At 37.0% G+C, this 144,179-nt stretch overlaps 1 protein-coding gene across 9 annotated transcripts; it reads left to right on the plus strand.

Moving 5' to 3' along the window:
• Positions 1–6,697: 6,697 nt before the first annotated feature.
• LNPK (lunapark, ER junction formation factor) lies at positions 6,698–103,683 on the plus strand. 9 transcript variants are annotated; one of them, XR_011490939.1, is made up of 14 exons: positions 7,042–7,131; positions 12,347–12,435; positions 14,002–14,043; positions 14,779–14,966; positions 31,617–31,675; positions 35,526–35,566; positions 47,070–47,153; positions 47,232–47,283; positions 76,307–76,519; positions 84,297–84,402; positions 85,837–85,907; positions 86,672–86,842; positions 94,336–95,803; positions 99,660–103,683. XR_011490939.1 is itself a non-coding variant. In XM_070475992.1 (14 exons), the coding sequence occupies exons 3-14, from the start codon at positions 12,409–12,411 to the stop codon at positions 94,566–94,568; spliced, it is 1,287 nt and encodes a 428-aa protein (XP_070332093.1). In that variant the 5' UTR covers positions 7,042–7,131; positions 10,119–10,146; positions 12,347–12,408; the 3' UTR covers positions 94,569–100,581. The 9 variants fall into 9 exon arrangements, 7 of the variants coding, with proteins under 7 accessions (XP_020757439.2, XP_020757442.2, XP_070332093.1 ...); XR_011490938.1 differs by having other exon boundaries at positions 94,336–97,049; positions 99,660–100,581; XM_070475992.1 differs by adding an exon at positions 10,119–10,146 and having other exon boundaries at positions 94,336–100,581.
• Positions 103,684–144,179: the final 40,496 nt, after the last annotated feature.

Below are 144,179 nucleotides of genomic sequence, written 5' to 3' on the forward strand. Positions count from 1 at the left end.
AGAGCTGCTGTGCCTACAAAGGTAGCACAGGGAGGTGGTCTGTGCCCTGAATACACTACACAGTAAGTTCGCCCTTATCTTGGAGAGAAATATTGGGTCTGATATCAGTATTGCCATAGCATTCAGATTTTCTGGAACATATGTGTATGTTAAGAAAACTAGTGCTGTTGAATATATAGTCTAACACGAAGTTTCTTGTGCATTATCAGCTCAGTTCAGTCGCTCAGTCGTGTCCAACTCTTTCTGACCCCATGAACTGCAGCATGCCAGGCCTCCCTGTCCATCACCAACTCCTGGAGTCCACCCAAACCCATGTCCATCAAGTCGGTGTTGCTATCCAGCCATCTCATCCTCTGTCGTCCCCTTCTCCTCCTGCCCCTAATCCCTGTTCATTATAGCTTAAAAATATTCATAAGCTTTGAAGTTGTTCACAATTCAGCTGAATATAGTTGTATGGAATTTTATTGATATATACAAATGTTACAGATGGAATAATATGGTTTGAGCAAGAAGTTTGGTTTAGGGTTTACTGTTTGGGAAATTTAGCTCTTAACCTTTCTAAGAAATGAATTGTATAGTTAGGATTTCCGGTTGTCTATTTTCAGAGGTTTGCCAAGCAAATCAATCCTACATTTTTTTCTCATGTATTTGCTCATGCCTCACAGTAGCTAGTCTTTTCTTCTATTTTTATCTTCAGTTTTTTCTCCTTCCTCATTTCTTAGAACTTTCTCTTTAATTTCTCATATCTTTCATTCTTCCTTCAAGCTTTTTTTTCTTTTTTTTCAAATCCCTGGGATTTCCCAATTCTCTGTTTTTATAAGACATGTTTTTTTTTTATATACCCAGTCTCTCATTGGTGATCACTTGTAAATCATCATGACTTAATATTTTTCCTGTTAGCTACCACCTACACATGTTTTACTAAGCTCAAGGCAGAAAATTTGTCTTCTATATTTTATGCTTTGTAAAATCCCATGTACTCTTATGACTCTTATTAAAAATAAATCTCAGTGTGAATTAGTGAAAGCTATATCTTCCTTGTTTTATGTGTAAGCTTTACATGCATACAAGAGAAGACTCAAGTTTCACCAGATCCCTGATTTGCCATGCATACCCTCATTTTTCAGGAAGCATTAGAATGCCATCTTTTTTGGACTTACTGGACAGCAAGCCAATAATTTGTTTTACCTTAGCTTATATATATTTTCCAGAACAAGCAAAGTTTTTTTTCTTTTCATTTCAAGAAGGAAATGTTTCTTCCTTTTACAATAATTAGTTTGGACTCACATGGAATTATCTACATGCCAGGATACTTTGTATTCTAATTTTAAATTATGCTTTTCAGACACAATTGGTCTCTGGAATTATGCATTACTTATGATAATAGGAATCTTTAGCGTTAGACTTGATGTCAATATTTACTTTCAGTTATTTCACAGGTATCTAGACTTTATGTCCCCTCTCTTTTATTGAAACACGGGAACCACATTTAGTGCTCATTTGCTTCTGGAGTGTGGGCTGGACTCACCTAAACGTCATATGAGCAAACAGGCTGAGGAGCTGTGGAACTCCTTTTGTGGCACCCTAAGCGCTTGGCTTTTGGTGCTGTGCTTTCCCTGACTTGCCATCCCTCTCCTCCCAAGTACTGTCTATCTATCAAATGTAGCTTCAGAGGCAGGTGTAGATACAGGTGCATTTTTAGTCTGGATTCTAAATGGTGAAGCAGTCTCAGCTGCAGGTCTTGAGTAGTGTGACTTCTGTGGTTATCATCCTACTTCAAGTGAAGGCTTACTTGATAAGCCACCAAGAAGATTTCTGCTCAATAAGAAATGTGCATACTAATTTTCTTTTGCTGTTGTAACACATTACCACAATGTTAGCATCTTAAAATAACACTCATTTATTATCTCACAGTTCTGTAGATCAGAAATCCAGGCACGCTGCAGCTAAGTGCAGTTAACAGCATGCGGTTAGCCTGGTGCAGGGCCCAGGCATGGCAGCATCTGCCACCTGTGTCCACCAAGGATGTACCGAACAGCCTCAGGTCAGAAAGCTGGCTCTAGAGGCTAGTTTTAGAGTGGAGCCTGCTCACCTCCTGGTCGACACATGGGCCCTCCAACCCAAACACATCCTTCAAGGTGCAGTCCCTGGAGCCTGGATTCTCTTGAGCTCAGAGTTACCTCTTTTACATCTGTAGAAATCCTTCACAGCAGTACTTAGACTATAATTTTATTGATTAATCAGGGGATGGGAATCTTGGAGGGCCATCTTTAGAATTCTACCTACTATAAAGGTATGAAACTTTATGTGATGAAAAATTTTTTTGGAAAACACATGGGCCACACCTGAACAAATATGGAGTCATACCATAAGCCAGAAAGGGAGGCTCATGTTGAAGGATATTATTCTCCCTGAAATTAATACCTACAATGAAAGAAATGTGAATAAAAACCTACAGCCACATGGATGAATCTTAAAGACATAACTTTGGGTAAAAGAAATCAAGACATGAAAAAAAAATTTACTCTATGATTCAATTTACATTGAGTTAAAAACCAGGCATGAAATATACTGTTTGAGTGAGTAATTAAGCAATACAACTATAAAAAAAAGCAAGGAAGTCAATATTTTAATAATCATGATAGTGTTTATTAACCCTAGGTACTTGGGGGTTATAAAGGAAGGGGCACTTTGGGACCTTTTGGAGTGTTGGTAACATTCTACTTTTTGACCCAGTGTGGGTTACATGAGTGTTTGGGTTATAGTCTTTAAGTAGTATACATCTGTTTGCTATATTTCCTATTAAAAAATAATTCTCTTTTCCCCTCTTACTTTCTGATTATTCCTCTACATCTACAGTGCTTCATAAAGAAAAAGAGATGTTACAGTGAGACTACACAGAGAACAAACAATTCAGTCTTTAAAAAACAAAATGCTTACAAATTAAGTTCTTGAGAATTTGTTGAGAGTGAAACATAGCATTCGAACCTATTTCCCTCTCAACCCTGGCCAGATTGGCTAAAAGAAACCTCTGAATTGGTAGGAGTATATGGAGCATAACACCCATAACACCTCCCCCAGGGAGGGAAGGACAAGGTCTGATGGGAGTGGCAGAAAGAGAGAGCACTGGAGTACGCTGAGCACCGTGTCAGTGGACAGGGCAGGAGGCCTGGGCTAGGAGCCAGGAAAGCTGGTACAGCAGCCTGTCAGGGCTGCCTGGTGCCTACATTTGCATCATTCAACAAAGGACACCAGCTTTCCTCTGAACAGCCTGATGGAACACATAGGACACTTCTGTCAAAGATGGAGGGTGAAATCTTGGACTACCTGGTGCTGCATCATCTTCCTTTCTCCTGTCCTTGCATCCCTAAAGGGATGTGCTTTTAATAAGCACTTAGGATAACTCTCTGGAGAAGGCAATGGCAACCCATTCCAGTACTCTTGCCTGGAAAATCCCATGGGCAGAGGAGCCTGGTGGGCTGCAGTCCATGGGGTCGTGAAGTGTCGGACATGGCTGAGCGACTTCACTTTCACTTTTCACTTTCACACATTGGAGAAGGAAATGGCAGCCCACTCCAGTATTCTTGCCTGGAGAATCCCAGGGACGGCGGAGCCTGGTGGGCTGCCGTCTAAGGGGTCGCACAGAGTCGGACACGACTGAAGTGACTTAGCAGCAGCAGCAGCAGCAGCAGCAGGATAACTCTTATGCAGGTGGCCTCTGGCACTGCAGTGCCACCGCCCAGAGAAACTCCCTGAGAAGAAAACTCACTGGTGGCACTTGTTAAAATTCCAAAATTTGATGCCTCATACTAGAGAACTTTTTTTTTTTTTTTTAAATGAAGGCCCCAGGTAATTTGAAAAGAAGTTTGGCAAACAGCTTTAGAGACTTATACTTTTTATTTTGTTTTTCCACAACACTTATAATAGTTGCATTTTGAAAAAATAAGTACTTTGTGAAAAAGAACACATTACAAACCCGAACACTTTTTCTCTAGCTCAGACTTCTCAGTGCTGCAGACCCATAGATCTGTTTATGTGACATCTCGCCCTGAAGTCATGCAAACATCTGAGACTCAACCTGTTGAAATCAACTGAAGCCACCATCTCCCCCCAAATCTGACTCTCCACACCTCAGTGAACACTGCTTCCATCCACTGTGCCTGCCAGATACCCTGTCATGACTCCTTCCTCTCCCTCAATCCCCATTCGTTCCACTCTACTTTACCTAAATCCATTCCCTAGACCTATTTCACTTCCTAAATTGTTCCATTTTCCCCACTTGTCTCCATCTCCTAGTGCCCATCCCAATCCACTTGAACTACTTACTACCAACATTAGCCATGATTCAAAGATCCTAACTGGTCCAAGATGGACCCTGTTCATATCTCCACACTGCAGCTGGAATAATCTTTTCCAAACACAGATCTGATCACTTTAAATCTCTAGCCCATTTTGTTTTCAGTATGGCCAAGCAAGTCCTGCTTAGTCTGCTCTCCCTGCAAACTATGCTCTAGTCACAATGACTCCTTTCAGACCCCTGGGCTTGCACTGTTCATTCCCAACAAAAGGCTGTACACAGACTGTTTCCTCTGTTTCCTTTTCTCCTTTCTTCAGTTTCTCATCCTTCAGATCTGTATTCCAGGTGACCTCCTCAAGCATGCCTTACCTAACTTTCCTGACCAGATAAACGACTGACTCCAAGCTCTCAGAGCACCTATTTCTTGCAACTTTCATTTATCTATCTAAATAAATGTGGCTCATATGTTGAATTGCTGCTGCTGCTGCTAAGTCGCTTCAGTCGTGTCCGACTCTGTGTGACCCATTAGACGGCAGCCCACCAGGCTCCGCTGTCCCTGGGATTCTCCAGGCAAGAACACTGGAGTGGGATGCCACTGCCTTCTCTGGTCAGTGGCTTTAGGGCAGCTATTTTACTTATCTCTGTATTCTCAGCACTTAACACATGGTCTTGTCTTCAATAAATATTTGGAATGACTGTTGGAGCTTTAGTTCAGCCATATAGTGCATATGCTGATCTTTCTGTTTCTAATATCTTCTCTCACTTTGCCTACAAACTCTTACCACTTGATAAAGAGGAGGCAGTGATATATAGAAGGATAGCATTACTTTTAACAATATATGTATAATTTTTATTCAGTTCCTTTTTCTTTTCAGTTTCATTTGAAAACTGATAATTACCTTAAAAGGTTATTGGGAAGGTTAAAAAAGTTAATGGTCTAATTAATACTCCTCTGTCTCCCCTTGTCAGGGCAAATTTCTCCTCTTCTATATCAACTACCTAAGGCATTTTGTCTCAGGATTAGGTTTCTGGAATTTCTTGCACCCGGTTAGCTCTTTTGCTTTTCCCCACCTGTTTTTGTCTTTTCAGTAAGTCTTGATGGATCAATTAAAACTAGAAAACAAATCATTAGCAAATAGAAAGTATCTCTTCCTTGTTCTCTTAGGAAAAGAGATTGTCCTGAGGTGAGGAGCTGTATTTGCAAAACTGCACAGGCCTTTCAATTATTTATTTTAAATACATACACATATCCAAATTCTTTTCCCATTTAGGTTGTTATATAATACCGAGCAGAGTCCCCTGTGCTTTACATAGGTCCTTGGTGGTTATATAGTTTAAATATAGCAGTGTGTACAAGTCAGCCCCACACTGCCTAACCATCTCTCCCCACTACCCTTCCCCCGTGGTAACCAAAAGTTCATTCTCTAAGTTGCTTTTTTTTTAATCTTTAAAATAAGAAAGGATGAAAAACAAAATGGTTAAATTTCCATACCAAAATAAATGAAATGTTTCATTTTCTTTTAGATATGTAAAGTGTCTTACTCAGAGTATGAGAAGAAACTTTGGTTTCCTTCTCCTCACGTTTACAAAGCTGTAACTAAACATTTTAGAAGTTAAGCAACTCTACACTGAATTATCTGGTAGCTTCCAATATAATAAATTACTCTTACCAACTAAATATTATGCTTTCTTTTCATAATTTACCTGTTTGGCTGTTAAAGTTCAAACATAGTATAATACAACGATTATACTCTTTAAAATACCATGGGCACTTAAAATGTGTATGTAACCGAATAAAATAGAAAAATCCCATGAAAAATGTTTGCACACAGGGGTAAATCGTGACAAGAACTTTTGCTGAAGTTTCTCTATGCTTCTCCAACATTACCTTGTGTGATTCAAATACTATTTGTTATTGAGACTTGTCATTCTCAGTTGACTAGTAAATTTAATGCACTTTAGCCAACGTTTCAAATCTGAGGCAAATAAAACCTAGGCGGTTTATTCATGGGCCTAGTACCAAGACCTGCCAAGGGAGTGTTCTTAAGCGTTTTAAGATAGAAAACTCAGCTTATGTTGTTAAGCCACCGGTTTGAAAGCAACATCCTCGGGCAGTTGACGTTTAGCACATAATGGTGAGGTAAGCGGCCCAGTCATCAAAGGACCCTTTTTGAAGTCCATGAGTCATAAAAGTCTCCAGCACTCCTGGAGTCCAGGCTGAATTTCTTAGTCGCTTGTCTGGGAACCCGTCTCTCCTAAGCTGTGTAGTATTAACTGGCTCCGCTGCCGGCTGGATGACAGCTGATTCCGCACTCTTCAGGGTGGGCTCGTGTCCAGGTGCACCCATCTCCAACGTCAAACCCACTCCTCTCTCTCGCGGCGGTCTAGGGCCATCAGGACCAATTTCGGGGTTTTCTTTGGCCAGTGAGACTTTGCAGAACAGGTTCCAAAAGAAAAACAGGAGGCAGAGGAGGAGTAAGAAGTAACTATTGGTAAGAGTCAAAACAAATGACACTCCACCTGTAAGACGCGACGACGAGCACCCCATTTGGCTGCGGAGGCCACAGGGATGCACAGAGCTCCTCCCGCCAACCGCCTGCCTCTGCCCCCAACTACCCGCCCTAGTCACGGTCACGTGACGAGGGAGCGGCGCGCGCCGGCCGCGGCGCCGATTGGCCGGCGGCGGGAGCGCGGGGTTTGATGGGAAGGAGTTGGCCGGGCTCATCGCTCTGTCACTGGCTGCTGCTGTCCGCTCCGGAGGCTGACTGCGCGGTGGTGGCCGAAACTGGCCGAGGTGGACGCCAGCGCCGGGCTTTGCCCGTTTCTACTGGAAGGTAGAAGGCTCAAAATGAGGGTCATCGGGAAGGTTAAGGGAGGCGCGCTGAGCTTTTCCCTGGGAAATACGCTGCCGATTACCTCGCTTGCCTCTCCCAGGCGCCTCCGCCTCCCGCCGAGTGGCCTACCAGTTCGGCGGCGGCGGCTAAGTCGGGCTCCTGCCCGGCTGAGCGCTGACCCCGTCTCACCGCCTGATCCCCTTGGTTTCCCGGTGCGGTGGCTGGGATGGCTCTGGAGTGCTGGAGACACCTTTTTGTCCTCGGAGGGGGGTTGGTTCCCCAGCCTTTTTTCGGAGATTCAAGGCGGGGGTGGTGGTGCGGTGACTGGGTTGAGCTGAGCACCGTTCCTTTGGCCCACCTCCCTGTCCGAGCGAAGGGTCAGAAGGTCCTACAGTAAGCCATCGCTTTGCGTGGGTTCTACCCTTGTCATCTTTTGCTGAGTTGTGTGCGGAGGCGCCGCGAGTTGGAGAGATCGGGAGGGACCGAAAACTGTCAGTGTCATAGTGCTCGGCCCAGGCGTGTGGGCGTGGATTGTGTGCTGCTTGGAGAAGCCTCTTTTCTGCCGTTGTCCTTATTTGAGCGACGGTGGGGTGAAGGGAAGGGCGAGATTGAGTGGGTGTCACAGGCCTGGCAGAAGAAGAGCAAATCTAGACCGCATCAATGGTTTTAATTCTTGAATATTGTGTTGGGGGATTAAGAGAAAGTTGGGATTGGTGCACTCAGTTTTGCTGATGGTGCGCTCGCTGTACTGAGTAAAATCTGTGACTCACTGAATTTTCCATGTTCCGTTTTTCCCAGTAGGCTTTTGGTTTGTGGTGCCCATTGTCGACTGTTTTCTCCTTTCTCTGTGGCCTGGGTGTCACTGTTGACAAAATTGTCACCACACAAAATTCAACAGCAGTTTGTGTGGTTGTGAGTAAGCTTGGTTTCAGGGATATGTTCATACTGGCAGGGCATGCTAATTTCTTGTCCTCAACAGCCCCCGTAGTTTAGTTTTAGGAGAATCAAGTTGGTTTTGAACACAGTTTTAAACGAGTGATGCATTTACAATTAGAATTTCAGTTTTTCTGTCATCTACTGGGATGAGCACAATACTGTTAAAAACTTTAGTGTTCATATATTATTAACTTGAAAGAATATAAGGAAGAAATGGCTTACAACAGTTATGATTTGTTATAGAAATCTTTACAATCAAATAGTCATTTTTTGAGTAGTATTTAGTTTAGAATGACTATTGACTTACCGTGAAGACCAGAACTTAATCATTAAATAATAAAAGTGTTTTAGAAGTGTACTTCTTTTCAGTAATTTTATTTTTGAGCAATAAATGTGGTGGTTTGAGATATTTCAGAATTGTCTTTTCAGTTAGGATATTTGGAAGTTAGAGTTCTAGAAGAAACCCTTTTAATCTCAAGTTGAATAGTCCAGTATATTGTAGAGGTTTCTATTGGTGGTGGCCGAATGGTTTCTACTTAAGTTTGGAACTTGATAAAACTAAACTTCCTTTGCTGTTAAAGGCCCTACGGGGTTATTTTAATGGAAGAGTTGTCAGAGTATTTTGCTTTATTTTTTATACTGGAGGAAACGAGAGCAATACAATTTCAGTTTAAAATGCAAGCTAATTTTGTTTTCCAATTTTAAAATTATGAAACAGTTTCTTTATAAGAAGGTAGAAAGAAATGTGTTCCATATGAGAAGTATTGCTGTACTACATGTGTTTTCTGGTAATAGTAGTAATAAGTTCTATAGTTTATTATACACTTCATTATTTGTTGAACACTGTGCCAAATGATGTATGATTTCATTTAACTCATGCAACAATTATGTGAAGTGTATTTTCACGGCTAAACAAATGCGGAACTGAGGCTTAGAGAGTTTAGTTTATCCAAGATCACATAGCTAGTGTGTGGTTGAGTCATATTTTGAATCCAGACCTTTTTTATTCTGTTATTTCAATATGACTTGAATTAAGCTGAAAATTTAAGAATAACATGTCCTGAGATTTTAAATTCTGACACCTAAACCTTAGTGCGAATAGCAATTAGTAGAAAGCATTTGAATAATATGGTGGGCATCGTTATTTATTGAAAAACACATTAGATGCACCCAGCTCTTATGGTCATGTCAGGTCCCATTATATCAAAGTGGAAGGAGACTCTTTGTACATGTTCATAGAAGAGTTCTTGGAATAGGCCAGTTGAGATTGAACCATCTGTCCACTCAAGGGCAAGCAAATTGATTTATACAGAAAAAAATGCTAGTAGTCTGATTCTCATGTATTTTCCATGTGTTGAAAGGAAACAGAGATGGACTGGAGAAAGGCAACAGCCACAGCAGTAAAAACAATTTGTGTTGAGAAATTAGGATGTGTCTGACACTGCTGTAAATACTTGAGAATGTGTTATGTAAATACTTTAGAATGCTTTTTAACATTTGAGAGGGTTCTTATCTATCACTCTCTTGCAGATGAAGATAATGAGTAACTGAGAGGTTAAGTAATTTATTTGCCCAAGGTTTTATAGTAATGTTAATGTTTCATTAATACCAAAACAATTCTCCAAGCAAATAATTGATGTGAAAGTTGGTATTAATTGTAGTATTATGCGTATATTTCATATGACATGTATTTTAAAAGTGATATGCAGTAAACAAGTAGAGGCAGTACTTGCAGACTTCTAGTACCAGTTCTGCCCCTTCCCGGAGGTACGTGATTTTGGCACATCATTTAGCTTCTCTTCTATGTAGACTTAAGCATTCAAATTTAATCAAATAAAGGAATTGGGCTACATGATACACTGTACCAACTCTGGATCTTGTGTTTATAACTTTCCACTGCAGTAACCCCATTTACCAGATGTTTGAGAATGTCTGAGGTGCTTTTATGTACAAATAATTCAGTCTAATCTACAGAAAGATTTTATTTCTGATTTTGAGTTGCTGGAAATAACTTGTTTTTTTTTTTTTTGGCCTTTTTTATTGAACTATAGCTGATTTACAATATCATATAAATTGCAGGTATGTAACTTAGTGATTTACAATTTTTAAAGATTATTCTTGATTTATAGTTATAAAATGTTGGCTATATTCCCTTGCTGTACAATATATCCTTGTAACTTATTTGTTTTATACATAGTAGTTTGTAGTGCTTAATCTTCTACCCCTAACTTGTTGCTTTTTACAAAATCAAAACTAAAATACTGTGTCTGGCTCTTCTATTAGTACTTACTGTCTTTGGGAACTTAGCAAGTTATTTCACTTCTGTAGCCTCAGTTTCCTCATTTGTAAAACAGATTGATAATAGTATCTATTTGACAAAATTTATGAAAAACATTTGTTTTAAGGCTTGCTAGAAGATTGAGTACTAAGTGTTTAAATATTATTGTTGTCATTACTTTCAAATGTTAAAAAATCTAGTTTGTGGTAGCTGTAAACTTGGAGGCACATCACTCTTTCAAACCAGAATGTGTAGGTCAGTTGTGTACAAATCATTGTCCTATACACCATGCATACGTGGAATAACGTATACTTTGAAAGTATACAAGTTAAGTGGTTCATCTGAATCTTCCCTCCTCAGTCACATGTCTTGGTGATTTTTAGCATTTTATGGTTTTGAGATCTATTTAATGTCTTAGCTTAGAAATTTTAACTTTTATTCATTAACGTTCCTGGGTTTCCTACAACCGCATTTTAGAAATTTGAATACTGAGTTACTATTGAAGGATTAATAATAATATTTAGATTGCAACTTAAATGTGACTTTATAGCATTGATTACATTTATAAACTGCAGAAATTTTTAGGATAGATGATAGATATTTCTGTCCATGAAAGTCACTTTGTAAGTTTTATAATTAGATTTTTTGTTACTTCTGTAACCAAGCAAGTCCAAGGTAGGCATGCCTTATGCTAATTCCAACCTAAAAATAGTATTTCAGAGTGTATGTACTTACTTGGTGCTGGCATTATTTGGTGATTACATTTATAGGTTTAAAAAAATGTAAAAATTATGGCCTAACTTTCTTTTGGGTGGAAATGAAGCAGTTTTATGTTGGTTGTATATAACTGTAACCTTGTAAAAATATGTAAGTTTGAAAATATACTTCCACTATTTCAATTTAAAGGAATTAAAAATTATATAATTATTGACTAGTAAACTGATTTAGGTTATAATATTGCTAATACATTTTTTAAATGTATGATAATATTTAATATAGCGTCCCTTGTGGCTTAGTGGTAAAGAATCTACCAGTAATTCAGGAGACTGCCTGCAACGCAGGAGATGGCGGTTTGATCCCTGGGTTGGGAAGATCCTCTGGAGAATGAAATGGCAACCTACTCCAGTATTCTTGCCTGGAGAATCGCATACATTTGAGAGTCATAGAAAACCAACCAAAAGATGGGGCTAGGAGATGCAACTACCTGACATGACACTTTAACTAACTGGAGGGACTCAACAGAGTTTCAGAGAGAAGTGCTTATTTGGGTGTTGACTGGTTGTGGACAGACCAGGAGTCTGAAGATAGAGTACCTTTGGGTAATGTTTCTTCTGAGTTATTGGACAAATCACTTGATTTCTTTCCACTTAATTTTCTTATCTGTGAAATGGTAGTAATGAAGATTATTCTGTGAAAAGTGGTAATATTATTAACTTTAATGTACAGAAAAGAAAATTATGGCTCAGAAACATTAAATGATATGCTCATTGTCACAGGTAGCCTTGTAACCCTTATTTTCTTACTTAGAATCCAGTTGGCTTTCTATTATTGTAAAGCGATGTTATTCTGAACATTGTAGAGCACCCCTAACTCCAAATAACTAGTTTAGTTGGGAGACAGCCAAATGATAGAAATGGCTGTATTTAAGACTGGAGAATAAAAGTATAGCAGAACTTTTCTTGCAAGAACAGCATAGGGGACCTACTTTAAGGAACAGAAAATCGCAAAGTGGTACAAATAACACTTTTAAAATGCCTTGCTACTTAAAAAGTCCTTCCAGCTTTATTTTCACTTTTAAATATATTCTGCCGTGGAAGAAAGATTTTTTAAAAGGTGGACTATCTGCAAGTCTATCTGAACTAAAATCTCACATAAGTGGAATCCAAGGAAATTAATATTTTATAGTGTTTTATTTATTTTATAGTATTGCAACATTTAAATTTTATAGTGAGTATGCTGTATATTTAACTTAAACTTTAAAAATAATTGCTTTATTTCTAGCTGTGAATTCCTTTGGACAACTGATGATATTTATTATTGTGCCCAGTTTCTACAAATGAAAAATGGGTGGATTATTTTCTCGATGGAGGGTAAGTTAGTTTTCTTTACAATAGTTCCTAGTCTAAAGTAAAAGTGTCCCATAAAGTTATTTGTAAAGGTCTCCTTTGTGGTGTAGACTTGAGTAGTAGTTTAATATTATCCCTAACTATTTAATTTTTTTTTCCTTCTTGTGAATTTGTTTTTTATTTGGACTTTAATGGTTATACTTGCTTTATAGGTGTCTCATGTCTCTGTTTAACAGGATTATTTCACTTTGACTTATGAATTATTTTTATTTCTGTCTTTATACATTCATGTGCAAATGGTTATCTTTTTTTGTTTTCGTAGTACCTAAATTTCAATCTTACTTGAAAGATAGTTGAAATTATTCTATGCAGTACCTAATGTTTTTATAGGTTATATCTTTTTTTTAAAGCTTATCACAAATATTTACTGAAGTCATACTAGATGTACTTTTAGGAATTACTAGGTTAAACACAATTAAAAATAGAGTTTTATTTTATTGGCTAAGTTTTAAATTTAGGGTTATAAAATATATTGGTAAATGCTCTTCTTCAATATAGGAGAAGGTAATGTAGTCTAGGACAAACTGCTTTGCCTATTTTTTTTACTCCTTTTTACCATAATAATGGAATCCAGCAGTACTTGATATACAGTTTAGTTTTTGAACTATTTCTGGACCTGCTTTGCTTTGGATTGATGTTTTATTGATAGTCTCCACCTCCCTTACCCCCCCTTTAAAACCTGATAATTGAATTTATCTGTTTTTCCTTTGTCTTTCTTGTTAGGTTGAACCATATGGAATTACCAGTCTTCAACAGTTTTTGACTACATAAACAGCAATTTCATATGGTTTAATCTAATATTAATAATTCCTGTGGGCACTACAATTGAATTGATTATCACTACCCTGTTAGATGGTTGAGTATATAATTAGTAATTATTTTTTCAAGTGTTATGTGAGCCATTTTGGCTAATTTTTATTTTAGGTGATATAAAAAATGTCTCTGAAAAACAAGCTCTGTTGTAATGAAGTATTCTTAGATGCCCTTTAAAAATCTGATCTTCAGAAAAGTACTTTAGGAATTCAGAGTGAAGGTAGCTAATTGGTTTTTGACCCCCAGCGTCCTAAGTGAACTTTTAGCAGTAGTAGATCAGAACAACTTTAGTTTTGAATTTTAAAATAGAATTTATCGTTATAATAATTGATTATAATTATTTAGAATTAATAATTTATAATAATTTAATATAATTCTTTTGAATAATCATATCTAAGAAAAGCAAATTATCTCTCAGTAATTTCTAAGTATGTTTTATTGGAGTTAAGCAAGGTAAACATTGAGCTACAGAGTTGAAAGTACTTTTGGGCCTAAAAATAAGTTAAATAGGAGCATCTTATTTCTTTAGTCTTGTGTAATTTTGTTTATACTTATAATTTTTATTTAAATCTAAATCTTGTTTGTAAATAAACAGGAATACATATTGCTTGATAATATTGAAAAAACTTAGTTTTGGATTAAAATGTTCTTTTATGATTAAAAAAGTCAAAGTGCTTCCAAGTTAGCAATAACAAGCTATTTCTATTTATATAACAGACGAAACCTTCCACTGTAGAGGTTCTGGAAAATATAGATAAGGTACGTTCTTTGGCCCTGGGGTGTTACATAAATATTATTTCAGTATATATTACTTTGGAGACTAGATCTGGTATAGGAATTTAGAGGTGATATTCAGTAAGCCTGAGAACTTTCATGTTAAAGTCCAAAGTCTTATCAGTGACTTAAGAACTCTGTGTCAAGTAATAATGACTGTTAGAATGAAATTAGATCTACGGCATGGTGTAAATCAATGTTATACCATTATAGATAAGTAGATTATAAAATAGTCTGCAACTGTTTATATCAGTTTGCAAACTTCACAGCTTTTTACAGTTTCTATCATAAAAAATACTTATTCCTTGGGAATATTGAGAATGATGAATAGATTGAGGGAATCTAGTATGGATCACTGTTTCAATTTTTATTAATCCTTTTTATAGTCACTTTTTTTTTGGCCTTATACAAGGAGAATTACTACTTGTTTGTTTTAACAAATACTGTTTATTGATGCCAATTTTATACCTCTGAGCTTTGCTAGTTTGATAGGTTATCAAGTATTTTTAAATATCTTGCATAAAAAGATTTGTCAAATCATTTTAGGAATTTTAATATATTTTAAACTTCATTTTTAATTGTCTTTTCATATTATGTTCTGTTTCAGATATCAGGGTATTATATTTCATTGAATTTTAAGGGTGGTTTCTCTATAACTTCTCTATCATGTTAAATTTTTTTAAAACAGTTTATTTTCTTTATGAATTTTTCTCTTCCCAGGAAATCAAAGCATTGGAAGAATTTAGGGAAAAAAATCAGAGATTACAAAAATTATGGGTTGGAAGATTAATTTTGTACTCTTCAGTCCTCTATCTGTTTACATGTTTAATTGTATACTTATGGTATCTTCCGGATGAACTTACAGCAAGACTTGCCATGACACTCCCATTTTTTGCTTTCCCGTTAATGTAAGTAAAATATTCTTTTTGTTGACTTTTCTTCTTTCTGACTAGATAGTTTTAATATAGTCAGTTTCTTTTTATTATGAAATATAGTACTGTTGCAGATTGAATAAATTTCCTTTTTTTTGCAATTTGAAAACTATTTCTTTAAAAAAGTAGGACAGTTGTTCTAAACCTTTGTTTACAGTCCAGTATACTTGAGGAATACGACCCAGTGACATTTGTAATAATGGTTCTATATGGTAAGCTTTTTGTGATTCTCTAATAGATGGTCATGCTCCCTAGGAGTTTTGGGCATGGAGTGAGCATTTCTGATTGTGGGTAATGGTAAGTGAGGGAATGCTTATAAAACAAAAAGAATAATTGCCCCAGTGATTCTGAATGTATTCCATTCTCCCACTATTCCCCTCTTTTTAGTAACTGCTATAAAGCAATTGACCCTTATTATAGAAATATTTTGTAATATAGTACTTTACAGGAGGTGTGTCATGATTGAAAATTTTGACAGAAAGTTGAGTGAAAAATTTGTTAAGTCAGCAAATGTTTATAGGTACCAATTGTGTAGATGTTGGATTATTGTGGTTTATGGTATACAAAAACACTAAACCTTTGTCCATAGATCTTAGACTACATACATTAAGTATAATAAGTATTATGAGAGTGTCAAATGGTCTGGGAACATTTAACAGGGTCCCTAACACAGTCTGGACTGGAGGTGGGGGACAGAGAGGTGGAGGTGCGTCAGTTCTTTGTTTTCTTTACTACTGCTGCCACAAATTTAGTGATTTAAAGTAATACCCATTTATTATATCACAGAAGTAAGTCAGAAGTCCAGGTAGTTTGGACTTTTTGCTTAGGGTCTTGCGGGTTTAAATCAGTTATCAGCTGGCCTGGAGTCTCTGGTGGGGAGAATCTGCTTCTAGGCCCAAACGAGGTGTTGGCTGACTTCTGCTGTCTCTCTCTGATTTCCTGTTTTGCCCTTGATTGGGAGAAACTTCTGCATTAAGGGCTTAGCTGATTATATTAGATCCACCAGAATAATCCAGGTTAATCTTCCTATCTTAAAATCAATTGAGTAATAATTATATCTGCAAAACCCCTTTATAGCAGTACCTAGATAACTGTTTGTATAACCAGAGAATGAAATATTGGGGAGAGAGAGGGAGGATATCTTTAGAATCCTGCCTACCGCAGCCTTTTGGAGGAAGTGATGTTTGAGTTTGAGATCTGAAGGTTGAATATGTGTAGCAAGGGTGGTGTGATATGGGTAGGTAGTGTAGTAGACAGAAGGAACGGCATATGTGAAGACGCCGAGGGAAGATAGAGCATGTAGGTTTAAAGAACTGAAAGAAAGCTGAATACTGGATTATGGAGAAAAATCTGGTTAGGTGAAGGATATTTCCTGTGGGCCTTATAGTCCGTGATAAGGATTTTAGCTTTTAATCTAAGAATAGTGGGCAGCCGCTGAAGACTTTTAAGAAGTATGACGTAATTGTATTGTTATCTTGAAAATACCTCTGAGGCTACAGCATGGAGAGTAAATTAGAGAGGGTAAGAGTGGATCTGGAGCAGCAAGGTAAAAGGTTATTGTGGCTGTCCAGGAGAGAAATAACAGTAATTTGCACTTGAATGGTGGTAGCAACTTGGAGAGGAACAGATGGTCTGAATGAAGTGGATGGGTTGAAGAGATTTAGGAGGTAGAATTGAGGTAATATGAAGAGGTTCTTTGTGATTGGTTGGATATGGGGTGAGGGGGAAGAATTGCATCAAGGATAAAATTGAAGTTCATAGCTTGGGAAATTTGGTTGATGTCATTCATCTGAATACGCAACAACATGAGGGGGAGCAGGTAGTTGACCCACTGAGACCAAAATACTTGTGTTCTATCCAGATAGAGCTGCCAAGTGGGATGGTTGAAATTTGAATAGAAGGTACAAATTTAGGATTTGGCAGTATGTAAATATTAGTCAAAGCCATCATTTGTTCATTCAGTAAATATTGAGTACCTGCAGTGTATTAGGTTTGGAGCTAGCCCTCAGAGATAATATCTTTGTCATCATGGAGCTTGCATTCTTTTGGGGTTGGACAGACAAAAAATGAGAGTCAAGTAAACAAACACAGTTAATTTAGAGAAACAAAAGTACAATGAGGGAAATAAACAGATGATGTCATAGAGAGGAGTGGTTCAAAAGGCCTCTTTTGAGGACCTGGTATTTGAGGTGAGAACTAAAGTATGAGAGAGAACCAGTATGGAAAGAGTTGGAATATATGGAAGATTATTTATAAATATAATGTAGAATAGCACATATACCCACAGAGAGATATAGGAAAGGATTATCCTCAAATTAATTATCCTCAAAATATCCTCAAAATTATCCTCAAAATAATAATGGTAATTTTCTCTAGGCTTTGGAATTTTAAGTTATCATTTGTTTCCATTTGCTTTTTTGGTGTTATTTGAATTTTTAATATCAATGTATTCTTCAAATTAAAAACAAAATTCCAAGAAGATCTTTCTAAAAGAAAATGCAAATGCCATGAAGTATGAGAGTGTTACTTAGGCAAGGGTCAAAAACATAGGTATATCTGGAACATGTGAGGAGAGGATGAGCAGTGGAGAGGAAGAGCAATACAAGGTGAGCTTGCACAATCTAGATCATGGAGGTCACAGAGAGGAGTCTGAATTTCATTTTGGGTGAAATGGTAAATGTGTAAAGGTTTAGGAGAAAATGGCATGATGATATCTAAGTTAAGATCATCTGAGGGAGATGGAGTAAGAGGAGGACAAGAGTAGAAGCCAGGAGATCAGCTCAGAGGCTGTTATAGAAGTTTAATTTAAAAATGAATTGGATTGGACTTCCCAGTGACAGTAGAGATGAACAAATGATTTGGAAATATTTTGGAAGTAAAACTGAGACAACTTGATGGGAAGAAATGGAAGGTAAGGGAAAAGGAGGAATCAGGGTGATAAATTTTTTGCTTTGACATTGGTGGGTAGGATCTTTTCCTTTGGGACTTCTATAGTAAACATTTTTTGTTTAGTCTTTAGGAACTCCTGGAGCTGATACAATTTTAACTTTGTCTGTAGGTTAAAGAGTCAAAAATCAAGTGCATGCATATTACAAAATAACTGTTTCTGCCACTTAAAAGTTTTTTCTTCTTTTTTGAAATCTGCTGGAATGCTTCTTAACCCCACATGTAGTCACAGATTTCATAATGCTGAGCTGCTTTCCCTTGTTTCCTTCCTATTTTTTTTCCTTTAAATGAAGAGAGAAAAATTCAGAAAGCGAGTAAGTGGGAATATTATTTAAGTGTCTTTACATACTTAAACTTCACTTGACATCCATATTCGTGTAAAAATTGATTTTCTGATTATAAAAGATTTTTTATCTAGTTGTAAAAGAACACCTGTCAGGAAACTCTACTGTGTTAATTCCAGTGCCTATCCACAGATTGTCATCAGCTATTTTGACTCAAGAAGACTTTTTTCCCCCCAAATAAATCACACACTGTTTTAAAAAGTAAAAAACACTTAGTTTCTTTAAAAATGTTTGTTATTTCTTCCTTTTGATCTTTCTACTCTTTTGAGTATGAAACTTTGTTATCCTTACTGTGTCCTTCTGCTTGTTCTGCATCAGCTACATCTAGTATTTCTTGGCATGTTACACTTCAGAGCTGGTCTCGGCCTCTCATTCACATCTGTGACCTGGTTCTCTTCTGCAGCTTCTATTTCAGTGTGCTTGTCACTTTTGGAAGCATAGCCCAGTTATCCAACAAAGAATAGAATTGTCCTTCTGATTGATGACAGTCAAAAAAGCGTGAAATAAAATATAGCAACCTGAGAGGGAATGTGGTAAATAGAAAGAAGACTCATCATAGGACATTTTCTTCTGCGTGTAATGTGAGCTGTTGCCCAAGCTTACCCCTGGGCTGTTTTTCATTGGAAACTTCTCTCTCTCTTTTTTTTTTTTTTTTTTGAGGTTTTTCCCCTTTGGAAACTTTTTTTTTTGAGGTCTTAGCCAGGTTTTGCTTAAAGAAATGGAGGCAGAAGAAGCAATAAAATGCATTGCTTCACTCTCATCACTGTCTACATTGTTAAAGTTTAGACATCTACCTTATAACTACAAGAAGTGACTGCTGTCTCTGCGTTCCAAGTTTCCCAAATGCTTTTACTGGCAGAGAAGTTATAGATTTAGGACTGAGCATATATTGCCTAATCATAACTATTCCAAAATATCTTTGATGATAGAATATCAGTACTCAAGATTTAATTATGTCTTCTTTTTAGGATGTAATATGGAGGAACTTGGTGAGATTCCAATCTATTGTTTTTCTGCTTTTCAGATTTTATAATATATTTATATTTTTCTGATCTCTCCAACTGTTACTAAAACTGAAATTATGGTGAACTGATTTCATAGGAATTATTAAGACTGCATGCTCCATAGTGAGGGAAGTTCTGGGTTACAATTAAATTTTTATATTTTTGCATTATGCTGGCTGATAAATGCATTACCTTGGAAGCTGGCTCATTTTTTGAGTGAACAACCGTAAAGTTCATCTCTATCCTTAACTAACTCTTGGAGCAATCTTACAAACTTTTATTTCTGGATACTTTATTCTTACAAGTTATACCTTTCTAGAAATTCCATTCAAAAGACCATTTCAGAGACCAATTAGCATAAAATATTGACTTCCCCATAGGATTTAACCGTGTTTTCTTTCCCTGTATGTGTGTTTTCCTCTTAAAATGAGTTTATGAGGGGGAGAATTTAAGCAAAGTAACTGAGGCAGGTGGTTTTGTTCTGTTTGATATGTTTTCTTACTTTTCTGCTTGAAAGCTGTTTGAGGATTGAGCTTTGATCTTATATTGATACAATTTTTATGCCTCTTTCCCACTTTCTCTTCTCCCAACCAGCTTGTGATATATATTTACTTAATCCCTCTAGATAGCTAATGGACATAATTTGTGGCCTTTTGAGGAAAGTTAAAAGTTGTTTCTTGGACTCTAATAATAAAGTGTCAAGTATAATAAAGTATCTCTCATCAACTATAGTTGTAAAGACGATATCTGAACATCTCTTGATATTTACTCAAGGAGACTACTTAGTTTTTGTAGGTAAGAAAATAGTTTTGCAAGCATCCCTTTTATAATATTGATAGCTATTAAAACATAGATATTCACTTGATATAAATTTGTATTTAAAGAATTATGTACTGAGACATAATTGAGACAAATCCTGTTCTTAGATAGGGAGATTCAGTATTGTAATGAGATTGGTTCTCCCTAAATTAATCTAAAAATGTGTAATCACAATAAAAATACTAATGATACTTAAAAAAATCTTGGTACACTTATTCCATAATTTTTAATGGAAAAATAAGCACATAAGAATGTCTTGAAAAATCTAGAAAAGGAGTAGAGGTCTACCAGGCTTCAGATGCATTATAAAATTTCATTAAATAAAAGTTTGGTCTAAATAGAGACACAGACCAAAGAAAGAGAGACACAAGAATCCAGAAATAAATCTCCAAAGGAATTTTTATTGCATATGGTTTTTATACATGATAAAGATAACATTTGAACTCATTGGGGGAAAATGGTGTTGAGTTATATCTCCCTTTCCATTATAAAATAAAATTAAACAAATAAAGCTTATATATATATGGAATTTAGAAAGATGGTAACAATGACCCTATGTATGAGACAGCAAAAGAGACACAGATAAAAAGAACAGCCTTTGGACTCTGTGGGAGAAGGCGAGGGTGGGATGATTTGAGAGAATAGCATTGAAACATGTATATTACCATGTGTGAAATAAATGACCTGTCCAAGTTCAATGTATGAAACAGGGCACTCAAAGCTGTGCACTGGGACAACCCAGAGGGATGGGATGAGGAGGGAGGGGGGACGGGAGTTTGGGACCGGGGGACACATGTACACCCATGGCTGATTCATGTCAATGTATGGCAAAAACCACCTCAATATTGTAATTAGTCTCCAATTAAATTAATTAATTAAAAAAATAATTCTCAACATTGTTTAATAAAAAATTATTTTCTTAAAAAAATAAAGCTTGTTCATTATACCAAATAAATTATTTTTATTTGTCTGAATGTGAAAATAATTTTTGCAAAAGCCTTTGTTGATTAAATAAGCTGACAAAATAGTCAGTTCAGTTCAGTTCAGTCGCTCAGTCATGTCCGACTCTTTGCGACCCCATGAATCGCAGCACGCCAGACCTCCCTGTCCATCACCAACTCCCGGAGTTTACTCAAACTCATGTCCATCGAGTTGGTGATGCCATCCAGCCATCTCATCCTTCCCTCCTCCTCCTGCCCCCAACCCCTCCCAGCATCAGGGTCTTTTCCAATGAGTCAGCTCTTCGCATCAGGTGGCCAAAGTATTGGAGTTTCAGCTTCAGCATCAGTCCTTCCAATGAACACCCAGGACTGATCTCCTTTAGGATGGACTGGTTGAATCTCCTTGCAGTCCAAGGGACTCAAGTCTTCTCCAACACCACAGTTCAAAAGCATCAATTTTTCGGCACTCAGCTTTCTTCACAGTCCAACTCTCACATTCATACATGACCACTGGAAAAACTATAGCCTTGATTAGTTGTATATACCGAGACCTGTTTTAGCTTTATATATTGCTAAGTCTCATCTTAAAACATTTCAATAAATTGGATGGGTTTTATGTAGTTGTTAGAAAGAAAGCACTTAAATTTGGCAGAAAGGTCCAAATAAGTAAAAACTCCTTTGTATATGATGATTGCTGAAAAGTCATCAGAGATTTATGGAATGTCAGTCCTTCAGTAAAAATGAGGAAGGTTTATGTTGCTTAAGTTTTAGACATTCTGATGCATTTAACTTTTATCATTTTTACCTTTAATACAATAAAAACACTTAATATGAAGGATTTAAAATGTTTACTGAATCTAGGATATAATTCTGTTTTATTGAAACTCCAATGTTTCATGTTAGAGCACCTTTATAAACTTACAGTGCAAGTCACTGATAATATTCAACAGAAAATCATGTTGACTTACTTTTCAAATAACATCAAGTTCATTCAGAAAGGAACAACAGAAATAATTTAATAAATGTGAGTTAAGGGTTTTTAGTATGTCTTAGTATTACTCTCTTGGAACTGATTGTATGTATGTACTTAACTGATTTTCTATACTAATTTTGTATTCAACCATGATAATTGTCTTATTGTTTCTTTTTAAAATTTTACTTTTTGACCCTTTTAATTTTGTATTAGGGTGTAGCTAACAATATTGTGATAGTTTCAGGTGAACAGTTTCTAATAAATATTTTAGTTGATTCTTTGAGAGCTTACAAGTATGCAATCTTATTATTTGTAAATAGCAATAATATTACCACCTCCTTTTAGATTTTTTGGCCCTTTTCAGATCTTTTTTCCCCTCTTTGCTAATTGTTTTGGCTAATACTTGCAGGACAGTGTTAACTTACAGAGAAAATAGTTGTCATCCTTGACTTGTTCTTTGGGAATGTTTCTAATTTCCCCATTGGGCATTATTCTGACTTTTGGTTTGAGACATATATTTTATGTTAAAGAATTTTCTAGCTTTCTGTATTTTGTTTAGCTTTTTTTAAGAAACATTATTGAATTTTGTTAAATGCTGTTTCATCATCTATGGAGATAGCCAGATAATTTTTCAGCTTACACCTCTATTTATATATGATAGATTATATTAAATACTGAATTCAATTGCTAAAATCTAGATTTCTAGGAAAATTTCTACTTTGTTAGTTGCAGTCATTTTATAAAAAATTAGAAAGCTTTTCTTTCTTTTTAAATGGTCTGTAACAGTTTAAATAGTACTGGCATTATCTGTCCTTTATAGGTTTAGTAGTATTCCATTTGAAATCTTTCTGGCTTAGTGTTTTTTAATACTGGCTAGCTCTTAACAACTTTTAAAATTCAATAGTAGTTAATTTTTTAGGCTTTCTGTCTCTCCCAAGGTTAGTTTTTTAATCATTCTGCAGTTTTAAAATATATTTGCAGTGTTGTAATAGTAGTAATCACTGGTTCTAATTGATTTTTAAAATCTTCCTTGTAGCTATGATTGTTGCTTCCTTATTGTTTCTTATTTTATATATTTATAATTCTTTTTTGATTGGGTTGTTTTTATTAGCTACTTTATTCCAAACAGCCAGCTTAAAAAATGACTTCTTTTTATTAATTATTTTTTCACACTTAGATTTACTTTATTCTTGTAACTCAAAATTGGTGCTTTAATATATTTATTTTCATTCTTACTTCTTAACACAATACACGGTGCATATATTTGAGGCCATGGTATTTTCTGACTGTTTTAGTTTTATCCCACAGGACTTAATATGTAGTGATGTGTATTTACTTTGGTTATTTTAAGACATCATTGTGTTTTTTTTTAGTTTTTTTTTTTTTTTAGTTTTTGTAATTTAAGAGTTATTTCTAGATGGCAGGGTGTGTTTGTATGTTTGGTTTTTTGGCTTAGTTATATTTTCTGTTTTTTTTTTCCACAAATAATAAAAGATATTTATCAGTTTTCATAATTAATAGACAAAAAAATAAAAGATAGTCACAGTTGTAAGCCATAATGGGAACATGATTAATCTAACAGTATAAAATAATTACATACAATTTGGAAGATCAAGCAGAGTGATGTAAGTGAAAGTGCATACATGCACATGTTTTCATCCACCCAGCCAGTCTGTGTCTTTTGGTTGATACATTTAATCCATTTACATTTAAGGTAATTATTGATCTGTATGATCCTATTACCATTTTCTTGTTTTGGATTTATTTTCTGTAGGTCTTTTCCTTCTCTTGTGTTTCCTGCCTAGAGAGGTTCCTTTAGCATTTGTTGTAAAGCTGGTTTCGTGGTGCTGAATTCTCATAACTTTTGCTTGTCTGGAAAGCTTTTGATTTCTCCATCAAATCTAAAGGAGACTCTTGCTGGGTAGAGTATTCTTGGTTGTAGGTTCTTCCCTTTCATTGCTTTAAATATGTTGTGCCATTCTCTTCTGGCTTGTTTCTGTTGAGAAATCAGCTGATAGCCTGATGGGAGTTCCCTTGTATGTTAATTGTCATTTCCCCCTGTTGCTTTAATATTTTATCTTTGTCTTTAACTTTTGTCAGTTTGATTACTGTGTGCCTTATGTATTCCTCCTTGGGTTTATCCTGCCTGGACTCTCTGTGCTTCCTGGACTTGGTTGACTATTTCCTTTCATATGTTAGGGAAGTTTTCAGCTATTATCTCTTCAAATATTTTCTCAGGTCCGTCCTTTCTTCTCTTTCTGGGATCCCTATGATGTGAATGTTTGTGTGTTTAATGTTGTCCCCTAGGGCTTCCCTGGTCGCTCAGCTGGTAAAGAATCTGCCTGCAATGCGGGAGAGCTGGGTTTGATCCCTGGGTTGGGAAGGTCCCCTGGAGAAGGCAAAGGCTACCCACTCCAGTATTTTGGCCTAGAGAATTCCATGGACTGTATAGTCCATGGAATCGCAAAGAATCGAACATGGTTGAGCGACTTTCACTTTCAGAGATCTCTTTAGGCTGTCTTCATTTCTTTTCATTCTTTTTTCTATATTCTGTTCTGCGACAGTAATTTCCACCATTCTGTCCTCTAGGTCATTTATCTGTTCTTCTGCTTCAGTTATTCTGCTATTGATTCCTTGCAACCCACTCCAATATTCTTGCCTGGAAAATCCCATGGACAGAGGAACCTGGCAGGCTACAGTCCATGGGGTTGCAAAGAGTCAGACACGACTGAGCGACTTCACTTCTCTTCAATATATTATTCATCTCTGTTTGTTTGCTCTTTAGTTCTTGTAGGTCTTTGGTAAACATTTATTGCATCTTCTCCATTGTTTTCCCAAGCTCCTGGATCATTTTCATTGTCATTATTCTGAATTCTTTTTCTGGAAGGTTGCCTATCTCTACTTCATTTAATTGTTTTTTTCTGGGGTTTTATCTTGTCCTTTCATCTGGGAGATAATTTTCTGCTTTTTCATCATGGTTAACTTTCTATAATATGGTTTTTGTTTTAGCTGCTGTGGAACTCTGCTTCTTCCTTCTGCCCTCTGATGGATGAGGCTAAGAGGCTTGTGTTAGCTTCCTGATGGGAGGGGCTGGACTGACAATGGGAAAAACTGGATCTTGCTCTGGTGGGCAGGACCTTGCTCAGTAAAGCTTTAATCGAATTATCTGCTGATGAGTGGGGTTGCACTCCCTCCCTGGTAGTTGTTTGGCCTGAGGCGACGAGCCCTGGAGGCTAGAGAGTTTACGCCAAGAGGGACCGTCCTGGCCTGCTGCTGCCAGTGTCCCTGTGGTGAGGTCCTGCCAACCCAGGCCTCCACGGGAGACCCTTCAACACAAGCAGGTAGTTTTGGTTCAGTCTCCTGTGGGATTACTGCTCCTTTCCTCTGGGTCTTGGTACATGCAGGATTTTGTTTGTGCCTTTCAAGACTGGAGTCTCTCTTTCTCCCAGTCCAATAGAAGTCCTATAATCAAATCCCATTGGCCTTCAAAGCCAGATTTCTTGGGGATTCCCAGTCCCTTTGTCAGATCCCCAGGCTGTGAAGCCTGACATAGGGTTTAGAACCTTCACAACAGTGGGAAAACTTCTTTGGTATTATTGTTCTCCAGTTTGTGGGTCACCCACCCAGTGGGTATGGGATTTGATTTTATTGATTGTGCCACTCCTGCTGTCTTGCTGTGGCTTCTTTGTCTTTGGATGTGGGGTATCTTTTTTGGGTGAGTTCCAGTGTCCTCCTGTCGATGGTTGTTCAACAGTTAGTTGCAATTTTGGTGCTTTTGCAGGAGGAGATGAGCACACATACTTCTGCCATTTTGAACCGAGACACTATTTCTAGTTTTAATGTATTTCTTTCAGAGAGTGTTGTTTAATAATATTTCTACTTCTTTGATCTTATTGAGAGTTTTTGGTGGCATGCTGTTTGGTTACTTGCTGTGTTTCATGAATACCTGAAAATAGTTTTTTTCCCCAGGTACACAGAGTTTGATATTATCAGTGAAAATGACCTTGCTATGTTATATAGGTCTTCTGTATCCTAGTAACAATGTACTGTTACTTCTCCCTATATTTCCTTTAGTTTTCCTTTATGAGTATTGATGCTTTTCTATTCGATGAGTAGATATTCCTAAACTGAAAGCACATCCTTTAAAAAATACTTTTTACTTTGAAATTATCACAGATTCATAGAAAATTGGAAAAAACAGATATGCAAGCAGGTCCTGTCTCTCCTTCACCTAGCCTTCCCCAGTGGTTACATCTTGCATGACTATAGTTAAATAATACAGCAGGATATCGTTATTGGTTCAATTCATTGAGCCTATTCAGATTTCATTAGTTTTGCATACACTCATTTGTGTGTATGTATTTTATATTTGTTTAGTTTTATCATATGTGTAGCTTCATATAACTACCCCACAATTTAGATCCAAAATTGTGCAGAGTTCCTTTTTGCTTCCCCTTTGTAGTCATACCAGCTCTCTTCCACCTGCCCCATTCCTAACCCCTGCCACCCCAATCTGTTTTCCATCTCTATGATTTTATTTAAAGAATATTATAAAATGCGATCACATACTATGTAACCTTTTGGAATTGGCTTTTTAAACTCAGCATATTCTTGATATCCACCCAAAATGTTATATTCTTGTGATCCATTCAAAATGTTAAGTATAACAATAATGCCTTTTTACTGTTGAGTAGACTTTCATGGCACTAATGTAGCAGTTTGTTAGTCATATACTTGTTGAAGGACAGTTGGATGTTTTCCAGTTTTTGGCTCTTACAAATGAGGCTTCCATGAATATATGTGTATAGGTTTTTGTCTGAATGTAAGTTTTCATTTCTCTGGTGTATATACTGAGTGTAATGTCAGAGGCACATGTAAATACATGTTTACTTTTATAAGAAATTGCTGAGCTTTTTTTCAGAGTGTGTGTGTGTGTGTGTGTGTGTGTGTATTCAGTCGCTCAGTTGTGTCCGACTCTTTGTGACCCCATGGACTGTAGCCTGCTGGGTTCCTCTGTCCATGGAATTCTTCAGGCAAGGATACTGAAGTGAGTTGCCATTCCCTTCTCCAGGGGATCTTCCCAATCCTGAATCTGGGTCTCCTGCATTGCAGGCAGATTCTTTTCCATCTGAGCCAACAGGTTTTTTTTTTTTTTTTTTTCAGAGTGGAGGTACCTTTTTACACTTCCACTATAATGTTTAAGTGATCTAGTTTCTCTGCATCCTTGCCAGCATTTGGTATTATCACTATTTTCTAATTTGATCATTCTGATAGGTGTGTATTGATAGATCACTGTGGTTTTAACTTACATTTCCCTCATGGCTGTGATGTTGAACATCTTTTCATATGTTTATTTTCAATTTGTATTATCCTCTCAGTGAAATGTCTATTCATGTCTGCTGTCTGATTTTCTAATTGAATTATTAGTCTTTTTGCTGTTGAGTTTTGAAAGTTCTTTATGTATTTTAGATAGAAGTTTTTTGTTGGATATATGGTTTGTGAATATTTTTTCCCAGTCTGTAATTTGTCTTTTCATCCTTATAAAGGATTTTCCAGAGCCAAATGTGTTATTTGCAATTTTCCTTTTATGGATTGTGCTTTTGTTATCAAGAACCTGTCTGTAGCAGGCTCACAGACTTAGGCAACGAGCTTATGTTTGACAGGGGGAAGGACGGGGAGGGACACCTAGGGAGTTGGGATGGACATGCACACACTGCTATATTTAAAGTGGATAACCTACAAGGGCCTGCTGTATGGCAGGTAGAGCTCTGCTCAATGTTACGTGGCAGCCTGGATGGGAAGGGTGGATTTGAGGGAGAGTGGATATGTGTATGTGTATGGTGGAGTCCCTTCGCAGTTCACCTGAATGTATCACAACACTGTTAATGGCTATATGTCAATGCAAAATAAAAAGTTAAAAGAAAAAAAACCTCCCCTGTAGCTGTAGGTCTTGAAGATTTTCTTCTTTATTTGCTGTACTTTTTTCCTTCTAACATTTTACATTTAAGTTCATAATCCATTTTGAGCCTGTTTTTAAATATAAGATGTGAGGTTACATTGAGATCCTGTCTGTCGCTTTCTTTCTTTGCCTGTGGATGCCTATTGCTTCAGCTGTATTTGTTGGAAAGAAACTTCATCCATTTTAATGCTATAAAATGACCTTTTTCTAGTTTAAAGCTTTCTTTGGTTGGGGGAGGTAGTCTTGAATTTAATTTTGTACCATATTATGATCAAACCTTATTTTGTGTGTATTTGCCTACTATATTTTTTGTCCATTGTTTTATTTTCAACATTCAAAAAACTTAGTTTTAGGTGTCAGTTTACATTATAGGGTTGGTTTTTATTTTATGATCTAGTCTGAAAGTCGTTTTCTTTCGCGCTGGTGAACTTAACTCATTTACATTCATTTAAATGAAAGATGTTGGTCTAAGTTTTGAAACATAATTTTCTATTTTGATTTTGGTTTTTATAACTTACAAACAAAATATCTAGGTATGTGGTATGTTTACCTTACTTTCGTCCAGTTATTTGTAAGAGGTTTATGTGAGATATCGGAGAAGGCAATGGCACCCCACTCCAGTACTCTTGCCGGTAAAATCCCATGGACGGAGGAGCCTGGTGGGCTGCAGTCCATGGGGGTCGCGAAGAGTTGGACACGACTGAGCAACTTCACTTTCACTTTTTACTTTTATGCATTGGAGAAGGAAATGGCAACCCACTCCAGTGTTCTTGCCTGGAGAATCCCAGGGATGGGGTCGCGCAGAGTCGGACACGACTGAAGTGACTTAGCAGCAGCAGTAGCAGTATGTGAGAGTATAGAGGCAAATCTTCCTACATTTTAGGCTATCTATAATTTTTCTTATGATCCAGGGTTTAGTATGTTAGTTTATTCAGCTTTTACTTGTCTCTGGCTAATAAGGTTAGGCAACTGTATATAAAATTTTTCATAATACAAAACTCTGCCCTGCTGCCATAGAAACAGAGTATTCTTTGTAAATAGGGCATTTATGAGTGATTTCTCTTTAAGCCCTGATTTTTCTGTTTCATTGTTGGAACCAAACTGGGGAATTTCTGCCTGTAGCATGTGTATCTTGTTCTCACTGTAATAAACAGGAGTTCTAACCTTTACACTTTGAGAAGTTTATCTTCCTGTCTTTTAGTGAGATAAGCAGTTTTCCTTCTCTGCTTTTATTCTTTTGAGCCCCTGCATGATCTCTATTGTTTTGGGGAACTCTTTCACATATTTTGAGAGATGAGTTTTAGCTTACCTTAATTTTATCAGAAAATGAATTTGTGTTTTTGTTTTTGTTCCCCTGCTGTTTGGATGATTTCCAAGAAGAGAAGGGGGAAATGGAGACTATGCCACTATTCTCCAAGTAGGAGTCAGTAGAAATATCCTTAATATCTTGACAAACATGTTATTGTATTGTCATAAATTAAGTTTAATTAGTGGGAGAGCAACATCTTTGTTGAGATAGCTAGAACACCTATTTCTGAAGTACTTTAGTTCTTTTCCTAAATTTTATTTTAAAGAATTATCTATTTAAAAGGATTTCATTTAACTTCTCCTTAAAAAATAGCTAACTCTGTTATAGTCTGTCTTTTTAAGTCTTGAAGACTTGACACTTAAAAATTTGTATTGTTTGACAGCTCCTTTTCTCCACCAGTTGTTCTGATAAAAACCAAAAGAAGAATTTGTTGTTCAGAAAGGGGTATTAGTAAGTTTTATTGTGAAATAAGGGACTGTATTTTCATTCTTATAACTTTTACACTTTGAAAATTACATATACTTTAACAAATATCTACCATTTAAGAATATTAATAGATTTCCTACAGAGTTTTAGTCTTTATCTCTGCAGTTCCTTCTCCTGTGTCCTGTTTTCTCCCTATATGTTTTTTTTTCCACCTCCAAATCATCTGTCAGTTTGCCACTGTTTCAGTGGGTTTCCAGTGGGGAAATGTTGTGGGACTTTTCTACTTTTGGTAGAATATTTGAGGGTTGTCAGTTGTGTGTTTAACCTTTTTTTTTCATCTCCCTTCCCTTGATAAAGAAGGCCAGTGTCTTTTTTTTTTAGTAGTAGGGTAGTTGTCCAAGAACCATGTAGGAATCTGCTGCTGGTTATTTTGGTGTTTTCATGTCATAAAAATAAACTGTCATAATACAAAAAACATGGACAAGTTATCTGTTGCTCTGTAACAAATTGCTCCAGAACTTTAGAGCCTAACAAATGTTTATTCTCTCTTTCAGTTCTTGAGGGGCAGAATGTGGGAGCAGCTTATTAGCTGGATGGTTCTGGCCCAGGGTCTTTTTTCATATATAAATTGCAGTTGAGCTATTGGCTGGGGCTACAATCATCTCAAGGCTTAACTAAGGCTGGAGAATTTACTTCTAAGCTCACACGTGTAGTTGTTGGCAGGCCTCAGCTCCTTCCTGGCTGTTTGCCAGAGACCTCTGTTCTCATGAAATGGGCTTTTCTATAGAGTTCCCTGAAGGTCTTCATGTCATAGCAGCTGGCTTCTCTCAGAGTGAGTAATCCAAGAGAGAGAAAGATAGCAAGCTGAAGAGGAGGCCTGAGATGGAAACTGTGTATTTTTATAACCTAACGTTGAGGTGACATACTATCACTTCTGTCATACGCTATTGGTCACACAGACCAACACTGGTGAGAGAGGGCTACACAAAGTTCAGAGTTGTGAATACCAGGAGACAGAGTTCTCTGGTGATGAGCTTGTAGGCTGATTCCTAAGAACAGCAATGATATATCAGAGTGAAGAGCTAGTTTTCATACATATTATTTGAATTTACATTTAGATGCGATGTATTTCTTTTATAAAATGATGGATAATGTTTGTATACTTATTCTGATATGTTCTATGGAGAAAGGAATTTTGGTTTATTTACATTGAATTTAAGAGATGACCTGGACAAGTCTGTGATTAGGATCATTCTTCGATTTTCTTTTAATTGTCTTAATATCATTTGATGTCTTACTAATGTAAAACCTAAAGAATAACACAAAATTTATGAAAGGAGATGTTTAGCTAAATTTACTTGTCAATTATTTATTTGATTGTACTATTTTGGTTTTTTCTCAAGATAGCTTATCTTGTTTGGTAAAGTTCCCTCTAATATTCAATAACGGGGAAGGAGTATCAACTTTACATTTGTATAATGCTCTGGATTTGTAAAATGTGTTTTTCCTAATGTATAGAAATAGATAAAGTTTTAGGGTTCTTATTTACCTAGTAAGAAGGAATTTTATAATTTGTTCTTAATCTTTTGGAGGATTCATAGATCCCTCTGAGAATGATAAGGGCAATGGTCTCTCCAGAGAAATGCACTTAGGTGCACAAAGGCAATTTTACAATTTGGAGGGACCGTCAGGAGGTTCATGAATTTTGGATTGAGAATTCCTCCTTTGAAAACACAGGTAGATTTCTGGTGGCTTCTGAAAGGAGTGCTTTTTTATTTTCAAAATACAAAGGAAAACATTGTCTCTGACTGTAATTAGAAATGTGTATTTGTTTTCATTTAATGTGGCTTCTAATTCATGTATCCTAATTATGGTTTTTGTTTCTGATTTTTGCTTCTTGTATAGCATCTGGAGCATAAGAACAGTGCTTATTTTCTTCTTTTCCAAGAGAACAGAAAGAAATAGTAAGTTTAATTTTGAAGTTTTTATAAATACATTTAAAAAACCCATCTTATATGGTGTGTTGGTTTGTAACTGAATGATAGGTTATGAAATGGTATACTGAAATGACAGTGTGGTAAATATTGAGAAGTTGTTCACTTTAAAGCATAAGAAAGTTTATGAATGATCAAACTGGTTCTGTTTTTCAGTTGTGTTATTTCTGTCTTGTCCATTTAGAATTTTTTTTACTCAATACTCAAAATAAGTCATTTCTTTAGGTAAGAGAAATCACACTGCTTATCTTTATAGAAAATTTATGTTATTAGGGAGTAAAATATAGTCAAACATCTTTTGATTTATTCTATTAGTTGCATCTATTCCTTTCAGTCTCACAGTGGTGTGGAATGTATTATTACCAAAACACAAAGCATGGTGCTTTTTATGCATTGATGGTATAATTGTACTAAAGAATACACATATATATTGACTACCATGCTAAGTATTCATCATGATAGTCCCAACACACAGAAAAGCAATGTTAAGAAAAATTAGAACATTTAAAATAGGATATCTCATCATAGCAGAATTTCTTTGTAAAACTAAAAAGTGAAAATGGATCTTCAAAGTAAGTTTCTGAGTGGCTTATTTCTGAAGTAAAGATAGCTATTTACCAGTTGTGAGTTAATTAAATTATATAATTGCAGCAAATGAAAAAATGTATTTAGGGAAGATGCTTGCTTGGCTAGTAGCCTTTTTAGCAAGAACAATTGGTTGAAGAGTTAAGAACACTGGAAGCAACATAGTTCATTTAAAAACAAGACAGATGATTTCAAGTGATTGTCAGCTGGCTCTTTTTTTTGTTTTTGGCCACACTGTTTGGCTTGTGGGATCAGTTCCCTGATCAGAGATTTAACCTGGACCATTGCAGTGAAAGTGCTGAGTCCTAACCACTGGACTGCTAGGGAATTCCCTGTCATTGGTTCTTGATGAGTTGACAGATGTTACTGATACAGCTCAATTGTAGTTTATTTGAGGCGTCAGTACTGAACTTGAAGTGACTAAAGACTTAGCCTCTGTAAACAGTCTGTGTAGAGCATGCTGGGAGAGAATATTTTTAAAGAAGTTGAAAAAGCACTAATTTAATACAACCAGAAGTGGACTCTGCTGAGGTTAATTTACAACTGTTGGTGGTAAAAATATGTGTGAAGCAGAAAAAGGCTTAGTGGATTAATTTACAAAGCTCATGAAACTGTAAGGTATTTAAATTCTGTGGTTATTTCACTGTGTTACTCAACAGCAGATATCAATACTTGCAGAGCATATTTGAACCTGTCATGGGTTATTGAACTCATAGTCAATGGGGAACTTCATTTGATTTCACAGACTTAATCATCATCAGTTATGTGATCTTTTATCAGAAATAGAAGTGGGGGGACTTCCCTGGTAGCCCAGTGGTTAGGAATCTGCCTTGTAACACAAGGGGTGCAGGTTCAATCCCTAGTTGGGAAACTAAGATCCCATTTGCCACGGAGCAATTAAGCCCATGCACTGCAACTAGGGAGTCTGTGTGCCTCAAAAAAGGATCCTGCATGATGCGATGGAAGATCCTGTGTGCCACAACTAAGACCTGACACAGTCAAATAAATAAATAAAAGAAATAGAAGCAGTTGGATGGATTAGTAATAGTAGTAAAGTTTTATTATGATATTTTGAGCTCAGCCAGGACCAACATGTTTCTGAGGCAGACTGCCTTCAATCACTGTGAATGAACTGGCTTTGGAAATTAGGTCTTGCAGACTTGATAATGGTTCTTAATGAACTCAGCCTAAGATTGCAAGGTGAAACAATCCTCATATGTGAAACCTACAGTGCTATAAAGTGATTTAGAAAGCAAATAACAATCTAATGACAAAAAGTAATTTTTTAAAAAGTGCTATGAAAAGTTAAGAAGCAAGATCTCCATTCCCACACAGATTTGTAACAGATACGTTATATGAGCTCAAACTGCAGTTCCAGCAGTGTTTTCCACACCTCATGCAAGTACAAAGGAAATTTCCATATTTCAAAATCCATTTAACTGAAAGTGATTAATTTGCAGTGACATAATAAAGACAAATATCAAGAGAAGGATCTAAAGAATTTTATAAATGCCTTTCACACAGTGAATATGCCCAATTAAAATCATGTGGTTATCGATTAATTTAAATATTTAGCAGCACCTGTCTGTGTGGAAAAGTTTTTTTTTTTTGTTGTTGTGAAAAAGCTTTCAAAAATAAAATGTGTGAAAAACTACAGATAAACTAACAGATTGACTTTTGCAATCAGTTTTGGTGGTACGGGATACTAATTTTGAATCTCAATTAAGTGAAATGTTATCCCCCACCTACCTCCTAAAATTTTTCTTTTCATTGGTAGACCTACGTTATGAACAATTCACCACAATTATATTTGAATTTTGCCATTAAAAGTTTTGTGGGAATTCATTTACTCTTTTGCTTTAAACCAATTTAACTTTGCCTTTTGGCCCATAAAGCCATTTGTTGTCTGGCCCTTTATAGAAAAAGTCTGCTGATCTCTGCATTAGAGGCTAAATAGTTTGCTTGGTCTTATCTGAGTAAAGATGATTGTTCTCTTTAAAGATGTCAGCAGTTTTTTTCTCCTTTCAGTAATAAATCAGCTATAACATTAAAGACTACTTAATACATTTTGGAAAAAATATAGTAAAACCATCTTTTCTGAAGTTTATATTTCTTTGAATTTTTATGTAAGTAATATTATTTGAATTGATATTGAGATGTTTGCTACTCCAAAACTTCAATGAAGAGATAATTTTGTAAGTAAATTTAATGAAAAATTAAGAACAATTATTTAAATTCTATTTGGTAAAAATTTTTAAAATTAATCTAGTTTTTAATTGAAGGATAATTGCTTTACAAAATTTTGTTGTTTTCTGTCAAACCTCAACCTGAATCAGCCATAGCTATACATATATCCCCTCCCTTTTGAACCTCCCTCCCATCTCCCTCCCCATCCCACCCCTCTAGGTTGATACAGAACCCCTGTTTGAGTTTCCTGAGCCATACAGCAAATTCCTGTTGGCTATCTATTTTGCATATGGTGGTAAAATATTTAAATCAAGTTTTATGTCTTTTCTTTCTTGCTGAGATAGTATTCCTGTTTATGCTAGTTCAATATTTCTAGAGAAAAACTAGAAACCTAAAATAAATTTGTAAAGCAGATACTGATGTTCATAAATTACATAAATTATATCCTTTGAAATGTTTCTTTATGTTCTACCAGTACAACCTAACTAAGCATGCAAATCTTGGAAAAGTTTAATTTTGAAAAGTAATTAGTAACATCTTTCTTTCCAAGTCCCTCCTCAGGTGTAATACTGTAGGTTTTCAAAGGTTTTCTTTTTAGTGCTCATTTTCTTGAAGATCAAATAGCTTAATAAAATGTTCTTTACTTATAAATAAAGAGAACATTTTTATTACCAATGTATAAAAAGAAAATCAGTTTTAATTTTGTAAATTAACATGGGTGGGATGTTGAAAGGAAGGAGAAATTATAAAAAATGATGTGTCTGAACATATTTAAAAATACATATTTTTTTACATTTGGGAAAAGTGTTTTATCCTGTGTAAAGTCCATTTTTTTCCCAGCTGAGCTTGTAGTATATAATATAGGCAAATACATAAAATATATGTGGGTAAAGATGAGAAAACTTCTGTCCGTACACATCAGTGAGAAATCCTAAAATGAGAATGTTTTCTTGCAGTTGCTTAATGTATATCATTTGACATGATTTTTTTCTTGTATCTTAAGCATCTTAGTATCTGATTTAGTTTTGGTTTAAATCTTGTTTTCTAGATGAAGCATTGGATGATTTAAAATCCCAGAAGAAAAAAATAGTAAGTTAACTTTTATTTAAGTTAATTTGTATAAAGCTAATAAATTAAGGACTGAATAATTAATGTTTATATGCTGTAAGTAATGACTCTCTAAGGAACACATATGCTTTTAAATAGCAATTTAATGGTGAAGCTAAATTATGAATATTTTTGCTAGTAAATAATGATTGACAGGAAAAAGTAGTTAGATGGACTTATGAGATTCTGAGAGTCCATGTCAGCTGGAAACTGAGAAGTTAGTAAATGAATCATTTTGGAGCACTAAATGAGGCAGAGGGGTAAAAAGGTGAGTATCTAGTTTTATTATTAGGGCCAAAAAAAGGACCAAACATCATATGTCAGTTCTCAGATTTTTTTGACATAATAAGACTTAAGAGAGAGGGGAATCAAGAGGATTGTCTGTAAAAGAAATTTAACAGTGAAAAAAGAAAAATAACCCTTAAGAAAAGGTGGGGGTGGGGAAGAGAATATTTCTTATTTGATTTCTTCCTTGTCTATCAGCAGTTCTAAGTACATGGGCATCTATTGTGGGGCCAGTTAAATGCATCCTTCAGATGAGGACCAAGAGAGAAGGACTTCAGATATTTAGAGGTTGATATTTAGTAGTTTTACTAAGTGAATTGAACTTGGTGTTTGACTTGAATTTACATATACTTTTTTCACATAATTATTTTTGAAATATAAAAATGATAGTTGACAGGAGTATCATGTTATATGGAAACTTATTTAGTGATATTTAATCATATGCAAAGTCAATTTAATGTAGTTTAGTCTAACATCCCATCTGAGCTATTTAAAATCCTAAAAGCTGACGCTATTAAAGTGCTGCATTCAACACGCCAGCAAATTTGGAAAACTCAACAGTGGTCACAGTACTGGAAAAGGTCTGTTTTCATTCCATTCCCAAGAAGGACAGTGCCAAAGAATGTTCAAACTACCATACAGTTGTACTTATTTCACATGCTAGCAAGATAATGCTCAAAATCCCTCAGGCTAGACTTCAGCAGTATGTGAACTGAGAACTTGCAGTTGTACAAGCTGGATTTAGAAAAGGCAGAAGAACCAGCAATCAAATTGGCAGCATCCGTTGGATCATAGAGAAAGCAAAGGAATTCTAGAAGAACATCAATTTCTGCGTCATTGACTTTGCTAAAGCCTTTGACTGTGTGGATCACAACAAACTGTGGAAAATTCTTAAAGAGATAGGAGTACCAGACCACCTTACTTGCCTCCTGAGAAACCTGTATGCAGGTCAAGAAGCAACAGTTAGAACTGACTGGTTCAGAATTGGGAAAGGAGTAAGAAAAGACTGTATATTGTCACCTCCTTATTTAACTTATATGCAGAGTACATCATGTGAAATTCTAGGCTGGATAAATCAGAAGTTGGAATCAAGATTGCCAGGAGAAATATCAGCAGCATCAGATATGCAGATGTTACCACTCTTAATGGCAGAAGTTTAAGAAGAACTAAAGACCATCTTGATGAGGATGAAAGAGGTGAGTAAAAAAGGTGGCTTGAAACTCAACGTTGAGAAAAGTTAAGATCATGGCATCTGGTCCCATCACTTCTTGGTAAATAAAAGGGGAGAAAGTAGAAGCAGTAACAAATTTTATTTTCTTGAGTTGCAAAATCACCGCGGATGGTGACTTCAGCCATGAAATTAAAAAATGCATGCTCCTTGGAAGAAAAGCTGTGACAAACCTAGATAGCCTGTTAAGGAGCAGAGACATACCTTTGCTGACAAAGGTCAGTATAGTCAAAGCTATGGTTTTTCTAGCAGTCACCTACTGATGTGAGAGTTGGACCAAAAAGAGGGCTGAGCACTGAAAAATTGATGCTTTCAAACTGTTGCTGAAGAAGACTCTTGAGAGTCCCTTAAACTGCAAGGAGACCAAACCAGTCAATTCTAAAGGAAATCAACCCTGAATATTCATTGAAAGGACTGAGGCTGAAGCCGAAGCTCCAATACTTTGGCCGCCTGATACGAAGAACTGACTCATTGGAGAAGACCCTGATTGAGGGAAAGATTGAAGGCAAAAGGAGAAGAGAAAGGGTGTCAGAGGAGAAGATGGTTGGATGATATCACCGACTCAGTGGACATGAATTTTAGCAAACTCAGGGAGATAGTGGATGACAGAGGAGCCTGGTGTGCTGTAGTCCATGGAGGGGCAAAGAGTCAGATACTACTTAGAGACTGAGCAACAACAATGTAATAAGTAACAATTATGGGTGAAACTAATAAAAGTTATGAAGGTTAAGATTAATGTTAAAAATTGTTCTGTGAACTGATAAGATACTAGTCAAGGGATTTAAGTACCTGAAAAATAAAGCAGCTTTAATTTTGAAAGGATTCCTTATTCTTTTTTTGTTTGATGTCCCTCAGTATTCTGTGAGGTATTTATCAAAATTGCTTTGACATTTTTGATGGTTGTAAATTGAGTTGTATCTTATTGTATCCCATTGTATCTTATTATATTTCTGGCATTTTATATGTTATTGAACAGCCAGAAGTTCAACATGAGGAAATGCCAACAATTCTCAATAATATAGAAGTTGTGATATGATTGGTTTAGTTTGCTGATGTGATGAAGAAGATCTGATAGTGTTGATGAAAGCCAAGCCCTACTTGTACCAAAATGGAGAAATACTGATTAACATAGAAAAGGCAAAGAGGAAGACAAAAAAGGAAAAAAGAAAAGTTCCAAGTGATGAGAAGCTGATTCAATGTCAGTGGAATTACATGACCAGAAAGCAGAATCTTAGAGAACATATATGATTGGGGAAAAATTCTCGGTAGAGGAACAGAACAGACTTAGAAAATTCTATGAGAGAGCAAACTAAGCTATTTACTTCTTAAATAGCCCTTGATGGAATTGCAAAATAGAAAATGTGCATCTAGGTCTGCCAGTTGGGAAATTCAGTTCAAAGTTCAATTGTTTTGTATGTATAAATGGTTTATGAGGCATCAGTGTTAAAGAATAGTTCAGAATGGCATTTCTCTTGCAGTATGATTAGAGAAAAATAAGTTAGCTGCACTCTAAGGGAACACGATTTGCATTGAATTGATTGTTGCAGGGTACAGTACTGTTGCTATTAGGAACTAGTCCCTTGTCTTTAATGCTCAAGCCCTCAACAGCTGCTTTGTTTCAGAAGTACTTTATACTTTGTTTAGAACAATGGGTGTTAAAAGGTGAATTTATAAGGAGTACAGTGTTAGCTAGTGATTGTACTGGTAATAAGAGGAAAAAGAAGGGACATTGCTTTTCAGCGAAAATAAAATGTAACCAAAACTGATATTGTTCATTGATATTTTACCCTACATTTAAAGCTTTAAATATACTGACATGACAAATAACTATTAGTTTAAAATTACCCAACTCTTAACTCTTTCATTAAAAAAATTATATAAATTGTATTTACTACTTGACATTTTATTGAAGGTGGTTTCCTCAGGGATGCATCTCTTTAATCTGGGTAGATCTGTAATGTAATTTGTAATTTGTGAACGTGTAATTTGTAACAGTAAACATGAATTATCAATTGATTAAAGCATTACTTAGAAAGGAAAATGAGTAAGAAAAATCTTTTAAAACAATGTTTTAAATCTAAGGACTTAATATAAGTATTTACTTACTAAAATAAAACTAGAAATTAATTTTTAGTTACCTAAAAAGTCTCCCAAGTCTAGATGTGAACATTTTGCCACTCACATATTTTGTGGTCTTTTTTTTTTTTTAAACTTTTCATTTAAAAAAATATCACTGTTCAACAGATAATCCATCTCTATCCATGAGCATTCCATTAAAACAGTTCAAAGTCAAAATCCATCAAAACATGAGTCAAAATGACCTCTTTAAGTGGCTTCATGAAAATTCTGTGCTTTTTTCTGAGTAGTACAGGTATTTCTGTGTGGTAAGTCCTTCCTGCCATTTCTCAGGCAATTTATATTTTTCCAAGTCCTGAGGAGAATTGTTTGAAAAATTGGGAACATGGGAAGAAGTATTATAATTCTCTGAGAATTAAAACTTAACAATCACTACAAATGTTACTGGTTCAAAAGAATCTACTGCCAATTGAAAGCAGGAGCAAAAAACTGCTGACATGCTTGCTGCTAAGTCGCTTCAGTTGTGTCTGACTCTGCGTGACCCCTTAGACGGCAGCCCACCAGGCTCTGCCGTCCCTGGGATTCTCCAGGCAAGAATACTGGAGTGGGCTGCCATTTCCTTCTCTAATGCATGAAAGTGAAAAGTGAAAGTGAAGTCGCTCAGTTGTGTCCGACTCTTTGCGACCCCATGGACTGCAGCCTACCAGGCTCCTCCGTCCATGGGATTTTCCAGGCAAGAGTAGCTGTAGGTTAATGTGGACATTTCAGGTAACAGGACAGAAGCACACAGAAGAGAAGTGGCACAATCTACTTAGTCTTGCTTTTGTGGCCATGTTCGAAGTATGTTTTGGGCCTTGTCTCTTATAATAGTGAGTTATTCTTGCAAATAAATGTTAGTAAGTTTATTATTTATTATTTTTTAAGGACTTCTTTTGCTTCCACAGTTTTTTCCATGGAATGTCACTCACAGTATGTTGTAGTATACTCTGTACAGAATCCTGTACAAAGTGACATTCCATAAAATAAATTTTGGAAGCAAAAGAAGTCCTTAAATTGACAATTTTAGCATATGATTCTGTGTGGGCTATTAACCACACTAGAAGTTTCAACTGTTACATTTTTATATTACCCAGTAATATTTTCTGGTATTTTCCAGTGTTTGAATATTCACTATAGGCTACAGATCTTTGTAAATACTTTAACAGAAGAAATGCAGAGAGAGAAGTTAGTGTTATTGTGGACTATGCCTATGTGAAATAAAAAAATAATTTAAAATCTGAATTGTTAAAAAAAAATATTGATTTCAACAGCAAAACTAAAATCAGGGTAAGCAGACAATATTTTCTGGTTCAAAATTGGGAAAGAAGTATGTCAAGGCTGTATATTGTCACCCTGCTTTTTCAGCTTATATGCAGGGTACATCATGTGAAATGCCAGGCTGGATGAAGCTCAACCTGGAATCATGATCCAGAAGAAATATCAATTACCTCAAATAGGCAGATGACACCCACCCTAATGGCAGAAAGCGAAGAGGAACTGAAAAGCCTCTTAATGAAGGTGAAAGAGGAGCGTGAAAAAACTGGCTTAAAACTCAACATTCACAAAATGAAGATCGTGGCAACTGATCTCATCACTTCATGGCAAGTAGGTCAGAAAACAACAGAAACAGCGAGAGACTTTATTTTCTTGGGCTCCAAAATCAGTGCGGATGGTGACCGCAGCCATGAAATTAAAAGATGCTTGCTTCTTGAAATATAAGCTATGACAAACCTTGAAGTGTATTAAAAAGCAGAGACATCAGTTTGCTGACAAAGGTGCATATAGGCAAAGCTATGATTTTCCTAGTGGTCGTGTGTGGATGTGAGAGTTGTACCATAAAGAAGGATGAGCACAGAAGAATTGATACTTTTGAACTATGGTGCTGGAGAAGACTCTTTAGGACAGCAAGGAGATCAAATCAGTCAATCCTAAAGGAAATCAGCCTGGAATATTCATTGGTAGGACTGATGCTGAAGCTCTGATACTTTGGCCATCTGATGAGAAGAGCAGACTCATTGGAAAGAACCCTGATGCTGGGAAAGATTGAAGGCAGGAGGAGAAAGGGACGACAGAGGATGAGATAGCTGGATGGTGTCACTGATTCAGTGGCCATTAATTTGAGCAAACTCTGGGAGATGATGAAGGACAGAATCCTGGCATGCTGCAGTCCATGGAGTTGCAAAGAGTCAGTCATGCCTGAGCGACTGAACAACAACAGCAAGACATTATTTTATCAGTTTAAAAATATGTGTTTAAATGGTGAAACATGTACCCTAATGCTGTGAATTGAAGATGCTTTTGGGCACACTCTAATAATTTGACCAAAGTCAATGCAAAACAAGACATTTTTAAAGAAAATGTTATGTATTTATTTTCTGCTGCACTGAATCTTCCTTGCTGTGTGTGCGCTTTCTCTAGTTTCAGTGAGCAGGGGCTGCTCTTCATTGTGGTGTGTGGGCTTCTCGTTGCAGTAGCTTCTCTTGTTATGTAGCGTGGGCTCTTGGGCATGCAGTCTTCAGTAGCTGCAGTTTATTGGCTTCATTGGTTGTGGTGCTTCGGCTTAGTTGCTCTGTAGCGTGTGGGATGTCCCAGACCAGGGATCAAGCTGGTGTCCCCTGCATTGGCAGGTGGGTTCTTTTTTTTTTTTTTTTTCATTTATTTTTATTAGTTGGAGGCTAATTACTTAACAACATTTCAGTGGGTTTTGTCATAAATTGACATTAATCAGCCATGGAGTTACATGTATTCCCCATCCTGATCCCCCCTCCCACCTCCCTCTCCACCTGATTCCTCTGGGTCTTCCCAGTGCACCAGGCCCAAGCACTTGTCTCGTGCATCCAACCTGGGCTGGTGATCTGTTTCACTATAGATAATATACATGCTGTTCTTTCGAAACATCCCACCCTTGCCTTCTCCCACAGAGTCCAAAAGTCTGTTCTGTACATCTGTGTCTCTTTTTTTGTTTTGCATATAGGGTTATCATTACCATCTTTCTAAATTCCATATATATGTGTGGCAGGTGGATTCTTAACGAATGGAGCACCAGGGAAGTCCAAAAGACATTTTTCTCTTTTTAAAAATTTTATTTTTTAATATATTTTTGGCTGTGTTGGGTCTTTGTTGCTGTGTGGGCTTTTTCTAGTTATGGCGAGCCGGGGCTACTCTCTAGTTGTAGTGTGCAGGCTTCTCATTGCAGTGGCTTCTCTTGTTACGGAGCATGGGCTAGAAGGCATGTGGGCTCAGTAGTTGTGGCTTCTGGGCTCTAGAACACAGCCTCCGTAGTTGTAGTGCATGGTCTTAGTTGCTCTGAGGCCTGTGGGATCTTCCCGACTCAGGGATAGAATCTGTGTCTCCTGCATTGGCAGGTGGATTCTTTACCACTGAGCCACCAGGGAAACCCCAAAAGATGTTTTTCTACATGTGGAATATTCATTATGAGACAAGGAACAAGAATATTGGATAGGGCAGTTAATGCTTTCTGCGTTTTAAAAGTTTATTTCAAGAATTATAATTTAAATATTGTAGAATTTTCTCTCAAAATTAAAATTAAAATAAATTGACATTTATTTTGTGTTAGTGTTCCCTTCTTTTAGTGTTCTCTGATGAAATTCTGTATCAGGTAGAAATAATTTTTATATGTTCTCAAAGTATATAAGCTTGCCAAAATAATGTTGATTCATAATAAGCAATCACGTGTTTATTTTTCTCTTTTGTATATTATTTATTTAAATTTTTGGCTGTGCTGGATCTTTGTTGCTGCCCAGGCTTTTTTCTAGTTGCAGCAAGCAGAGGCTGCTCTCTGCTTGCAGTACACAGGCTTCTCATTGCTGTGGCTTCTCTTGTCGAGGAGCACAGGCTCGGCCTTTGGCGTTTGTGGTGCGCGGGCTCCGTAGCTGCAGCTCCTGGCTCTACGGCCCAGGCTCCGTTCTTACGGTGCACCCGTGGCATGTGGAAGCTTCCCGAACCAGGGATCAAACCCGTATCTCCTGCGTTGGTAGGTGGATTCTTTACCACAGGGTATCAGGGATGGGGAAACAGTGACAGACTATTTTTTGGGGCTCCAAAATCACTGCAGATGGTGACTGCAGCCATAAAGTTAAAAGACACTTGCTCCTTGGAAGAAAAGCTATGACCAACCTAGACAGCATATTAAAAAGCAGAAACATTACTTTGCCAACAAAGGTCCATCTGGTCAAAGCTATGGTTTTTCCAGTGGTCATGTATGAATGTGAGAGTTGGACTGTGAAGAAAGCTGAGCACCAAAGACTTGATGCTTTTGAACTGTGGTGTTGGAGAAGACTTTTGAGAGTCACTTGGACAGCAGGGAGATCCAACCAGTCCATCCTAAAGGAGATCAGTCCTGAATATTCATTGGAAGACTGATGTTGAAGCTGAAACTCCAACACTTTGGTCACCTAATGTTAAGAGCTGACTCATTGGAAAAGACCCTGATGCTGGGAAAGATTGAAGGCAGGAGGAGAAGGGAACAACAGAGGATGAGATGGTTGGATGGCATCACCGACTCAATGGACATGAGTTTGAATAAACTCCGGGAGTTGGTGATGGACAGGGAGGCCTAGCATGCTGCAGTCCGTGGGGTCACAAAGAGTCGGACACGACTGAGCGACTGAACTGAACTGAACCAGGGGCTCCCTCTCTATATTAAATAAAAAACTCTGGAACTTTCAATATAATCATATCACAGAAAAGCAATCCATTCTTTGTTACATCATTCATTATTATTTAAAGTATGTAAAATATTTTGAAGAATACAGAGTAATTTATAATTTCAGATATTCTGAGAAATCAATTTCTCATTCCTGAGTCCTGGTATTAATGTGTTGGGTAGTTGAAGATGTGTTTGAAAACTTGTTTCAGTTCCACTCTGAAAAATTGAAGGTAATCTCTGAAGATCATGTGTTTTGTGTTAGGTACTATTGTAGACTCTCCTATATTATTTAAATTGAACAACAGTGTTATGAGAAAGTAGTAGTATTTTTTCAGCTCTACAAAAGGAGACACTGGGGCTAACAGATTTGTTTAAAGTCTTTCTACAGCTAATTAAGAATGGAGATGTACTTTGAACCTAGATCTTTTCTGATGCTGTGGTTTCAAGTTTGTATTCTTCCCACTGATCAGATGTCTCTCTATATGAAAGAGATTATTCGCTTAAAATGTGATAGGAATAAATGTGTGAATTAAGCTATTACCTGAAAAAAGATTTTTTGATGCAAAGAGCTGACTCATTTGAAAAGACCCTGATGATGCTGGGAAAGATCTAGGGCAGGAGAAGAAGGGGCGACACAGGATAAGATGATTGAATGGCATCACCAACTCAATGGACATGGGTTTGGGTGGACTCTGGGAGTTGATGATGGACAGGGAGGCCTGGCGTGCTGCGGTTCATGGGGTCGCAAAGAGTCAGACACGACTGAGCGACTGAACTGAACTGAAGTGCAAAAGAGAATGGATTTGTATTTTTTGCTTTTTAAAATGATTTTAAGATACTTTACATGTGCATAGACATAAACATGAATGCATTTGCTGAATGATGTACTAGGAGTGACAGTCGCTTGTTAAAGTGGCATTTTAGTTTTTAGTCTTGTGTATTGTTTTAAAGATCACAGTTATATCTAATCTTCTTTTTAAACCCAGCTATAGTCTTACTCTTGAAGAAGGCAGTGGCACCCCTATCCAGTACTCTTGCCTGGAAAATCCCATCAACGGAGGAGCCTGGAAGGCTGCGGTCCATGAGGTCACTAAAAGTCGGACACGACTGAGCGACTTCACTTTCACTTTCACACATTGGAGAAGGAAATGGCAACCCACTCCAGTGTTCTTGCCTGGAGAATCCCAGGGACGGGGGAGCCTGGTGGGCTGTTGTCTATGGGATCACACAGAGTCGGACACGACTGAAGCGACTTAGCAGCAGCAGCATAGTCTTACTCTAGAATTGTGCTGTCCAAATCAGCCACTAGACCCATGTAGCTTTTAAAATTTATGTTATTTGAAGTAGGATAAAGAGTATTGCTAGGTGGTCCTAGTGGTAATGAACCCACCTGCCAGTGCAGAAGATGCTGGAGATGCGGGTTCTATCCCTGGTGAGGAAGAAGATCCCCTGGAAGAGGAAATGGCAACCCATTCCAGTACTCTTGCCTGGAGAATCCCATGGACAGAGGAGCCTGGCAGGCTGCAGTACATGGGGTCCCAAAGAGTTGGACATGACTGAGTGATTGAGTACAAAGTAGAATAAAAGCTACAGTTGGGTTCCTTAGTTGTACAAGCAATATTTCTATTGTATTATATACATATAAACTACTTTCATTATTGCATATAATTCTGTTGTTATAACACTGGTCTGGACTATCAAAAATTAATTTGTAGAGGTCAGGGATTCAGTTCTCTGCTATTTCATGTAGATTATGTTCATTTGGGGATAGATCATATCTTGCCTTCTGTCCCCATTCCAGTTTTTCCCCAACCCTAAAGAAATAATGTTACAAACATTTTCTTTACATCTGAAATTTAGACGTGCTTGTTTTTTTTTTTAATTAATTATTTTCATTTTTTTTAAATTGGAGGCTAATTACTTTACAATATTGTAGTGGTTCTTGTCATACATTGACATGAATCAGCCATGGATATACATTAGATGTGCTTGTTTTAAGACTTTATGATGATTTTGAAATAATTAGAAAAATGTTTTAGTTTCACTAAACCAAGATTAATAAATCGTTCATCTAAGCACTTTAACTTCTTAAGTATTATATTGAGTTTTTAATGAGAAATCTAACTACTATTGTGGCAGCATATTTTCATTATAGTTTAACTTGGTAAATGTGCTCTGCTTTGCATTTTAAAATAAATGGCCTTTGTAATAAACATGACATTTAATGAATCTAAGTGGCTGTCAGTGGTCACTGAAAAGGAAGTTCCTCTTCCAAGTTTTGCAAAAGCATTTTCATTCTGTATATTAGCTATCTGTCATAATTATGACTCTCTTGCATTAAAGTAAAACTTTTTCTGATATTGGGCTTTAACTGCTAAGATGATGCTTTACTAGTGATTGCTTTTGAAATTAAACCCACATATTAAGCCATAAAGCGACTTGAGTGCATTGTAAATAAAATGCTATAATAATGAAGTGCTTTAATTATAGTCACTAGTGTGAGCATAGAACTCAGTAAGATTTTTACTTAAATTCTTACTGTGTTCTGTTTTTTCCCTCTAAAGTTGTTTGAATCTAAGTAAACAAGGGAGAGCTTCACCTTTTAAAGTCATTTGAGCAAATTCCATGAGAGAGCATGGCTGTTCTCCCAGTTACTGAGTTTTCACTGCATTTTGCAGCAAGCTAATTGCTTCTGCTAATAAATAATCTAAAATCGATGCTGACAGCAGTTAATTGGCACAGAGATTTTATTTTGTAAAGCTCTTGGCTAACGACCTTCTTTAAATTAATAGCATTAAGTGCTATGAGGAAATAAATCTGAGGAATTGCCTGTCATTTGCTTGTCATGTCTAATAACTTCCAATAATGATGGCTGATAGATTTTTGCACATTCCATTATTGAAGTTGGTGCATGTAATTATTCTCCTCATTATACGTAAACAATTAGCAATATTTGGTATTTCCTTGTGGTAAAGCTGTTAAATACAAGTAACATATTAGAGGTTAGAAGCCATTTTAAATTCTGAATTTTACTATTTGAATGTAGGAAGTCTTTCATGCTATCTGGATGTATTATGTGCTATTTATTTTAAACCTTGTACTTGAATACTATTTGAATAGGACTTATAAAAATATGTAGTGTATGAGTGTTTTAAAATGTGACAATTTGTGGAAATTTTTGTTTGCAGCTTGAAGAAGTCATGGAAAAAGAAACTTATAAAACAGCTAAGTTAATTCTTGAAAGGTTTGATCCAGATTCAAAGAAAGCAAAGGTAAGGCTGTGATATCATGTTTCATCATAGATTGCCCACTGTAGTAGGACCCTGTAGTAACATCACTGTATTTGATAGGAGTTTGAGCCACCGTCTGCTGGAGCAGCTGTAACTCCCAGACCTGGACAAGGTAAATAAACTTTGTAGAAACTGCTGCTGCTGTTGGAAAGATCCCTGTTTACCCAAGTGAGTTCAAAAGTGTGACAGAGGCGTGAAAAACTTAATGTAAAATGCTTTCATATTAATTTGTATTGGTTATTTGGGATATGACTTAAAGTAGATGGCAGTAAGTTTATTTCATTTTCATTAAAGATGTTATCTGTTGAGATTAAATATATAATTGGTTACAGTCTTTTGAAATTTAAGTGATTTCATCAATATTTTGTAATTCCCCCCCACTTTAAATAAGAGCCTCCTGGAATATCTGCTATTATGAAAATTCCTACATCTTTATGATTTGTTTTTGAGGAAATTAAATGAAGATTTCTGTCAAATTTGAGTTTCTTCTAAAATAACACTTTTAGTTAGGAAGAGGAAAATAATTTAGAAATGAGAAGAATATTGAATTACTGGTATATAATAGCATTAACTCTTGCTTTTTGAGGTTATATTGCCAGATTACTAGTGAAACCATTACTATTATATCATTAAATATTTTGTAATTTAAAAGTTATTAATTTAAGTGATTATATAGAGAATTCCCATGACTAGTGTGTGAAGAGATATTTTTCAGTGTGCTTTGGCTTCCCTTTTTGTTCTTGTCTCTAGAATATAATAATACATAGGCATACCTCAGACATATTGCAGGTTTGGTTCCAGACCATCCCCAAAAGTAAATATTGTAATAAAGCGAGTCACATGAATTTTTTGGTTTCCTGGTATATATTAAAGTTATCTTTACACCATACTGTAGTCTATTAAGTGTGCAACAGCATTATGTCAAGAAAAAAATGTATATCCCTTAATTAAAAGATACTTTGTTGCTAAAAAATGCTAATCATCATCTGATAATGCAGAGTTGCCATAAACCTTCAATTTGTATAGTTTATTTTGTAAAAAAAGAAAAAAAGAACTCTATACATAAAACACAATAAAGTGAAGCACCATAAAATGAGGTATGCCTGTAGTTTGTAAGGCTTTTGTTGCAATACAGAATATACTGTATTTAATTTTTACTCTTATAAATCATCAGAATTGGAGCCTGGTTTATAAAGTTAGGGTGATATTTAGAACTTTGAGAAGTCAGTACTTTTATTAGTTTCCCCGGTGACCAGGGGTGTTAATAAGCTGTGATAGTTTTAGGTATTCTGATTGGTGGAGATATGTGGCTAGAATCTCATCTCTGCCATCTTTTATAAGTAGAATTCTGGTTAATAGAAATATTAGCGTGCTCTTTCAATGAATATAGAAGTTTATCAAAAGTTATGTTAAAGTTTAAAGATGATTAAAATAAATTAATTTTAGGGAATTCCCTGGTGGTCCAGTGGTTAGGACTCTGTACTTCCACTGCAGGGGGTTGGGGTTCAATCCCTGGCTGGGGAACTAAGATCCAGCAAATTGCATGGCATGGCCGAAGAAAAGAAAATTATTTGCAGTGTAACACCTACTTTCATAATCAGTTTAAATTTTTCTACAATTTATACTTCTTACTAGTAATTATAAGAAATATTGTGGCCTGCAGGCCAGGTTTCTACACTTTTTATATAACTGGTACTAACTTTACAAAAGTACTTTTTAAATAACCTTCGTGAATATATTTTTAAAATGTGATATTTTGCAGAAAGCTGATGCTGTTACTTTAAAAAAATCTATTTTCTCTCATTATAAAAGAACAGATGTATGACTTTCTTAAGCATTTATTAATAATTAGGCAGCATTAATTCATTTAGGAATCTGAACTTATCTTTCCTTAGAAACTTTTGAAACTCCAACTTTTTTTCTTCTGATGTCATATTGTAACTATAGAAAAACCATCTCTGGTCTCTCTGATTTGGATTCCTGAAGCACTACTTTTGGATATTCTTTTAGGGAGAATTAACATTTAGCTATAATACAAATGAATTATTCACTTAAAAAAATGTACTAAATTACTCTTATGTGTAGACACCAGGGGGAATAAAGAGATGAATATAGTATGGCTTTTGACCTTAAGAAGCTTATAATCTATTTTTTGAAATATTTTTTCTGGAGTACACTATTTTAGTATTCCTAACTTTTCCAGATCTGTAGATATTAATTACTATTTGGAATTTTTTCCTCTATTTAAAAAAAATTCTAAACTATATCTCAACTTTATTCTCCTTATTGAGAATTATAGTCTTCTTGTTAATTTGACCTTGTTACTATTATTTTGATAGGTGACTTAGTCATATATTTTATTTATGTTTAAGTTCTGTGTTTCTGTGTGTTTAAAATTGTCTTTATTTCTTTGTTTTAAACCATTGTTAGTCCCTTCCTCCCTTCCTCCCCAATACTCCCTCCCTCCCCATTACTCTTTTCTCTCCCTCCTCCTTTTTTTCGCTTTTGTTTCTTTCACCTATTTCTGAGCTTATATAATAGGAAAGGGGAAAAACTACTAAAGGGTGTTTGTATGTACATTATATGGCCCTTGAACAAATCTGCTCTCCAAACTGAATCTAATTGGGATGTCCTTATTTTACTAGCTTTCTTTAATGTTTAGTAAACCAGAACTTAGATTCATGTATAATAGATAGCTTTCTCACATTTTTTATTATTTAGATGTAAATGATATATATTATGGACTTCCCAGGAGGCGCTAGTGGTAAAGAACCTGCATGCCCTTGCAGAAGATGTAAGAGATGTGGGTTCAATCCTTGGGTCGGGAGGATCCCCTGGAGGAGTGCGTGGCAACTGACTACAGTATTCTTGCCTGGAGAATCCCATGGATAGAGAAGCCTGGTGGGCTATAGTCCATAGGGTCGAAAAGAGTTGAACATAATTGAAGTGATGGGAGGGATTGGGGGCAGGAGGAGAAGGGGACAACAGAGGATGAGATGGCTGGATGGCATCACTGACTTGATGGGCACGAGTTTGAGTAAACTCCGGGAGTTTGTGATGGACAGGGAGGCCTGGTGTGCTGTGATTCATGGGGTCGCAAAGAGTCGGACAGGACTGAGCGACTGAACTGAACTGAACACAATGTATATTATACTAAGATTTATTATGAAATTTGTGAATAGTTTTTATTGATTTGTTTAGATTTTAGCACTAAAAGGAATATAGTATTTACTGACATAATACTAACCTGACTGCCAGCCTCCTACCCCCCTTTTTATCTCTTGTATTTATTTTTTAAAAAATTATTGAAGTATAGTTGACATACAGTATTGGTTTCAGGTGTACAAATAGTGATTCATCATTTATATGCATTAAAAAGTGCTCTCCTTGGAAAGTGTAGCAACCATCTGTCGCCATACAAAGTTATTATAATACTATTGACTACATTCCTCATGCTGTACATTATATTATATTCTCAAAACTTATTTATTATGTGACTGGAAGTTTGTACCTTTTAATCTCTTTCACCTATTTTGACCATTTGCCAACTCCCCATTTCTCTGGCAGCTACTAGTTTGTTCTCTGTATCTGGGTCTGTTTCTGTTTTGTTTGTTCGTTTTGGTTTTTATGTATGACGTATAAGTAAAATCATCTGGTTTTTACCTTTCTTTGCCTGACTTACTTCACTTACCAGAATAACCCATAGGTCCATTCATGTTGCGTATGGCAAGATTTCATTCTGTTTTATGGCTGAGTAGTAGTCCATTGTATACATAAATGTATACCATATTTTCTTTATCTATGGGTGAACACTTAGTTTGCTTCCATATCTTGCTATTTGACATAATGTTGCAGTGAACATAGGTGTGCATATATCTTTTTAAATTAGTATTTTGTTTCCTTCAAATAGAAACCCAGGAGTGGAATTGCTGGATCTTCTGGTAGTTCTTTTTATTATTTGAGCAACCTTCATATTGTTTTCTGTAGTGGCTGCACCAGTTTATCCCACCAACATGTGAGGGTTCCTTTTTCCTTTGCCAACACTTTTTATTTGTTGTCTTCTTGGTAATAGCTGTTTTGACACGTGTGAGGTGATACCTCATCATGATTTTGATTTGCATTTCCCTGATAATTAGTGATATTAAGCAACTTTTCATGTTTCTGTTGGTCATGTGTGTGTCATCTTTGGAAGAATGTCTCTTCTGTTCCTCTGCCCATTTTTTTAATCAGATTCCTTGGTTTTTTGATATTGAGTTGTGTATATTATTTTTATATTTTGTATATTAGCCCTTTGTTGGGTATATCACTTGCAAATATCTTTTCCCAATAAAAAGATTGGCTTTTTCTTTTGTTGTTGTTTTTCTTTACTATACAAAAGCTTTTAGTTTGATTAGTCCTGTTTGTTTATTCTTGCTTTTGTTTCTCTCGCTTGAGGAGATAGATACAAAAAGATACTGTTGTCAGGATTTATTGCCCATGTTTTCTTACAGGGGTTTTATATTTTTAGTCTTTAATCCATTTTTGAGTTTATTTCTGTATATGGTATAAGAAAGTGGTCTAGTTTGATTCCTTTGCGTTTAACTGTCCAATTTTCCCAACACTATTTATTGAAGAGACTTTCACCACTTGATATTTTTGCCTCCTTTGTCATAGATTAATTGATTGTAATCATGGCTTATTCCTGAGCTTTGTTCCTTTCTGTTGATCTGTGTGACTGCTTTTGTGAGCACTGCACTATTTTGATTAGTATGTGTGCATACATGCTCAGTCACTTTGTTGTGTCTGGCTCTTTGTGACTCCACGGACTTCAGCCTGTCAGTCTCCTCTGTCCATAGGATTTTCCAGGCAAGAATACTAGAGTGGATTGTCATTTCCTCCTCCAAAAGATCTTCCCAACCCAGAGACTGAACCCATGTCTCCTGCATTGGCATGCATGCTAAGTTGCTTCAGTTGTGTCTGACTGTTTGCTACCTCATGGACTGTAGCCCACCAGGCTCCTCTGTCCATGGGATTCTGCAGGCAGGAATATTGGAGTTGGTTGCCATGCCGTCCTCCAGGGGATCTTCCTGACCCAGGGATCAAACCCACGTCTCTTATGTCTCCTGCATTGTCAGGTGGGTTCTTTACCACTAGTGCCATCTGGGAAGCCCTTTGATTATTATAGCTCTGTAGTATAATTTGAACTCTGGGAGTATGCTAACTCTATCTTTTTTCTTCTTTACTTATTTGCAGTCTTTTGTGGTTCCATATCAATTTTAGGATTATTTGTTCTAGTTTTGTGTAAACTGCCATTGATATTTTGATAGAGATTGCACTGATGTAGTATGGACATTTTGAGTGTTAATTCTTCCAACCCATGAGCATGGTATATCTTTCCATTTATTTGTTTCATTATCAATTTTTTTCATTAGTATCTTACAGTTTTCAGAGTACAGGTCTTTCACCATCTTACTTAAATTTATTTCTAGTTATTTTATTCTTTTTGATGCAATTATAAATGGGATTGTTTTCTTAATTTTTTTCCTTTCTGATAGTACATTATTAGTGTATAGAAATGAAACAGACTTCCATATATTAAATTTGTATCCTTCAACTTTATTGAATTCATAAGTTGGTTTGAAAGCTTTTTTGTGATGTGTTTTAGGGTTTTGTATATTCAATATCATGTTCTCTGCAAATAGTGACAGTTTTATTTCTTCTCTTCCAATTTGGATTCTTTTCTTGTCTGATGGCTGTGGCTGGGACTTCCAATACATGTTGAATAAATGTGGTGAGAGTGGGCATTTTTGTCTCTTTCCTGATCTTAGAGGAAAAGGTTTCAGCTTTCTCTGCTGAGTCTTAGCTGTGGGTTTGTCATCAGTTCAGTTCAGTCACTGAGTAGTGTCCAACTCTTTGTGGCCCCAAGGATTGCAGCATGCCAGGCCTCCCTGTCCATCACCAATTCCTGGAGTTTACTCAAACTCATATCCATTGAGTCAATAATGCCATCCAACCATCTCATCTCATCTCATCTTCGCATCAGGTGACCAAAGTATTGGAGTTTCAGCTTCAACATTAGTCCTTCCAGTGAATATCAGGACTGATTTCCTTTAGGATTGACTGGTTGGATCTCCTTGCAGTCCAATGGACTCTCAAGAGTCTTCTCCAATATCACAGTTCAAAAGCATCAATTCTTCAGCACTCAGCTTTCTTTACAGTCCTCTCACATCCACACACGACTACTGGAAAAATCAGAACTTTGACTAGGCGGACCTTTGTTGGCAAAGTAATGTTTCTGCTTTTTAATATGCTGTCTAGATTGGTCATAACTTTTCTTCCAAGGAGCAAGCATCTTTTAATTTCATGGTTGCAGTCACTGTCTGCAGTGATTTTGAAGCCCTGAGAAGTCGTCATTGTTTCCACTATTTCCCCATCTGTTTGCCATGAACTGATGGGACCAGACCATGATCTTAGTTTTCTGAATGTTGAGTTTTAAGCCAACTTTTTCACTCACCGCTTTCATGTTCATCAAGAGACTCTTTAGTTCTTCTTCACTTTCTGCCATAAGGGTGATATCATCTGCATATCTGAGGTTATTGATATTTCTCCCAGCAGTCTTGATTCCAGCTTGTGCTTCATCAAGCCCAGCATTTCTCATGATATACTCTGCATGTAAGTTAAATAAGCAAGGTGTCATATATGGACTTTATTATATTGAGGTTTATTTCCACCATACCCATTTTGTTGAGAGTTTTTTTATCATAAATGGATGTTGGATTTTTGTCAAATGCTTTTTTGACATCTATTGAGATAATCGTGATTTTTATCTTTGTATCTTTTGTCTTGTTAACATGGTATATAGCGTTAATTGATTTTTGGATATTGAACCATCCTTGCATCCTTGGGATAAACCCCACTTGATTGTGGTGTATGATCCTTTTAATGTATTGTTCAATTTGGTTTGCTAGTATTTTATTGAAGATTTTTGGGTCTTTGTTTATCCAGGGGTATTAGCTTATAATCTTTTTACAGTGTCTTTATCTGATTTTGGTATAAGGGTAAAGAGGACACTGTTGGAATGCATTTGGGTGTGATCCTTCTTTTTTTGGGATAGTTTGCGAAAGACAGGTATTTACTCTTCTTTAAATGTTTGATAGAATTCTCTTGTGAAGCCATTTGGTCCTGGACTTTTGTTGGGGTTTTTGTTTGATTACCAATTCAGTTTCATTATTGATAACTATAGTCTGTTCATATTTGCTATTTCTTTATGGTTCAGTCTTGGGAGATTGTATGTTTCTGGGAGTTCATCCATTTCTCCTGCTTTGTGCATTTTGTGGTGGTGGTGGGGGGTTAGTTGCTAAGTTGTGTCTGACTCTAGCAACCCCATGAACTGTAGTTTGCCATGCTCCTCTGTTCATGGGATTTTCTAAGCACGAATACTGGAGTGGGTTGCCATTTCCTTCTCCAGGCATATTCCCAACCTAGGGATCGAACCCGGGTCTTCTACATTCTAGGTGGTCTCCTGCATTGCAGGTGGAATCTTTACCAACTGAACCACCAGGGTAGCCTTTGTGTATTTTATTGGCTTATAATTATTCATAGAAATCTTTTATGATTCTTTCTGTGGTATTTCTTTTGTGTTGATTGTAACTTCTTTTATTTCTGATTTTATTTATTTGGGTCCTGTTTTTTTTTTCTTGATGAGTCTGGATAAAGTTTTATCAATTTTGTTTATCTTTTCAAAGAATCAGTTTTTAGTTTCACTGATCTTTATTATTTTTTAGTTTCTGTTTCATTTATTTCTGCTCTGATCTTTATTAGTTTCTTCCTTCTGCTAACTTTGGGGTTTTGTTTATTCTTTTTTTCCCCAGTTTCTTTAGGTGTAATGTTAAATGGTTTACTTGAGATTTTTCTTATTTCTTGAGTAGGCTTGTATCACTGTAAACTTAGCTGTTAGAACTGCTTTTGCTGTGCCCCATAGATTTGATATGTTGTATTTCTCCTTTTGTTTATCTCAAGGTATTTTTAAATTTCCCCTTTGATTTCTTCATTGACCAGTTTGTTGTTTAGTAGCATATTGCTTAGCCTCTGTGTGTTTATATTTTTCTATTTTTTTATTGTAATTGTTTTCTAGTCTTACACTGTTGTGATCAGAAAAGATGCTTGATATAATTTCAGTCTTCTTAATTTATTGGGACTTGTTTTGTGGCCAAGCATGTGATCTATCTTGGAGAATGTTTGATATGCAACTGAAAAGAATGTATTCTGCTGCTTTTGGATGGAATGTTTAGTGTATTTATATATAAAGTCTTTCTGGTATAATGTGTCATGTAAGGCCAATGTTTTAAGTTGATTTTTGCCTGGCTAATCTATCTATTGATGTAAATGGGGCATTAATGGTCCCTACTATTATTGTGTTATTGTCTCTTTCTCCCTTTATGTCTGTTAATATTTGCTTTATATTTTTAGATGCATTTGCATTGGTACATAGATATTTACAAGTGATACGACTTGTAAGATTCATCCATTTATCCTTGTGTAATGCCCTTTGTTTCTTGTTACAATTTTTGCTTTAAAGTCTGTACTTTAAAGTTTTCTCATGTAAGTATTGCTGCCCCAACTTTCTTTTTGTTTCCATTTGTATGGAATATCTTTCGCTATTCCACTGCTTTCCATCTGTAAGTATCTTTAAATCTGAAGTGTCTTGTAGACAGTGTATGTATGGGTCTTGATATTGTAATCCATTCAGACACCCATTGTCTTTTGATTATGGTATTTTTGTCCATTTATATATAAAGTAATTATTGCCATCTTGTTATTTGTTTCTGGTGTTTTTGTAGTTCTTCTCTGTTTCTTCTTCTCTTGCGATTTTATGGATATCTTTAGCATTATGTTTGGATTCTGTTTTTATTCTGTGTGTATGTTTTGTACTTTTGTTTCTGTATATGTATTATATATTGCTGTCTGCTTTAAGTGATGATCTTCTTTAAGTTCAAATGCTTTCTCAAAGCACTACATTTTTACCTCCCATATCATATTTTATGTTTTTGATGTCATATTTCACATTTTTAATTTTGTGTATTCCTTAACTACTTATTGTAGATAAGATGATTTTACTACTTTTGCCTTTCATCCTTTCTACTAGTTTTATAAGTGACTGATCCACTTCCTCCATTATATATTTACCATTACAAGTGAGACTTTTCCTTCATAATTTTCTTATTTCTAGTTTTTTTTTCCCCTTTCCCCCTAGAGAAGTGGCTTTAATTTTTCTTGTCAGTTCAGTCACTCAGTCATGTCTGACTCCATGGACTGCATGGACTCCATGGACCCCATGGACTGCAGCTCGCCAGGCTTCCCCATTCATCACAAACTCCCAGAGCTTGCTCAAACTTCATGTCCATTGTGTCGGTCATGCCATCCAACTATCTCATCCTCTGTCATCCCATTCTCCTGCTTTCGATCTTTCCCAGCTCAGGGTCTTTTCAAATGAGTCAGCTCTTCGCATCAGGTGGCCAAAGTATTGGAGTTTCAGCTTCAGCATCAGTCCTTCCAATGAATATTCAGGACTGATTTCCTTTAGGATTGACTGGTTGGATCTCCTTGCAGTCTAATGGACTCTCAAGAGTCTTCTCCAACACAACAGTTCAAAAGCATCAGTTCTTTGGCACTCAGCTTTCTTTATAGTCCAACTCTCACATCCATACATGACCACTGGAAAAACCATACCTTTGACTAGATGGACCTTTGTTGGTGAAGTAATATTTCTGCTTTTTAATATGCTGTCTAGGTTGGTCATAGCTTTTCTTCCAAGGAGCAAGCGTCTTTTAATTTCATGGCTGCAGTCACCATTTGCAGTGATTTTGGAGCCCAAGAAAATAAAGTCTTTCATTGTTTCTATTGTTTGCCCATCTGCTTGCCATAAAGTGATGGGACCAGATGCTGTGATCTTAGTTTTCTGAATGTTGAGTTTTAAGCCAACCTTTCACTCTCCTCTTTCACGTTCATCAAGAGGCTCTTTAGTTTTTTGCTTTCTGCCATAAGGGTGGTGTCATCTGTGTATCTGAGGTTATTGTTATTTCTCCCGGCAATCTTGATTTCAGCTTGTGCTTCCTCCAGCCCAGCATTTCTCATGATGAACTCTGCATAGAAGTTAAATAAGCAGGGTGACAATATACAGCCTTGACGTACTCCTTCCCCAAATTGGAACCCGTCTATTGTTCCATGTCTGGTTCTAACTGGTGCTTCTTGATCTGCATGCAGGTTGCTCAGGAGACAGGTAAAGGTCTGGTATTCCCATCTCTTTAAGAATTTTCCAGTTTGCCATGATTCACACATTCAAAGGTTTTGGCATAGTCAGTAAAGCAGAAGTAGATGTTTTTCTGGAACTCTCTTGCTTTTTCAGTGATCCAACGGATGTTGGGAATTTGATCTCTGGTTTCTCTGCCTTTTCTGAATCCAGCTTGAACACCTGGAAATTCATGGTTCACGTACTGTTGAAGCCTGGCTTGGAGAATTTTGAGCATTACTTTGCTAGTGTGCGAGAAGAGTGCAATTGTGTGGTAATTTGAGTGTTGTTTGGCATTGCCTTTCTTTGGGATTGAAACTGACCAAATTCCTTTCATTTCTTTGGGAATGAAAACTGACCTTTTCCAGTCCTGTGGCCACTGATGAGTTTTCCAAATTTGCTGGGATACTGAGTGCAACACTTTCACAGCATCATCTTTTATGATTTGAAATAGCGCAGCTGGAATTCCATCACCTCCACTAGCTTTGTTGGTATTGATGATTCCTAAGGCCCACTTGACTTTGCCTTCCAGGATATTTGGCTATAGGTGGGTGGTCACACTATTCTGATTACCTGGGTCATGAGGATTTTTTTGGTATAGTTATTCTGTGTAATCTGCCATCTCTTCTTAATATCTTCTTCTTCTGTTAGGTACATACCATTTCTGCCCTTTATTGTGCCCATCTTTGCATGAAATGTTCCCTTGGTATCTCTAATTTTCTTGAAGAGATCTCTAGTCTTTCCCATTCCATTCTATTCTCTAGTCTATCCCTTTCTTTTCCTTCTTTTCTTTGCATTGATCACTGAGGAAGGCTTTCTTACCTTGCCTTGCTATTCCTTGGAACTCTGCCTTCAAATGTGTATATCTTTCCTTTTCTCTTTTGCCTTTAGCTTGTCGTCTTTTCTCAGATACTTGTAAGGCCTCCTCAGACAACCTTTTGCATTTCTTTTTCTTGGGGATGGTCTTGATCTCTGCCTCTTGGACAGTGTTACGAACCTCTGTCCATAGTTCTTCAGGGACTCTGTGTATCAGATATAATCCCTTGAATCTATTTCTCACTTCTAGTGTATAGTTGTAAGGGATTTGATTTAGGTCATACTTGAGTGGTCTAGTGGTTTTCTCTACTTTCTTCAATTTAAGTCTGACTTTTGCAATAAGTTCTCGATCTGATCCACAATCAGCTCCTAGTCTCATTTTTGCTGACCAAATAGAGCTTCTCCATCTTTGGCTGCAAAGAATGTAGTCAGTCTGATTTTTGTATTGACCATCTGGTGATGTTCATGTGTAGAGTCTTCTCTTTTGTTGTTGGAAGAGGGTGTTTGCTATGACCAGTGCGTTCTCTTGGCAAAACTCTGTTAGCCTTTGCCTTGCTTCATTTTGTACTGCAAAGCCAAATCTTCCCATTACTCCAGGTATCTCTTGTCTTCCTACTTTTGCATTCTAGTCCCCTATAATGAAAAGACATCTTTTTTGGGTGTTTATCCTAGAAGGTTTTGTAGGTCTTCATAGACCTGTTCAGCTTCAGCTTCAGCTTCTTCAGCATTACTGGTTGGAGCATAGACTTGGATTACTGTGATATTGAATAGTTTGCCTTGGAAATGAACAGAGATCATTCTGTCATTTTTGAGATTGCACCCAAGCACTGCATTTTGGACTCTTGTTGACTATGAGGGCTATTCCATTTCTTCTAAGGGATTCTTGCCCACAGTAGTAGATATAATGGTCATCTGAGTTAAATTCTCCCATTCTAGTCCATTTTAGTTCACTGATTCCTCAAATTTTGTTGTTCACTCTTGCCATCTTCTGTTTGACCACTTCCGATTTACCTTGATTCATGGACCTAACATTCCAGGTTCCTATGCAATATTGTACTTTACAGCATTGGACTTTTTCCCATCATTAGGCACATCCACAACTGGGTGTTGTTTTCTCTTTGGCTCCGTCTCTTCATTCTTTTTGGTTATTTCTCCACTATTCTCCAGTAGCATATTGGGCACCTACTGACCTGGGAAGTTCATCTTTCCATTTCCCATCCTTTTGTCTTTTCATACTGCTCATGGTGTTCTCAAGGCAAGAATACTGAAATGGTTTGCCATTGCCTTCTCCAGTGGACCAACATCCCAACAGTGTTCATGGGGTTCTCAATACTGAAGTATTCTTGCCTTGAGAACTCCATGAACAGTATGAACTTTCCTTGTAAGGTTGGTTTAATGGTGGTGATCTCCTCTAGCTTTTTGTTGTCTGTAAAACTCTAACTCTCCTTCAATTCTGAATAATAACCTTGCTGGGTAGTTTTCTTGATTGAAGTTTCTTTTTTTTCCTCCATTACTTTGAATATATTTTGCCACTCTTTTCTGACCTGCGAAGTTTCTGCTGAAGAGTTAGCCGATAGTCTTATGTTGAAAAACTAGTTGTTTTTCTCCTGTTGCTTTTAAGATTTTCTCTTTATCTTTTGACATTTTAAATATAATGTGTCTTGGTGTGGACCTCATTGGGTTTATCTTCTTTGGGACTGTCTGTTTTTCCAGGACCCGGATGTTTGTTTCCTTCCTCACACTGGGGCGGTTTTAGGCCATTATTTCTTCAAATAACTTCTCTACCCTTTTGTCTGTCTCTTCCTTCTGAATCCCTGTAATGCGAATGTTAGTGCACTTACTTGATGTTGTCCCCCAGGTCCCTTACCAGTGGTCCCCAGTGTTTTTGGCCCCTGGGATCGGTTTTGCAGAAGACAGTTTTTTCACGGACTGTGGAGGAGAGGTGGTTTCAGGATGATTCAAGCACATTACACTTAACTGTACACTTTCTTTCTTTTATTATTACATCAGCTTCACCTCACATCATCAGACATTAGATCCCAAAGGTTTGAGACCCCTGCCTTAAACTTTCTCATTTTTCTGAGTTCTTTATCTTTTTTTCTGTTCAGCATGTGTGATTTCCACTTCTGTGTCTTTCAGATAACCAGTTTGTTCTTCTGTATCATCTAATCTCCCATTGATTCCCTCTCATATGTTTTCCATTTGGGTTATTGTACTTCAGCTCTGATTTTTAAGCATATTTTCCATCTCTTAGAAGTTCTCATTGTGGTCATCCATTCTTATTCTGAGTTTGGTGAGCATCTTTATAATTATTACCTTCAATTCTTTACCAGATAGATTGTTTATTTCCATTTCATTTAGTCATTTTTCTGAGAGTGTCTTGTTCTTTCATTTGGATCATTCTCATTTGGCCTAATTCTCTGTTTGTTTCTTTGTGTTTGGTGGGCCCATTACATTTCTTGATTTTGGAGAAGTGGTCTTATGTAGGAGGTGTCCAGGTACATGCTTTCTTCTATCCATCAAAAGATGCTTCAGGGGTGTACCCTTTGTGGACTATATGCACCTTTCTATTGTTGCAGGACCAACCAATATGGGTTTGCTGGTATGTGGAGCTGGCCCCTGGGCCCAGGTAGCTGAGATGAACTGCTTCATGTTATTATTAGGGGTACTTTGGTGGACAATGCAGGCTCTTCACATCTGGCTCTGAGGCCTGCTGCCATGCAATTTCTGTTAGCACAGCGGTAGGTGAGGCAGGCCCCTGGTGTTAATAAGCTCAAGAAAGGATTCCAAAATGGCACCTGCCACTTCTAGTGTCATCAAGGTAATATGAGATCACGAAAGTGGCTGCTTGACAGCATCTCAGTCCTCAGGGGGAGTCCCAGCAGAATGTTTTTTAAGATCAGCAGGTAGGTTTGACCCTGGCATGTTTCACACTGCTGCCTTGTGCTTAATTTCAGATTGTGTGTGTTTTTTCCTGCACCTTTAAAGAGGTGTGTCTCAGTTTCCTACACCCTTCTGGCTCTCCCAAGTGTGAACCCTGTTGGTTTTCAAAGTCAGACATTTTGGGGGCTTATCATGGTGCAGGACTCATGGGCTGGGAGCCCAATGTGCAGATTGGACTCCTCAGTCCTTGAGGAGGACCTCTATAGTTGTGATTTTCCTCCCCCTTGTGAGTTGCCACACTGGGGTGGTGGGGTGGGTCCTGAATAGACCATGTCTCTGACCCTCCTACCTGCTTTTTTGTGGCTTCTTTATATCTTAGTTATGGAAAATCTTTTCTTCTTGTCTTCTGGTCATTCTCAGAGATGGTTGCTCTCTAAGTAGTTGTAATTTTGGTGTGCCTTTGGGAGGAGGTGAGCTCATGTTCATCCTACTCTGTAATCTTGATATAGGCCCTCTTCCCCTCTTTTAGTAGATTGAATCTTTTTGAACATTTTTAAATTTACAGAAAATTTACAAAGCAATAGCTTTGTAAAGAGTTCCTATATACCTTTGCACTGCCTTTTCCTTATTATTAATGTCTTACATTAATGTAGTACATTTGTTAAAATTGATGGACCAGTAACAAAATTGATGAACCAATAATTCACTATTATTAACCTAAAGTCCATGGTTTATAATAATTTCCTTAATTTTTCCCTAATGTTCTTTCTCTGTTCCAGGATCTCATCCAGAATATCACATTATATTTAGTTGTTATGTTTATTAGGTTTCATTTGGCTGTGCCAATTTATCAGACTTTTCTTTGGTTTTGATAATCTTAACTGTTTGAACCTGACCCTTTTTTTATAAGGAATTTTAATCAGTGAGTACTTAATCTTAGAAAATCAATATTGTCATTTGATATGAAATTATTGAGTTGGCCAAAAACTTCCATAATATCTTATGGAAATGAACATGTTGGCCAATCCAATATAAATGACAGAAAAATAGGTGTATGCGCACATATGTGTGTGTGTGCTCAGTTGCTCAGCTCTGTGAGCTCATTGGCTGTAACCCACTAGGCTCCTCTGTCCATGAAATTTTCCAGGCAAGAGTACTGGAGTGGGTTGCCATTTGCTACTCCAAGGGACCCTCTCAACCCAGGGATTGAACCCATATCTCTTGCATCTCCTGCATTGGCATGCAGATTCTTTATCACTCTGCCACCTGGGGAGCCCGTGTGTATATATACATATATGTATTAAATAGAGTGATATGGTTACTAGATGTGCAGCATTTATTTTAGTTTTATAGAAATAATGGGCTGAAAAATGGAAGAATTTTATATCCTTACTGGATTAAAAAGTAATGAAGTTTGGGTTTAGTGAAAACTGAATTTGCCATAGTAGGAATTCCTGAATAGCTTCTCTGCTGCTGCTGCTAAGTCACTTCAGTCGTGTCCGACTCTGTGTGCCCCCATAGACGGCAGTCCACCAGGCTCCCCCGTCCCTGGGATTCTCCAGGCAAGAACACTGGAGTGGGTTGCCATTTCCTTCTCCAGTGCATGAAAGTGAAAAGTGAAAGTGAAGTCGCTCAGTCGTGTCTGACTCTCCCCAGCCCCATGGACTGCAGCCCACCAGGCTCCTCCGTCCGTGGGAGTTTCCAGGCAAGAGTACTGGAGTGGGGTGCCGTTGCCTTCTCCGGAATAGCTAGGATAAATTAATATAGATATTTGGGGTTAGTGAAAAATTAAATTTCTTTTTAAGGTTTTAATTGGTATAGCGGAATAAATTTGACCTGTATGTGCTAATCTGATTTTTTTTAATTTGTTTTGTTTTATAGTGAGTATGTACTGCCAGGCATTGTTTTAGGCCCTGAATTCATAGCAGTGAACAAAAGATAGTAAAAAAAAAAATCACCTTTTGTGCATTTGGTGGGGGTAGACAATTTTATGTATCAATTTATTTGTATAATGTTGGAGGAAAATGATAAAAGGATAATGCATAGGTAGTGTCTTGATTGAGAATGGAGTTTTAATGTTACATAGGGTTGTCAGGGAATGCCACATTGATGAGGTAACATTTGATCAAAGTTATGAAAGAGGGTTTCCTTAGTGGCTCAGATGGTAAAGAATCTGCCAGCAATGTGGGAGACCTGGGTTTGACCCCTGGGTCAGGAAGATCCCCTGGAGAAGGAACTGGCAACCCACTCCGGTATTATTGCCTAGAGAATTCCATGGACAGAGAAGCCTGGCGGACTACAGTCCATGCGGTCACAAAGAGTCAGACATGAGTGAGCAGCTAACACACATACATACATGAAAGAGATGAGGGGATGAGTCATGCAGATACCTGAGGGAAGTTACATTCCAGACAGAGGGATCATTAAGTGCAAAAATTGAATACAAAGCATGCCTGGATTACTCTGGAAATAGCGTGGAGGCCAATATGGCTGGGACTGGGTTGAACAATTGGGAGAATAGTAAGAAAGGCAATAAAAGAGGCAGCAAAGGATCGTATCATGTGGGATCTTGTAGAATGCAGGCCATTTTAAGAACTTCAGTTTTTAGTTTTTAAAAAAGTTTGTTTTGTCTTTTGAGGTGAGGATTGACATGATTTAAATTATATTTTAAGAGAAAGGTGACTGTGTTGGGGCTGCAAAGGAAACAAAAGTGGAGTTGCAGTTACCTGGGAAAGCATTGATGTGACCTGAACCTTTTAGTAACATAGGAGTGGTTTAAGATTCTGCATATGTTTTTAAAGTTGAAACCCAAAAGAGTTCCTGATGGATTGGGTATGGTTGGGGTCAGAGACAGAGAAGTCAGAGATAACGTCAAGATTTTGGCCTGAGTAACTGGTAAGGCATTTACTGAGATGGAAAGTAAGTAAGTAAGTGTCAGTTGCCCAGTCGTGCCTGACTCTTTGCAATTCCATGGACTGTAGCCCACCAGGCTCTTCTGTCCATGAGATTTTCCAGGCAAGGATCTGGAGTGGGTTGCCTTTTCCTTCTCCAGGGCATCTTCCTGACCTAGGGATCAAACCCAGGTCTCCTGCACTGCAGGCAGATTCTTTACCAACTGAGCTACAAGGGAAGCCCCACTGAGATGGCAGAAATTACAAAAGAAGCACTTTTTGAGGGGTTCAGATGAGGTGATGAAGAACAGGGTTTGATTTTGGATATTTATCTTTGAGTTGCCTATTAGACAGATGTCCAAGTGGGAATTCTAAGGAAACAGTTGAATATGAGTCTGGTAAATAGGAATTATCTGGATTAGAGGTACAAATTTGGGTGTCATCAGTTTGTAGATTGTTTCAAAACCATGAAACTAGATGAGATTATCAAGGATGTAAACGTGGAGAAAGAAGAGAGAAGGACCAAGGCCACCCTTGGGTACTCTAACATTAAGGTATTTGGAGTAACGAAGAAGAACCAGAAAAAGAAACTGAGAAATGGTCAGTGAGATAGGAAACCCAAAAGTATGTGGTGTCCTGAACACTAATTGAAGAGTTTCTAGGTAGTGATCATTTGTGATAAATACCGCTGCCAAATAAGTTGAGGGTCTAGAATTGACCATTGATTTTAGCAATTTTGAGGAACTTGATGACCTTGAAAAGAATAGTTTTGGTGGAGGAATGGATTCATTAGAGTAGATTTAAGAAAGTAAGGGAGTAGAGAAGTTGTAAACAATGAGAAGAGACAATTCTTTTGAGTAAAGAGACTTGAAAAACTTGGTTAGCTGGAAGGGGAAGCATTTTGTATGTATGGGTGAACATGATGTGTGAAAGAAATGATAGCATGTTTATGTGCTACTTGGAATGGCCTAGAAGACATAGATGATGATGGAGAGAGTGTGACAGTTGGTGGAGAACCATCCATGAGGAGACAAGAAGGGAATGGGATTTAGTGTACAAGTGTGGAGTTGGCTCTTGATAGGAGTGTGCTCACTTCATCTGTATTAGGAAGGCAGGCAGAGAACTTAGGCAGTTATAGGTAGGTGATTGGAATTGTTTTCTGATTTTCTTAATGAGGGTGAAGATGAGGAAGATGTTGTTGAGGGACCTGAAGAGAAGGAATAAAATAATTCTCAGAATGTAGGAATACCAGGGGACATTTATGTCCACTTAAAGTTAATGGTTATGTATTTAAAGCATAGTTTTCTGAATGTTTTCCAGTTGAATTTAGCTGTATGAATGCAGGCTTGGAGTAGGCAGAGAGTTGATTTTAAGCAGGGTTGGGGTTTAGTGTAATGGATTATCAAAGGGCAAGGAGGTGAAGTTGTATGCAAGGAGGTAATTATAATGATGTGTTATTGAATCTGAGATGGTCATAAAGGAAATGATATAACAGGGGGATGATGGACAGTCAAAAGGTATTGATAGTATTATTAATAATACAGGGATTTGCAGTCTTCAGTCTGCAAATTTGGGCCAAGATCTGTTTTCTGTGGTGCTTGAGCTTACAGTTAAACATTTTAAAGTGTTCCAAGGGACTTCCCTGGCCATTGAATGGTTAAGACTCTGTGCTCCCAATGCAGGGTGCATGAGTTTAATCCCTGGTTGAGGAAAGGAACTAAGATCCCCATGCCATACACCAAAAAAAATAAGTGTTCCAGAAAAAAAGAAAAAAAACAAAGAATTAAGAATATGCAACAGAAATTCATTTGTGATCTACAAAGTCTTAAATATTTGCTATGTGATCTTTTACCAAAAAAGTTTGCTGACCTCTTTAATAGTTAATGCATTATAGATCCCCTTATTCTGGAAGAGATGGGAACACCAGGCTTCATGATCTGCTTCCTAAGAAGTCTGTATGCAGGTCAGGAAACAACAGTTACAACTGGACATAGAACAACAGACTGGTTCCAAATTGGGAAAGGAGTACGTCAAGGCTGTATATTGTCACCCTGCTCATTTACCTTCTATGCAGAGTACATCATGAGAAATACGGGGCTGGATGAAGCAGAAGCTGGAATCAAGATTGCCGGGAGAAATATCAATAACCTCAGATATGCAGATGACACAACCCTTATGGCAGAAAGTGAAGAAGAACTAAAGAGCCTCTTGAAAGTGAAAAAGGAGAGTGAAAAAGTGGGCTTAAAGCTCAACATTCAGAAAACTAAGATCATGGCATCCGGTTCCATCACTTCATGGCAAATAGATGGGGAAACAGTGGAAACAGTGGCTGACTTTATTTTCTTGGGCTCCAAAATCGCTGCAGATTGTGACCACAACCATGAAATTAAAAGACAGTTGCTCCTTGGAAGAAACGTTATGACTAACCTAGACAGCATAGTAAAAAAGAGAGACATTACTTTACCAACAAAGGTCTGTCTAGTCAAGGCTATGGTTTTCCCAGTGGTCATGTATGGATGTGAGAGTTGGACTGTGAAGAAAGCTGAGCACTGAAGAATTGATGCTTTTGAACTGTTGTGCTGGAGAAGACTCTTGAGAGTCTGTTGGACTGCAAGTAGATTCAACCAGTCCTGTGTATTCATTGGAAGGACTGATGCTGAAACTGAAACTCCAGTACTTTGGACACCTGATGAGAAGAGCTGACTCATTTGAAAAGACCCTGATGCTGGGAAAGATTGAGGGCAGGAGGAGAAGGGGACGACAGAGGATGAGATGGCTGGATGGCATCACCAACTCGATGGACATGAGTTTGAGTAAACTCCGGGAGTTGGTGATGGACAGGGAAGCCTGGCGTGCTATGGTACATGGGGTTGAAAAGAATCTGACACTACTGAGCGACTGAACTGAACTGAACTGAGAGCCCCTTGGAATTGGAAGAGTCATAGAGGAAGGAAGTAGGAAATGTAAGTGTGGTTTGAGAGTGGTATACTTGAACTTGAGTGGAGTTCAGTTATCTTTAATGGCAAGGTTCTAGAACTAGGTTATGACCGTAACAATGAATGACTGAAGTAGGAAGGCTGATAAGATTTTTGGAGGATGTCATCTGATAGCTGAAAATAAACCCTTAACAGATCGTCTAATATTTGCTTTAAAAGGAAGGCACTCATACATTCTCTTTTACCTTTGTATATAACCCTGCATCTCTACTAGTGAAGTTAATAAAAGGAAGGTCAGTGAAAAGTCAAAATCATGCCACAGCTAAGTTTGAAATCAAAAAGTTTTGAAAAAAATTTTAATGGTTCTGGCAAATGGATTACAACTTATTTAAGTAGGTTTTTACAGTATACTCACTTGTGTTCCATGACATATATGGAAGATTAAAGTGGAAATCATTAATCTTTTTTGCTTTTGTTAGCATACATAATGATATTTCATATTTTGATGTTTCAGGGGTTGTACATTTGATTAAGAAAACCTGGGAAGACATAAAATAGCAAATTCACTTTTTTGGGTGTTCTTACATGTTACAGCTGTGCTTTTAATTATTGTATTACAAACCATTCCACAACTTAGTGGCTTAAAACAACATTTATTTGTTTTGCTCATGAATTTACAATTTTGGCAGAGTTTGGTAGAAATATCTCATCTCTACTCAACATGGGTTGGAACTACCTGATTGGGGATGGAGGAACTACCTGATTGGGGATGGAGGAACTACCTGATTGGGGATGGAGGAACTACTACCAGGATGGCTTACTCACATGACTGACAAGTTGGTGCTGGCCGTTGGTTCCTCTCTGCATGGATCTCTTTAGTGGAGCCACTTGGACTTTCCTAATATGGTGGCTGGATTCTAAGAGCAAGCTGCCCAAGAGACAGAAAGTAGTTTTGAAAACCAGAACCTATATTCTCTTGGTCAAACAGCAGTAGTACAAATTCAAGGGAGGAGACATAGACATTCTCTTTCTTCCATTTTAATGGAGGCAACTCAAATAATTTTGGACTTTTATTTTAAAAATGCCACATATACCTTAATACAGGTAACAAAAGCATTTCTACCCCCATTCATTCTTCAGTGTTTATCTTAAATGTTTATCACCATTACCACGAAACCTTTCTTCAGCCCATCCCTGAGTTTAATATCATCCTTCCTGAACCCTCCATAGTACCTTATTAGTTCCTTTTTTTGTGGCACTTACCTTGAGTTAGTGTAATTTGTAATTTTGTGTTATCTTTGCTTGCCTCTTTTATAGGCAACTCTGAATCCCATTCTGAAGTGTCTTACTCATAGTGGTTGCTTAGTAAATGTGTTGTTAAAGGAAATACAAAGAAAGTTTTTTAAAAAGAACTCACAAATTTTGTTTGAATGTTACAAAAAATGTGACTAACCAGATGAGACCTTGACAAACTGCAAGGTGCAGGTTTTTAATGCTAAGAGATAAGAGAGAACTAGAAATAAATTATCAAGGTGATGAAGAAAAGTAAATGTTTAGATAAATTGAAAGTACATTTTGCTTTATAGTTCTTTAAAAAACAGAGCAACAAAAAATGAACTCAACTAAATTTTGGCATGTCATATATACTATTAGAAAATAATAGTATTTGAAAACGTTTGAAAAAGAAAGCTTTTTTGTATGGTCTCCTGAAATTAGGCTGAAATTCTCAATGTAGCAGGCAACAAATTGGACATGACTGAGCAACTAACACTTTCACTTTCACTATGTAAGTTAAATAAGCAGGGTGACAATATACAGTGTGATGTACTCCTTTCCCGAGTGCAGTTGTGCGGTAGTTTGAACATTCTTTGGCCTTGCCCTTCTTTGGACTTGGAATAAATACAGGTTGCACAAGCTATCGCACAATTCTGCTCATTTCACATGCTAGCAAGGTAATGCTCAAAATCCTTCAAGCTGGACTTCAACAGTACGTGAACTTAGAACTTTCAGATGTACCGGCTAGATTTAGAAAAGGTAGAAGAACCAGAGACCAAATTGCTAACATCCATTAGATCATAGAGAAAGCAAGGGAATTCCAGAAAAACATCTACTTCTGCCTCATTGACTATGCTAAAGCCTTTGTGTTGATAATAGCAAACTGGAAAATTCTGAAAGAGATGGGAATTCCAGACCACCTCACCTGCCTCCTGAGAAACTTGTTTGCAGGTCAAGAAGGAACTGGACGTGGAACAACAGACTGGTTCAAAATCAGGAAAGGAATACATCAAGGCTGTATATTGTCACCCTGCTTATTTAACTTACATACAGAGTGAAAGTGAAAGTGTTAGTTGGTCAGTCATGTCGACCTTTTGCAACCCCATGGACAGTAGCCCACTAGAGTCCTCTGCCCGTGGAATTCTCCAGGCAAGAATACTGGAGTGGGTTGCCATTTCTTTCTCCAGGGGACCTTCCCAACCCAGGGATCGTACCCAGGTCTCTTGCATTGCAGACAGATTCTGTACCAACTGAGCCGCTAGGGAAGCCCTGTATACAGAGTACATCATGTGAAACTGCCAGGTTGGATGAATCATGAGTTGGAGTCAAGGTTGTCGGGAGAAATATCAGCAACCTCAGATATGCAGATGATACCACCCTAATGGCAGAAAGCAAAGAGGAACTAAAGAGCCTTTTGATGAAGGTGAAAGAGGACAGTGAAAAAAGCTGGCTTAAAACTCAACATTCAGAAAACTAAGATCATGGCATCTGGTCCCATCACTTCATAACTAATAGATGGGGAAACAATGGAAATAGTGAGAGACTTTATTTTCTTGGGCTTCAAAATCACTGCAGGTGGTAATTGCAACCATGAAATTAAAAGACGCTTGCTCCTTGGAAGAAAAGCTATGTCAAACCTAGACAGTGTATTAAAAAGCAGAGACATCACTTTGCTGGCAAAGGTCCATATAATCAAAGCTGTTTTTTCCAGTAGTCATCTAGCAATGTGAGAGTTGGACCATAAAAAAGGCTGAGCGCTGAAGAATTGATGCTTTTGAATGCGATGTTGGAGAAGACTCTCTTGAGAGTCCCTTGGACTGCAGGGAGATAAAGCCAGTCAATCCTAAAGGAAGTCAACCCTGAGTATTCATTGGAAGGACTGATACTAAAGCTGAAGCTCCAATACTTGGGCCGCCTGATGAGAAGAGCTGACTCACTGGAAAGACCCTGATGCTGGGAATGATTGAAGGCAGGAGGAGAAGGGGACGACAGAGGATGAGGTGGTTGTATGGCATCACTGACTTAATGGACATGAGTTTGAGCAAACTCCAGGAGATGCTGAAGGATAGGGGAGCCTGGCGTGCTGCAGTCCATGGGATCACAAAGAGTTGGACATGACTTAGGGACTGAATAACAACAACAACAAAGGGATAATTATGAAAGATTTTGTATGCAACATTACCGAGCTTGGGACTTTATTTTATATGCAACATGGAAAGCCACTGGAGGCTTTGTGTTTTAGAAACAACAGCCTTTTTGTTTGATTTTGGGTTTTTTTGGTAAATGGATAATGGATTCCAGAAAGCCAGGCTGAACACATGGAGATGAATTAGGATACCAGCTAATATAGGTAAAAGATAAGGGCCTGCACTAGATAGATTATTGCAACAATGTTGGAAGAGATTTAAAAGACAATTCAGACTTAAGAGTAGATTGACAGGACTTGTTGGTGATTAGATTTTAAAAGTGTGGAGTGGAAGGAGGAGTAAAGGTTTTTGGCTTGGGCAACTGTTTAGATGTTAGTATTTTAAGCAGGATAAGGAACATAAGAGTTGAAGTCATAGATTTGTGTCAAAGATAATGAATTTGCTTTTGTATCTGTTGAGTGGGAGTTAAATCCAGGTGATATAATGTATAGATAGTTAATTATTTCAAGTGGAGCATAGAAAAAAGTTGAGTTTATAGATACAGATTAGGAGTCATTGGGAAGTATAAGTGATATTTATTGAAATTATGCGATCAAGTGGAGTTTTCTCTCCAGGGAGAGAAGATGAAGGGTAGATGGAGAAAGGGGGAAAAAAAATGATCAGAGTTAAAAGTAGAACTAAATTGGCATCTAGAAAGTTGAAGTATAAGTAGGGATGATACCCACTGCCATATTCTGCAAAGCGTCAAGTGGATAGAAGAGAAGTGAGTCCATTGAATCTGGCAGGATATATAACAGAGTGAGGGTATCTGTCATAAAACCTTGGATTTGAATCCTTCCTCCATCTCTTATTTTACTGTAAGACTTCTGGGAAGGTACTTGACTTCTGAGCTTTGGTTTCTTTTGAAAACAGGATAGGAGTTATCAGAAAAAGTTGGTCTGAGTACTGTATGAAATTAGTAAACACAAACAAAATGCCTCATATAGTTCCTAGCAAATAGTAGGGATTTGATAAAATGTATATATAATAACGAAAATCCCATGGACAGAGGAGCCTGGCAGACTGTAGTCAATGGGATCACAAGAGTTGGACACGACTTAGTGACTAAACCATTGCCACCATATGTAATAACAATAATGATGTTATAAGTTGGTAACCAAAGCAATATTACTTCGAGTGGTAGGTGATACTTTGGTTGCTAAGGAGGAGGACAAAAACCATATTGCATTAGGTTGAAGAATGAACTATTGGGAAAGTTTTTCTTCTTTCTTTTCTTTTTTCCCTTAAAGCTTTGCCTCTATGGGAAGAGAAAGGTTATGGAGTCATTTTTGTTAATAAAAGGCCATTGACCTATTGAGAAAACAAATCAGATAGAAAAGCAGGGCAGAAGCTGAATTTAAAGGAGCTTAGTATGAGTAGGATGAGAAGAAGATGATACAGTGAATGTAGACTTTAGATCATTTAGAAAGTAAAAGGAGGAGATATCAGATGCATGATCTTTATTATTTTATTTAAAGGAATCATATAAATTTAAATAAGAGAGACCTGAATTTATATAAATTCAAAAATAGAAACTCTCCTGAAAATATATCTCCATGTTCCACCTAACTGCATGTCATGATCACATTTATAAAGAACCAAATTCCCCTAAATTTAAGTGTCCACACCTGCATATGCTAATTGTTCATAGACTTAAAGACCTTTTTCTGTTCGTTGCTAAAATCCTAGTCATTGAAATTTCTTCATATGACGCTAGGAACTGAACACGATAGTTCAGAAAGCCTTTAACCAGTATTAGGGAAAATATGAGGATTGTCTTTGTAGTTCTGCCAACACTCTTTTAAAGAAATTTGAAACCCAGAGTGGATAAAAGACTTAGTTCACATAAGGAAGTGGTGGTATCAGCTAGGATGAAAATATAGGCCTCCTAACTATTGTATGATGTTTTTGCTACTACAGCTTAATACCAAAACAAAGACAAAACCTTCTACCTGTGTGTATAAGGAATCATTATTTAAGAATCTGATAAATTAAGAGATAATTATTGGTATTATAGAACATTCATCTCAAGAAGTATTTAATAGCAAGCTAGAGTAATAGATTTAAGTTTTATATAATGCATTTAAACAAGTTCACAAATAACTAGGAAAACATTTAATTTGCAAATTAATATCTATATTTTGTTTTAATAATTACTTTAAAACTTCTAGATTGCTTAGCTTTAGATTTATTGTATAAGTTGGAACCTTTAGATGTATACCACTTCTAATAGTTATTAGTTATTAACTACTTTTCTTGTGCTCTGGCTAAGCTCTTTGTGTTGATTATCTCATTTATTCTTTATAACAACTGTAAGAGGTAAGTATTCTCATTATGAGGAAACTGAACTGAGAGATGTCATCAACTTGGAAAAGCCTTCCTGCACATCTAATAAACAGGGTAGAGATAAAATTTAAATCCAGACAATTTGATTCCAGAATTTATGTTTTTAACAACTATTCTGTTTCATTACTTTAAACTTTGTTTTCTTCCTTTTGTTTATCATAAAATAGTTTTCAATCTCATTTTGATTCTATTTGATTCATTTTGAATTTAAAATTGGGCTTCCCAAGTGGTGCTAGTGGTAAAGAACCTGCCTGCTAGTGCAGGAAACATTAAGAGATGCTGGTTCAATTCCTGGTTCAGGAAGATCCCTTGGAGGAGGGCATGGCAACCCACTCCAATATTCTTGCCTGGAGAATCCCATGGACAGTGGGGCCTAGCAGGCTACAGTCCATAGGGTCTCAGAGAGTCGGACATAGCTGAAGCAAATGTCCTCATACTTAGTGTGATTTTTTATTGAATTATTGATTGGTCATTGATAAGGATATCCTCTAGTCAAGAGGTAACTTTATGGGATAGTCCTTGTACCTAACGAGATTTATGGAGAGTGCTTGGTAAATGTTGTTAGGGGATGGTATTTTACGTTAGATTGTGGGAAATGTTCAATATGTCCAATATGACTATTTTGTTGAATGCAAGAAACTTTTTGAGAGATTTAATAATACAAAGCATTTGTAAATGGCACATAGCTAAAAGTAGATAAATCTTAGCTATTTTTCATTGAGACTACCAGAATATTCTATAGTACTTTACCAACTATAGATTTGGTATTGTATTGCTAGCTGTTTTCAACCATAGTCATTGTAACTCTTTGTTACCTTATTTTCCTTTGTAAATACTGAAACTATGTTTTCTCCCTTTCCTGACTATTTTATATCAGTTTTCACTTTTGTCTGCCTAATTTTGGATTTAGAAATAATATGAAGCCAAATCTCTTTTATGGAATGCTGGATATGGTGTCCTTTTAGTTATAGACCTTACCTTTCAGTAGCATATGAGCAACGTTAAAAGTGTGCTTTAGTTAATTTTCACTGGGTAAACGCATACTCAGAGGAAGCAGTCTCAAGTCTTTGTTCAAGAAGTTAAAGACTTTTAAGATAGTATAATAAATGTTAAGCATTTATCTGGAAGAAAAATACCATTTTTGAGTTGAAAGTGAAGTGAAAGTCACATAGTCGTGTCCTACTCTTTGTGATGCCATGGACTGTATCTTGCCTAGCTCCTCTGTCCATGGAATTCTCCAGGCAAGGATACCCTTCTCCAGGGAATTTTCCCGACCCAGGGATGGATCCTGGGTCTCTTGCATTGCAGGCAGATTCTTTACCAACTGAGTCACTAGGGAAGCCCATTTTGGAATTATGTTTTACCTAAAAATCTAAAGATAAAGACCAATACAGTATGCTAACACATATATATGGAATTTAGAAAAGATGTTAACGATAACCCTATATGCAAAACAGAAAAAGAGACACAGATATACAGAACAGACTTTTGGACTCTGTGGGAGAAGGCGAGGGTGGGATGTTTCGAGAGAACAGCATTGAAACATGTATATTATCTAGGGTGAAACAGATCACCAGCCCAGGTTGGATGCATGAGACAAGTGCTCGGGCCTGGTGCACTGGGAAGACCCAGAGGGATCGGGTAGAGAGGGAGGTGGGAGGGGAGATTGGATTGGGGAATACATGTAAATCCATGGCTGATTCATGTCAATGTATGACAAAAACCACTACAATATTGTAAAGTAATTAGCCCCCAACTAGTAAAAGTAAATGGAAAAAAAAATGTTGATGCCTTGTATTTTAAATTAATTCCAGTAATCAGATCCTTATATGATTTCACTGATCTCAGTACCATTTGTAGAATTTAATGGCTTTCCTAATGTGTAACTATCTTTTAAGAAGTTCCTTGTGAATAAAAGATAATTAAGTGACCAGTTAATTTGCTAGAATTAATTAGGAAATAATTAGGTAAAATTCAAAATTTTCTATAAACTGTAAGGAAAATAGCCAAATATAAGGACATTTCCATTTATATAATGATGACATGCTTATAATTTATTATTGCAGGGGCTGGGTTAGAGACTAAATTAAGAACCAATGGAAAGTTTGTTGGTCCCGGTAATTACAGCTAAATGGTGATTTGAAAATACTTAATTGTATGAAAGCACTGTCATCTGAAATTTGTATTCAATAAATGTGAGCTGTCAACTTAAAGACATTATCTTATTTAATTCTCATAACAATTCTGAGTTAGGATATTATTATCCTAATTTTGCAAATAAATAAAGGCTTAACAAAGTTAACCCATCTGGGGTCATGGAGCTGTAGCTGGGATTCTAACCAAACCTTTTTGACCGCAGGACCCAGGTTCTTAATAGTTGACAAGGTTATAGTAAACTGAAATCTGGTGTTCAAGTTGTACTTTCGATTGCAATGAGCTTTTTATGAAAATCTTTAACTGTCAAATGAGTCCAAATCTAAAGTATTTTGCTTCTGAAACTGCATTTTTTTTTACCAATCATACCAATTAAAATTTATTAATAACTTCTTTAGTTTTAGCTTACCATTTCAGGATTTGTAATAATTTAAAGTGGTATGTAGAATTACAAAGTTAGAAGTGCATCTTTATTTGAGATCATACTGTCAACATTCAAGTAAGATATTGGTGAGAATGGGGAATGATAGAATTGAATTTTATGTTACTGAGTGCAGAGGGGGATCATGAAACTTTCTGTAAAGGAATAGATAGTAAATATAGTAAATGACTTTGAGAGCCATGTGGTCTCTTGTATTTACTCAAACTCTTCTAAAACAGCCATAGACAGTATGTAAAGAACTGTGTTATTGTGTTTCAGTGAAAAACTACAAAAAGAGGCGGCAGCCTGGATTTGACTCATTTACCAACTTCTTGTAATTTCTGCAACAAAAAGATAAAATTTGTTATTCTAATGTATTATTTGTGCAGAGTAAAAGTTTTCCTCTGTTGAATGTATTGACAAAAAAAATTTATCCCAAAAGATAGTAGAATAAAGGACAATAGGAATGGTACCTTTCTTCAGCATTTCTATGACTGCTTAGATTAATTACTTCATAAATTACATGACAATTCCAGATATACTTATTTGCTCATTTCTTAGCATTACCATTTTTTATCTTGAAAAAACAATTCTGCAGTTTTCACTGGTGTTTTCTCTGATTCTGATAAACTTTCTTTATCATAACTTGGGAGGGATTTATTATAAAAAGATATAATGCATAATTGGGTGATGATTCTATTTTATTTGAATTTATTTTGAAAAATAGTGTCAGTAGGTAGACTTAGATCAAGACTTATGTAAATATATACATGTAGTTGGAGTACTCTGTAGTCAGTTTTCAGTGTTACATTGTACAGATTTTTTATTTACAAGCAGTTTGATCTTGTAGATGATTTCTAGTGCTGCAAAGCTTTATTGAATGTAAGTCATTTGTGATATTGACTGATGGTGGTATGGTAAATGTTAAACCTAATATATACTTTTTATTCTTATTTTCAGAGATTCGTCAGCGAACTGCCGCTCAAAGAAACCTTTCTCCAACACCAGCAGGCTCCAGCCAGGGCCCTCCTCCACAAATTCCAGTTTCTCCTGGACCATCAAAGGACACTTCAGCCCCTGGTGGACCCCCAGAAAGAACTGTTACTCCAGCCTTATCATCAAATGTGTTACCAAGACGTTTTGGATCCCCTGCTACTTCAGTGCCTGGAATGGGTAAACAGAGCACTTAATGTTATTTACAGTTTATATTGTTTTCTCTGGTTACCAATAAAACAGGCCATTTTCAGACAGTATGGAAATGGCATTTCATTTGGAAATAGCAGAGCAGTTATCTGATTAAGCAGGAGTTCCATATTCAATTAGCCATAACTCTTTACAGCTGGCACCTTGTGATACTGAAACCTATTTCTTGAGCTCATTTAACTGTTATGGCTTCTTTGTTTAAATGGCAATAAAACTTTGTAGTATTCTGTAGTCAACAGTATAGCATATCTTTTTATATTCAGCTTTAGAATGGCTCCAGATTTATATAAAATGAGGATGGAAGAGAACATTTTGGGAATGTATTCATGCTTTTTGCTAAACCCTTCATATATATTTTTAAACTTGACAGATTAACATTTCAGGAAGAATATTCATGTGCTGTAGTGTGTAATACTACTAATGTTAATGTGAACTTGGTAGATTTTTCTTTTTTTAAGCCATAGAGCCTCAATATTTTCTGACAGATACTTTAACATAAAGTCCTATTGAATTAACATACTGCCTTTACTACTATTTCATCTCTTTGGATTCTCCTTTTTCAGTTTTGTAGAACTCTAGGGGAAGATCCCATTTTAGGAGTGTAGTAGATTATATTACCCTGGAACTTTCTTTTGGAGTGTGATTGGGACATAAAAGCCTTCTTCTTCAGCAGATCCATTATTGTATGTAGAGTCTCATGTCAAATTCTTAAATATGATAATAAATTATTTATTTTATTTTAGGATATTTAATTTTAGATTAATTTCATATTTCATGACTAATTACATATAATTTATGACTTTGAGCCTCATCAGAAGTTGATATCAGATATTCAGGGCATTTACATAGTCTTAATAAAATCAGTAAGCAATCTAAATGTTACTAATACAGTAGATTTTTTCCCCCTCCTTTTTCTTCAAAAACAGTGTAAGATTTTAGAAAACTAAAAAACTATTTATTTATAAATAATAAAGCTAACTACAAATGAAATGAATACAAATCATAACTTTTAATTGTTGGTTATTGAAAAATACTTTTAAACTTAACATATAATGATGTCACTCAAGGCAACTGTATATTTTGTGAAATTGAGTAAATTAAACTGGTTGAAAATTTTTCATCTTTCAGTTGTTACTGGTTGATTTGAGATACCCATGACTTGTAAAGTAAAGCTCTTAGTTGTTTAATGGAAGAACTATTTTGTGAGAATGCATTTTGTATATCTAACTATTTGTAAAGAAATTAGAGTTTATCAACTTATACAGAGTAATAAGAACTATATAATAGCACATGTAAGAACAAGGTTTCAGTAACCTACCATTTCATGATCATGTAAACATAATATATTTTACTAAAGTTTTTAATTAGTTTCTGTGTAAAAGACTTTGTATTTAAGTTGTACATTGCCAAAAATGTGAGTGAGCTAAGTGATTTCTTATAGAGAAGATTAATAATTCATTTTTCCATTATGCCGTATTTGTGAAAGAGAATCAATTTAATGTGTATTACCACAGGGCTCCCATATGTTTGAAAATTATTAACCAGCAGGTACTTGATAATTTGCCAAGCTGTGTAAAAATGACCAATATTCCTACAATGATTGCTCTTGATGTTTGTATTAATTACTGTTACCCATAACAGCATGAATACAAAGATGTGTTATTTTAAAAGTTATTAATACACAAGGGAGTTAAAATGTTTTTATGAAATCTGTTGTTTTATTTATCCAGATTCCTTTATGGACATTTTCATTTTAAGCATGTAGAAGTAAAATACTCCAGCAAAAGTTAAGCTGGCTTAAATGCTTTCAAAATTTAATTTGGCATGGTTGTTTAAGTTGAAAATTTCATAACGAGGAATGACATTTAATGTCTGCATTCAAGTTTATTTTTTGATGCTAATGATTGAATGTTAAGTATGACTCTACTTAACATTAGCCAAAGAAATGCCAATAGCCAATGAAATGTGAAAAATGCACTTGATTCCTCATACTGAAAACTTATTTTAGAACCTAATTTCGTTTACTAGCTATAATTCTATATCATTTTCCCATTTTTAAGATGGTAACAGCCTTAAGATTTGTGACTATTTACAAAACAAATCTCTTATCTTTTAGAATATTAATATCATATTGCTGCCTTAAAGCCATTTTTTAATGTTTTAAAGGTTTTGTCACATTTTGAAGACCTTTAATCTATGTATTGCAGGGCTTGTATTAACAAGACCTCATTTTGTCTGAAAGTCTTCTACAAGGTCTCCATGTAAACGTCCCTTGCTGCCTGTCTTCCTCTTATCTGGCCTTGTTTTACGAAGGCCAGCGTCACATCTCGTTTATTTTATTCTCTTGCTTTCTTCCCAGTGCCTTCTGTGTGGTCTCCCATTTTAGAATATCTCCTGCAAACAGGCCTCTTTCAGTTTTCAGAGATTGTGGAGTTACAGTTCATAATTTTGAAGGTGTAACTGTATTTTTGTTACTGTTTTTATATGATGTCATCATTAACTAAATTCCAAGTTGTTCTTCTACTCCTGACTCTCCATTCATCATCTCTGATACTGGCTAATTTATTATAGGAATACAGTGTATCTCTCCATTTATTTAGATCTTCTCTAGTTTCTCTTAGCAATGTTTTGCAGTGTTCATAGCTTTTTTACCTTTTTTGATTAAATGTACATCTTATTATTTCATGTTTTTATCCTAGTTTAAATACTTTATTACCTGTTTCCATTGTTCATTGGTAACATACATAGAAATTGATTTTTGTATAGTGATCTTACATCCTGTAATATTGCTAAAGTCACTGGTTCTTATAACTTTTATATATATTCCATAATATGTCCTAAACAGGTTGTCAGATTGTTGGTGACTAAATACAATTCTACTTCTTCCTTTTAAATCTAGATTCCTTTCATTTCTTTTTCTTGTCTTATTACACTAGCTAGAATTTTCAGTGCAATGTTAAATAGAAGTGGTGAGAGCAACATCATTGCCTTATTGCTGATCTTAGGAGAAAAGCATTTACATTTTTACCATTCAACTCAGTGTAAACTATAGGGTTTTTTTTTTTTTTCTTCTTCTTCTTTAAATAGATAGCCTCTATCAGATTGAGAAGAAGTACTCTTCCATTCCTAGTTAGCTGAAGGTTTTTATCAGTAACAGATGATGGATTTTTTCAAATCCTTTTTTTACATCTATTGAGATGCTCTTATAGGGTTTTAGTTTAGTTTTTTTTTTTTAATATCACTATTTCATATGGTGAAATACATTAATTGATTTTTTTTTTTAACATTGACTTTTTTTAGACATTAAACCACCATGCTTTTGTGAGGTAAATTTGACTTGGTCATGGTGTTTTATTTTTTATATATATTATTGGGTTCAGTTTGTTAAAATTTTGTTAGAAATGTGTACATCAATTTTCCTTAGAGATACTAGTCTGTTTTGTTTTTGCTTTTTGGTTTTTTTCTTGTAATTTTGTTTTGTCTGTTTTCTTTGTTTATTTGTTTTTTTGTAAGTTTTTCGGTCTGATTTTGGTATAAGAGTATTGCTGGCCTCAGTATGAGAAAGAAGTTTCTTGTCTTTAGTTTTATGGACAAGTTTGTATAGAATTGGTATTATTTCTTAGTAATAAATTTAAATGTTACAGGTTGAAGTGGCTAGGCCTGGTGTTTTCTTTGTGGAAGGTTTTTTCTTTTTTAAAAAAACATTCAACTTGTTTTAAAAAAGAAAACTACAGACTAATATCCCTATAAATATAGATGCAAAAATTCTTAACAAAATTTTAGCAAGTTGAAGTTTCTGTTTCTTGTTGAGGAAGTTGTGGTAGTTTGGTAGTCTTTTGAGGAATTTGTTTCTCCTAACTTACAGAATTTATTGGCATAAAGTTATTCATAATATACCCTCATTATTCTTTTAATATCTTTACTATCTGGATTTATGTCATTCCTCTCATTGTTAATATTTTGTATCTTTCCTTTTTATCCTGATTAGTCTGACTAGAGCTTTATCAGTTTTGTCTTTATCAGTTTGGTCTTCTCAAAGAACTAGCTTTTCTCTATTATTACAGTATATTTTTATTAATTTCCATTCTGATCTTTATTATTTCATTTATTCTGTTTACTTTGGGTTTCATTTGCTCTTTCCTTTTAGGTTCTTAATGTAGAAACTGAATTTATGGATTTTAGATCTATCTTCTTTTGTAGGTGTTTAGCAGTATAGGTGTTTAGTGTTATAAACTTTCCTCTAAGTATTGTTTTAGTTGCATATCATAAATTTGATTTGCCTTTTTGTTCTTTCAGTTAAAAATACTTTCTAATTTATTTTTCTTTAAAGCTTGGATTATTTAGTTATATATTATTGAGTCTTCAAATATTTGGATATTTTCCTGATGTCTTTTTGTTGCTGATTTCTAGTTTAATTCTGTTGTGGTCAGAAAACATACTTTGTAATATTGAATCTTCGTGAATGTATTGAGATTTGTTTTATGTTTCATACTATCATTTATCTTGGTATATGCTTTATGTTCACTTGGAAAGAATATATGTTTTGTTCCTGTTGGGTAGAATGGCTGTAAATGTTGATTGCATCAAGTTGGTTAAGTAGATAGTATTATGTATCATTAATGATTTTTTGCTGTTTATTCTGTTAGTGCTTGAGAGAATGCTGTTGATATCTCCAGCTATAATTGTGTACTTATTTCTTTTTGTATTACTTCTGGTTTTTGCATAATGTGTTTTGAAAACTCTATTATAATGCACATACATCATAGGTTTAGGATTATTATGTCCTCTTGATGAATTGGCTTCTTGTCATTATGAAATTACATTTTTATCCCTGTTTATATTCTTTGCTCCAGAATCTACTTTGATTGCTATTAATACAGGTGCTCTTGGTTTCTTTTGATTAGTGTCAGCATATTTATGTAGTTTTTCCTATCATTTGCGTTTAGTCTGTCTGTTTTTTTATATTTAAAATGGATCTTTTGTAAGCAGCATCTGTTGGGTCTTGCTTTTTTATCCATTCTGACAATCTTTGCCTTATAGTGAGGATGCTCAGGCCACTTATATTTAATGTAATGATTGGCATGTTTAGGTTTGAGTTTAAATCTTTTATGGTGCTAGCTTTCTATTTGTTCCATCTGTTCTGCTACCTTTCTTGTTTTCTGCCTCTTGTGGGTTGAGTATCTTTTGTGATTGCTTTTAATAATTTTTTTGTTGTTGCCTTATTAGCTATAGTGCTTTTTTGTTTTAGTGGGTACTTTAGAGTTTGCAGTATGTATCATTAATTTATCATAGCTCATGTCAAATGGTACGACACCAGTTCTCATACAGATTAAGAATCAAATTACAGTATTCTTAATGTTTCTCTCCCCTTGGCCTTTGTGGTATTGTTGTCATACATTTTACTTATACATGTGTTATAAACCCCACAAGGAATTACAGATATCCTCCACATTTTGAAAGTTCACTTTACACCACTTTGCTTTTATGAAAGACCTACATTAGTGCCTGTTTCCACTAATTGAAAGAATAGGAAGAAGGTTTTCGCTTTTACAAAAAAAGACGAAAAGCGAAAATAGCGTTCAGCATTTGTTTTGCAGCGAGCCGTTGTAGAGGCAGCGTGCATCCTGAGCAGCAAGAGTGGCACCACCAAGCTCCTTCCCTGGGAACTACACTCAGCATCTCATCATCAAGCCGCCATAGCTTTGAACTTTGTCTGTGAGCATCTGTGCTTTGTCTCAATTTATTTTGTGCATCCGTTAGCAAGATGTGTCCTAAGGTAATTGCTTCTACACTTTATGCCATTTTGGCTTAACGAAAGCTTTCATGGGAACTTATGGATAGCAAGGGAAACCTGTATTACTTTTTCTTTAAGCCATCAATTGTTTTTTAAAGCAATATAAATAATGTTTTATATATTTACCCACATGGTAACCATTTCAAGTACTCTTTCTTTTGTGTGATCCAGCTTTCTGTCTGGTGTCAGTTTCCTTCTGCGTGAAGGATTTCTTTTAACATTTCTTATAGTACAGTTCTGTTAGTTATGAATTCTTTCAGTTTTGTATGTCTGAAAAAAGTCTTCATTTTGCCTTCATTTTTAAAAGATGTCTTCACTAATACAGATAGTTTCACTAATTTGATAGTTTTTCTTTCAGAACTTTAAAGATACTGTTTCATTGTCTTCTGGCTTGCTTATTTTCTGATGAGTAATCTGTCATTCTTATCTTTGTTTCTCTTTACTAATGTATCTTTTTCTCACTGCTTTTAAGATTTTCTGTCACTGGTTTTAAGAAGGTTGATTATGCTGTATCTTGGTGCGAAATTGTTTCTTGTACTTAGGGTTTGTTGATATTCTTGGGTCTGTATGTTTACGGTTTTCATCAGGTTTTGAAAATTTTTGTGCATTATTTCTTTGAGTCAATTTTTCTTCCTCTCTTCTTCTGAACTCCAATTATGTGTATACTAGATGCTTGAGGTTGTTACACAGCTCACTGAAGATTTGTTCATTTAAAAATCTTTTTAGTCTTTGTGTTTCATTTTGCATGGCTTCTATTGCTGTCTTCAGATTTACTAATTTTTTTGTAATATTAAAACTGCTGTTCATTTCATCTGTGAATTTTTAAATCTAAGACATTGTAGGTTTCATCTGTAGAGGTTCAGTTTAGATCTTTTATACTTTTTTTCATGTCTCTGCTTAACATATTAGTTTTCACCTAGATTCTCAAGCATATGGAATATAGTCATAAGTGTTTTTAATATGTTTGTCTCTTAATGCTATCATCTCCATCATTTCTGGGTCACTTTTGATTGATTCTTCTCATTATGGGTTTTATTTTCTTGCCAATTTGCATGACTAATACTTTTTTATCTGATGTCAGACATTGTAAATTTTGCCGTATTGGGTACAGGATATTTTTAAATTACTGTACAGGGCCTCTCTGAATATTTACCCAGTGACATGTGAGTTATGAAGTTTTCCATCCTGGCTGGTGGGAACATGTGATATTTTTGGCCCCATGTGAGCACTGGTACCTTTAGTATTTTGGGGGCAGTTCTTTCTCTGTCCTCAGGTGGTTTTTCTCATTTGCATCCTGGGCATATCTTTGGTGTTCTGGCTTTCTGCATTCCGTCCTCTCTGGTACTGTTCCCGGTGAACTCAGCCTGCCTTGTCCTCCCCAGCGTTCCAGCTTTCTCTCTTCAACTCAGGGAGAATAATGAACTTCACCTGGATTTACTCTGCCTGAGTTGCTATCTGGAAAACTCTCCAGGCAATAAGTTGGGGCAGTGGTAGGGCTCATCTTATTTGCTTTATGTGTCTCAGGGATCTTTATCCTACATTACTTGATATCCAATGTCTCTAAAACCATTGCATAATATATTTTACATGGTATTTTAGTTGTTCTAAGTGGGAGATTAAATCTGACTCTGATTAATGTATTATGGTACAAAGTGTAAGTCTCCTAGTTTATTATTACATAAACTTTTAAGAGTCTGAGCATTTAAAAAATTAATTTGTACAGAACTCAACATAGTTTTATTTCTTAATAGATTATGTTGCTGGTTCTAATATAGCACATATATAAATATAGTTTCGTAGTATAGTATTTTTAATGAAAATTTGAATACAGAGATGATAATATCATTTTTGTTTTGTTAAAATCATTTAAATGAGCATAGGTAGTTCTTGGCAACTGAATTGAAGTTTAAATGTATTTTACACATATAAATTTTGTGTATATTTATTTACTAGGTCTTCATCCTCCTGGTCCACCTTTAGCAAGACCCATTCTGCCTCGAGAACGAGGTGCTCTGGATAGAATTGTTGAATATTTAGTTGGTGATGGTCCACAGAACAGGTAATGTTTACTAGGGTGTAGCTAAATGAAAATGAAGAAAGTTTATTGGTCAGAGTGGGGGTGTGTGTGTGTGTACGCACATGTGCACATGCACTAAATGTTCTGTGATTTTGTGGTTCTTGTCTCCTGACTTTAGAACATAATGGAGTATTTTATGGCCCTGCAAAAGAGTACATACTCAGTTATTTTTCAGTAGTAGATTAGGTAAAGTATTTGGATAAAATATTTTAAAACGTATTATATATAACAAAACAATATTGTAACTGCTATGTTATAACCCTGCTATAACATTATTTTTAGAGAATTTGAATCATTTTGTTGCATCTTTTGAAGTTGAAGAGTTTGTAAATAGTGAAAAGTTGGTAGGTTATAAGAAATGGAGTTTTATAGATGTGAGTACTGGACTTAATGATGCTGGTAATTTTAATAACAGTGAGGACAGTTTCATGTATTTGACACTTACAGTTCCAGAATGCTTCTCCAGTTATTTTAATTGATCCTTATAATAACTCTGGGATTATAAGTATGATATGAGCAGAGCAATCATCATAGTATAGATTTTTAAATAATTCTTAAGGTATTTTAAGAATAGATATTTGACAAGGTTATTGGTTAATATTATTCTTTTTTTTTCATTTATTTTTATTAGTTGGAGGCTAATTACTTTACAATATTGTAGTGGTTTTTGCCATACATTGACATGAATCAGCCATGGATTTACATGTGTTCCCCATCCTGATCCCCGCTCCCACCTCCCTCCCCATCCCATCCCTCTGGGTCTTAATAAAGAGACTAGAATTTAATGTTAATGTGAAAAATTATATGTTCTTCAAACAGATAGAATGTTGTTTGTTAGGGCCAGGTATTTATTAAGTACTTACTTGGAGAACAGAAAGGGTATATAAATAGAAAATGTGGAAGATGTTTAAGTGTAACTGGGATAGCTAAGAAATCATGATACACAGAAATTAACCTTTGGACTGGACTAAACAAAATTAAATTAATTTCTTTACTACAAGACTTCACAGAGGTTTTAATAATACTCATTTGTGAATCTCTAAGAGGCTTCATCTTTTCTACTCTTTATCTGATCACAGATTTGGGGTCTGTCATCCCCAGGAATATATGTTAGGAAACATTAAAATTTAAGTGTTCTGTTATCAAATACATTTCTGCTTACTTAGTAAGAAAATTCTATTTGTTTCTTAGTTTATTTTTAATTTGATATATAATATTTTAAAGTAATTGAAATTTTGACTGTTATCATAAAGAGTGTTGTTTATTGTTTACAAAGTAATATCTGTTATGGCACATCTAGCTACATTAAATGCTATGTAATCTAACTGTGTACTTTAGCTGTGATGGCTAAAGTAGCTTCTCCTGCTTGTTTTGTCTCATTTGTAACTGATCTGTTCATTTTTCCTTTTGCTGTAGGTATGCCCTTATATGTCAGCAGTGTTTTTCTCACAATGGCATGGCTTTGAAAGAAGAATTTGAGTACATTGGTAAGAATTTTTGGCAGTTAGATTTTAAATATTTTACTCTTAAATATTTCATTCTGTGCCAATTCCCATGTAATGCCATTTTGTTTTAGATATCGCTCTGTATGTGGTGTTCAGGCATATTATAGAACACAGAGCAAAGTAGAAAAGACAGCTCAGGTTTTTTCTTCATACAGTGTACAACTTCTAGGCTAGCTATTCTTAAACTTTCACTGTGCATCAGAATTAACCTGGAGAGCTTTTAAACATTGTGATGCCCAGATTCCACCTAACAAATAATCTGTTTTAGTTGATCTGAGGTGGGGCCCAGGCATCAGCGTTTTTTTAAAGCTCTTCAGAATATTTTCATGTGCAGCTACTGTTTAAAAATATTGAACTAAATTAATCATCTTCTCAAATATAACATGCAACATTTTGGGGGGCAGATGAGTAAAGTTCTGGCTTTTAAGATACCTAGTGGTGACTAGAAATGTAATCTCTGTAATACATTTAGATCATTATTATTGTTTTACTATTAGTTAACCTGCTATGTAACTTATTATCTTTGCTGCTTTAAATTGATATTATAATTCTAATAATAATTTAAAAATATGTTTTAAAATAAACTTTGGTTAGAACACCTGCCATAATATTATTAAAACTATGTGTAATTTCACAAGGAATAAATGGCTTTAGAAAGGTTCTTTGTAAAAATAACCTTGAGGGTTACTTGATTAGTCCTTAAAGTTTCTTTGGTTAATGGTATTTTTCTTTTTAATTCTCTGCAGCTTTTCGTTGTGCCTACTGTTTTTTCTTGAATCCTGCAAGAAAAACCAGACCCCAGGCTCCAAGACTTCCAGAATTTAGTTTTGAAAAGAGGCAGGCATTGGAAGGCTCAAGTACAGTTGGCACCTTGCCCTCAGGAAGCGTAATTTCATCAGAGAACCAGATCAATGAAGGTGTGAATATGTTAATTAAAAAGTTTTGTCTCTTGATAATGTTTGCTTTCAACAATAAAAGCATAATTGTTTTAGACAAAAATGGATCAGATTTTGCAGCATGCATATATCACATATTGCTCTGATATTATGGGCTCCTACGCAATTGGTTTGATGTGTTTGAGTTTTAAAATATATATTGTGTTAAGCAGGATCTAGAAATAGTTTGGTAAATATTATTTATGGAGTTATCTTTTTAATTAACTGTTGGGAGATTTAACTAGTAATACTTTCATGGAATTGTTTTTCAGTTTATGTAAATGAAGCAGATTTAAGACAATTATGAAGCCACTACTCATAAGGGTCAATTTCTTATAATAATTGTAGTTAACACTGATAAATACAGGTTTGTGCCTTACCATTTCTATGACTAGAAGTTACTCGAAAACAGTAAACTCTGAAGTTGAAAAGTCAGCCTTATATTCTTTGGATGACTATATTAACAGGATTGGTGTTCCTTTGAAATAGACAATTTATTGAGGTCCACAGGATTTAATATTGCTGATGAATGCCTTTGTTGTAAAGCAACCTTATTTTAAAGAAATGGAAGTTGTCAGGATTCATTGAGTTTTAGAACTTATCTTTCAGTTCTGTTTTAGGAATTCCTGAGGAAGTTTCATGAAAAAATGGAAAAGATGAGATGGAAGATCTGACTATTAATTGCCAACTATTTCTTGTTATTAATATTGGGTGAGGAACTATTTGTTAAGCAGCTCTGAATTATGAAGATTGCTAAAGTTATGACACAGTCCCTGATGTTTTGGTGCTTCACCCGTACAGAAAAAAAAAAAAATCCATATGGGAAATATAGTTTAAGGTAGCAGTCAGTATTCATTCTTTTAACTTCTAGAAGTTATCATTTACATATATTTGATTTCTTTATAAAATCACTGAATAGTAAAAAAAGTGCTTTAACAGAATAATATACAAGGCAGTGAATTTTCACACATCGATGTTTAGTATGAGAATTTGACTATATTTGTTTTTTTAAACTTTGAAGAATGAACCTAAAATACGTGTGTTGACTTGGGCTTGGCTTCTGGCTTACTAACAAATATCAAAATGAATTTGAATACAGATAGCCATGACAAGAGGCCTGTGTACTTCAACGCTGAATCATTATATTTGTCTTCTCCATGTCTGCAACATCAACTCCAAACACAATGTCAGACTTTTTTCTTTTGCTTAAGTCATGCTCTGAGCTGCATGCTGTCACATGCAAATCATCTGCCTTGCCATTGCACCCTCTTGGAACTGAAAATTAAAGAATTCCAACCTGAAGATGCCTAGAGGAAAAATTGGAGTCCCTGCCATGAGCAACTTTGCTTATGAAAGCTAAAGTGAATATTTGAAAGCCAATAGTTGGGACAAAAAAAGAAAAACAGCCAACAAAATAGATATCTTGATAATGAGTCCCATACTTTGTATCTTCTGCTAAGGTCAAGATGCAAAGTTAGCAAACCACACCCAGCTATACCTTTCCTTCTCATCTAATCTAGGAGGAGCAATACCCCAGATGTCTCATTTTCTGTCAGAAACCTCCGGAATGAAGTCTAACTGGCTCAAACTCAACCCTAATAAGGTAACGTTAATAGGTGAAGACATTGAGGCAAGGTATGATAGCTCCACAATGCTAGACACTGAAGCAACAATTCCATTTGGTTAAGATAGTCACTATAGTAGTAATTTCTTCATTCTTCTCTTTGGATTCATCAAAATGGCTATTATGAGCATCGTTTTACTTCTTTGGTTTGTCAGAAGACAAAATTTTTTCCAAGACTCTTGTCTCAACACTGTGATATACCGTTATCAATTTCAAGCTGGATTTCATTAGTAAATGGCGGGAAGTATTTCTGATGAAGAGATGAAGCTACATTTATTTAAACACTGGTGGCATATCTTTATGATTAAATTGAACTGTGAAGTAAGGAGCATATCATCTCAATCAGCTACTCCCTCTGTTGACAGCCAATGTGATTAAGGGCTTAGATTGCTGATTTCTACACTTTTGTGTAGAAAAATTACACAAAACTTAGGGTCTGAAAGAAAAACTTTCCTGTTTTAATTTTTATATGTTTTTTAAAGTATTGAACCAGCTTCTTGAAATTGCATTACTGAATTTACAGCTGGAACCAAAAGGTACCTTTCTTTCGTCTGAATGTTTTTTCCAAAGAATAATTCATAACCATTTATGTGAATCTAGAATTAATACAAGAAATCCTTTTTTCAATTTATGATGCAAGACTGTACATTTTGTCTTCCTTCTACTGGAATATTTGCATTTAGGATGAGGCATAAGGCTTTTGAAATTTTTGGATCACTCTTGGAACAACACATGAAACCTTGGAAAGTTTTCATCAAAGAAGGAACGCTAGAAGAAAGAAATTCCTCCTGTTAACTGCTCATTTGAATTCCTAAAATTTTTTCTAAAACTATGTACACAGATGTTTTGGTAATAAACTATTAGAGAAAACAAAAAAATTAAGATTGTCACTTTATCCTAAGAGCATACTAGATATGGTATGCCAAAGTAATGAGGTGGTTTTTAGTTTCCTTGGTTTCTTTTATTGTGAAATGAATAGTACAGTAATATTTGAGTGTCTGCTAAGCCACGTTAAAATCAGTTTATCAGTTTTTCTTCTTTTTTAAATGTGTTTTTCAAGATAATTGATTCATAGCGTTCTTTTTGTTAGATATGGTAATAATTAGAGTACAAGGGTACTACACTGTTAATATTCCAGTATAGTGATTTGGAGTTAGCATGTTTAAAAATCATTAATATTGTTTTCATTGTTCAGTTATATTTAGTTAGATTTTATGTAATTATTTTAGTAGAATATAGCTTTTATTAACTGGAAATAACTTGCTAGTAATAAAACTCATGGCATCTACTTAGTACTATCAAAAATAGCAAGTAAAATTTATATAAGGTAAAATTTATCTTGATAATCTGATTTTTGCTCTTCCCTTTCTTTTGTTTAAGCAATGTACTGTTGCCATTAGGTTATGTTGAACTAGGGAAAGTTCTGTTTTCAGTTTTGCTTACTTAGGTGCTTTAGGAAATTGTACTATTTGATAATGTAGATTTTATTGAATTCTGTGTATCAGATCAGAAAAACTTATGTCTATTTTTAGCTATGTATAGCTTACCCAAGATGTAAAGTTGCCTCTAATATGTTTTTATTCATGCTTGTTTTAGACATATATCTTTTAGCCTTTTGATTTCCTTTTCTGAAACACCTTCACCTAATAGTTTTACATTATTGCTTAATAATGACATTCTAATGATTCATCTAATGGATTTGTTCACACATGGTAAATAATTACACAGCATTTTTATGTTTAAAATGAGCTATTTTCTCATAGGTGGTTATAATTTATTTGAATTTTATTCATTGAGCCATTAGGTTGCGTTGTGCGATGAAATTCATGTCTTTAGTCCTTGAATGTAAGTTGGCTGTTTTTCTTAAGGCAGAAAAATCTTTAAAAAACTTTAAAATCTGTGAGTTAGAGACAAATTGTCCATTTTAATTTAACAAATGTCTTTTGGGTAAGTTTTATAGTTTGTACATATAGTAGGTACTGATGTGTTAGCAAGGCAAAATTTTTTTAAAGTTATTGTAAAAAGGAATAAGAAGTAAGAATCTAAATCACCAAAATATTAGGAGTTTTGGAATACAAAATATAAATAGAATCATGTATTTTGCTGCAGAAATTATGTGTTTCTTTTGGAGATGTATGAAATTGTTTTGTTAACTATTCTTTAATTTTTTTAGAGAATTATCCTTTCAAGAGCTAGAATAAAAACCTAAGGGGACGATGGTCTTCTTAAATGATTTGCATGTTTGTGGTTTATAGGTGAGGCAGTGGTGGTGTTCATTATACAGTTACATTCAGTTTTATGAGGTTGAGCTATCTAGGTGAATTGAAGCTTTACCCAAACAACCGGAAGCCAATTGTTACAATTTGGTGGGAAAAGCTTTTCTCTCAAGAATATTGGGATAGGAGAGTAGAAGGGAAAGGAGTCAGGTAAGGAACAAATCCCATGGGTCATTTTTGTTTTATCACATTGTGATAGATTGTTTTCTTGGCATTACAGTTGTCAAAGGTGATTTTAAAAATTTTCTTACAGATGGAATTAGGTCATTCGGGTAACCTTGTATTAATTTTAGTCTTAAGCTGGTGCTGAACAGGGGAGAGTAGACCTGTTTAATTAGTGTGAACATGAAATATGGTTTCTCTTTTGGTATTTTATGCCCAAATGTTGACATCTACTGTAATGAATTTTATATACCAAGCTATTATATATAAACTATAGCTTCACAGAAAAAATTTACTGTTTTTATTAGAACAGGCAAATGATACTCTCCCACAGAAATAAAGTAAGTACTTTTGGAATATATTTAATAATCTTTTTATAAAGTTCTGTGGTTTAGTTATTAAACTGATATGTAATTAAATCTCTGTCAATCTTCTGCACCTAGTTCACTTAAAGCTTGTTGGGATGACCTCTCACGAAATGACATTGACATCCATACATTGAATATTTATGTTGTTTAGACTAGCTGATATCTGCATTATAGGTATCACGACACATACCAAATTTTTGTAGCATTAACTGCTATTAATATTACTTTTCTACAGATTAACCTGGGGGAAGAAAAGTAGTCATTAATAGGCTTTTTGTTCTCAAACCCTATTCATCATTTCATCATTTTTTAGTCTCTTGTATATTTTCTGAAATACAGTATTAATGAGCAAGTTTTGCATATAATGCTATTTTCTGATTATGAAAATAATTGACTTTCATAGAATTCACATGGTATTTCTTAGAATTCACCTCTATAGACATTTAAAAAAGTTAAATATTATAATTTTTCTCTTTGTATTAACTGCTTCTTAAAGATCCCAGAATTTTTAAATTTGCATTGTATTTGACTGGGGATATGTCTGTTTCTGAAAATAATTACATTACAAAGCTTTAATATGATAAATCATAAACTTTGGTACCTCTCCTGTTTAATACTGAGTTAATCTGTCAAACAGATAACAAACTATGTGGGCCCATGTTCACTGAAGCATGTTTATTGATGAGTTGAGTCCTGAGTTCTGAGCTTTTTATTTTTTCATTTCATGTAACTTTATTGGAGGGTTTACTAAATCATAATGACTTGTAAAATTCTTGGCAAGTAAGTATTTCTCTATGGCCAGAGAGTTGTAGAAAACCGTGACTCTTAAAATTCTACCCTGGATAAATTCTGTGAAGGTAGAATTACAAATGGTTATTGACTTCCCTTGTGGCTCAGCTGGTAAAGAATCCGCCTGCAATGCGGGAGACCTGGGTTCAATCCCTGGGTTGGGAAGATCCCCTGGAGAAGGGAAGGGCTATCCACTCCATTGTTCTCCATGGGGTTGCAAAGGGTTGGACACGACTGAGTGACTTTCACTTATTGACTCCTGAAGTTTTCCACTGAAGAGTTTGCTTGCCCTTGTAGCAGAAATGGTCTGTACATGTCCATAGAGTTTCATTTCACTTTCTGCTTTTCCTTTGACCACTGGATATAACAGAACTTCGTATAACACAACTCGACCTACTGCTTTTCAACTTTGGATTTTTGTAAGATTCCAAGTGGTGCACAGTGCCATTTTATGTTCCTTTTACAATAAAAAATAGCATTTTTGTGACATGTGAACATTCCTCATCTTTTTGTGAGCATATGAATTTTCCATACAGTAAACCTCATTAACTTGGATGTCCCTAGCTATGCAGTTTTGACTTTTTGTTCTATATATAAAAAGAGAGAAAGAGATTGTAATTAATTCCATAAACTAGAGTCTAAAATATCTGTTTAAAAATAAGTTAAAAAATTCTATTCAACTCCACATAGAGTATGTGATATAGATAATTTGTATTTATTAAAAATGATATGATAAAACCATGAATTTATAAAACCTCCATGTCAACAGGTGTGCATATTTTCTTGAAAAGGTATTAATTTTGTTATCAAAATGCTGGCATTTACTATGTGCTAAGTTGCTTTAGTTGTGTCCGACTCTTTGCAACTCTATGGACTGTAGCCCACCTGATTCCTCTGTCCATGGGATTCTCCAGCAAGAATACTGGAGTGGGTTACTATTCTACAAGGAGCAAAACTAGAACATTTTACTAGTGTAAACTGGCCTGTCCTCCAGATTTTTGAATCAATAGCATTTGTAATGTATTATAAGGGATCATCTGTGAGGGTATGAAAATCTCCTTATTTGCTTTGCTGATGTAGTTTAACCATATTTCTCCTAGCAGTAATATTAGTTGCTATTTATTACAGAAACAAAACAAAGAAACACCTCAAAGTTAGGTGTTTATCTTTGATTTGGAAATTGAGTGGCCCAAAACTCTGCTCCTGTCATTTCCTTCCCTATCCTATTCTTTAAACTTTGAAGAATTAAAGTTATTATTATTAAATTATTATTAAGAGATTTGAGTTTAATGAAACTCAAAAGAGAGTTTGAAGGGAGTAAACTTTCAGGTTAGGAACCAATGCCCTTACTTGGCCTCTGCTAATGGAGTCAGAGGCAAAAGACTCTTCGCTTTCTCTCCCTAGCATTCAAGGTATGTAGCATATTCTGACCCAAAGGTTTAAATCCCAAGGACTTGTCTTGCACAGGGATGAAGGAAGACTTGTCTTGACTTTGGAAAAGGAGAATCCAGACCCCCACAGTCATGGATAATAGAGATGTAAATCAGTGTGGGAAATCACACCACCTATACACACACATGCACACATACAAAGGTACACATTTACACATTGGTCACAGTGTTGCCTGGATGCAAGAGAGACTAGTTCCTTCAGAAAACATAATCTGGGAGTTAGTGCATTTGCTGTTTTTGCTGGGCTGTTGTCTTATAATACATAATTCTATTGGAATTTTGATATATTCGGACATTCAGCTTTCAAATCCATCTTTAGGAAAGTTCTGAAAGTTCATTTATTTTGTGAACGATGGAGCTTTAGGTAAAATTATGTTTATGGGTATGTTTCCCCCAAATTGTTTTTTCCTTCATTCATACCATTTCATATATGGTATGCTATAGGGATAGGCTTCGAAAGTGGCTCAGTGGTAAAGAATCTGCCTGCCAATGCAGGAGACGTGGGTTTGATCCTTGGGTTGGGAATATCCCCTGGAGAAGGGCATGGCAACCCACTCCAGTATTCTTGCCTGGAAGATCCCATGAACAGAAGAGTCTGGTGAGCTACAGTCCATGGGATTGCAAAAGAATCTACATGACTTAGCGACTTGAGTATGCATGCATGATGTACTTAAGTACATTAAAAAGATATATTTTAAGGATAATGTTAGACTATTTTTCTGTTTCTTAGTCTCTGTTTGCATGTGCTTATCTTATTTAGTAGTTATTGGCTATTCCTAAAAGTCTTTACTCTTTATCTTTTCAGAATCTTTAGAAGAACAAGATGTTCTAGATAATAGTACAGAACAGACAGATGACAACATACCAGATATGGAGCAGACAAACCCAGTGCTTGAACAAGCATCTGGCATAGAGGAACCAGAGGAGAAACAAGAGACCGAGAATGAAGAAACCTCAATGAGTGAGGACAAGCCAGCAGTTCCCAGAGCTGATGCTGTTCCTGATCCTGAACTAAGTGGAGAATCTTTGACAATGTAGTAGATGCTTCCATGTGCCTTCAACTGGATATTTGTAGTCTTGCTGATGTCAGTTATTGCTTTTTTAGGTGGTGCTTTCTTTTTTTTTGCCCCCTCAAAGACATGCTTGGTATCGTTTGAATTTCAGATTGCCTAGCTATTTCAATATATCAAAGTTATGTCTACTCGGTGTTAAAACTAAAAGCACATAGTGTCAGTAAAGTAGAATCCTTTTGAATGTACAGAAACCCACACTCTTTAGGCAACGTTTAGGTATTTTTTTCTGTTCTAAAAGTAAACAAATATAAGAGAAGTTTTGTTTTCTACTTGTGACCTGTAAATACATTTGGCATAAGAAGAGCTTTGGTTAGGAAAAAGTTCTAATAGCATTTGTTTTAAGGAATGAAACTCAATTAAGATTTTTAATACTTCATTATTAAAATGGATAGAATTTTAACTCTTGAGATATTTGCCAGGGGGTAAAATATCTATTTAGGCATTTACATTAAGAGGTATGAAAGTGTCAGTAACAATATAGGCATTTGTGTGAATTCTCAGTAAGAATGCAGTTGAACAGTCAAGTGCAGTGTTACTTTTGATGTCTCTTATCTTGCAGCTGGGCCAGAGGTACCTGATGTATATAATTAGCTTATGTTTACATATTAACATATAGGAAATATCTCTGCACTTGACTGTACTTGAATTTTGAGCATTATTTATATTTGTAAAATAATGATGATATTATAAGTGAATTTTGTGCTCTTATGTGTATTTTGTTAAGGAAAATAAAGATGATCTGGCAGCAGTTTCTTTTTGTTAAATATCTAGACTTCTTCAGACAATATCTTGGTAGATGACATAGCTACCTGAAAAGTCTTAGTAGGAAGAGCTCACAATTCAGTAAATGTATAGATTATGCTGAGAAAAATTATGATCTTTTTATTCAAATTTGTTACCTTTCAAGTTCAGAGAATTAGTGACATTTAGAGGTTCTAATCAGAGGTTAGATTTGTCTGATTCAGGAAAACCTTAGGCCATTTGTAGTTTTTAATTTTGAGAGACATAGTTTTGTGAGAATAGGCAGTTAATTACTAGTAGTTCATTGGACTTAATATGTGTATTAAGGATTAACTGTCAATTTTTTGGACCCAGAATAGTAATTCTTGTTGTTATCTTTTCTATCTTCTTTTTATCTATCACTAAGAAAAAACTATCAAGTTATGCCAAAGGAAGAAATATACAGGAATGGTGTATATGGCAAGTATTTCTAAGTTATATATGGTTTGTTAAAAATTAAATAAAATACCATTTGTTATCATTTAAAAATTCATCTTTATGATTTAATATCTCATATCTGATAGGGTTTTTTAAGGAACCCAAATCTGTTCATGGTCTGAGAGTTTTCAAGATTATAGGATTGGGCTAGCTCTGCAGTCTTGGGCAAGTCACCTGACCTCACTGAGGTCATGTTTTTTCATCTTTAAAATTTGAAGAATACCTACTTTTTGGAGTATGAGGACAATAAAAAGTAATTTATGTAGTGGGCCTAGCTGACTGTCTGACAATAGATATTAAGTGGTAGCATTTTATACTCTTGATGTCTTTGTGAAATATGGAAGGGCTCTGAATTCTTCTTGCAGATAAAGAAATGAAAAAACAATATGAAATATAATTTGGCTGTTCAGAATCAAGCCAAAGTTTTCTGCATCAGGTTTTCTTTATCATATACATGTATATAAATGCATAGATTAAGGAAATAGGAACCTGAAACTGTGGAATATAATAATACTACAGAATACAGTCTCCTTCTTTTCTTTTTTGATGAAGCCCGTCAGTTTTTTTGGTGTGTGTGTTATTGGCCCATAACAATTTAGTAACACTTTGCTGAGTCTTCTTGTTATAAAACATCCAAATTCTGAAAAATGAGTAATCTCAGATTAATCTCAGTAATCTCAGATAATTTCAAATTAAATTATATTTTAATTTAGTGATAGAATTAAGTAGATATCAGAAGTATCTATGGAAGAAGTTTAAAATAGGTAAATTAATGTAACGGGTAACATGTTGTAATCATGTAGTACCTATTAAAATAGGAAAGTTTCTTCTGATATTGTAATAAACAGTTAATGGTTGAAGAGTGGTATAATGTCCTATTTCTGATTATTAAGACTAGTATAAACGAGGAAAAGCAAACTAATCAGTGCTGTTAGCTAGAGTAACCTTCACTTCCCTACTTACTTATGCTCAACAGGTCATCATCTAAACTTCTCACTATGCCTTTAGCATAATCTACAAACGTGTCTGGCTTTTCTCTCCATCTCTCTTCCACCATTATGCTGTAGCCCTAGGATGTCTTTCAGTTTTTTGACTAAGCTAAACCCTTTCCCACCTTAGATCTCAGTTTAAATGTTCTTTCCTCAGAGAGATGCCCACCCAAGCTGCGTATCTAAAGCTGGTCTCTGCCTTTTATTTGATCCTGTCACTTTATCTGTTGTTACATTCTGTGAGTATTTTGTCTGTATATTAGTTTACTGTATTTCTTCAAGACTTAAGAGTCTTTGTTTGCAAGGTTCTGTCTTATTTACCTTTGTATCTCCAGAGCCTGGCACAATGTTTGACACATTTATTATTTATTATGTGAATGAATAGCTTTGTTACTAAATCCAGCAAAAACTCAGTTCTTACCTTATTCCATTGACACTCTTGGGTGCTCCCTTTAGTTTGAAACACTTTTTTTCTTTTGGCTTTTGAGTTCTGACACTATTTTTCTCTTATTCCTCTGCCCCTTTTCTCTCAGTGTCCTTTGCAGGTTTCTCTTCCTCTGCCCATCATTTACATGTTGGTGTTTCACCTTTCTACCTTGTCAGCATTTCTTTGCTCTATGTATTCTCTCTCTAAAGGCTCTCATCAACCCCCATGGACTTAATTACCATCTGTCTCTCTCATTCTCAGCTCTTCAGCCTTGATCTCTTTGCTTCACTTTAGAGTGATAGATACACCTGCCTACTGGAATCTCCCAATCAATTTATTAAAAAGTGAACACTGTTTTCTCCTTCAAAACCTTCAAAAAGTTTCTGTGTTTCAGTTTAATTTCTGTGTTTCTTATCTTATCAAATAGTGCTACTATGCAAGCTAGAAACTATAGAGTTTGTCCACTCTTTCCTTTCCCCTTTTTCCTGTACCCTAACTGTCAATTTCTGTTTCCTAAGCATCTTTCGGTTATATTCTCATTTCTCCACCCCATTAATGTTACATTAATGATAGTAAACATTTGCATTTTTCCTATGTACCAAGCAACATGCTAACTGTTGTGTGAGTATTATTTGTTCCTTGGCAACAACCCTGTGAGGATTTTTCCCTCTGGATTATAGATAGGGAAACATGTATAGATAGTAAGCAACTGGATAAGTGAAAAATCTGAGATTCGAATCCAGGCAAGTGACTTCAGGTGGCTCAGACCGTAAAGAATCTGCCTGCAATGCAGGAAACCCAGGTTCAATCCCTGGGTCAGGAAAATTCCCTGGAGAAGAGAATGGCTACCCACTCCAGTATTCTTGTCTGGAGAATTCCATGGATGGAGCAGCCTGGTGGGCTACAGTCTATGGAGTTGCAAGGAGTCAGACACAACTGAGCAACTAACACATACACACACAAATGACTTTAGAAGTCTTACTTCTTATTACGGTTGTACTGCCTTCTAATTCAGGCCTCCTTTGTCTCAGAACTGTTTCTTAACTGGTTTCCTTGTCTCCAGTCTTGTCCATGGCTGTCTATTCTATCCACTTCAGCCTGAAAGAGTTTTCATAACTGGAAAACAAATCGTGTCGTACCATTGCTTAAACCCTTTAATTATTCTTCACTGTTCTTAGAATGAGGTCCAAAGTTACCCATACGGCTTACAAAGCCTGTGTAACTTTGCTCCTGGTTTCTTCTGGCATTTCTCACTACAACTGTTGGCACTGTTCCTCTGCCCTTGTACCCCCACACTTTTAATATAGCTATACTGTTTTCTCTGTTTGGAAATGCAGTGTTTTTTCCCTAATCTCTCGGTCTCCTGGTGCTCTTTCTCTGCCTGAGATATCTTCCCACTTGCACAGACAGGAGGACACTCAGTTGTTGGATTCAATTGAAATAGTTCCAGTCAGAATCCAAGTTTAGAAATCTTGCTAATTATTAAGCTATGCTCTTTAGTCTTGTACTTGGTCTTTCTCATTACCAGGCAGGAATACTGGAGTGGGTAGCCATTCCCTTCTCTGGGGGTTCTTCCCAACCCAGGGATCAGACCTGGGTCTTCGGCATCACAGGCGTATTCTTTACTGTCTGAGCCACTGGGTAAGCCCAATGCATTAGACGCACAATCACTGTTGTTTGCTGAACATAACTGAATCTGAAGAGTTATCGTTTCATGTAGTGAGGGGAGAGGTTCTAATTATATAATGATTTTCATTCAACAGTGTATGCTGAGTGCTGGAAATACTAAACATCTTACATGAAGTCATGGGGAGAGTTAGCACCTAAGCAAGTCAAAACTCGAATCTCAGCTCTTAGTGTAGGATGCTTTATATTGAACCACTATTTTTATACTGCCAGTCATTATTGGTGTTACAGTTTATGTATTTAAAATATGTAACATGTTTATTTCTATTTTCAGCTGACAGTAACTACTTAACTATCTTAAAACTTCTTTTCTTATTTTTTCCCTTATGTTACCTTATAGTATTACTCTACAATATTGCCTGTTGGATTGCACTCAAATCAGTGGAAGGGTCAAAGAATGAGGATAATTTGTGGAATTATAGCAATTTTGAGACAATTATGGAGACAGATCTGCTTTAGAAAATTGAAAGAAAATAATGTGGTGTCATTATCTAGTATAACATGAATTCACTGTAAGGATTATAGAAGAGATTTACATATAGTTTATGAACTCTTAGAGCTATTAAAATAATAAAAGTATTTACATGAAGACGGACCAAGAGAGATGATTGTGAATTGATGATCTGCCAAATCTTACATTTTGTAATTTGACTTGTTTTAGAATTATTAAAGACCTAAATATATTGACTCTTCCAAATTAGTATATTGTCACCCTTGTTATTTAACTTATATGCAGAGTACATCATGTGAAACACTGGGCTGGATGAAGCACAGGCTGGAATCAAGATTGCCAGGAGAAATACCAATAGCCTCAGATATGCAGATGACACCACCCTCATAGCAGAAAGCAAAGAGGAACTAAAGAGCCTCTTGGTGAAAGTGAAAGAGGAGAGTGAAAAAGCTGGCTTCAAACTCAACATTCAAAAAATAGATCATGGTATCTGATCCTGTCACTTCATGGCAAATAGAGGGGAAAAAATGGAAACTGACAGGTGACTTCATTTTCTTGGGCTCCAAAATCACTGCAGCCATGAAACTAAAAGATGCTTGCTCCTTGGAAGAAAAGCTATCACCAACCTAGACAGCATATTAAAAAGCAGAGACATTACTTTGCCAACAAAGGTCCATCTGGTCAAAGCTCTGGTTTTTCCAGTAGTCATGTATGGATGGGAGAGTTGGACTATAAAGAAGGAAGGCTAAGTGCCAGAGAGTTGATTTTTTTTTAAAACTGTGGTGTTGGAGAAGACTTGAGAGTCCGTTGGACTGCAGGGAGATCAAACCAGTAAATTCTAAAGGAAATCAGTCCTGAATATTCATTGGAAGGACTGATGCTGAAGTTGAAGCTCCAATACTTTGGCCACTTTATGTGAAGAGCCACCTCATTGGAAAAGATCCTGATACTGGGAAAGACTGAAGGCAGAAGGAGAAGGCGATGAGAGAGGATGAGATGATTGGATGGCATCACCGACTCGATGGACATGAGTTTGAGCACACTCTGGGAGATAGTGAAGGACAGGGAAGCCTGGTGTGCTACAGTCCATGGGGTTGCAGAAAGTCGGACACAGCTGAGTAACTGAATAGCACCACCAAATTAGTAAAGCCATAAATAGTTTTTGTTGTTAACTGCAAACAATAAACTAGTGTCTTAGTTTTAAATAGTTCACTGCTAGAGCTTCAGTTTCTGTCTCAGTGAAACGCAGTTGAGATAATCACACAGTAACATGGTCAGTGATAACGAGGAACAGCTGCTAGAAAAAAAAAAAACAGGAACCCTAGTTGGTCCTCCTCATGGTCACTTGGTCCGATGACTTTATTATGCACACACAGAAAAACAAGCAGATGAGACTGGTTAACAGGTGTGCTGGTGACCTTCTTTAAAGCATTTGATTTATACCCACAGATTCAGGCTCTGAGTTTAGACTGATAAACATATAAATATAGAAAAGTACATTTATTAGAATATAACCATAAGAATACAAATAAAGTGAAGAATTAAAATTATTAATGAGTACAGAATTTATATCAATCCATAAACTATTTATTTGTATCAGCCTAATTTCTTTCCTCCTTGGAAACTAGTCTACATTTTCTACTTTAATACTATTTAAAAATGCCTTTAAAAATTATTTAATTTATTAGAGAGTAGGTGTCCCCCAGTTACCTTTATCAGTTTACCTTTGTATGAAACTTAGATTGCATTCAATTTCCTATTCTTTTTCCTCCAAAGCTCCTGTTATATGTAGTTTAATTTATACTACTCATGGGTTTTAGGAAAAGAAAATACTATCCACTTTCATAGCTCTATATTATTTGATGTTTTTTAAAACCTAGATTTTCTGTTTTATGCATTTTTCTCTTTTTTAAAAAAATATTTATGCTTTCCTTTTTTTTTTTTTTTTTGGCAGCAAAATTGATAGAATCTGGAAGCACTCTGAGAAGATTAAAAAGAGTTCTCAAAATCTCCCTCATAAATTAGTTTAAGTTCTTATTCCAGGATTATATGAGAATAGGCCAAATTTTCAACTGCCAAAGACGTTTACCAGATCCCTGGCACTTGATTTAGGAAAACTGGGAAAAATTTATTTTTGTGAAAATAAATGTTTCTATCTTAAGTTTGGTTTTGAAGGATGAAGAAAGTGGGGAATTAAATGAACATTTTTTTTTTTTTTGGAATACCTGTTCTTGGTCAGGCTGTGTGCCCTGGATACTTTCATATACATTCTCATATAGTCTCAGACAGCCATGTGAGGGGCTGGAATCCTGTCAAGCAGGGATTAAATGAATTCCCCAAGATCACTTAATTTATGGATATTGTAAATGGAATTGAAACCTAGGATCTCTAAGTTCTGTCCTTTTCACTACCTATGAGCTTTTTCTTCCTCTTTTGGCTGAAAGAAATAGACTCAGGCTCTTGGGTTTCTTATTTTTGTGATAACTCAATTGTTACTTCTTCAGGGCAGTCTTCTCTTAACCTAACACTTGTCAGACTTTCCACTCAGACATACCCTCCCCTTGAAATTCTTTCATAATATCATCTTTTGCAGCAAACTATGAACTCGTTGAAGTCAAGGCCATATCTGGTTTTGCTTATTATATTCCCAGTGCCTGGTGTATAGAAGAGACAATAAATTATCTGTTGAATAGTAGTATGCGTGAACCTACACGTATACACAATGGGAAATAACTGCTGTAGTCTTTAGTTCAGATTTTATAGTGTGAAGAATTTTGCTAATCTCAAATTATTTGAATTATTGAGAAGGGAAAGGGCCAGAAAATTTGTTCTTCACAACTTAGGAAAATTTCAATTGATGCTTTTGTCTTTTTTTTTTCTTTTTTAAAGTCCATTGTCCACATTGCTGTTGGAGCATTCTAAAGCACAAATTTCAAAAATTATTGTCAGGCTTATTTGTGTCTGGCCACCTCAGGTGGCTTGTAAGCGTGCCCTTCTTTTCTGGCCTTGTCTCCTACTGTTCTCCCTCACCTTCTGACCACACTTCTGAGAGATGCCTTGCACTGATCTTCCATGATGCTACTCTTGTCAACTCTCATTTCCTGAAGAACTAACTCTGTAATCCGAGTGACTTCCTCAACCTCCCTGAGCGGTTTGTTCCTTGCTTTTTGTTCCTATTGTTCTTTATACACCATGTAGAACTTGTAATCTCCTGACCTCTGGGTTATTGTCTGCCTCCCTCATTTGATTGTTAACACACAAGAAAGGCCATGTTGCTCAGTCTTGTATTTCTCACTTTTACACTCCTCCAACAGAACAACACAGATGAAAACAAAACTGAAACCTGGCATGGTATCTGCTACCTGTCTGTTTAGAGAGTGGATTCCTGTGATAGGCCCGAGTTGGTCAGCACTAGTGGTTGGCATGCTACTTCTATCTGAAGCTCCTACAAATACAGGAATTGGGGATAGAAAGGACGACTAGTTCAAAATATGAGAAGATGGAAACCTTGAGTGTGGGGAGGATTCATTTGTTTTGAATTCTTAATGTCTGAGATAGGTGCTTAATAACTGTGAATGAACTGAGCTGAAGATGGCCTAAGAGCTGGTGTGTTGAGGGGGACCAGAGTCAGAGCTCTTCCTTGATTCACTTGAGTCTGTTATCTGGGTATGGTTTCTAAATTGGGTTCTTTAACAAACTTCCATTCTTGAAGATCCCTACTCTCCCCACCCTCGATCCCATATTTTGCTTACCTATGAAATGGCATTTTAAAAAAATCTCATTTTTATGTTTATTTTCTCATTTCTGACCATTTAATGTTGCATCTGACATTAAGTTAGAATTTTCTGGATTAAGCAGCTGGTTTTGGACATTGTATCTGTTGGAGCCCAGACACACAAACATCTTAAAGTTGAGTACTTTGCTCAAAAAAATCATTAAACATGAGGTAAACTGTACATAGCAAATATAATTAAAACTTGGTTATTGCATTATATTTTATGAGTTATAGTCAGCTAAGTTATTTTTTTTCTGAAAATGAAAAAGGCTACTTGCGCCTTAATGTCTATAGCAAGAATTATAAAGGCTTTGCCTACCTGCCAAGAGTTCACATATTTTATTAAATTATAAGTGGTAGGGTTAAAAAAGAAACCTTTCCTAGGAACAGACAAAATCAAATTTTGGAATGAACTTGTATTCTCAATTGTGATTCTTCATAGAGCCAAAGAATACATGACTTTTCAGAATAGGATGTTGTGAATTTTATAACATGAACTGAGTATTGACTGAAATAAAATTTATATGCTTGAAACATGTTTTGGGTGGATGTTGTAGACACTTTTCAACACGATTTTTTTCTATTGGTTTTTAAAGACCTGGATTCTTTTTGATGTTTGTATGATCTTTCTTCAACAGGGCACTCTCCTGTAGTTGGGCTTGATGAAAGTAAATGGTATTTTATTTATTTAATACAGCCACAGTCCTTACTGAGGAGTGGGGATTTTTCTCCTGCTGCCATCTCCCCCCTTCCCCCACCCTCCACCCTGCCACACCTCCTCTCCTCCTCCAACCAGCAAAGGCAAGGGCAGCAGGTTTTAGTAGATTCTGAGATGGGTGAAACTGGAGCCCATTATACAGAGTGAAGTAAGCCAGAAAGATAAAGACCAATACAGTGTACTAATGCATATATATGGAATTTAAAAAGATGGTAACGATAACGCTATATGCAAAACAGAAAAAAAGACACAGATGTACAGAACAGACTTTGGGACTCTGTGGGAGAAGGCGAGGGTGGGATGTTCTGAGAGAACAGCACTGAAACAAGTACACTATCAAGGGTGAAAGAGATCACCAGCCCAGGTTGGATGCATGAGACAAGTGCTCAGGGCTGGTGCACTGGGAAGACCCAGAGGGATGGGATGGGGAGGGAGGCGGGAGGGGGGATTGGGATGGGGAACACATGTAAATCCATGGTTGATTCATGTCACTGTATGGCAAAAACCACTACAATATTGTAAACTAATTAGCCCCCAACTAATAAAAATAAATGGAAAAAAAGACCAATTTATCGTAGCAAACAATTGTTAGCAATAGTTTGAAGCAAGCATGAATGTTCAGCACTCCGTTTTAGGACAGGATGGCACAAGACTACTAAATTGAGAGGACAGTAGTGCTGTGAGCTTTGAGTGGGTAGAGTAAAAAGGGAGCAGATGACTTGCCTTCTAATGAAGAAGCAGAATTCTGGACTGCCTTGTGCAGATGAGTAACAAGAGGTATATGGCTGACACTTCTGTTTTCGACCGTGCCTCCTCCAGTAGACATGTAAACAGTTCAGTTTGTGCGTTATAGGTTTTATTGTCTTTAAAATGATTTATGTCCTTATCTCTGCATTATTGCCCACAAGATACTGCCCTCTGTCAAAAGGGCTGTACTGTCTAATTTTTTAGACCTTTGTCTTCATTAGTACAGCAATTTTAGCTTGTGATCATTGTACTAGCCCTCACTGATAAGCTAAGACACTGCAAGATTCATGGTACTGACATCTAACCTTGCCACTGGCTTCTTGACCCTTCTGCTTCTGAAACATGGGTTCATTTTTTTTTTTAAACCCAAGTAGAACTCCATCTATTTTTCACACTCATTGTCGGCAGTTTAAAGGTTGGTCAGAATCAAATATTGTGCTTTCAAATTTGATAATGTATGAGTACAGAAGGATGACCTTTGATACATGGTTATACATCAACATGACATGAGCAGTAAATGCAGCAATTACCTTTACCTCATTGAAATGGTACTTTAGTTTTCATCTTCAGAGCAATTAACATTAATGTTTAATAATATAAAAAATGCATTTAAGTTCTTATTACAACATTTGCAAAATAAGTATCTTTGGAAACAGTCCTAATTTATGAACTTATTTTCAATATGAGTTTGGTGTTCATAGGATGAAATAGTTCACTAGCAAAAGATCTTGACATGATAATGTTAGGCAGGTTTCTGTAAATCTACTTTGTGTTTTATAAATATGTGATTTCTCAAAAGGATTAAATGCTGCTTCCGTACAAGAGATTTAGCATTTGTGATTTGAAACATTGAAGTCTGCCCAGTGGTCATCTAAAAGGAGTATTTAGTGGTGATAAGGATCTTTATGATATGATCATACACAGCTGCATGTAGCTTCTATCACTGTTGGGATTGTTGCCCCAGCGTGTTAATTTAAAGATTCATTTCTGCATTAATGAGTGCCTCCTGTGTGTCAGGCACTGGGGATGTAGAATGAGTGTGACATGGACCCTACTTTCAGGGAGTTCATGTCTACTCAGTGGTTAATCTCATAGGTCAGTTCTATCTTAAGTCCCAAGATGAAGAAGCAGTAAGTTAACTCAGTAAGTTCTAAGTGAAGTATTCACAGGACCTAAAAAGTTAGGAGACCAGGTTTGCATTTTGACTCAGCCAATTTCCAGTAGTATGAACTTGTGGGGAAGTTAGGTAATCTCTCTCAACCTTGGTTTCCATGACTACTGAGAAATGATATGTAATGCACAGAGCTGCTGTGAAAATTAAATAGGGAAAGTAGACTAGAATGGGAAACTTCCTTTTCTACTTCCCATCCTTTTCTTTATCTCCTCCTACACCTCTCATCCTGTTTACTGTCTCTCTATAAATTCCTCTCTTTCTGGTATAGAGGTTGTTAACAAGGATCCAGGGAGTGCAAGGGCCTCTGGAAATTTTCTGCAGAGCTTTATGTGTGTAAGTGCACATTTTTCTAGGAAGAGCATACATAACTTTCATCTAATTTTCAAAGGGGATCACAAGTCAGTAGAGCAGGAATGCTGCAGCTCTCTCCTAAGAGAATAGCTAACTACCAAAGATACTAATTAACATTAATGTTTAATAATATATATAAAAAAAAGATTGAATCTCAAGATCCTTTTTTTCAGGCATCAAAGAACCCATCAAATTATCCCCATGGCCAGAAACTATATGTGAGGTACAAAGCAACAGTGCCACAGTAGTGGCAAAATTAGTATAAAATTGGAACTGAAGTTCAGTGTATGAGTCTTGCATGTTTTTAGATTGCTAATAGCTTTATCAGTGATCACTTTTAGACAGGAGAATTGCTTAAAACTCATCAGGTTAGTGAGATTGCGTTTTGAAAATAAGATAAGGGTATTGTAAGGAATCACAAAGTATCTTACTGGGTTTGATGTTATAAATAAAGTTTCACCACCCTACCCCAAATATCTACTTGTTCCCTCCCCTCAACCCAGGAACTTCCTGCTCATGAAATGATGTCATAAAATTAGCTTTTCACCAACACTTGTCTGTCTCCATCTCTCAATTTTTAATATAGGAAATCTAAGGTACAACAATCAAAATTTTAAAAGCTATTTCACTGCATTCTATCACTGTAACACATTAACTGCTTTCTCTTCCTTAGGTTCCCTTTCAGTCTTTAGACCTTTTAGCTTATGTATGTGCTTTATAAATTGATAGAAACACAGTTGCATTCTTTATTGTTTTTTTGTCTATGCTGGGTATTCACAGCCTTTTCTCTAGTTGTGGCGAGCAGGGGCTGCTCTCTAGTTGCAGTGCGCAGGCTTCTCATTGCAGTGGCTTTTCTTCCTGTGGAGTGTGGGCTCTAGGGTGCACAGGCTTCGGCAGTTGTGGCTCCTGAGCTCCAGAGCATAGTCAGTAGCAGTGGCACACGAGCTTAGTTGCTCTGTGGCATTTGGGATCTTCCTGGATGAATAAGGGATGGAACCTGCGTCTCCTGCATTGGCAGGTGGATTCTTTAGCGCTCAGCCACCAGGGAAGCTCCCCCCCCTCTCCCCGTCCCGCCCCCGCGCAGCTGTATCCTTAAACCAAACTGTGAGCAGGAGGCTCTCTGGGGGGTGCCACTTGTTCCTGTAGCTTTTCTCACTTGAACTCTTATCAAAATCGTGAGTCCATTATTGACCATTCCATAGCACCTGAAGCCATGGGTATTTGGTCACTGGGAAGAGGTTTGAACCCTTAACACCTTACAGGCCAGAAAACAGCTGTCAAGTGGTAATGAGTTCTTCCTTTACACTCAAGCAAAAGCAGGCCGAAGGCTTGAATGCCTGGTTTTACTCCTTTCCCTAACATCTCTGCTTCCATTTCTCCTTCAGAATATACCTTACGTTTGAGTCTGTACCTTTGCTTTGTATTGCATTTTCAAGTGAGGTTCATCCCAGAATTAATTTTGACAGTGAAAAAAAGTAAATGATCAAAATATTCAGGAGTGGGCAAGTTTTTAAATAATGCATTTTAAAATATTTTTGAAGTATTTTTAATAATTAAAGAAAATACTCAAGATTTGATATTAAGAGAAGCGTGGATATAAAGTTACATGGTGTATATACAGTCTGGTCTCATATATAAGTATATGAAAATAAATATAAATACAGATCTATCTATAAATAGATGCAGACATATGAGAGGGAGGGGTTTTTACAAATATAACAAATTTTAACTAATCATATTGGGTTGTAGTATATGTGTTACTCTATTTTTTCATCTTTTCCCCCAAACTTTCCCAAACTGAATATCAAGAATGTGCATTACTTTTAGAATCTAATTTTTAAATTAAAAATTAAAAATCTGGAGTAATGAGCTCCAACAAATCACCATGTTACAGAAAGATTTTTAATTCAAGTTAATAGTTCTGTTATTCCCAAATTCAGAACATTTTTGTATGTGCAAATTCTGGCGAAACAGTTCATTTTCAAAAAAGGCAGAGAAAAAAGTGAGTTTATCTGGGCAGTAAAAATATAGAGACCTCTGTTAAGTTATTTTGGAATAAAGAATAAAAATGAATGTTTTATAAATAATATGGAGTTAGAAATTAGGAAGGAATCTGAGAAACTTAGATTGTTTTTCTTTCAGCAGCTTGAATAAAGTGCTCTCAGCCTATGTAGAATGGTCTGGAAGCTCTGGTACATCTACATACTTTCTCCTCCTTCCTTTATTTGCACAAAGCCATACACAGCTCATTAATTCCTTTAATTAAGAGGAATGAATCAAAAGGTTTTTGTCTTCTAATAAGTAGTTGCTTCATTTTTATGTAATATGATACCACAATCTTTAATCTTCCCTTAATATATTTCTTTGGAAATCTCACAAGTTATGGAGACTGCTTCTTATGGATGGTTAAATAAGTTCCTAAAACTGTGTTCTGATAAACATTTAGAAATAATCACAAATACAGTATACAGTGATGTATCTTAGTGCAGATTGCTCTAGAATCATTCTATGATAGCAGTTATAGCAAAATCTGACTTAAGCTTCCCAAATTGAGAATTTGTGGCAATTTGTGAGAGAGATGAGAATGAATTTCATGATTTAGAGAATTAGATAGGTAAATTTATAATACATTTAGAGCTTTGTAGAACTATTTACTTTTTGGGTAGTTATTTTAAATGTCTGTTTATGTGCAGCAGTGTACCTGATGTGCTGGTTCTCTACTAGGGAAACCGTAATTGAAAGTTTAATATATACCCAACCTGCTATAAGACATCTTATATATACAGTATAATTTGATCTTTAAAAGAATTCTTTGAAATAGGAAATTATTTATCTCCTTTCTTTAGATAAGGAAATTGAGGTTCCAGGAAATTCAGTAACGCCTCCAAGGTCACACAGCTGACAAGTGGCAAACACAGGATTGGAACCTAGGTTGATCCATAAATGAAACTTCCCTGGTGGCTCATAGAGTAAAGAGTCTGCCTGCAGTGTGGAAGACCTGGGTTCGATTCCTGGGTTGGGAAGATCTCCTGAAGAAGGAAATGGCAACCCACTCCAGTATCCTTGCCTGGAAAATTCTGTAGATAGAGGAGCCTGGCAGGCTATAGTCCATGCAGTCACAAAGAGTCAGACACGACTGAGCAACTTCACTTGATCCACAAATGTATCACTATATTGCACCACCTCCAGTCTTACCTATTTGTTCAAACTGACTTTTTAACAGCAATATTTCTTTCCCTTGTATACATTTAAATGATTAAAATATCCTGTAAAAATGTTCCATAGTAATACTCTGAGGGAAATCTTGAAGAGTTCTTTTGCTAAGATGAGCATTCCTTGCATTGCCCAGATTTTGTGAAACAGTATTGGAGATGTTACTATTATTTTAAAAGCTAAAAAAATATGGTACTGCTTGCTGGCTCCTCCTCTGCTTAGTTATGGTCAGTATGCATTCTTTCTGCTTTCACTGTTAGCTCTATCTCTTTTGTGCTACCATACACAGTTGAGTTGATTCATGACAAAAGCAGAAAAGGTGATTATTAGTTGCTCTGTACATAAATTACCTTTCTATTCTTGGTATTAAGTGAATTTCTAAAACCAACATTCAAATTCTTTGATTCTGTGCCATTTAAAAAATTGTCTTCCCATTGAGATTTTTACTGAAAGCACTGAGAAATATTAAAAAAAGATGTCTATCAGAATCTTTCTAAGTACGTGTCAAATGCCTGTTTGATTTATACAAAGGATGAGTATTTCTTCCTGGATCTCACTATCACTGAGGGACTAATTGTCTCTTACATACCTTCAACTCTCACTTACAATGGTGCTTGGCAAACAGTATGTTCTTCATGAGTGCTGAACTGGAATTGTTTCTTAGCAGGACTCTGTGCCTCTGATATAGATTATCTTCTTATCATGTCTGAAAATTAATATTTTTGAATGAAATGAAGATACCTTGATTTTGAATTCCTTTGTGCCTCTAGGTCTTCAACTGATGCCAGGGAGGGAAGGGTATGAACTGCTGCTGTCCACAGCTCCCACACCTTGGATTTTACCTAGAGGTCTAGGCATTGATGACCAGCTGTCTTTCTCTATTGAACCTTTGGTTACATGCACTGGCCTCATGAAGGACCTCACACTAGTCAGCTGCCTTTCTAGGCCCTTTCACCTTCCTTCCTATCCCTTCTTCTGTGATCATCCTTTGTTAACTTGCATCCCCAGGACTTTGCATGTCCTTCTATTGAATTTGGGGTATCAGCTTTACCCTAGTCCTTTATGGATTTTGCATGTAGTTTCCATGACTCTGATTCTTACGTGTAATTCATGCACTGTGATGTTCCTATTCACAAAGAATATATTTTCTACAAACTTCTACTAACACATGTTGCTGTCAAATTATCACCAGATGTTGGGGAATGCAGGTAAGGAAATAGTTCTGGGCTGTAAGACTCAGGCCCTCCCAGGAGAGTTAGGAGGAAGTGGGACGTCCTATTGCTTCCAGTCACTTTAACAGGCCTGGCCTCTCTCGATGTTACTCAAGGGTAGTCTGAGGCCACCTCCGTCAGCTTTCACAGGATGTGACATCTCTCCTAGCAGCTTAGGGAGTGCTGGTTTTCACACTGTATTCCGCGGAGCCCCTAGACTCCACAAGTCCTGTCATTCCTCAAACATTTGACTTATCTTCTAATGTGGATGTGTAGTACCTTTAAAAAATGTATACACAATGTATTTAACAATTTTTAACACTGAAGGCCACTAATTTGTGTTCTCAGTGATGGATTTCATAATACATAAGTGTTGTGAATTAGAATTTATAAAATAAATTCATTTGTAACAGATATTGGCTGTCTCTGTGGGCAGTCTTTAATCTCACTCCATGCTGTTCAGACATGAGCTCTATACTTCTCTCAGATTGCAGCCCCTCTCATCTCTCCTCTGGGTTATTTGTAACAGGCACTCATTCACTCTCCTCACAATCCATTTCCAGCAGCAGCCAAAGTAAGCCTGTTAGGAGGGTGTGATGACTCCTCTATTCAAAAACCTTCCTGTAGTTTCCCATCCTTTTGTCCCAGGTGGCGCTAGTGGTGAAGAACCTGCCTGCCAATGCAGGAGTTCCATCCTTGGGTTGGCAAGATCCCGTGCAGGCAGAGATGGCAACCCACTCCAGTATTCTTGCCTGGAGAATCCCATGGACAGAGGAGCCTGGTGGGGTACATAGGGTTGCGAGGAGTCAGACACGACTGAAGTGACTTAGCACGCATGTTATTGTTTTGTTTTTTAATTGAGATATAATTGACATATAGTATTGTATACGTTTAAGATGTACAATGTGTTGATTTGTTATAAATTGTAAAATGATTACCACTATAGTATTAGCTACTTTTCCATCCTGTCAAATGGTTACCATTTCTTTTTGTGGTGAGAAAGTTAAGATTTACTCTCTTACCAATGTTCTAGCATATGAGACAGCATCATTAGCTACAATCACCATGCTGTGTATTAGATACCCCAAATTGTTAATCTATCACTGGAAGTTTATAACCTTTGACCTTTATCTCCTCATTTCTCCCACCATCCCCAAACCCTGGTAACAACCACTCTACTCTCTGTTTCTCTGAGTTTGTCTTTTTAAGACTGTCTATATATAAGTGATATCATACAGTATTTGTCTTTCTCTGGCTTATTTCACTTAGAACAGTGCCCTCGGGGTCCATTCATGTTGTAAAGGGCAGGATTTCTTCCCATTTATGGCTGGATGATATTTCACTGCGTATATAACACATCATCTTTGTCTGTTCATCTGTGACAGGCATTAGGTCCATAGTTTAGGTTCACAGTTCCCCATATTACCTAGAGTAAAAGCCCAAGACATTGCAATGGCTTATAAAGTCCTTCACTACCACCATCAGCCCCTGCTTGATGTTCCTGTTCTAATTATCCTATCTCTTTTTGGCTTTGCCGTCCTCCTTGGTCTTCCTCCAACATGCCAGCCATACTCCTGCCTCAAAGCCTTTTTTGCTTAATGGTCCTTCTGTCTTAAGCATTTTTGCTTAGCTGGACACTCCAACCCCAGGTCTTTACTCAAATATCAACCTGCCTTCCCTAACCTGACAACACCTCCTTAAAATATCCCTCCACTCCCTTTCCTGCTTTTTTCTTCTCTTAAAATTGTTTAAAACTTCTCTATTGTCAGTAACATTCAATAGAAGTATTATCACCATCTAATGTAGTATATATTTGGCATCTTCATTTTGCACTTCTTCCCCCTGTAGAAAGTAATTTATATTGCCAGAAATTTCTGAATGTTTTGTTCCCTGCTATATTCCCTGTAGATAGCAGTTGGTAGGTTATCAATAAATATTTGCATTCTCTAGGACTAATCCACAAGCCCCAGATCATTAGTAAATAAACTAGATTTTTCTGGGAATTTTGCAGGGGGAGATGGACAAGATGGTTTATGTCCCAGGGGAGCATCTCCTTTCAATTACTCCTTTCCTAAGAATAGAGACCAAATTGTTTTGACTTGAGAGATGCTCTCCCTGGATATCTATATAAACAGATGCTTCTTAGGTCAGTACAACATATAATCAAGCAGATTAAGTGATAATGTTTATAAGGATCTGAGAATGAGATGTGCCATAATGCAAAAGTCAACTGGATTTTGGAGGAAAAAGGATTTATGAAAATTCTTTTTAACATTACCTCAAATGCAATGATCTAGATTAGCTAAATAAGTATTTTTCCTCTATTTTTCCTAACCTCCAACCACTAACTACCTCCCTCTTCCTCTCCATCCCCATCCCCCAGCTGATGAAGTAAAGCCAAACCTATTGGCCAAATGGTGGATTACTTAAGTCATTCGCTTTTACCTCATGCCTTTTCTTGGAGAAGGAAATGGCAACCCACTCCACTATTCTTGCCTAGAGAATCCTTTGGACACAGGAGCCTGGTGGGCTGCAGTCTATGGGGTCGCACAGAGTCGGACACGACTGAAGTGACTTAGCAGCAGCAGCATGCCTTTTCTGTTTATAGGCTTTTGGCCAATTCTATTGTTTCCCACCTGGAATGGCAATATGAAAACAATTAAGGTAATTAGCATTATCACTTATGGTAAAAAGTTTGGTGGGGAAGACAACTATTGACTAAAAGGAAATTTGAAGGGTCTGCTTGGATTGTCTCTCCATGTATTTTGTTAGCACATATAATTGATAGCAATATTAAGGCATTAAAAATATTATTTACTTCCTGGTTTGCATTATTAGCTCACATGTATTTCATTAACACACATGAGCAAGAGTGATACATAGCAACAGGTGAGCTTTCTTTACCAGCCATTGTGCAAAGTTAGCATGTGGCTATTTTTAAGGCTGATCTACTAGTATATGTAAATGCAAACACCTCTGTATGCTATGGTGACATCTTTAAGTAATTGAAAGTTCAGCATGAAAGTTGTGTCCAGCCTAAAGACCACTCTCAGTTAAAAGGTTAATCCTTTTAATAGTTAAATAGGCTGCCCTCTTAGACACATCTCAGAGAAGAGAATTTATTATATTAGGTATAATCTCATTGCGTATGCAAGGTAAATAACCTCATTAAAAATAAAATGTGAAGGAGATGCAGTACTATTCAAATAGGGCAAAAAGGGGCCAACGAGGTAAAACAAAAAGCAGTTATGGAAAGTCAACCACTGCTTTTATTTTGTGTTTCATATTTTGTGCTGAATAAGCAGATTAAAAGAGTGAACTGCTTAGCATCAAGAAAAGCCTAAAGGAAAAGGCCTGGATAAATTCTTTTGGTGAAAAAGCAACAGATTAGAGCATAGCCTGTTGGCCATGCATTAGCTGAATAATCTCAAAGAGTGGAAATGCTGGTTTCTACGAGTGTATCTTCAAAGGGCTATAAATGAAGTGATCCTCCCTGGATCTAAAATCCTAATAGACCTTGGACATTTGTTTTCCCAAAGCAAGGGTACCCCTGATGAATGACTTGACTAACTGTCTTTTTATTTGACTAATCTCCCTTGTTATGTTGGAATTTCAAGATCATTATTTCTCTATGAAAAATTCCTCTTCCACGTAAGGTACTAGGCAACGCCCTAAAACGAGAATATCTCTCAGTTGTGTCTGACTCTTTGCGGCCCCATGGACTGTAGCTGCCAGGTTCCTCTGCCATGGAATTTTCCAGGCAAGAATACTGAATGGCACAGGGGTGCCATTTCCTACTCCAGGGCATCTTCCCGACCCAGGGATTGAAACTGCGTCTCTTGCATCTCCTGCATTGGCAGGAGATCTCTACCACTAGCACCACCTGGGAAACCCTTTGGTCTCCTGCCTACCAGTATATATGTTTATTGTCATCTACATCTATTTCATCTGTTTTGTTGTTTAGTTGCTCAGTCATATCCGACTCTCTTACACCATGGACTGTAGCCCTCCAGACTCCAGGGGATTTCCAATGAAGAAATTTCCCGTGGAGTGGTCCATGGGGTTTCCCAGGCAAGAAGACTGGAGTGGGTTGCCATTTCCTTCTCCAGGGGATCTTTCTGACCCAGGGATTGAACCTGCATCTCCTACATTGGCAGGTGGATTCTTTACCACTGAGCCACCAGGGAAGCCCTATTGTAGTTTACCTGCAGTTTTTCCAGGGGAATCTGTAGTGTTTCTAAAATAGGAATTAGCTTTTATGCAACTGGTATTTAGGACAATGAGGCCAGTATAACTCAGAAGTCATGTTGGTCATACATGATTTCCCTCAGATTATTAATGTTTTGCATCACCAAACAATATCAGTTGAATGCAGCAAGTTAGAAGAACATAGAATATAGAAAGTAAAAGTGTTAGTTACTCAATTGTGTCTGACTCTTTGTGACCCTGCGGACTGTAGCCTGCCAGGCTCCTCTGTCCATGGAAATCTTCAAGGCAAGTATACTGGAGTGGGGAACCATTTCTTTCTCCAGGGGATCTTCTCGACCCAAGGATCTAACATTAGTCTCTTGCATTGCAGGCAGATTCTTTACCATCTGAGCCACCAGGGAAGCCCCATAGAAATAGGACCTACAGCCAAACTATGTTGAAAAGAAGACCAACCTGTGAACAGCTTGGCTATGTGCTTTATCTTAGAAGTGCTGAGTGTGTGGTTCTCTCTGATCCTTGGGTATTTTGCTCTTGTCTCCTCAAATAAGCAGCCTCTGTCTTTTATTTTATCTCTTCTAGCAAGCTGTCTAGTTTCTCTCTCTCTCTTTTACTGTGGTAAAAAATATATATCTTTTTTTTAAAAGAGGTAAAAATTCCTGTGTTTACAGTAGTCTTTTAATTTAGGAAGTTAACTTGAGCTTTAAAAAAACAAAATATTTTTAAGTTTATTATTCTTTGTGTTGGTATTTTTGTTACAAAATTGCTTAAATTTGGAGTGGTTTGCTACTACTTTTTTCCCTGTAAATCCTGTGACTTTGCAGAATGCAAGTATCTTTTGAAACACATATATCTCTTATAGCAGAAGAGCCTGTATTTCATTTTCTTAATGCATGTTGCATGGATGTCATAACTGATCATGTTCAGGACTTGTCTTAGGAAGCTACACTAAGGTTGGCGTAGGATCATCTATTAAGAACATAACAGGAAGAAGTTCCAAGATCAGCCAGGAGACTTGCTGAAGTTTTTTTTTTTTTTAATTTATTTATTTTTAAATTGAAGGATAATTGCTTTACAGAACTGTGTTGGTTTCTGCCAAACATCAACATGAATCTTGCTGAAGTTTTGTGGGTTCACAAGTGTCAAAGTTCAGAAGCTTCACAACTATCGTTCTTGGTGCAATGTTCTTATTCCTCTGGCCTCTCCTACTTCCAGCTAATCAGTTCAGTTCAGTCGCTCAGTCGTGTGCGACTCTTTGTGACCCCATGGACTGCAGCACACCAGGCCTCCCTGTCATCACCAACTCCCAGAGTTTACTCAAACTCATGTCCACTGAGTCAGTGATGCCATCCAACCATCTCATCCTCTGTTGTCCCCTTCTCCTCCTGCCTTCAATCTTTCCTAGCATCAGGGTCTTTTCCAATGAGTCAGTTCTTCGAATCAGGCGACCAAAGTATTGGAGTCTCAGCTTCAACATCAGTACTTCCAATAAATATTCAGGACTGACTTCCTTTAGGATGGACTGGTTGGATCTCCTTGCAGTCCAAGGGACTCTCAAGAGCCTTCTCCAACACCACAGTTCAAAAGCATAAATTTTTTGGCACTCAGCTTTCTTTATAGTCCAACTGTCACATCCATACTTGACTACTGGAAAAAACAGAGCTTTGACTAGATGGACCTTTGTTGGCAAAGTAATGTCTCTGCTTTTTAATATGCTGTCTAGGTTGGTCATAACTTTTTTTTCCAAGGAGCAAGCATCTTTTAATTCCATGGCTGCAGCCACCATCTGCAGTGATTTTGGAGCCCCCAAAATAAAGTCTGTCCCTGTTTCCATTGTTTCCCCATCTATTTGCCATAAAGTAATGGGACTAAATGCCATGCTCTTAGTTTTCTGAATGTCGAGTTTTAAGCCAACTTTTTCACTCTCCTCTTTCACTTTCATCAAGAGGCTCTTTAGTTCTTTGTTTTCTGTCATAAGGGTGGTGTCATCAGCATATCTGAGGTTATTGATATTTCTCCCGGCAATCTTGATTCCAGCTTGTGCTTCATCCAGCCCAGCGTTTCTCATGATGTACTCTGCATGTAAGTTAAATAAGCAGGGTGACAATATACAGCCTTGATGTACTCCTTTCCCTATTTGCAATAAGTCTGTTGTTCCATGTCCAGTTCTAACTATTGCTTTCTGACCTGCATACAGATTTCTCAGGAGGCAGGTAAGGTGGTCTGGTATTCACATCTCTTGAAGAAATTCCCTCAGTTTGTTGTGATTCACACAAAGGCTTTGACATAGTCAATAAAACAGTAAATGTGTTTCTGGAACTCTCTCACTTTTTCGATGATCCAACAGATGTTGACAATTTGATGTCTGGTTCCTCTGCCTTTTCTAAATCTAGCTTGAACACCTGGAAGTTCATGATTTACATACTGTTGAAGCCTAGCTTGGAGAATTTTGAGCATTACTTTGCTAGTGTGTGAGATGAGTGCAATTGTGTGGTCTCATCCAATGAATGAGAACGTATAAAACACTGCTTAAACTTATAGGGTGACTTCTCTGAACTTTCCTGCAACCAGTAAAAATATTTTTTGGTGTCAAGAATATAGTTTGCTTAACACACAATGAAGCTCTTTTTTAAACCCTTTTCAGTTGCAAAATAATTCTGTATTTTCCAAGTGGGATTTTTATTTCCATCTCCCCACCCCCAGCCCTCCACTGCACTCAGGTCTCTTGCTCTGTCCTGTGATGCTTTCACTCATTACTAACTGGGCAGGTCACATGGACATGATCTCATGGATGCTATTTCAGTTCAATAAACATATATTGAACACCTATGACATGTAGGGCATTCTGCTAAGGAGTTTCTGTTAAGTCTCCCAGATCAGAAATTGGTATCTTAGAGACCTTCTAAAAGGCAATGCCTTAACCCAAGACAGCAACCAGATGAAATAGGGCTTCAAGTATTGCTGAAACATCTCCTTAAATCTCTTCAGGGACCAACCCTGGTATTTTCCTGGATGACCTACTTGCTATAGTGTCTGCAAACAAGCTGGGAGCCAAGAGAAGAAAAGTGGGGAGCTGATGGGCATCCATACTTCAGAAGCTATTCCTTTATTCAGTAACTGGTTTCATCCATGACATTAGTTGAATGACTTGTGTGTGCTGGGCAAGTATGTGTTCAATTATCCACAAAGGACCATGAAAACTTCAGTGTCCTAAGGACTAAAAGTCTCTGCGTTGCAAAGCCACCAAGCTGGCCTGGAATAATGAAATTCCCATGAAATTGAATTGATCCTCAAATTATTGCTTAAATGATGAGACAGTAGAACTTAAGAGAATATTAATGCTAATGAGAATTCTTCAGCTAATGTTATGAGACCAGTTGCAAAGTGGATTAGGCATACTATGAAAAAAATCATTATGCTCATCTTTTCATAGATGCATGATTTGTTCTACTCTTAACACATTTAAGGTTTAAAGTTTTTATACCATGTTCTATGAATAGAAGTGTAATAAGGTTGAAAACCAAAATAGTACTCACCACTATTAGAAAAAGAAAAAAGAAGCTCTGGTTGAATGCTGCCCATTTGAATCCCCTTTTCTAAAAATCTAATTTTTTTTATTACTTGTCTCATTAACCCCACGATTTAGAAAATTGAATGGTGTCTGAGTAAAATGAGTGACAGTGAAAAATATTTTTAAAGGGCTAGTCTTTCTGTTGATCTTCTCTTAAACATTTTAAAATTAAAATGTTCTTACATGATAAAACTATTTGGATATGTATGTGATTTATCCCTAAGTTTGAATATACCTGTCTTAAATGTATACTGAGCTTTTATTTATGCTTTGAAAATATAGTAGATAAAAAGCATAAGTGTTTCTGATATTATGTTTTGTCATCTCCAGCAAAGAAGATTGAAATCTTGAGAAACAATTTTCTGAAGAAATGAAATCGTATGCCCTCCTGAACCCTTGGGGGAAAATAGCCTCTCTGTTTGCTCAGAATATGAAACAGTAAAACAGTGCAAGTAAAACAGACAGCCATGCCATGCGTGTCACATTTCCATTTGTATTGTTTGAGATGGTGTTTTAAAAAGATTTTCTGGGGCTTTATTTATTTATTTAAGAAATAACTGGTACAAATAATATTTGCACAATCTCGCTGGTGTAAGAATTTCCAAATCAGATGTATTTATTTTCTGGGACCAGAAGAGATTGCTTTGTAACCCTTGTGATCTACGACTAAACAGAGAATGTGTAAAAAAGGTCTTGGAAGTGCTCTATATTAGTAGCATTTCTGAAAAAATGAAGAGAAGCTTCCAACATCCTTGTCTTCTAGACTGTTAGGGGAGTCCTCAGAGACTCAGTGACCTCATAGGGTAGGCAGAAAGAATAACTTACAGAGGAAGGAAACTTTTCAAAAGGCAAAAAATGAAAAAAATTTAACTGCTATGCTCCTCAAAGAAGACTATCACATTTAGAGGGAAGAATTTAGAGTGAAGAATTGTCCCTTCTCATCCCTCAAAGTCATAAATGTCCCCCTTGGGCCTGATGATAATCTAGATAATTCAGTACAGTTGAGGCTGGAATGGAAGATTCTGTAAAAGTCTAAAGTAATATTTTTTGCTTTTTAAACAAGTTGACATAATACACCGAAACACTTCTGGGGAACATCCCTTGTTGTCAGATCTTGGACTTAGGGGGAGGAGATTTTCTTCTCCTTATAAATTTAAAAGATTTAAAAATTTTACTTTGCAGTTAAACTGTATTATAAAATTATAACAGTACATAACTGAGGAAAATCACTTGTCAGAAGTGGTTTGTCAATAATGAAGAAATCTATCTCCATGTTTATATTCAAATATTATTTCTGGTGCCAAGTAGTTTTTTAAACTGCATCATTCACCTTAATCAACAATCTTGGCTCCAGATATTTTTATCATTCCAAAACTCTAGATCTACCTCCAGTGATAAATGTTTAGTAAGATTAGGAATATTTAGAGGATAGGTAGGTGGTAAGCTGTGAAGGGCATCTCCCTAGTGGAGTTCCAATGCTGCCTTGAGACAGCCTCACAGACTAAGTGTGTGGTCCTAGGTTGATGGCTTTAAATGAAAAAGCACACATTTGGTCTTTAGACTTTAGTATCTTTATTTAAAAATCAGTTGCTTTACTGTGAAGTCATAACTTGTGTACCTTTGGCTTAGAAATGCATCTCCTCCAGAGTCTTTGAGTGCTCAGAAAGCTGCCATGCTTTAAAACACATAGGATCACCTAGCCCTAAAATTTCTGGCATCAGAGAGGGATGGTCTCAATAAGAGTCTATGAAGTTGAACCACTTGGCAACATGAACTAAATTATCTGTTGCCAATCACTACCTTGAGAAAAGGGTCCCCGCTCGCTCACACTTTTCCTACTATTGTGTATATGTAAATGATATTTTACATAGTGACACAGCAGCCCTTGTTTGCCAGTTGTTTATAAAGGGTTTCTGAGTATTTTTTTGTAAATTAATTCTTTATGCTTGTGTTAGTAACTTTTTGATTGCAAGTGGTAGAACTCCAGCTGGTTTGAGAAAGAGGGGAATGTTTTAGAAGGTTATAGGTTTATCTTATATTACCTAAATTCAGGTGGGGGAGCTATGTGGCTAGACCTTAGGGACAACAGGATCTAGACATTTAAGTGCCCTCAGAGCACCTGCTCTCTCCAGCCCTCAAACGTGTTTCTTTCTGACTGTTGGTTTCGCTCTCCACTGTTGTAGAGCGATGTCTTCCGTGTGGCTGAGAACACATGGCTGATGATGCCAGGCCTTGTATCTCATAGCTCCTGCCATTAGTTTTATCAGCTGTCACTTCTCAGCTGTAGTTCAGTCAAGCCCACAGACAGGCACACCTCTAGATCCATCAGTAGTGACCAAACGTTTCATGCAAGAACATGGCAGTCCCCACTAGGTAGCAGTGGGGAGAGGTTCTCAAGACAAGGGAGGTTTGCAGAAGAAAATATGATAGCAGTCCGTCACAATTTCCAACCAGAAATAGAAGAGCCCTAAGCACAGAGGTGGTAGTATGTTGAATAGAATGTTTTAAGGGCTCAATGCGTGTTCAAGGATGGCTGCTATCCAGAAAACTTTTAGGGCTTGAAAAATACAGCTGTTCCAACTATAGAATTGGTTAGAGCAAATCTCCCACATTTCCTTGACCTCACGACATAAGTTATCTGTGGTGACACTGCAGTTAAGCATGTGGGCTCTGGAGCCAGACATCCTGAGTTGAAATCCTCCTATCTGGCTCTGTGCCCATGGGCAAGTTACATATCCCCTGTATCTCAATTTCCTCATCTGTTAAATGGAGTTAGTACCTTCATCAGAGGCATATCTAAAGACTCAATGAGGTTTTAATACCTGTACCTGACAAATGTAATGAGTTAGATGTTGTTATTCTTCTCCTTACAGTTACATAATTGGAAACAGAAACTACAGGAAAAACGTCTGTGTGTCTGCATATGCTGTTCTTTCTGCTGGGATGGCCTTTCTCCTACTCTCCTGACATGCCAATCTCTAACAAAGCCAGAGCTCCGGCTTCATTCTTCTGGTTGCTTAAAACACACGAAAGGCAGAAAACACAGACCTACTGCTGTGTGCTGTGGGGTTGCTGATGCTGCTCTTCCTGTGTCCCGGGGACAACTTTGAGAGTATGTACTGTGTTTCATTTACATATTTTAGAGGTTAGCAGATGACAGAAGACCAGTTTTTGGTAGGATGACTAAAAACATGCACATTTCAATTTTCTCTCATTGGCATTGCCTCTGCCATTCTACTTGGCATTTCTTCCTTCAACTCTTGTTTTGTTGAAATCCTATCAGCCCTTCAAATTGCAGTTCAAATGCTGTATTTAGAATCAGGCATTCTCTGAACAGGCCAGGTCTCTGCAATCTCTTAATACACCTTCCTCCCCAGTCAGTTAGCACTTTTGTATATTGAACATGTTGGTTTGCCTGAAAACAAACAGGACGTAGAAATTTTGCTCTTATAGTTGCCTAAGAAAATTATTTAATCAAATAAATGTAACTTTTTGCTTATGTGTAGACCATATGTAATCAGTTCTGACTTTAAAAATATCAGTTTAATATATTTTTAAATATAGCTCTGGGTCTAGTAACCAGGAAAGAGTCCTTTTATTTCCTGAATTCTTAATTTTAAAACATATCTTTGCATTATTGGCAAAATTGAGCCTATTAAACTATTAATTTTATTATAAGATGAACTGGAAATTCTGATTTCCTGATTCTATTAGATTTTAACTTAGATTGTTAAGGATAGAGAATCCAAATGATCTTAAGAAGTCAAAAGAAAATTTGAAAACAGGAAGAAATATGTGGAATTTATGCTATTTCCTAGTAGGTGTCAGTGATAAGATTAAAAAGCGGTGAGGCTTTTATGGATAAAGACCAGCTGCCTATTTTGGAACTGAGGACAGCTGATGTCCTAGGTACCTTCATTGTGAGTGTGTGTCTGTGTGTATATGTGTGCACTCAGTTGCTTCAGTCATGTCTGACTCTGCAACCCTGGAGACTATAGCCCATCAGGCTCCACTGTCCACGGGATTTTCTGGGCAAGAATACTGCAGTGGGCTGCTGTTTCCTCCTCCAGAGGATCTTCCCGACCCAGGGATCAAACCTGAACCTCCTGCATTACAGGCAGATTCTTTACCATTTGAGCCATCAAGGAAGTCCCTTCATTGTGAATAATCATAGATGAAAGTATTCACAATATCAAGTTGCATAAAAGTGCTTATTTTCCCTGCACATTTTTTATGATTCAGGTGGTCATTTTTTTTTCCAACAGGAGGTGCCATATGAGATGGATGTGGGCACAACTTGGAATTGTTTCTAGTTTCAGCTTGAGTCCCTTGTCCATGAACACAGAGGACATACCAACAGGAGGTGCCATATGAGATGGATGTGGGCACAACTTGGAATTGTTTCTAGTTTCAGCTTGAGTCCCTTGTCCATGAACACAGAGGACATAATACCTGTGTGGAGAGGATCTGAAGGCATGAGATCTGGAAGTGCATGTCTGGGAGCCCTAGTGTTCATTGTTGGCAAACCTTTATTTTTCCACCCCACAAACAGTAAGTATTCATTCATGGAATATTTTATCTAGGTATTCATTAGTATTAAAAAAGAATGTGTTTCTAATACTTTAAAGGTTACATCAAAACAGGAAAAAAGAACAAAAAAAAAAGTAGGGGAAGATTTTTCCTAAGCACTGCTGAAATTTTCCAGGATGATTAACTTAAAAAAACAAAACACAATACCTTAAGCCACTATTTCTATTGGCTGGCTTCTAAATAGGTCACCATGGCTCTGTCTTCAAAAGTGCAACAGAGCAGGCTGAAACATTTTAAAAATGCAGGCATGCTGTGTCAAATAACTTGCTAGACTGGTCTTTTTTCCCTGGTGACCTGATGGATTTCTAGAGATGATCCTTTCCTCTGATTACATCTCCTCTGTCTCAAGACTGTCTCAGCCTCTGTCTCAAGACTGTATCATCTGTTTTTCTCTTCCCAGTTTCCCCCTTCGCTCTCTCGTCTCCTCCAGCATCTCTTCTTCACTAGCACTTTTCTATCTAGCCCAGAAACTCAGGCTTTTGACATACTCAAAGAATCTTTCCTGCATCCTGCCTCTCTGACACTTACCTCATTCCCTCCTCTTCCTAGCCAAGTATCTGAAAAAGAAAATTTTATTCCTGATGCTTCCCCCTCCACTTTAACTCCAGAGTCTGGCTTCTACCTTCAGAATTTCCTGCAAATACCCTTGCAAAAGTCACGAATGTTCAGTTAACGCCCAGCTCAATGTCCTTTCCCTACTGCCCTCCTGCAGTAGCACTGTAGACACGGGGCACTCCAACTGGCCCATCAGCAAATTCACTTGTTCAGCATCATTGCTAGTTCTGGCTCCGTTCTCGGTCTCCTTCAATGGCTGTCCTTCTTCCACTCACCCCACCATTAGTGGCTGACATTGCTTTTGGTCCTCCGCTTGCGTTTTTATGCTTTTTACTGGTGAACTCAGTCATCCCCATAGTGTTAGCTATAGCATATACTCCCATTCTAATAACCCCAAATTTTGTGTTTCCAGAACTGAGATGGTCGTAATGATGTCTGATCCCGTAACCTTTTATATACAGTAGAAGTAACTTTTTAAAAGTTAGTGAGAAAGAGAAATAGTTGGGGAATAAAATGGAGCGAGGAATGAGGTGCTTATTACAGATACCTAAATACTTGCTAGAGGTAATATTTAGTGTATCCAATTTGACTCTAATCTTTCTTGCAGCTGGTGAGAAGAGAAAAAAATCTGATAAGATATGTAATTCATGATATCTATAGGAAAAAACAAAACCAGTTTCCCCACACAGCTATTCCTTGTGCTACCACTGGAAAGATGTCTCATGAAGAGGATCTTGGATAATACACTGACTGATATCTTTATACCTTTATCACAAATGAATATTCATTTTTCTTTTAAAAATGACATATGCAGGATGGAGTGTGATATGATTATCCAGTTTGAGCATCATTTATGGTACTGTTGTGAACTACTCAGAATTTGACTTGGATCCACTGTAATTTGCGCTTTTCTTCCTGGACCTCCAGTGGGTTTTCCTTTAGTAGGCTAAATGGAGGCCGTTTCTGTACATTGTACATAGAAGATCAGGAGCAGAATTTGCTAAGTTTAAAATGTGCAATGGATAGGATAACTTCACATATTAAATAATGCATACATGTAACCAGGCTGGCTACCTAATTTAGGTGGAATGACTCATGCTCCTTGCCTTAGGAACAGTCGATGATAAAGAAAAGGAGGGATTGAGTGCAGGGAGAAGGCAATATGGATGTACACTCTCATTTTCCTTAAATAGCATGATGGAATATGTCCCTAAAATGCCTGTCCTCAGCACAGATGGGACACTATGCCTTCCTGCTGGACACCAGCAGGGCTCTTCCACCCTCCACGTCACCACTCACTCTTGTCTCCTGTTCTTCATGAGCCAAGCGACAGAAGACCAGTCCTGGGTAACTGCCTGGCCCCTCTTGTTTCTTGTTCTTACATGCATCATCCAGTGCCTGGCCTTTGTCCCAGAGCTGTCTACAGTTCTCACCAGCCCTGAGTGGGGGACTCACTGGCGTTGACGTCAGCTGTCCAGTTCCCCTTGTTTGCACCTGTGCTAACGTGGCCAGGCCATTTCCACTGTGACACTGCCTGCCTTGTTTATTGATATCAGGAACTGGATCAGGATGTTCATATATCAGATGAATGACATGTTTGGTAGGAAAACAGTTACAAAATGAGACATATATAGATTTAAAACCACATGTCAAATACACTGATATTTGTTCTTAATCTTTATTCACCAGGGAGCAATGATTGAGGACCCAAGCAGCAGAATATTATCTCCTGAAAAACACAGGTTCCAATTTTTGACTGGTTCAAATTTAATCCTCTGAAGCTGCATGGCATCTTTCAGATTGCTGTAGAGTGCCTAACAGGCAGGCTCTTTGGGCAGGAGACCTAGAGTCTTGAAATTTCAGAAGAGGGTATGCTGAGATCCAGGCCTCCATCCTTCTGTGGTAATGTTCCTCCCTGTATATTGCAACACTCTTGCAACAGTCCTCGAGAAATGTCTCCTTTAGGCAACTCTGGTTTAGAGCTTCCTCATGTTTGTGGTTTTCTTTGGAATCCTGTACTTAGGCCACTTTGGGATGCTTATTGTCTTGTATACAGGCAACTCATTTTTCTCTTGAATATTATTATCATCTATTAGAGTGGGATTAGATATTTCCAGCTCTGATGTCCTTTGCCTGGGACCTGCCAATTTACTGAGTAGGTTCCAACATGTAACTGAATCTCTTCTACCAGCTGTGGAAACCTAATATGGAGACAGAGGATTCTTGGGGCACCATGCCTCACGCTCTCTAAATAGAATCTCCCTGTCACACCAAATGTTCTGTGAGGCTTTGATAAAATGAAAAACGGAAAACAAAACCAAACAGCATTCACGACAAGAAGCCCTCGATCCCTGACAAGCCTTAGCTTGGCTTTGACAGAGCTCCTGAAACGGCCATCGTCCTTGAGTTTGTTTCCGCGTAATGTTGTTTATAGCCTCTTCAGATAATTGCCACTAGTGACCCCGGCCCCAAGGTCAGCCAGCTTCTTCCACCTAACTGGACTCTAACCTTTCCAACCTTTATGGCACAGAGACAGTCACATAAGCTCTGCTTTAGCTTTCTGAGGATGATTCTGGAGTCCTTACATAGAGGAGGGTTGGGAACCACATTGGTGTCGTTTCCCCAAACCGGGGACTGACCTCTGCACTTTCCTCGGTTCCTAAGGACTGGAGAGTTTATGCCTCCACGTCTCCTCTGGGTGTTGGCCAGAAATGTTATCACCATAACGAGAAACCCCCTTATTTGCTCCTTAAGCAAATGATCCTTGTGTTTTTGGGAAGTAAACAACAAATACGCCGCAGTGGAACTCCTTTGACTTTCAGGAAAGGTGAGATGTTATGGGTTCATTAATATGTAAACGGGAGTATGTAGATCTCAATGAAAGTGACAAACAAGTGCCACACTGGGTATTGCTGAACACAGGAAATGGTTGGTTTGAGCTAATATATACTTTTGGCACCACTTCATCTTAAAATCATACATAGCATCCAGCACCAGCAGGTTGGTTTTATAGCTTCATCTATTACTATCCTGTCACTGTTAATTGTCTTCTTTTACCTCTGCAGTATTCTACAAATTGGGCCTATCCAAAGTGACAGGAGGAAGAACATTAAGCATCTGACAAGATGATATCTAAGTTCAATTTCCTACTCTTTACCTGATTTATACCTGCAGAAGATAATTTTCCTTTCTGTCATAAACAGCCCTATAAATCAGCAGTGCTTATGGAGCAGCCGCACCGAGAGCCCCCAGCTTTGCAGCTTCTGTGTTTCCTATTAGGAAGCCATTACTGTTGAATTTTCCTCCTTCAAACAAAAATGATGAAATTTAATACCACTGAGATTACAAAGATTAAGAGCTGAAGCACTGCTGGGGCTTTTCAATTGAAGCCGCTATCTGAGCAATCTTTGCAAAACTCAATAAAAACAGGGTTTCTGCCTTTGACATCATTATCCATCTGTTTGGATGAAATTGCTGTATCATGGTATAAATCTGTGATACAAGTGACATAACCTCTGAAATAAAAGGGAACATTAACTGCTCTATCTTCTGGAGGCCCTGGGACCGGCTGGCTATAAGCTCACTCAAGTGTGATGGCAGTTATTCTGTGTTTTACTAGACTGCAGACAATTATCCTTTGCTCTCCTCCCCTCTTATGACAAACTGCCAGAGCTTCTGCTGAAATGATCTCAAATAGATTTTCTAAAATGCTTAGTACTAGATTGCCTCCATACATTATTTCTTTTCAATGGGCTGAAAATAAAAACCTAATCCACAAATCAATTGCTACATCTATCAGATGCACATTGGTGCACATTTTATTTTGTTCTATCAAGATTTTATACTGCTTATATCCTCTTTGCAGCATTTTACATAGATGGGCGTGCTGCAGGAAGGCAGCTTACCCAGGGTTCAATAGGAGTCAAGAGACATTTAGCCTTATGAGAGGGGAATCTTGTGAAAGGACCATTGATGATAATGTGAAGTGTGAAGAGAGCTCTCCAGATACCGCTCTTCCGGCAGTGGCACCTCTCCAAACCCCCTGACAATGCCAGCCAAGTTGAAGCGGGGGATGGATTAGAGGATGAAGAGGAGAAAACCACTCATTAGGACACTTTCCTGGATGAACTCACTTCCCGTCATGTTTCTTTTTCCTCTAGGGCTGTTGAGTGCAATTGAGGCACTTTCTACCCAAAGAACAGGGCACCATCTTGTCTGCCAAGCTTGATCCCTTGAGTAGACTTGAGATGGATATGCCTTAAAAAGTCTAATTTGAAGTCATTCAAATAGGTGGTTGTGGCACCTCTTTGGGGGGGGGTGCACAAAACATTTATGGACTTAGCTTCATTCTTTTATTTAACTGTGCTCAGTGTCTTTGTGTGATGCTAATACCATTAGTCTCTGAGATGCTGGCTGCTTATTTACTTAGCCCAGTAGACAAATAAAAATAGCAATGAGTTCCTAAATCCTCAGTACAAGTTATAAACTCTCAATGTGCTCTCTTCTGCTGGGTAAACAATCTCCAGTTGGTGTTTACCTCTATTGTATTTACAGGTTCAATCTGAAGCATTCATGGGGAAATTCCATTTGTATGGTAAAAGAGGGATACCTGGTACAAGATCGGGATTGCTGATCTGCCTTTCCAGAGGGCGTTCTAGTCCTGTTTGCCTCTTTCCCCACTTTCCCCCTAGATGGGCACACTTACACATACTCTCCTGGGACCTCATTTTTTTTTGTCTGCAAATAAGGGCAAGAATTGGAAAGAATGGAAAATGTCTTCATAGACCCTTCTATTTTGGTCAGACAGCCAGAAAAGCAAGGCAATTAATAGGCAATCAAATTTCCTTACTGTTATAAATGGCTCAGGGAATCCTTGCAATCATTGATATTTGTTGCTTAAAGGGTTGAACCAGGAAAGAGTGAAGCAGCAGAATTTTTCTGATAATATGCTGCCACAGGATCTATTATACAAAACCTTATCAAAACCCACATTTTTTGAAAAAAGATTTGAATTAGTTCAAACATCTGGGAAACTACACCTCTTAGAGTTTTATAAAATGTCAGAGACTAACTCATACTTTTTTTAAATTCACTGAAGGCAATGTGAGTCAGAAAATAATTTGGAGAAAACCAATCTTTAACAAATAAGAAAAAAGCAGTTGAATATCCACGAAGTAGATATATATATACTGAATCAGAATTTCAAGGGAGGGAGATGTGGAACTAGAAGAATCTATACTTTTAGAAGTTCCCCAGGTGATTCTGATGTGCAGACATGGTTAGCTGGGAACCACAGATACACAGCTTGCCAGCTGCTCTTCATCTCCATGGCAACAGAGGCAGAAGAAGCAAGCATTAAGTGTGGCATGAAGTATTTAAGCTAATGTGAGTTTGCTTTTAATTACTAGATTTGCATTTGTCATTATAACCCTTTAGTGAATATCTTCTTTTTGGCCCTATGCCTAAGATTTGGATAGTTTCCACCAGGTGAACACTATGCTTTTGATTACAGACTTTTTTAAACCTAGGCTTATACTAATTATGCATAAAAGAAAAATCATGTTAGAACCCAAGTAATTAAACTTTTTCTCTAGAGACTCATGTCATTAAAAATAATGTCATACAAAAATAATGCATCTAATCGTAAGTAAAAACAATGGAATAAAATATAGAACAAGATTTAAAGAAATACAAATGCCCAGGTACACATTTAAGAGCATTATTAGCTAAACCTCAACTGTTACAAACTGTATTTAATTTAGGTCTGGTTTTCCTCACTGAGACTAAAAAGGAAAACTAGTATATCTGATTTCATTTATAGGGCCAAAATTTTTTATTACTATGCTTGTTCTCAAAATCCTTCTTTCTTTGAGGCTTTAGAAATAAGTATATTTTTTCCCTGCAACTTCAGGCATTAAAAGCCTTTTGCAATATTTTAGCCTTTCAGGGAAAAATATTAATAATAATAGAAATATAATACATGCAGTTTCCTATATATATGTCCTGTTGTAATTGCTTTTTCTCCTGCTCTCTTTTAATAGAAACATCTATTTCCTCCACAGAATTTTCTTAGTCTTCTACTTTTCTTTTTTCCTGCCAAGAGAAGCCTTTTGCCTGAGTCAACCCTTTTTTCCAAACTTTATGTGCATGGGGTTTTATAAAATCCTGTGATGCTATCTTCTGTTATTTATTATCATTAATAATAACTATGACAATAATAAATATTTTAATAGCTTCTTCGAACATTGTTTAATTTCATTTTTTCAAATCAGGAAGGGTTCCCTTGGCAACCAAGTTATATCCTCCTCCCTGGGTGGCATGATTCTGGTATAAAAATTATATGATGCAAACTAGTCAAAGATTATTTTAAAATTAACCCATCATTTCCCAGTTTACAACTTACATCGGGCCTATATTTTTCTGTGAAAAAGGAACCAAACCCTTCTGCTGTCTAAGCATTTAAAAACAAAAATGGAATAAAAAAAGAATTAAAAATTATGGTTGTGATAGGAAGAGAAAAAAATATATATATAGTACTTGCTTTGGATCAGGGGATTAGGACCTGCCCATTTATCTGTTATTGCTTCTATATTCCTATATCAGGAGAGGTGGCATCAAATGGACTGAGTGTTAAAAGACCCAGTGTGTGTATGAGTGTGTGTGTGTGTGTACACATACCTGGCTGTATCTTGGGGAAAGATGAGCTTTGTTGCTTAGTAGCTGTAATGGATGAAATATTTTCTGTCCCCCACCAAATCCATATGTTGAAACCCTAACCCCTTCATTGCGATGGTATGGGATGTGGGACCTTTGGAGGTAATTAGAAATAGATAAGGTCATGAGCGTGGAGCTCTTATGAATGGGATAAGTACCCTTAACCTCACAAGACAGGGCATGCTCCTCTCTGCTCTCTACTGTGTGATGACATGGTGAGAAGTCTGCAACCTGGAGGAAGGCTCTTCCAGAACCCACTGTGCTGGTTTTCTCATCTTGGACTTCTGGCCTCCAGAATGGTGAGAAATAAATGTCTGTTGTTTATAAGCCACCCATTTTATGATATTCTGTTTTAATAGCCTGAACTGACAAAGACAATAGCCTTAAATTCACTCAAATCATACAGGTGGAACTAAAGATAAAATTGTATTTTCTATAAATGTAATTTACAGTTTTTATCAGTAAGTTCAGTTTCCTTTGCTTGAGTCCAATTAAGTTATTTTCTGGAAAAAATGAAGATCTGGAATTCAAACGTTTTTCTCAACTGTGAATGTGAATAAGCAGGAGGGCGAGTAAAAAAATGCTTATAATTTATAGTGGCTTGTTCTATAAAGTAAAAGAGAAAAGCACACATTGTTTTAAAAAACTGTTACATTGTGTTATGAAACATTGTAAAAGTGGCATTATAGAAATGCCACATTATAGAAAATTTGACCAACTGCAGTAAAAGGAAAAGCAGGAAAAAAAATTAAACTCAAGTTCCATCTCCTGAAGATAAACACAGTTAACATTTTGAAGTACTTTCCTAGGATTAGGATTCTTTTTTAAAAAACTCAATTTTGTAACTCAGAAAAGCCTTCTAAGAGTTACAAGCTATCAAAAGCAATTTCCTTGATTAATATTTGGCAACACATTAATTTTTAAAACATTAATATTTGGCAACATATATTTAAAGGTAAAACGAAAGGACATAACTTTAAGTGAAGATGGCTGTTATGTTGTCTAATTAGCTACAGAATTTACCCTTCACAGGCAATACCACTGCTGGAACACTATCTTCAAAGAATGATCTGAAATGCAAAAACAGAGACTCAAGATGTTTCTCACAGAATCACTTTTTGGGAAACTGTCAATCAATGGTGTCATATCTATATGATTGAATACTATGCAGCCACTAAATATAAGGATTTAAAAAATAACATGTGAAATGATTACTAGCCAATGTTAAGCCAAAAAAAAAAAAAGCAGATTTCAAAGTTTCATATAAAATATGATATCAATTATGTTTTCACAAAGCAGAAGAAATGTGGTACCAAAACACATCATAAAGCACCAAAAGGGCTGCTATATCTGAATGCTGGGATTATAAATAAATCTGATTACTTTCTCTGTAATTTTCTGCATATCCAAACATTTTCTACAATGAATGTGTATTTATTTTATAGTTGTATTTTTGAAAATAAAACAACACAAGCTGTTCCCTTTCTCCATTTTCTGGGAACCATGCTTGGAACACAAAGGAAGAGATTAATTGCACCAAGCATCCCTTCCTCAGAATAGTTCCTGTGTTTCTAATCATATGGCAGCTGTTTGCGTGGTAATAGTCTGCTCCGAGTTTTATAGAAGCTGCATTTCTTAATTGAGTGCTTTGAAGAGTCTTAAGGCCCATGCAGAAAGCAGAGTAGGGGCCCTCTCTCTGGCAGGGTTAGCTTGTAACACAGTTTGAAATATTTTTCAGGGATGGTCACAGCCTTCCCTGTTAGTGTCCACATTTCTTGGGAAGCAGTGGCCCATACACAGGGCTCCTGCAAGCCTGGGCATAAAACCTCACTTATGGAGGAAGCCTCGTTGGACCAGGGTGGGCCTGAGCTCTTCATCACAGCTAGGGCCCTTCTCCAACTTGTAGCAACAGAAACTGGCCCAGGGCTTTGCTTTCCTTCTGACCAGGTAGAGCCTGAATACGACACCCATTTTTGATTTTGCAAAAGGTACAAATTGATGGAGCCTCATTTCTGGGCTGGGCCAGTCTATCCATTTTCTGTTCGCTATGACTTTTTCCCCAAGGGCACATGGTAACTCCAGAAGGCCTTCAATGACAAAACCCAAAAGGAGGAACCTAGGGTTTTTCTCTATTTTGATGGGGGCAGGTGGTCAAAGAGAGGGGGACTTAACACCACAGAGCATCAGTGGTCTCAGTGTAACCAAAAGAAAAGGCTCACTTTTCTCACTGGGCTGGTGGGGAGGCAGAAGAGGGACTCCAGGAGGAAGGGAGCGCAGGGCTTTTTCAGAGGCCATTTAAGGGCTTCACTGCCCAGGCGGGACGTGCAGGTTTTGTGACAGCCGTGATCCAAAGTACATCATCTGATCAACTTGGCAAAGTTTCTTCAAAATAGGGAACATTGTCTAGTCCTTGTCTAGAGGAGATGCTGGATGCTCTCTGAGTTGGTTTGGGGATGGATATTCAGAAGGCCGAGGTCAAGGACTGATTGTCTTTTATGAACACTTCACCATTTCAAGAGAAAATGAACAGACCAGAAGCCAACCAACAATGCAAAAGGTGCTTCTGTGTCTGAGCAGGAAGCAGGCCCTCCTGAGGGCCTCGAGCCTTGGGACTAAGGCGTTGCTCCCCGCCCAGCTAACGCAGCTGGTGCTGGAGGAGCATCACTGATTCCTTCATGGGCGGGGGCTGTGCTGTGGGTAGGGCTGGAGGTCGATTCTCACCCCGCCACCTCCCCCCACGGCGTGCCCTCACAATCCGGCACCATTCTAGGCAAGTCTTCCAGCTCCTGGGACAGATGCGTCTGACACCAGGGGAAAAACTACAGTTGCGTGGTCCCTTACTCCACCTGCCGGCTCTCCATCCTCACCCTCTGTCCCTCTCCTGGCTCTGGCTGGCTGTTTGCAAGCCCAGCACGCACGGGTTCCCTATTGCAGCACCGGGAAGGCCTTCTGGGGTGAGTCAACATTCTGCTTACATACATTTGTTCCTCGTTGAAAGGGCATGGGTGGCGGGAGAAGAGACTTACTTATTATAAATTTTGAAATGAAGTTAGTTTTAAAGTTTTTCTGATTGTAAAAACTGTGCATTCTCATGATAAGAAAAAGTCAACGTATACAGAAAAATCATAAGAAAAAAGCCCAAAAAACCACACCCCTCTCAAATCTCAGCATTGATTGGTAACCACTGTTAACATTTTGGTGAAAGGTCCTCCCCCTTCTTTCTTTGCTACATTCTTAATGGGAATATACTGTATATTCTTTTAGAAACTTTTTTTTAAATTTAGAAAACCTCAATCATTTGTTCTTAAATCTGTTTGTCTTTAAACTCAACAATGTATCTGAGTTTTTTTTTAAGGTAAATATAGTACCACATTGTTATTTTTGTGGTTGTGTGTTATTTACATTGTATGATATACCTTAATTTAATTAAAAACCCTTGATATATCATTTATCTTCAATTTATAGTAATAATGGTACCCTTTTTTTTTATTAGTAGAAGCAATAGAAGAAAAATAAGAGGAACAGTATTTGTAGACTTTTCAAAATATCTGTTACATAAATTTCTAGAAGTATTAGGTTGCCAAAAAGTTTGTTCAGGTTTTTCCTTAACATCTTACAGAAATTGAAGATGAAAATTTTGGCCTGCCCAATAGAATCATTGAGTCTAAAGATATGTGTATTTATTATTTTGACTTATATAGCTAAACTGCTTTTTGAATTATTTTTAAAATTTATTTATTTTCTAATTGAAGGATAATTGTTTTACAGAATTTTGTTGTTTTCTGTCAAACCTCAACATGAATCAGCATAGGTATACATAAACTCGAATAATGGGAGAAGTTTTTGGTGCCACAACAGCTATCTTCTTGTGATATGTTTTAGAGTGTACAAAATGGATTTATTGTTTCCTTCTGAAAGACAGATACTTTTATGCAGTGCTTGTAAAGAAATTAGGTACATGCTCATGGACAAGTTGATTTGCTTTTGGGGGGCTTTGTATCTCATCTGTGTAAATAGCCTTGGACTAAATGCAACCCAAGATCCCTTACATGTCTAAGATTTTACAGTTTTACGATGCCAGCCGGGAAAAAAAAGCAGTGGCCAAATATCTTACTGTTGCCTGCCTGCCTTTTTATTTTTTACTGTATTTTTTCAGAGTTTCAGTTGGAGTCTTACTGTTGTTCAGTCGCTAAAGTTGTATTCAGCTCTTTTGCGACCCTGTGGACTATAGCCCACCAGGCTCCTCTGTCCAAGGAATTTCCCAGGCAAGAATATACTGGAGTGGTTACCATTTCCTTCTCCAGGGGATCTTCCTGACCCAGGAATTGAACCTGTGTTTCCTGCATTGGTAGGCAGATTCCTTACCACTGAGCCACCAGGGAAGCCTGCTGGAGTTTTATCTTAGTTGTTTATTAATTTGGGAATGATTAACAACTGCACAATGTTGTCTCCCTATCCTACAATGACCTTGTTATTGCATGTTGTTATTTCTTCATGAAAATAGTGCAAATGAAATGGGTTATATCCTTTTTTTGCCTACTATCTACACTTCTCCCTCAATGCCTAATTCTGGGGCTCTTTACCCCAGAAGGGGCTACCTAACTTCTAATAGTATATGTATACCTTGTTGCATGTGAAAATAAGCAAAACAATATATGCATATATTATATATATATATATATATGGTTGTATATGTGTGTGGGAGTGCACACATGTGTGCACACTTGTAGTTTTGCCCATTGCATCTCACCACTCGCATAGTGAGAATGCTGAGGCATTAAACCTTGGTTCAGTGGTTTGGTTCAAAGCAATTCTGATTATTCTAATTTCACTCAAGCTTCTCCCCTGAGCTTGTATAGTCCATCCTACTCCATTTCTCAGCTTCCTCGCCTGGCAGGTATCTTGAGCTTGACATGTCTAACTCAGAACTCCTTATGTCTCCCGCACCCTCCAATACCTTCTTCTCCTACAGTCTCCCACAATTCAGTAAACGACAACTCCATTCTCCCAAGAAACACCTTTGTGCCACGCTTGCTTTCTCTTTACCTCACACTGGTCGGTGCTGTCTGGTCAGCCTCCATGTCACCCTCCAGGAGAATGGGCTTTCTTCGTGATAAAGTTGTCAGACCACACGCAGCTCATGCTCCAGGCTACATGTTTTAAAGTATCTTTCACCTCTAAGGCTGCAGTCAAAATCTTGTTTCCTCTGCGTACAAATCTCATTGCTGGGTTCTTAGGCATGGTAGTTGGAGTTGGCAGGCAGTTACTTAGAATTTCTACTCAAGTGCTCTTTTGAAACCACTTTTTAATTAAAAAGTTGGATCCCCAAGATCCACTGAATATCTGGCTAGCCTGCAGTTCCATTACAAACCTGGAGAAAAATGTCTGTAATTGTTTGTTGCTTTATACTCTTATTTAGTTCTTAGGATGGACAGGGACACAAGTGACCAACACTGACTGAAATAAAGAGTGATGGGCAGAGGTGTTCAGGTGAAATGTGTCCAGCCCTGAAGACTCCGGGGGCCTAGGCTGCAAATGTGTAGGCACGACCAGTGACCTAGTTGGTCAGGTGTGGGCAAGGAGAGACAGGGGGTTGTCCCAGAAGTCAGGAGCTGAGGAATATGGGCTGATATCTAGAGGGAAGACCCATTTTATCTTTTCTGAGGACTAAATGGCACTAGTGGTAAAGAACCCACCTGCCAATCCAGGGGACATAAGAGATGTGGGTTTGATCCCTGGTTTGGGAAGATCCCCTGGAATATCCCATATACAGAGGAGTATGGCAGGCTGTAGTCCATAGAGTTGTAAAGACTTGGACACGACTCAAGCAACCTAGCATGCAAGCACACCCAAATGAGGCGCCCAGGTCAACATGGAGCAAGCACCATATACGGCTAGAACCAAATCCCTTCATTTCTCAGAAGAGATGAAAGACGATGGTTCAGCTTTGTTTCCCGTAGGTACTTTATCTCTTTAAGACTGTTTTCTAGGGTAGGGTGGGTAGAGATTTTAGCATCTCAAGAGAGCGTTAAGAACACATCTGCTTTGTCTGGGTGTTTGATTTTCCTTTAACCACAGTGACAGATACACTTCGTGGTGTTTGTTTTTGGCAGAGTAGTTAAGGCTGAGGGTTTAGGACTCAGTAAGAATTCCCTCCAGATTACAACTCTACCGCTTACTAGCATAGGCAAATTTTTTTCACCTCTTTGAGTCACAATTGAGTCATATGCAAAATGGGTATGTTAAGGCCTACCTTATGGGTTGATGTGAAGATTAAATGCAATAATCCAGGCTCTGTGCCTGGCATAGCTGCTATTATTGGTGCTGTTATCATTACCACTATTATTAGAGTTGAATGTGCCACATTCAACAGAAGTCATCAGGCCTAGCTTCATTACATCAGAGATAAAGAAACTGACCCTCAGAGCTCACAGGTCCCTTACCATCATCCCTCCATAGCAGGTTCCTGGCTGAACCAGCCTCTGGAGCTCTTTCATCAAACTCATCATTGCCTGGTGACTGAAGTTTGTAATCATTGCCTCCCTGCCAGGTGGAATATTGGCATGGAGATGCCTGCAGAGTTTAAAGGGAAGGAAATAATAGTTTACAAGCTCTGTGGGGCCAGGGACCATGTCTGTCTTGGTCTCTTCCATATCCCTTGTGCTAACTACAGTGTCTAGTGTTTAGCAATATAATAGTTAATACACAAACACATGTGCATTACATGAAACATATTCAGCAAGGAGGTGACTACAAACACATCACAGTGGAAATGTGGCATCCATGAGCACTGACTTCTCCCCTGGGAGTTGTTCCTGGACACATTTGCCCATGTCCTTCCTGTGCTCCTAGAGTGCTTTGAACAAGGATGAAAGCAATTTACATGAGAGGCTGTTGCATTTGGCCCCCACATTGCCTCTTTCCTTTTTCTCCCCCTCTCTTCCTCTGTGCCCTTTTCTTCCTTCTCTCTCACTTCACCTTCCAACTCTTGATCGATTCTTTAATGAGGATAGGCTACATTATGCTGCAGAAATAAGCCACCTCTAATATTCAGTGGCTTAATACAGCAAAATTTTATTTCTACAAATCTGGGTGTTACTCCAGGACAAATGCCATCCATGTGTTGGCTCAGTATTCCAGACTTCTGTCATGGCACTGCCCACAGCTGCAAAGATGCTCCCCCCACCCCGAGGCTGGGTACGGAACCGTTAAGGAGCTCATCCTGGTATGAAACACCTGACCCCCACGCCACGCCCACCTGCTCTGGTGTGGGCTGGTCACCTGGACTTACCCACAGGTTGGGGAGGGTCATCCTTGCGTGGGCGCAGAAGGTCCCCGAAGCAAGGAGAGCAGGATCTGGGTGAGCATTAGATGGCTCTACCACAGGTCTTTTTCAAAACTCAAGCCTTTTCCTCCTCTGTTCTCCCTTCTTTTCCACTTACATTCTCTTCTTTCCTTAGTCCCTTCCCTGCCTCCTGTGTCTTCTTGCCCACCTCACTCCAGCTCCTGGTCTGTATCCTACTGTGTGACGCAGAGCAGATGCTGATTGAGGATGCTCTTCTGACTGTCAGGTCTGCTTGACTCTGAGCTTCTTGCCTGGACATAGACAAAGGCAACAGAGTTTCCTTCCTCCTTTTGGATCACTGGGAACTTACAAAATCTTCCTGTTGTCCTGAGCACTTCTTCCTGGGCCTGGAAAGGACTGGCAGAAGGTCAGGCCAGGCATCTTGCACTTGGGAGACACCAGGCAGCCCCAGAATCTTCCCCTTCTCCCTTCAGGAGTCAACGTCCTCAAAGACCCCACCAATATCAACACATGGCTCAGTGGAGCTGGATGTTCATTCGGAGTGATGTGCATTTGATTTTCTGCACAGGATCTAGTCACTGACCACTTACCTTGATTGTAAGGAGTGATTAGTTTCTTGATAGCATCAATAAGGTCTCTACATAAGTATTTCAGATTGGCCTCAGAGTGAAACAAGTTGAGGTGGAACTTGATTTTTGTTTAATACCAATTTTGTAACAGATGAAGGGAACCTGTGTGGCAGAGAGATGGGAAGCGCATGGCGTGGAGGCCAGGTTGCCTGCCTCTGCCATCGATTTATTGGCTCTTATTAGTTGAGTCTCTTTTCCTTGGAGTCTCATTCCTGCAAACAAGAGTGGATGGACAAGGTCAACTTTGAAGCATCTTTGAGAGCTACGATTCTTTGAGTTTGTCATATCTTGCTTGTCACAGAGGATAATACATATAGCTGGGGTAGAATGTATTATGTAAAGTCTTAAAAAGGCCCCATGGTGTCCTCATCCATAGAAGAGAGGGAGCAGAAACAGGGTGAGGAGTGGATTAGATGAGGTGTGATCGGGCAGCACCAGAGGTAGGGTTTGATGAACTTACACTATAAATAGCCCATTTTCCTCAAAAAGTAGCACAACTTATCTGTTAATTTTATTCTTTGTAGTCTCTCCTCTTGTTTTTTTTTCCCTTATAAAATTTTTAGTGTCATAAAATGCTGAGAATGGAAATATTAGGGAATTTAGAATGAGCTTGTTGAGATATTCAGTATAGACACATCAGCTGTTGGTGATTTCCCCCAAAGTTGAAAGTTATAATTTCTCTACCCTTCCTAAGAAATAATGGTCTCTTGGAACATGCAACTAAATTAGTCATACTGTGTCCTGAGAATTGGTCTCTGTAATACATCCTGGCCTTTGAAAAAGAGCTGCAGTTGTATAATGGATTTTAGAAGTCTCCAAAGCTGGTTCAACTAACATATTTGTTAGTCTAATAAATGATATTGCTCTTGTCAAGATTTTTCCATATAGCACAATTTAATAGAGGAATCAATAGTTTCTCAGACATGACAAAAGGGCCTGGGTGTGTTTTGATGGGAGACACAAAGTCTCTTGTTGTTCTAATAAAGTCAAAATGGAAAAAAAAGTTTTTTCCCTCTGCTTTCAAGTGTATTTTTATGAAGCTAAAATATACATACCACTTTCTCTAGGAAAATATTTGTTTATCAATATTTTCTCCTACAGTGTCTTTTTACTCTGTTATTACACATGAATATGCATTTTGTTTCCATCTTACTTCTTCCTCTGGTTTGATGAGCTGTCACTGGTACACTCTTCAGGAAGAACTCAAGTCTGAGGGTATTTTAATCCACTGAACATACGGAATTTTCTTTAGAAATCTTTTAAGAAACATTTTGGGCAAACATTGGCATCTACCTACATTTCTTCTCATCATAGCTTTTTTAAAGTCCTCAGAGTGGTTTTGTATAGTCAGGAGCCATCTTCTCTAGTGGCTCCTGCCTTCACTGAACAGAGATTTTAAGGTTGCGTACATTGTCCTCTGACCCCTGCCGTCATATTGATACCTTTGCTGATTTTAGTTAATGGGTTAAACAAATCTCTTTTGGAGTTGTTGAAGCTACTTGGAAGGAAACTGCACTGGTATTGAGAATATTGGCACGTCTGTGTGTCTCATCCTCAGCCAAAACGTTTAGTTTTTGCCATGGAATGTGTTATTTGGAGGATGTCTGACTTTCACGGCTCTGGGTTCTACCTCCTGGCAGGAGCAATTTGCTGACATTGTTCCTTAACAGTTATCCCCAGATAACACCATCTTCATATAAGAACTCAAGTATTGGTCAGAAAATGACTGTTGGGGACAATTTCTACCAGACCGATGAGAGGCTGCTGTTTGAAATGCTTACACAGACAGCTGAGATTATCGGTCATGACTATCTCTTGAGACAGAAATAGTCTCAGAACATTTCCAGAGAGAAGACAGAGTACATTGATGTGTTAGGGGAGCTAAAATTGACTGAGGAGATAAGCTAGGTTGAGAGCAGTGGCTCACCTTGAGTACACATTAGAATTACCTGGTAAGCTTTAAAAAACAAACAAACAACAACAAAAAACCAATCTTGACCTTATCCCTAGAGATTCCTGCTTCAGTTGGTCTGGAGTGGGGCGTGGTTAGTAGTATCTTTCTCACTTTTTCTCCTTTTCAGGTGATTCTACTGTGCAATCAGGGCTGAGATCCACCAGTCTAGCGCAGTGCTGCTAGAATTGGAATTGGTTAGAAATGCACTTGGGAGTGGGACCTAGGAATCTGTATATTTTCAGTTCTCTAGATGATTCTTGCCCATGATTGGCAAATGTTAGCACATATCAGGATCATCTGAAGGGCTTGTTAAAACAGTTTGCTAGGTCTTATCCCAAGAGTGTCTGATTCATTAGGTCTGGGATGGGACCTGAAAATTTGCATTTTGAAAAAGCTCTCAGATGATGCTGAAGTTGCTGGTCTGTGGTCCACACTTGGGGCAGCATCAGTCTGCAATAGACTTGGGGACTTGGACTGTTTTTGAATTTGTTGCAAAGGTGGTAGCTTAAAGACATTAAGATCTCAGCTGTCACAAACAGAGATCCTAATGTCTTAGAACTAATTGCTTTGGCTAGGAACCCATTTCCCACCTCCCACCCCCACTTTTTAAAGGTTTTTTGCAGCAAGGCTGCAAAGCATGGGATAAAACTATGAGTCAAACTTTATCACAGATGATAGTTACCACTTTGATTATTTTGATTAAGACATTTTGCCAGTTTTGTCAGGGTAAAATGAATTATCTTGAAAGATTTTTTTCCCCCTTCTCTATAATGATTGGTTGTTTCAGTGTATTAGGCAAATTGTGGAACGTTTTGATTGTCAGATACACTTTATAGTAGAATCTGTTTTTGCCTCAGTGGTTAAGAGTAGAACATAAACTAATATCTTTAGGTAAAAAGAAGTAGCACTTTTTTTTTTTCCTGTTTCACCAATGGACTGGATACTATTTAAGGCAGTGGTTTTCTGTATGTGTTTGGGATGAAGGTGGTGGGGGAGGGTCCTCTCTAGTTGATTCTGATAAAACCCTCAGGTGAGAACCATTGCTTGAGAGCAGGGATCACAAACCAAAATGCCTCCAAGGACTGTCAGGGGCTGGGGGGAGGCTGGAGTCTGCTGTCTACAGGGAACAGCCCTCCTCCCACCCGGGCTGGTTTTGACCAGGTAGGAACACTGCACATCATGGCCAGAGCTGGTTTTAAAAGGAAAGCCAAGGAACCTCCTTTTCTCCTCAGAGATGTCCAGATCTCTGAATGTTGTCAATACATTTTTAAAACTGTAAAACCCTTGGACTGATCAAGCAGAACATAGTTGTGAGCAGTAAGCAACCTGTTTGTGACTTCACAGTGCCTCTGTAAGTCTGAGATTCCAATAAGAGTCAGTCAACATGAGTCCTATTCAAAGGTACCCAAGAAGTACACTCAGTTTCCTGGGTTTGCTGTCTAGCACTGTGATTCCATGAGATATAAGGGCAACAGGGAAAATATTACTGCATACTTTTAAAAAAGGATAATTTAAATATCTCAGGCTCAAGCTTGTGTGCTCCCAGATTTTAATGTAATAATCATCCTTGATATAACATATTTCTTTGGAAATGAAATTTGGATGCATTTCAATCTTTAATGCATGGAATTAGCAGGATAGGGGTTGGAAAAGTTTCAAACTCTATAGAAGAGTGGCCACAAAAGAACATTCAAACCAATAACTAAAAATCTCAGCGGTATATTCTTCAGTTATTGGATCTTGGGTATTCAGGGCTGACTGCATCTTCCTGCATATTGAATTATTGTAGCATTAAGTTTCTGTAACATTTAGGAAATAGATGGCTGAGAAGTGACTGAAAAGAGAAATTTAAAAAGCAGGCATCACATTCCTTTTTATTATGTTTATCTGTCCTCTCAAGGACAGGAGAGGCACTTTCCATCTGTTTAAATCTCGCCCTGGTACATCCAGCCCCGAGGTGCTGGAGGGTTTGTGGGCCTCACTCACGCATTTAACCCCTAGGACCTTCCATTTCATTAGGGGAATCTGCCATTATAGGTGCTCATTTCTATCCTGTGGTACAAATTTTCTCTGCTGACTTTGTTGATAGCTTTAAAAGTTGCACGGTGTCTGAAGTGGCAGACAGGGGAGAGAGGCCTGGACTGAGCATCTTGGTAGCTCTGTTTTAACTGTATTTTGTTCCCTTATATGTTGAATGTCAGTTTTTGTGGCCTCTGAAGATATAGTTTGGTATGTGTTGGCAGGTCAACAGAGGAAAAATTTTCAGGGATGAAATCCAAGGTTGTCGCTATTACTCCTAGAACATAAATATAGAATAATGGTCAGTGGGATTTCCCTGTGGTTCACCTCAGTGTATGGGAAATAGGAGTCATCTAAGATATTCACATCTGGCTAATAAGAGAGTGGTATCTTGTTTCACTCTTGCTGTTTCGCCTTGCATGTTTTCTGTCTTGGGGTCCCCGTGGGTAAGGTGGAATTTGTATGTTTTTGGATCCCTAGCCAAATGTCATCTAATCTCTCATTAACCATGAATAAAGCCTCTACAAGCACAGATATACTAGAGGAATCTAAAACTGGGTAGGCATGCAAGCTTGTGGTAGTTTGGAAAACAAGCACATAAATTTTTGTCTAATGTAATTTTTGTGCTTAGGAAAGTAACTGATAATGGGGTAGAAACAGGCAGATCTTAATTAAGTGAGCAATTTTAGAAAGGATAAAAATATTATGGAAACCGAAAAGAAGTATTTTAATCCTGACTCAAGTCCTGGTGTGAGTTTGGAATATTTTAATCTGTTTGGCTTGAGCCAGAAATTGTTTTCCAGTGGGGAATGACATAGGCTCCTCAAATAAGACCTTGGCCTCTTGGTTTTTGTGTTGTGGGTAGACCCCATGCTGATGGCTCTTCTATAGGTGGCTGTTTCATGACTGATGAAAAGTCTAAGCCTGGCCCATACAGTGTTGCTGGGTGTTCTAGAGTCAACATCCCAATATTCCCAGTTACAAAATATCCACTTATTCCCAACCCTGTGATCTCACTCTGTTCTTACCCTCTTTGGTCATCAGTTTCTTTATGTATAAACCTGAGTGATAATACTTGCCCTGCATCCTTCTGAAGTTTTGATAGTCAGTTGAGATAATATATCTAAAAGTGCTTTTAAAATTGTTGAGTGATACAGAGATGTAGGAAGTTCTTAGACAATCTGTACTATAAGGGTGATACAAGGAATTTGGAAACTTTTGTGCCCAAATGAAAAGGTTGTATGTAAGTGGCATCAAATGTTTATAGGCAGGTCATTCAGAAACACTGTTGCACTGCAATTGGCTCAGTGGTCAGTTCAGTTCAGTCAGTTGTGTCCAACTCTTTGTGACCCCGTGAACCACAGCACCTCCCTGTCCATCACCAACTCAAAGAGTTTACCCAAACTCATGTCCATTGAGTCAGTGATGCCATCCATCCATCTCATCCTCTGTCGTCCCCTTCTCCTCCCACCCTCAATCTTTCCCATCATCAGGGTCTTTTCAAATGAGTCAGCTCTTTGCATCAGGTGGCCAAAGTACTGGAGTTTCAGCTTCAACATCAGTTCTTCCAATGAACACCCAGGACTGATTTCCTTCAGGATGGACTGGTTGGATCTCCTTGGAGTCCAAGGGACCCTCAAGAGTCTTCTCCAACACCACAGTTCAAAAGCATCAATTCTTCGGCACTCAGCTTTCTTTATAATTCAACTCTCACATCCATGCATGACTACTGGAAAAACCATAGCCTTGACCAGACAGACCTTTTTTGACAAAGTAATGTCTCTGCTTTTTAATATGCTGTCTAGGTTGGTCATAACTTTCCTTCCAAGGAGTAAACGTCTTTTAATTTCATGGCTGCAATCACCATCTGTAGTGATTTTGGAGCCCAGAAAAATAAAGTTAGCCACTGTCTCCACTGTTTTCCCATCTATTTGCCATGAAGTGATGGGGCCAGATGCCATGATGTTAGTTTCCTGAATGTTGAGCTTTAAGCCAACTTTTTCACTCCCCTCTTTCACTTTTTTTTTTTTTTTTTGCAGGCAGGAAAACCTTTTATTTTAAACCACAAATAA

This window comes from Odocoileus virginianus, chromosome 13 (assembly GCF_023699985.2).
Source record: "Odocoileus virginianus isolate 20LAN1187 ecotype Illinois chromosome 13, Ovbor_1.2, whole genome shotgun sequence".
Classification (NCBI taxonomy): Eukaryota; Metazoa; Chordata; class Mammalia; order Artiodactyla; family Cervidae; genus Odocoileus; species Odocoileus virginianus.

Bases quoted from the DNA above. Each gene is read 5' to 3' on its own strand.
- LNPK (XM_020901783.2), top strand. From the start codon at position 6,998: ATGGGAAGGAGTTGGCCGGGCTCATCGCTCTGTCACTGGCTGCTGCTG. The intron at 14,967-31,616 runs GTAAGTAAAATA...CTTCTTGTATAG, and splicing joins TTTTTTGCTTTCCCGTTAAT to CATCTGGAGCATAAGAACAG. The intron at 35,567-47,069 runs GTAAGTTAACTT...TTTTGTTTGCAG, and splicing joins AATCCCAGAAGAAAAAAATA to CTTGAAGAAGTCATGGAAAA.